This window comes from Dendropsophus ebraccatus, chromosome 3, assembly GCF_027789765.1.
Source record: "Dendropsophus ebraccatus isolate aDenEbr1 chromosome 3, aDenEbr1.pat, whole genome shotgun sequence".
Lineage (NCBI taxonomy): Eukaryota > Metazoa > Chordata > Amphibia > Anura > Hylidae > Dendropsophus > Dendropsophus ebraccatus.
The window spans coordinates 109,207,627-109,351,805 of NC_091456.1; the positions used below are offsets into that span (position 1 = coordinate 109,207,627).

The 144,179-nt window shown below is 40.4% G+C and overlaps 1 protein-coding gene across 3 annotated transcripts; it reads right to left on the minus strand.

Moving 5' to 3' along the window:
• Nucleotides 1–27,810: 27,810 nt before the first annotated feature.
• Nucleotides 27,811–116,574, minus strand: CRLF1 (cytokine receptor like factor 1). 3 transcript variants are annotated; one of them, XM_069964500.1, is made up of 8 exons: nt 116,310–116,574; nt 62,815–63,093; nt 60,128–60,257; nt 58,279–58,448; nt 56,927–57,084; nt 56,266–56,434; nt 46,822–47,000; nt 27,811–28,144 (listed from the first exon to the last, which is right to left on the minus strand). In XM_069964500.1, the coding sequence occupies exons 1-8, from the start codon at nt 116,362–116,364 to the stop codon at nt 28,112–28,114; spliced, it is 1,173 nt and encodes a 390-aa protein (XP_069820601.1). In that variant the 5' UTR covers nt 116,365–116,574; the 3' UTR covers nt 27,811–28,111. The 3 variants fall into 3 exon arrangements, with proteins under 3 accessions (XP_069820601.1, XP_069820602.1, XP_069820603.1); XM_069964501.1 differs by having other exon boundaries at nt 28,069–28,181; XM_069964502.1 differs by having other exon boundaries at nt 28,069–28,181; nt 46,818–47,000.
• Nucleotides 116,575–144,179: the final 27,605 nt, after the last annotated feature.

Below are 144,179 nucleotides of genomic sequence, written 5' to 3' on the forward strand. Positions count from 1 at the left end.
GTGCGGCCGCCCCCTCCCCGTGCTCACCCATCTCCCGTGGCTCCCTCGGCATTCTCTCCCACCCGGAGCCGCGCGAGCAATCGCGCGGCTCCGGGAGGGTATCCATAGCAACCTAGACGCTTCCCAGTGCGTCTGGGTTGCTATGATTTCTAATGATCAGGCCCCTGCACTTTGGCAGGGACCTGATCATTTGAATGATCTGTCAGTGTAATACTGACAGATCATTCAATAATGCATTACAGCACAGATCATGTGCTGTAATGCATTATAGATGTGAAAAAGTGAAAGTAAAAAAAAAACACTAAACACATACATACATACATACATAATAAAAGAAATAATTAATTACAATAAATAAATTAAATACATAATAAATAATTAAAATAAATATATATATATATAAATTAAATAAATATACACATTCCACATCCCCCCTTTATAAATGATCCCCTATAAATAAGACACACATATTTGGTATCGACGCATCCGTAATGACCCCGTCTATTAACCTGTTACATTAATTATTCCACCAGATTAACGCCATTAAAAAAATAAATAAAAAACTAACAAAAATGAAAATTTTTAGTTAATCCCGCCCCCTAAAAAATAAAGAATAAACCTATCAAAAATTCACATGTACCCAAAAGGTGTACCACTAAAAGCGTCAGCTTATGCCGCAAAAGAAAAGCCCTCTCATAACTCCATTGGTGAAAAAATTTAAATATTACAGATCTTACAATATGCAAGACACAAATAATATTTATAGTATAAATGCCATAAACTATAACAAGAGCTATATAAAATAGATATCACTGTAACCGTACCGACCTGACGAATAAAGATAACATGTCATATGCAACTTATAGTAAATGGCATACAAAAAAATAACGAAAAACTGCTGCAAAATTGTGTTTTTTATTTGTACCACCTCAGAACAAAATTAATAAAAAAATGATGAGGGTGTCACATGTCCCCCGGAATGGTACCGATGGAAACGTCAACTTGTCTTACACAAATATTTTGGCACCCCAAAGCCTCTGTGACATGATATAATGGCCCCAAAAAACCTGAAATAAGAAAAGACCCCAAAATTCCCCAGGTCTCTGTCATGTCTGCAGCCTGTGGTTGAGTCAGGTGACGCACTGCGGCCACATATGGTGGATTTCTAGAAACACTGGAATGAGGGGAATAAATAGTGAGTTCCATTTCTCAGTTAGCATTTGATGTGTAAGAGCAAAAAAATGGATTAAAATGGAATATCTGCCAAAAAAATGAAAATGTTAAATTTCCCCTCCAACTTGCTTAAATTTCTGCAAAACACCTAAATGGTTAATACACTTGTGAAATGTTACTTTGAATACTTTGAGGGGTGCAGTTTTTACAGTGGAGGGATTTATGGGGGTAACTAACATACAGGCCCCACAAATCCACTACAGAACTGAACTGGTCCCTAATGAAATCAGAATTTGTAATTTTCCTGAAAATTTGAAAAAAAGCTGCAAAATTTCGAAGCCCTCTAACATCCTAACAAGTAAAACGACGTTCACCAAATGACGTCACTATAAAGCAGACATGTTGTAGATGTTGCAGTAATAATTAGTTCATGTGGCATGACTATCTTTCTTAGGAAAAAAGAGTCTTGAAGATAAAGAAACATACATTTTTCAATTTTTTTGCGCAAATGTTGTGTTTTTTACAAAAAACTACTGAGTGTATCAACCAAAGTATACCACAAACATAAAGAGGAATATGTCACAAAAAAAACTGTCTCAGAATAATCGCGATAGTTAAAAGCATTGCAGAGTTATAACTACATAAAGAGAGACAGGTCAAATTTGAAAAATAAGCCCTGGTCATTAAGGCCAAAACAGGCTGCGGAGGCAAGGGGTTAAACGGAGCAATGGTCGGTAACCTAGACAATGAGCTGTGAACAATGGTAAAAAGCAGCCATATCAGGAGAAGGAGGCAAGTTTGCTAAATTAATGTTTTTTTTTAAATATTTAACTTGACTAGCCTTATAAGTTTACCTTTATATTAGCTGAGATGGGAATACCCCTTAAGAGTAATACTTTCACACCTGGTGGTGGAGGTGACATTCAACAGTAGCAGCAGTCACAGTGGCTCCTGCACATTGCCAAGTTACTTTTATATGTGATGCCTGAGGTTTCATTTAGGTAAAAAAAAAAAACTGTTTATCATTGGTGGACATTGTCACCGAGGTGGGGTTATAATATAATACTCAATTATATTTTGAGCATAAAACTTACATGGATGATTTTAAGACATGATTTTAACTGGTTTGCTATGCATATCCACTGTAACCTATGCTTCATTTGTCCATTGCTGAATGAGATTTTACCAAACCTGCCTCTGACTGGCTATTCTATAAACAGTGTCTGCGTTATACATCCCGCCTAATTCATACCACATGAATTTTATTTATAGTTTCCATGCATTCTTGAGGGTTAATTAAAACCACAGGCACAATCAGTCAATTTTTCTTCAAGCTCAAATAGAATAAGAAAATGTACAAAAAAAACCTTTATATAATAAAGCACTTGATTGAATGTGAGAGAATCACAATTATTTTAGTATACAAAATATGCATAGCTCGTTACAGAAAATCCTGGGGAAATAGACTCACCACATAACATTGTTTTACCCTGATCTGGTGTCTTATTATACATCAAACTAAATTATCTTTTTATGTCTGGTAGAAGTCAGCCAAGCCTCAAAAATCTCATTTTGTATCTCATGCCTAAAATTTTCATTTTTAAATTAGATTAGGGTTAAAATGTTAGCCAAAATCAATAGCCACTAACTAGTTCAAAATTTACATAGGTAAAACATCTGAATTTTAAACCAGCTCTTAGGGCTCATGGTTGTGGCCACATACAGTAACAGCTCAGTTTTGTAGGACAAAGCCTGAGAAGCCATACAAGCACTTTGTGCTGCCCATTGACCTTTGTTTGAATGGCCAATCTGTTCAGTGTTTTTAGTTCCCACACAATATTTTTGCTTAGTACTTTAGTCAGTACTTTGCAACCAAAACCAGGTGTGTTTACAATCCACTCCTGGTTTTGGTTACAAAATACTGAACAAAAATACTGTGTGGGAACATAGCCTTAAAGTGTAACTATCATACTGCTTGTGCCGCAGAATACTCTATCAAGACTACAGGAGGTCCGTACTCCATTTTTAGGTTATGTTCCCAAAATGTAAAAATAAGGTCAAATAAAGGCTGTTTTTTGTAAAAACGATGGTACCTAGAAGTTGATGGAATTCCATGAAATGCCCTACATACTAGACATTTTTGGTGTGGCATTTTTTTTTGCCTTTGGGGCATTTTGTTTCCAAAACATAGCACACAGTGTGCCAGTTTTTGCTGCAATCTGTGGTGTCTCTAAGAAATGCCATAGCTTATGTGCATGGCATTTTTAGTGGCGCTTTTTGGGCCCTTGGGTCTTGCTTCTAAGGGGTGGGGGTCAAGAGGTGACAATCGTGGTTCTTTGTATAAACCATGGCTCGGTTTCACAGCACTGGTCTATTCCCGGTCTCCAGTCCGGTCTGAAGCACTGGAGACAGACCCACCCGCACCTATTGTAAAGAAACCCCTCCTCTCTGTGATGCCGCTCCATTGATTCTAATGGAGCAGCGTCACAGAGGGGAGGGCAGAACATCATACTGGGGGCAGATGGGCCTGCTTTCAGTGCTTCAGGCCGTGCCGGTAACCGGGAATAGACCGCGGCACTGGTATCCCCATGCCACGGCACCGGTCTATTCATGTAAAAGTCTTAAAGCAATGTACCTGCTGGTACATTCGCTTTAAAGTATATCTCAATTAATTTTTTTTAAATATGGCTATGCTGCAGCAATGATTTCAAGCATGTCAATTAGTCCAGTGCAACCTAATATTTGTGCTTAACTTGGCACTGTCCTCTTCTACACCACTAAATAAAATCAAGTATATAGTAGAATCCAAAGTATCAGGGTGAACAGACATGAGATCTATCTATCCATCCATCTATCCATAAGAGAATTGCCTAAGCGTATCCTCACAAGATGGTGGAGATAGTGTAGTGTCCCAGCACAGATGTGCCACTAAGTTCTATTGCACTGGGGCAAAGTAACTTGTGTCAGGTTCACACAGTGGAATATGGTTCAAGTGTGTTCTGTGTTTTCCCCACTAAGTGTCACCACTGTGTTTCTTTTATGTTTTATTATATGCACAGCTGAAGGAAGCATTGGGTTGATTATTGTATATCTTGTGTTTCTTTTCCTCCTGTCACAGGTGCGGGCTGTTTTTCCTCCTTTTTTTCTGTCCTATCCTCTCCTTCCTTTCTTACACTACCCAACCACACCAATCACTGGGCGGTTTAGTTTGTTCCTAGAAAAGCAGTGCAGTTCCTGGTGGGAGGAGTTAGTTGATCAGTCAGTAAAGGGCGTCCTCTGAGGATCACCTTGTCTATACCAGGGATACCTTCTACACAGTACATGGCCGTGACCTGTTTCCAGTTAGGTACTGGCCCCAGTGGAATTAGCCTACATATTCCACTGTGTAATGCACGGCTATCCTGGAAAGGTTCGGGAAGTCTGCTTCGCCCAGTGCAGGGACCTGGGACCTCGTACTACCCTGCCAGGATGGGTACCTCGACGTTATAGGGAATTAGGTGGTCAGTAAACATGAGTACAAGTGTCTTCTCTTCACCTCTACAACTCTCAGCAACGCTATCCCAGCAGAGTACATTGCTACATTGGAAAGGACCCTCAAGACGCTCCTCATCATTTCTACTCTCTCCCGTTTTACAGACTACCACTTCTTTGATCTCCTACCTGCACCTGAAGTTATCGAAGAAATAATTTTTGTGTATTGCACTGAAGTACAAAGTAAACAGACGTTATTCTGGTTAAGTTACTGGACTTTGACTATCATTTTGCACCAACACACACCAGCATACAATTGGGTCATCCAGATTATAAGGAATCAGGCTCCATCTGACCAGGGGTGGGAAACAAGGCCACTCCAGGTAACGTGACAAGTGCCCAAGTGACCCTACACCCACCTAGAAGCCACACCGCTAAGCTAACCCCGACAGGACATTACCAACAACCCCCGCACACCACAATAGGATTTCCCATATGGCCACCCATACAGTACTTAGCGCTTCCTTCATTACAAAGTGAGTGATCATCTGTTCTGAGTTTAGTTCATCTGAAGAAGGCTGACCTTGAGCTCTCATGTGATTACACATGCGGTGATACCAAATATGTTTGTTTATTTATTATAATTTAATTTTGGTGGTTCAGAGCGAGTCGTGGCGGAGTCCCCCTTAGAACCCCCCTAGCGTCGCGATGCCGTTAATATACATCATCCATCATTAACGGTTAAAATCTTCAGTGCCCTTACAATTTTTGTGGTGTGCCCTTACAATTTTTATGCTGTAAAATTGTCTAAAAGGAATATTATGAATCCAATTTTTAAAATGGTGCTTTTATAATTCAGAAAACTATTGCAGTCCACCTGTTTAACCTCTTGAGGACATATGCCGTACCCGTACGGCATATGTCCGCAATAGGTGTTCAGAGGGGGGCCACGACTCCGCTCTGAACTGCCGCGATCCCGACTGCTATCTGCAGCATCGCCGCTCCCGCTAATTAATACCGTTAGATTCAGCTGTCAAACATGACAGCTGCATCTAAAAGTGTTATTTGCAGCCCATCCCTGGTGTCTAGTGGCGGGATTCCCCCCCTCCCTGGTGTCTAATGGCGGGATCCCCTGATCTTACCGGGCTAGGCCTCAGCTGATCCCGTCTCGGTATTCTATTGCAATGGTCTGAAGCAGACCAAAGCAATAGAGCACTGATCTGATGGATCGGTGCTGTATAATACAGCTACACTGATATCTATGGGAGATCAGTGTAGTTGTATTAGAAGTTCCCCAGGGGGATTTCTAATTAATGTATAAGTATAAAAAAAAAAAAAAAGTGTTTTCATTAATAACCCCCCCCCCCCAATAAAAGTCTAAATCCCCCCCCTTTTCTCATTTTATAAATAAAAATAAATAAAAAAATAAATAAACAAACATGTTTGGTATCGCCACATGTGTAATTGCGCGAACTATTAATTTATCACATTCCTGATCTTGCACAGTAAACGCCTTAAGCGCAAAGACCCGCCAAAGTGCCAAAACATTGCAAAAACAGTGCAAACATTGTAATGAAAAGCAATCAAAAAGTCACATATTCGCCATCAAGGTACCAATAGAAAGAACACATCATGGCGCAAAAAATGACACCTCACACATCCCCATAGACCAAAGGATAAAAGAGTTCTAAGCATGGGAATAGAGCAATTTTAAGGAACTTTTTTTCTGTAGAAAGTTTTATTTTTTTAAAAGCCATTAAATAGTACAATAGTACAAAAGTTGCATATCGTTTTAATCGTACCGAATTGAGGAACATGTATAACATGTCAGTTTTTCCATAGGACAAACAACGTAAAAACGAAAAAAACCCAAAGAAAAATAATTGCTTTTTTCTTTCAATTTCACCGCGCATATCATTTTTTTTGGTTTTGCATCATATTTTATGCAAACATTAAGTCTGCCATTGCAAAGTGCAATTAGAGACGCAAACAATAAGGGCTCATGTGGGTTTCTAGGTGGAAAAATGCAAGTGCTATGGCCTTTTAAACACAAGGAGGAAAAAACGAAAACGTAATAAACGAAAATTGGCTCCATCCTTAAGAGGTTAAAGTGTGTTTTAATGCAAAAAATAGATAAATAAATAAATCAGTGTGAAATACAACTAAATCAAGAAACACAATGTTTTTCAAACCATTGTTTTGAGTGAACTGTAGTCCCCAGTCATTTTTGTTTAAATATTCCACAAATATTAATGCTGATTCCTGGGTACCTTTCCATTTAAAAAACAAATTGTCAATAAAACGCCTTTAGAATACATGATCAGTGGACCAGGGAGACCGCTGAATGCCCAAGTCCCCATCTCAATGATACATGACATTGTTTAAAAAAAAAAAAAAACATGTTCTGCGTTAAAATGAACCTCATGCTTTTTAAAAGAAGCTCTAACTCATGGTCTATATTAGAATATAGAGCGAGGAATAAAAAAATCATCTTCTTACTTGAGGTTCATAAGATCCAGAATAAGGGCACTAGAATCTTTCAGGTAGTTTAACCACCGATTCCTGTAAGTAGATATCAATAAATTTGCAGATAAGTGATAAGCGAGTACTAAAATGTTCGGGTGCACGTTATTCAAGACAAATATTTCCCGATACTCGGGTGCTCGTTTCAAGTAACAAACCCCATTGAAGTCAATGGGAAACTCAAGCATTTTTGCAAGGGACCCAAGCTCGGCAAAAGGAAGGTTGTGTGAAAAATCAACTTCAAAAAATGATGGAAACCCCACGGAAATGGACAGGAAACAGCAGGGATGCCTCTGAGGCTGCCTAATCGCAACATTATGCCAAATTATGGGCAACAGTATGGCAGTGATCACACAGTGAAGGATTAAAACAGAGGTAGCATATGAACCACTCCAAAATTTAGCCTGACACAGCATGGCAGTGAGAACACAGGGAACCATTAAAACAGAGGAAGCATATGAACCACTCCAAAATTTAGCCTGACACAGCATGGCAGTGAGAACACAGGGAACCATGAAAACAGAGGTAGCATATGAATCACCCAAAAACTTAGCCTGACACCACGGAGATACAATAGACAGTCCTGCAAAATAGTCGAATTTGACTATTGAAGTTGATTTTGATTTGAAAATTGAAGATAAAAAAAAAGGCCCTAAAGTGGCCTTTAACGAGCAGCTGACTAATGCCTTTGAAACAGCTAAAAAATTAAAGGATGGCAGAGGACACTCGCAAGTTTATATCCACAGGTAATATGGTTCGAAATGGACAACACAAGGATGCTAAATTAGGATCCACCATTTTCACTGTGTGTTCCTTTGAACGGTGGCGTGTATCCTGGAGATACAATAGATGACCTGACAGCTCTGCAAAATAGTCAAATTTCAATTCGACTATTAGTCGAATTGAAGTTGATTTGCTTTGAAAATTGAAAATTATAAAAAGGCCATAAAGTGGCCTTTAACAAGCAGCTGACTACTGCCTTTTTCACTGTCTGTTCCTTTGAAAGGTGGCGTGTATCTTGGAGATACAATAAATGACAGCCCTGCAAAATAGCACTTGAATTGAAGACGATATTATTTGAAAATTGAAATTGAAGATTTAAAAAAAAGACCATAAAGTGGCCTTCACCGGCCTTTAGATGAGGCAGGCAGGGAACCTCCCAAAAATTAGGCCTGACACAGCATGGCGGTGAGAACTCAGTGAACAAGGTAGATAAGGCAGGCGTGGAACCTCCCAAAAATTAGGCCTGACACAGTAGAGTACCGAGGGGCAGCCACCGCCATGAGGTTTCTAAAAGCCTCTGTCTTTACCAGCCGATAGGGCAGCATCTCCAGGCTCAGCAGTTTGCCTATATGCACATTTAGGGCATGTACATGTGGGTGAGTGGCAGTGTATTTGTCTATGTATGTAGTCTGTTCTAGTGAAAGTTGAACGCTGCGCTTGGACACCTTGCTGAAGGGTGTGGAGCATAGTGGAGGTGAAGGGGTGGGTGTAGGGCGGGAGGCGCTCGTGCCTGGGGCCTGGGCGGAGGGGACTGACAGAGCCAGCACGTGACACAATGTAAAGAGCAGCGGTGTGACTTGCAGTAACTGAACGGCCGTGGGGTGTTTAGCACTCATATGCTAACTTTCCCTGCATCATGTGACTCACCACTTCTCCCCACCTCTGATTTCAATTTGAATTTGACTGTAGCAATTGGGGTAACTTTCCCTGGTTTACTTGCAGAAATGCGCACAGATATTGTACATGTGTGAGGCTGCCGAGTTGCAGAGCCGCCACCAGGTTCCGCCCGTTGTCACAGGCAACCAAGCTCACTGCTAATTACACAGGGTAATTAGCAGTGAGCTTGGATATGGCTGCACTAAGAAATAAAGAAATAAGAAAATATACTGGTCACACTAGTTTTTTGGAGGCTGTCGGGGTGAAGGAGCTCGTGCCTGGGGCCTGGGCGGGGGGACTGACAGAGCCAGCACGTGACACAGGGGAAGTAGCAGGGGTGTGACTTGCAGTCACTGAACTGCCTTGGTTCCACTGGGTGGGGTTTTTAGCACTTATATGCCTGCGCATGCTGGTAGTGGTTAGGCTGGTAGTGGCGGCTCTCCTGCTAATCCTGGCGTGTCACAGGTTGCCAACTACAGTCCGTTGGTCAATCGCAGTTTCTTTGAAGAACCTCCAGACTTGTCAACATCTAGGCCTGGCCACAGGAGTTTGATTCAGTAAAACAGTTGCTGATCTACTTGCTCTGGCCCTGCTTCCCCCCCTGCCCACCCCTCTTCCTCTTCCAACCGGTCCTGTGACTGACCTTGCCTTCCCCTCAGAAACTAAGTGTAAGTGCTGCTATATAGTGTATGCCACCCTCTTACATAGAGCAAATTAGCAGTGAGCTTGTATATGGCTGCACTGAAAAATAAAGAAATAAGAAAATATACTGGTCAGACTAGTTTTTGGAGGTTGTCAAAGACAATCTGTGGGTAAGTTATGGTATATACTTTATGCCATGCCACCCTTTTACACAGGGCAATTAGCAGTGAGCCTGGGTATGGCTTCAGTAAGAAATACAGAAATAAGTAAATATACTGGTGGTCACACTAGTATTTGGAGGCTGTGGTATAGAGTCTGTGTGTAAGTGGTGGTCTGTGGTATATGCCACCTGTTATACAGGACAATGAGCAGTGAAGTTCTGTGCAGGTGTACTACAAATCTCAGCAGCAGCACCAGCCACAAAATAATAAAATAGTACTGACCACTTCTTAGGGGTCTGTATGCAACACCCGCTGTCCCCTTTCTGCCAGCAGCCGATCACCACAGTGTACTGCTGAAATCGTGGTAGCTGCACTGCAAGTCCCAGCCAGTAGTCTGGGTGGGGGGCGGGGGTGGTTTGCTTTCTGTATGCGCCCTCTGTAATGCTGCGGGGGTGGGGTGAACTGTCAGCTACTTGAACTTGCAGCTAGTATTATGGAGGCAGGCCAAGCTCTGCCAGCTGCAGCTGCATGGTCTGTGTCAGGACTAAAGGACTAGAGGACAGGAGACAGGTAATGCCCTAGCACTGGCACCTGCTCCGCTGACCCTGCCTGCTTACCGCAACTGCCCTAAACAGCAGCGGTTCTACAGCTTAGAAGTCTTAAGAACTACCTTCAGTATACCAGTTAAGGGAATGTAGACAGCAAAGATAAGAGAAGTGTTGTGTCTGATTTCCACCTGTAAAAAGGTATCTCTGTTAGGTGTCCCACTCTGGGATGATGGGTGTCTTTCTGCACCATCACCATTTGCTGTCTCACTCTCACCTGTTCTTTGTGCACCGCTGAAGGAAACGGGTTAACTGGGTTTCAGGTTATGCCTAAGGCAGCAGAAACCCTAAAATTGGTCCTGAACACACATACAGTATATCAATTTGTGCTTCCTAAACATAGAAAAATATTTATATTTTTCAGTTAAGTGTCAAAGAGGCTTTCCTAAGACCCTGATCTACTTAGGGTTATAAGGGGCTTCTTACATGGGCTGATTATCATGAAGAAGCATGGCTAGAAGTTTTCCTTCGGCCATTGATTAGCCCATGTAAAAGTGACAATGATCAGCCGAGGAATTTTCATCACTTGGGCCGCGCTAGAATATATTGCTAACGGCTCTTCAGCCATATGGCCACATCATGATGCAAAGATCATTAATGCAACTGATCGTGCCTTTTGAAGGAAGTGCATGTGAGCGCCAATTTTGCTGTGCCAGTACCCTGCTTGGAGCTCAACTTCCAGCTTTCTTTTGAACAAACAGGGTCAGGTATGGGAGGATTAGTTAGTTATTCCAGTTTACAGCAGATTACAATCTTGTGAAAGAGATCAACGTACTGTAAAAGTGCCAAGGAATTACTTGAAATGTCTTAAAATCTTCATGGTTTCAAATTCTGAGACATCTTCTAAATGCACAAAAGAAATAGAGAAAGAACACATTCATGGCTGCATTGCATAAAAATTTTCAAATTACTTCAGACAGAGGCAAATTCCACGACTGAACAAAAGCAAGTCTGGGTGCTATATAAGAACATGATGTAAAACAGTTCTCACTAAGGGTACAAACACACACAACGTATCTGCTGCGGATACTTGCCTATGCATTTCAATGGGCTGAATACTCTCATCAAGCAGCGCACTGATTGGCTGGCCGCCGGGAGACCCCTAAGCAGGCAGGAGTGTGGAGCAGGTACAGCATGCTCCAGGGCCGCGGGGGTTAATGGCGCTGAGTTTAACATACTGGCAGTGGGATGACAATCCCACTGCGAATATGTCAGCCCATTGAAATGCATGGGCAAGTATCCGCAGCAGATTTCCCTGCTAATTTACAACGAGAATTCCGCTGCAGATACATTGTGTGTAAATACAATAGGTTTTTGTGTGGATACGAAGTTACAAAGACAAGGATAGCTAAAGCTGTGTCCAGGGTTGCTTCTGCCATGAGGCCATGGGTGCCTCAGACAGTGCCACCTGCTGTCAGAAGAAGGGAGGCACAGAAGGTGAAAAACAATCACCACCCAGGACTTGCTGCCGACTACGTCTTGCTCAATAACTTTAAGAACTTCTAATGAGCATTTTTTTAATACTACACTACATAAGGGGGAATACCGACATGGAGGATGGTACCTACTGGGGAGGATTACTGCAGTGTACAGGAACACGTGTGCCACTGCTAAATAGCTTTATATTGTCAGTCGGCATTAACGTATTAATAATAAATGTTTCTTTGCTCCCCGTTATTCCAGGCCTGCACCATTCCCCTTTGGCCACAGGATGTCGCCAGAAAGTATTTTCTATGTTAAAAACTAGAACATTGAAATTCATTTGGGAAAATTAAACTGTGAGTTATGTGTTGTTATTGGTGTGAGAGAATATGCTTGCTAGCCATTCCCCTTCTGCCTGTAATGACTGGAGTCGTGAATTCGCTATACCACCATAAGCGATGACGTAAGTCGCACCAGGAGGCGGAGTCTAAGAGGATGCTGGCCTTCACCATAGCCCACCGCTAGGCGGAATGGACTTGCTGTGGCAGGCGACCCCCAGGTCGCTACCCCTTTCTTGGCTTGCTATTGGCGGCGGGTGAGTTGCAGATGGAGACAGGTAGGCAGGCAGGCTGGAACACAGCAGGACTCGAACAAGGATAGTTGTCACAGGCAGGAACCTCAGATAGCATGAACCATGGGCAGCTGGGACTACATGCTAAGGGAAGCATGCAGAGGCTCCAACACTAGAATACAGGCAGGGCAGGGATTTATAGGGGAGTGTTTGTGCACATTGACCAATTAGGGATGCACTGTTGCACGCCGGCCGAGGGAGCAAGAGACTGGAGCCAGGACATGTAAGGCACCCAGGAGAGATGAAGACATGGCTGTGCCAGGCCCCTGCACATGGGCATCGGTGTGCACTGCAAAAGATGGGCACAGAAAGCAGGCCCCGAACACGGGACGCTGCCTTGACCGTAACCCTGTCCCTGGTCCACCAGAGGCTTATTCTAGAACTTTTCCCCAATGGAACATCGAGTTACTACACAGTTCCTTAATGGTAATCCTACATAAGGCTCAAATAGTGCGGTCTATGCGCACCCAACACTGTCCAACACAAAACCTAAAAAAACAACTACGGATGCAAGACCAGTATATATAAATTTACTTTATTGTTTACATATCAAAGAGTAAAACTATTTTTTTAAAAAAAGATACATCACATGGGGGCTGGAGCTAATACAAATCCCCATACAAACGGTGGACTAACAGGGTTCTTACATATAAAGTATAACATCACAGAGCAAATAGCAATAGAAAGTAATGAACCTATATATGTACTGGGCACTGGGCTGGTACAGCATGCAATAAATAAATATAACTCACAGTGAGTATACAGACATAAATAAATACCATCCGTTTATAATAGAACATTACCCATACGTGTCCTTAGTTCATATATCCACCTCACCGTACACCCGACGCACGTTTCGCTTGTTGCTTTATCGAGGGTGATGTCCCAAGTACTGAGCTCAGATCTTATAAACCCCTTACAACCAATCAAACACATACCCATCATGTGAATCACATAATACAATCAGTAAGACCGGAAAACCGGAAATGATGTCACTTGGTCACATGACCGGACTTCATCACATGATAGGATATTATTCATATATCAAATTATTGCTGCATACATAATAGCACAATAATTATATCCCCTATTGCTTCCTTCCCCCCTCACATCGCAATCCTCCCATTTCTAAATAACCTTAGTATCTTGGTTCCTGCATCCACAATCTACATCGTAAAACCGGAAATGACGCGCACCACGTGACCGCATCACATGACCGCGTCATCCCCGGAAGCCCGGCGCCGGAACTGCCACTCAGCGAGCGTCATCCGGAGCAAGGTTGTGTATGCGGTCATGTGACATCCCGCATGATCAGCTGACCAGCCGGGAGTCACATGACCGCACACAATGTAAACATAGTCCCATACCAAATAAAATCATACCAATTGAGGTCTGCATGCTGCGTCGTATGTATAGTATAGCAGAAAAGCGATGTATATATACCAAAAGAAACCCTGAAGTGAGGAATGAAAAAAGTAGTGGACCATATCAATGTGACAGTGCCAACAAAAGTGCAATCGTGCAAAGTGCTAAAAAGTGCAAACAAATGTGTCAAACCAAAAAAACATCACCTCCTGAACAAGCATATACTAATTACATCATTGAATGTACATCTAGTCCCATCCAATGGCTATGCATTGTACTACTATACATGGTTGCGGAAGATGCATTTCATTACACAGTATGTATATATATATACTACTGGGATATGTAGGTGTAACACTAACAATCCACATGTTTACATTTACCTTGGGCACATTTTTAACCGTGTTATTAATATTTATACATCTACCTGGGCATTTACACCTTTTCCATCATGAATATAAACACTTTACTTTAATATATATTTATCTTTACATTATTTTACATGCTAATCTCATCCAATGGTCATGCATTGTACTACCACATTCGGTCGCAGAAGATGTATATTATTACACAGTATGTATATATATACATCCCTGGGATATGTTGGTGTAACAATTCACACGTTTACATTTACCTTGGGCACACTTCTAATCATGTTATTAATATTTACACATATACTTGGGCACTCACACCACTTTCATCATAAACATAAGCACTCTATTACCACTCACACCACTTTTACAAGCACTTTATTATACATACACTTTTTTCTTTACATTATTTCATACGGTGTTTATATCTCACCATACACATATATATATATATATATATATTTTTCTCACTCACAGTCTTAATACATTATTATTTATTTTTTGCATTATTATCTAGTATCTATTTATTATTTATTTATTATTTATTAATAATATCATTTATTATTTATTATTGATTATTATATATATTTTTTTATATCATTTTTTATTATATTTATTTATTTATATTTTTTTTATTTTTTTATTTATATCTGTATATATTTCTATTTCTATTTTCATTTATTTTATTTTCTTTTTTTTTTCATATTTCTTATTTTTATTATTATTATTATTTTTTATTTTTATTTATATTTATTATTTTTATTTTTATTATTCATTATTTATTATTTATATTTATTTATTTTTATTATTCATATTTATATCTTAAATAGGTAAGTATTATGTGGCACTTTTTTTGGTTTGACACATTTGTTTGCACTTTTTAGCACTTTGCACGATTGCACTTTTGTTGGCACTGTCACATTGATATGGTCCACTACTTTTTTCATTCCTCACTTCAGGGTTTCTTTTGGTATATATACATCGCTTTTCTGCTATACTATACATACGACGCAGCATGCAGACCTCAATTGGTATGATTTTATTTGGTATGGGACTATGTTTACATTGTGTGCGGTCATGTGACTCCCGGCTGGTCAGCTGATCATGCGGGATGTCACATGACCGCATACACAACCTTGCTCCGGATGACGCTCGCTGAGTGGCAGTTCCGGCGCCGGGCTTCCGGGGATGACGCGGTCATGTGATGCGGTCACGTGGTGCGCGTCATTTCCGGTTTTACGATGTAGATTGTGGATGCAGGAACCAAGATACTAAGGTTATTTAGAAATGGGAGGATTGCGATGTGAGGGGGGAAGGAAGCAATAGGGGATATAATTATTGTGCTATTATGTATGCAGCAATAATTTGATATATGAATAATATCCTATCATGTGATGAAGTCCGGTCATGTGACCAAGTGACATCATTTCCGGTTTTCCGGTCTTACTGATTGTATTATGTGATTCACATGATGGGTATGTGTTTGATTGGTTGTAAGGGGTTTATAAGATCTGAGCTCAGTACTTGGGACATCACCCTCGATAAAGCAACAAGCGAAACGTGCGTCGGGTGTACGGTGAGGTGGATATATGAACTAAGGACACGTATGGGTAATGTTCTATTATAAACGGATGGTATTTATTTATGTCTGTATACTCACTGTGAGTTATATTTATTTATTGCATGCTGTACCAGCCCAGTGCCCAGTACATATATAGGTTCATTACTTTCTATTGCTATTTGCTCTGTGATGTTATACTTTATATGTAAGAACCCTGTTAGTCCACCGTTTGTATGGGGATTTGTATTAGCTCCAGCCCCCATGTGATGTATCTTTTTTTAAAAAAATAGTTTTACTCTTTGATATATAAACAATAAAGTAAATTTATATATACTGGTCTTGCATCCGTAGTTGTTTTTTTAGGTTTTGTGTTGGACAGTTCCTTAATGGGTAACTCTTAACTTTAGCTCTAAATAGAGGGTAGTGTCTAGTCTACCAGGTTCTAGGTTGTGTTAATAGTAAATATCCTGATAGACTCCCTGCAAAGAGAGTGTTTCTTCAGGGCCTCGTCCTTGTAGCCAGGTGCATGCCCCTACCAGAGACTCTTTAACTTTTAGCTGTATTCTTTGACATGGCACTCTGTGATCTCCTCCAGGAATAGGCGGTATTCTCCAAACCATGAGTACAGATATTCTTCCATCAAGTCCTAAGTATAAAGGTCACTCAAATAAAATTCTGAACTGCCTAGACAGGTCCCCCCTGGTAGCCCCCTAGCTACTCTACAAAAGTCTTTCTACTTAAAACTAACTAAAAGAAACTGTAACACGTCAAGTCTATTCTATCTAAAGTATTCTCAAGTATCTTCAAAAGCAATCATATTCCAGCAACAAGCTATTGTGCTTAACCTTGCGTTTACAAGCAACTGTGTACTGTTTCTTTAAGAACTGTTCAGTAAAGCATTCAAATTATTCTAGACTTTGTGGTTCATCAGCAATACACCTACATCCATTTTTAAAGAAGTGTGTTATTGGGACCTTGGGAGAGCATACAGTATATACCACTCATGCCCAATGACAAGTGTTTAGTGGTATACCAACACCTTCCCTTGGTAGAGTTACCTAGCACCCCCGGTTACCACATTACCTACAGGGGGATACTGCCTAATGGGGAGCTAACTACTAAAGGTGTTCCTACATGCAGGATATTACCTACATAGAGAGTCCTAACTAATATATGGAAATATAAAGGTTTAATACTATATGAAGGCTGCACAGACACGCCTAACTGCTAATTGGAGGCAAAGAGGGGGCATACATTTTATAAAGCCTCAAAGGGGGGCCTAAGTTTTGTATGTGGGGTATAAGTTGTTTTTTTTTACTATTTGCAAGCCCAGAGTGAGTCAATGGATGAGTCAATGTCTTCAAATAACATGTAGCACTGGTATCTACTAGAGATGAGCAAACGTTTCAATAGTTCAGTTCAATTTGGCATAAAATTCGGGTTAGTCTAAATTGAACCATAAAAAAAACTTACTAAAACAGCTATACTATGGCAGCTACACTAGTGGGACTACTGGGACTCTTTACAGCAAAAACCGCCAACAAAAATGCATGAAAAACAGTGTCAGAAAAGCCTGCCAAATGCAATTAGAAAGCTGCATCTCTGCCCCTGCGTTTACACCCTCGTGCAGCTGTGTCTCTGCCCTGTGTTTTCGGGCCCTGCTTGAAAGTGAAACCATAGTAGAGAAAAGTATGACAACAGTTTTGCAGCGTGCAAATGGTCAAGATCGAAGTGCTTACTGGGATTACAGCCATCTATGAGTGCTTATCGGGGTGAGGATGAGGAGCCCTGGCATCCAACAGTGCTTCGTGGATGGCCTAAGAAAGATGAGGAGCCCTGGCGTCCACCTGTATTTTTGGGGTGGCCTGAGGAGAATCAGGAGCCCAGGCGTCCACAAGTCTTTATGGGGGGGTCTTTGGAGAAAGAGAATATGCTACCATGTCTCTTTCCACCACTACCTCGGAGTCCAGCTGAGATAAGAAGCCCGATCAACACAGTCCACCACCGTCCTACTGGGAGACCATATTGCTCATTGAAGCTTAAGTGACTTACCTCTAGAAGTCTCAGGGAGGCCATCAAGCTGTTAGCATTCAGCATTTCCAGAAGGTCCATCATGCTATGCAAATGCCGCAGTTGTAAGCATGCAGCAGTCCCATCAAGGCTGCCACCCTTTCCTGCATTAGCACGATTGTGTTATACTCCCCCCTTGACTTATCCTACATGGTTTGAACAGATGAAGGAGCAGGAGTGCACAGTAGAAAGAGTAAATGCCAGCTTACCGCCGTTCCTGTGGCCTCACTGCTCGGACTCCCACTTCAACCAGTGCGTCGTAGCATGATAAACAGGAAAAATGAGTCCAGCTCCCGGCCAGGATTGGATGAATCGAGCTTTATTAACACCCCAGCACCGTGCACACACTGCGGCAACCCCCCCAGAGAGAGGCCTACGGGTTTCGATTGCTAACCGCAATCTTAATCATGGCTACTGACCTCTTGGAATGGTCAAGACTTATAGTCTCAGGCTTCCAGCGCCGGCGGTACGGAGGTCACACCCCACTGCACACGTCAGCTGCAGGATACACCTGGGCTAATCAGTCAGGCCCTCACCGAGGTCAGATGGCTGTGTAATACTAATAACAACAGACGTGTAAAAACATACTACAGCGCAATATACAGACCCTGTACAATAATCATGAATTTATGAGTGACAGACATGTGTCTCTTGCTGTTGTCCAAACTGCTGTGGGCAAGGTCAGTGTTCACTGTGACAACCAGAATGCAGCTTTGTCGGACATAAACTAATGAGATCAATAGTGGAGCAGCATTTCTCGCCGCAAATTCATACCATGCGGTATGCAGGTATTGAGGCAAAACATCCAGAATGCCTCCCTGTCCCTGAGTAATGTTTGTACATCACCACCTCTGCTGGAGGCAAATACTTTTTCAATGGCAAAGATCCGGAATGGTTTGGTAGAGCTCTGATGTGCCTCAATGAAGTGGCGTGATGCCCCAGATAGCGTCCTACCTCCCGGCTGTTCTATATCATGTAGATGTTCGCAAGCCCGTATTTTTAGTTTTCTTGTGGTGCATCCAACATACATGATATGACAGTGTGTGCACAAGATGACGTACACAACATTGAAACTGTTGCAATTCATAAATGTCTTAATCCTGTATGATTTGTTCTTGGTGGAATCCTTATACTCTTTGCATGGTAATGCATGCAAGCATGTTTTGCAAGGATGATGGCCACATTTGAAGAAACCCACAGTGTTCAACCATGTATGTTTAACCTGCTCCCTCCTCCGTCCACTGCCAGGCACCGAGGAGGACAAAGTGTCCCCCAAAGTCTTTGCTCTTTTGGACACCACATCAATTCCATCAGACAGAATGTCATTCAGTGCCCCATCCTCTTGCAGTATGGGCAGATATTTGCGAGCGATCTTGGCAATGGCAGAAAATTGAGAGCTGAATTTAGTTATGAGTGTGGGTCTCCTGGCTTTTTTTGTTGCATCTGGATTCACACGCTGATTAATTAGGCTATTTCTATCTCTCGCATCCACTTTTTTACACGCCCTCTGTATCATCCAATTACTGTATCCCCTTTCGGAGAGTCTCTGGATACAGATGTTTTTTTCCAATAGAAAGCTGTTCTGTTGGTCACAATTTCTCTTCATACGTAAGAGTTCACCCACTGGAATGGACTTGATGGTATGTTGGGGGTGGTGACTGGTGGCGTGCAGTGTGGTGTTGCCTGAAATTGCTTTTCTGTGATTCTTCGTGTGTACTGTTTGTCCTACAGTGCCTTCTAATGTAAGGTCTAAGAATGTCATGGTCTTAAAATCTGAGTGTACAGTAAAATTAAGATTGAAAGGATTATTGTTAATTTATTGTATGAAGGTATTCAAGTCGGCCGTCTCTCCGCTCCATACGATGAGGAGGTCATCAATGTACCTCCCATACCATCGTATGGAGCGGAGAAAGGGATTGGACTCGGAGTATACATACTGGTGTTCCCAGAAGGACATGGTGAGATTGGCGAGTGAAGGTGAGTATTTAGCGCCCATGGAGACTCCACTAATTTGTAAATAATAACTGTTTTGACAAAGGAAAAAATTGTGTGTCATAAGGAACCATGTGACAGATTTTACAAAGGAAATGAAATCCTGGTCATAGTCACTGTGTGTCTGCAAATGAAATTCTAGGGCTTGCATGGCAATGGTGTGAGGTATGCAGGTGTACAGGGAGACAACATCTAAGCTCACCCATCTAAATTGGGATTCCCACTGGAAGTGTTGTAACGATGATAGTACATTCCTGGTATCCTTAAGATATCCTGGGGCAGTTTGTACTAAAGGCTGTAACACACCATCTAGCCAGGCACACAAGCGTTCACACAATGACTGGCGACCAGAGACAATGGGCCGCATAGCACGATTGTGTTATACTCCCCCCTTGACTTATCCTACATGGTTTGAACAGATGAAGGAGCAGGAGTGCGATATTAGGAGATGTGTTGAGCATCAGGAGCCAGCTAAAGCGTGTTCCGAATGGAGGAGAGCAAAAGTCTTTGGGAAAGACTATTGTTGCCAGGAGCCCTATGAAAAGCGACTTCCTCCTGGACTATATACATAACCTGGGACCCAGTGAGAAGGTGGAGTACACACCAATGAGAGGTCCACATGGATAGTGGGATGCAGGCATATTCCAGCTAGGCGTCTTGCCACCACCGTTGTCTGTCCCCAGAAAGTCGGAGGACAGACAAAGGTGGCATGTTTAGCATGTTAAAAACACCCTACTACAGTCATTGCTGCAACAACCTCTTAAAAAGGATTAAGGATTATTTTATGAGGAAACTCTAATGGACTTTATCTGCGCCCGCTGCCTCCAGAGGTACTCCAAAATTGAAAGACTTTTACCTGTTGTACTTGACATTCTAGTAAAGTCACTGTTGAACGATAATACCTAGTCTCCCTGTTGGCTCTTTTCTACTGCACCTCACTAACACCAAGGATGTCACTGGGAACACCTAACAGGGTGTACTGATACACAAATGAACAGGATAGAAGCCATTTCACAGTTTACTGTACAGGAGCTGACTTCTCCAATAAACTGTATTTTAGTGAAAAAAAAACTAAATTTTTGGAACGAGTCCAATTAACTCATCTTTAATATCTACCAATATGTGGTCAATGTATAGGGGAATATTGTCTGTGTATAGTATAGAATTTTGAAGAGGTTTTAAATACTAGCCTGTATGAACATCTTTGTTTATATAAACCCACACACATAAATATATTTGAGGGGAGATGGGTGCATATCTATAGTTCACCTTGGGCAGCAGACTTGATTTATCCCAGATTTTGCCTTAAATATTGGGTAGGAAGTTATTTCTGATAAAAAAAAATTCCTGATCTCAGAAATAGGCAATATTTGAGCATGACCACCATATGCAAATCTGTGTAGCTCTAAAGCCACAGCTTCTTTAGCAGGTAATAAAGTAACCTGGAAGGGTTAAGCTACTACCTCGTTTGTATATTCCTCACTAAAGGTCCATTTACACAGAAAGATTATCTATGATTATTTGAAGCCAAAGCCAGGAATGGATTTGAAAAGAGGAGAAATCTCAGTCTTTCCTTTATGACGTGATCTCTGTTCATAGTCTGTTTCTGGCTTTGGCTTCAAATCTTTGGCAGATGATCTGTTAGATTATCTTTCTGTGTAAATGGACCCTAAGTCAACATGATTAATATACCTGGCCTTTTCTTTTGAAACCAATGTAGCGCCACAGACAATTGTTTAAATGAAAAGAACATGCCGGCTCTCTCTTCCATTTATACATATATGACATTGGTATCAGAATTAGTGCGTAAATCACACACATAATAGAGACCTTTATGATAACCATTCCACGTGATGAGGTTCTAATGGAAATTAGTTTTGTTAATTTATTTATTTATTTATTTTTTTTTTTTTTGGGGGGGAATGTAATGATGTTAGGGGAGCACCCAGACCTATGTCCAAAGATTGTTTAATGTGTTTGACTTATAAAAGTCAACAATAGTGTGGAGGCTTGTTCTTGATCACATAATGTAATGAGACAAAAAAAACCCTTTAAGAATCAGAACATTGGGGAATATGTGTTCTCTTTTAGAAGGGCTGCTATTTCCCTGTCTTAAACACCTGAACGTAATCAGAGCTTGTTGCTATAGAAAGTAAGCACACAATGAAGACATAAATTATGATTACTAATAAAATGGGTGGAACTTGCCTGAAGGAGGGGTGCTCTTAAAAACTGCAATTAACACAGCTCGTGCTGAAAAGGTGTGTTTCGTGATGACAAGTTGTGTAGGCTTCATTACTCACCTTGAAGTAGCTGCCATTCTGTGTAATCATCCTCTTGTTGGCTCTGACAGTAGGGAAACCCACCTCAGAGGCACATCAAGGGCAGAGCTTTTGGAACATGTAGCTTCCGATTCATAACATTTTTGCCTAGAGCATCTTTTACTGTGGTAAATTATTGTGTATAACAGCAATAAATGGCTGTTACCTTGTCTTGGAAAAGATGCATTAGTAAACTTCATATGTAGAAAGGGAACAGCCTGGCATATCCAGGAAACAGTGTTATGCAATTAACGTAATAGAGGCATGTAATGTAGTTAGATTGATCTAAACAAGTTCATAGCAATGACTTGGCAATTTAGTTTGCTTTGGAAATTATAATTAAGAGGTAAATCTTACAGCTTTTCTACATATGTGAGTCATTGTTAAGCATGTTTTTCCCTACATTCAAGCCAACTTGCCCCTTTGTAGCGTGCATAGTATCAGCGTAGGGAGTGTGAATCAAACTGATTTGTTTTTTAGCAACGTAACTGCATGGAGATTTAGACAACACAAATTAAATGTTACCTAACCGGACAACTTCATGCCAAAAACCTAGCATTTCTACTCTGAAGGTGTGGAAGACTTCAGTAATTATTGTTATGATTAGTAATTATCAGCAATTAGTTTTATAGTTTCAAGTTTTATTCACATGCTACATCTGAATATGACTTTAAAATGTTTTGCTTGGTATACATTTGTATTGGGTCTAAAAGTAAAAAATAAAAAATCTAAAATATATATATTTTAAGAACAAAATGTTAGGAAAGCAAAGTAGGTACCTGTGTCCGGACTTGGCCACGTGGCTCGCTGCACTGCAAGAGCACGTGGCCCGCCCTCTGATAGCGCCAACGGTGTCCCTGACAACCAATGACTGGCCAGTCACTGGGTGAGCACCGACGGTGTCCTTAGTGATGAACGTCGCGGCCCGGGCAAATCTACTCCCCAGACAGTTGTCCCAGCTGCATACTGATTTATAATTGCTGACTGGCAAGTGCCACTGCCAGTCAGCTTTTGAGTACTGTGGGAGGTTGGGGATCCCTGCCCCAATTAGGACCGAGGGCCAAGACTTCAGCTCCCTTAAAGCTTATGTCTTCCTGTTCCTCCTTGCCTGCGATAGAGCCTAGTTTACTAGTGTGTCCTGATCTAGCGTTCCCTGCATTGTATACTTGGTATTCTGACTTATTGGCTTTTGGACTTTTGACTTCTCTGTTGGATCACGTTACTGCGCCAACCTCTTGTTGCTGACTCGGACCCCTGACCCTGATTTATTGTGTTGTGTCTGTCTTGTCTTTGTTCCGTGTTCACACTTATATAGGATTAGGGACCGTCGACCACTTGTCAGCTGCCATTAGGGCTGTTGAGGCAGAGACAGCGGGGCAGGTACCAGCATCAGGGCCACACCTGTTCTTTGTCATCCCGGACCCATATCAGTTTAAATATTTCACCTCTATTCAGTATACCATGAGACACTGTGTTTTTTTTTTAGTTTAGCCCTTGACTTTGATCACAGAGAGGTATGGAGACCTTTGGTGGATTAAAGTGTCACTGTTGTTACAACTTCCAAAATCTAAATCAACAGTAGATGTGCTATAAAGCACCTGGCTGCATTAAAAGGGGTTTTCAAAGAGCGGAAAGCGTCCTACTGCTTCTGCGCTCCACTTTCTCCCTCTGGCCATCTCTGGTGATACCTCCTGAGAAAAGAAGGGGCAGGAGCATGTTGCGGGCATAAGTAAGAGGGCTCCACCCTCAAAACGTCATACAGCATAAGGGAAGAAGTGACAGCCTCTACTCTTGTTGGCACCACCCAGCCTATATTGATTGTACTTACTACTCTGGAAAGTTGCAGATGACTCCAGAACCGTGAGTTAGAATGAGCCTGTCATATTGATGTTCAGTCATTGACCTTATATTGCAATGAAATTGCATAATATATGGTACTTGTTTTGACAGAACCTACCGTGGATTCCCTTGGGCAGAGCTGATAACTGGCCACCACCAATGCATTTTGCTTATTGAATGTTCACTGTCTTACTTTTCAGTTGTTGACTTCTGCTCTTTAGCTGATTTTTTTCCAATATAAAGATTATATTCATGTGCATTCAGTACATTCCTGAATGCTGCAAGTGACCAGGAATCCCTTCCTCTAATGCTGCACACCCCTGCCTAAGCTTGTGATTGACAGACTTTGTTCAGTGAGTTAATATGCAAATCAGATCCAAGTGCCCACAGTGCATTCCTGAATGCTGCAAGTGCAGCCAGCACATGTACTGTGCTCATGCCTGTAAGGGGGCCCTTACACAGAGAGATTTATCTGACAGATTTTGGAAGTTAAAGCCAGGAATGGATTTAAAAGGAGGATATTTCCCAGTCTTTCCTTTATGACCAGTTCTCTGTTTATAGTCTGTTCCTGGCTTTGGCTTCAATAATCTGTCAGATAAATCTCTCTGTGTAAAGGTACCCTTAGTCCACAGTACTCTCCCAGCAACTTCATAGATGCTCTGCACATGCACAGCATATAGTCAATAGATAAAGAAAGTATACCATCTTTACATTATATCATTTTAGTTATCAGGAAATAATAAAAAAAAAAAAAAAAAACATTTGGCCCTTAAAAGGTCCTAACATTAGGTAAGTATAATCTCAGACGAACAACAGCACATGACAAATTATTTTATTCTGGAATATTTAACAATATAAGTGGTTGGTCAAACTATGACCGATACCGTGTTGGTAAATGTCTACAGTATTATTTACATTCAGTGAATATTGTGGCAAGAAACACTGTATGACTACACTTCACAGGTGCAGAAGAATTTATTACAAAAAAATATATTGTGACAAACACAAATACAGACAAAGATATAAGAATATACAAGATTATCTATAATATCCCTGCCTATGCTATTATGGGAGCCCCCTGGTATGGGCGGTCCAAATTCCAGGTGCAGAGAAACTATCCCTGCACTCTAGCAGTTAGGCACATACAAAGATATACAATATGTGTTTCGAAATGCCAATCTAATATGCTTAATCGATAACAGTGGTAGATGGCATGTGGTATAATTAGCATACGTTAGTACAATGATATGCTATGGCAGAGACAGGAGTAAACAAATGATGCAATGCACTGAGTGGCATTTGTGGCTCTCGTTGCCTAGCCAGTCTATGCCTATACATATATGATTGAGTCAGACCTAGTTGTCATAAACAGACGTCACCCTTCTTCCAATGCGTTTCCCCCTGCTGTTACGGGTTAGGCGGTTCATCAGGAAAATGTGTGGGTCTCGTGTAGGGATATCTATATTGCTAGATACAGAGAGTATCTAGTCAGTAGAGCCTTGGAGCCCACGTGGATGGAGGGTATTCCAGAGACTTGTAACAGTGTAAATGTGATGAAGTACACTATAATCTCGGATGGAGGTATATGTCGGCGTCCGTGATATATGGATTGCCGGATGCCATAGGAGGCTCCCGACACGTGCTTCTTCATCATGGGACATGCACATCACGGCAAGCCAGACACCCCGGACGCCGACATCATAAACTTATCTGGGACATATACCCTCATATGCCACAAAGGCTCTAGATACTCTCTGTGAGGGACACCATCTCTATTTTAAGATATCTACTCTGACGATTAATCAAGCAATATAGATATCCCTACACGAGACCCACACATTTCCCTGATGAACCCGCCTAACCCGTAACAGCCGGGGGAAATGTGTTGGAAGAAGTGTGACGTCTTTTTATGACAACTAGGTCTGACTCAATCATATATGTATAGGCATAGACTGGCTAGGAAACGGGAGCCACAAATGCCACTCAGTGCATTGCATCATTTGTTTACTCCTGTCTCTGCCATAGCATATCATTGTACTAACGTATGCTAATTATACCACATGCCATCTACCACTGTTATCGATTAAGCATATTAGATTGTCATTTCGAAACACATATTGTATATCTTTGTATGTGCCTAACTGCTAGAGTGCAGGGATAGTTTCTCTGCACCTGGAATTTAGGGACGCCCATACCAGGGGGTTCCCATAATAGCATAGGCAGGGATATTGTAGATAATCTTGTATATTCTTATATCTTTGTCTGTATTTGTGTTTGTCACAATATATTTTTTTGTAATAAATTCTTCTGCACCTGTGAAGTGTAGTCATACAGTGTTTCTTGCCACAATATTCACTGAATGTAAATAATACTGTAGACATTTACCAACACGGTATCAGTCATAGTTTGACCAACCACTTATATTGTTAAATAATGCAGAATAAAATATTTTTTCATGTGTTGTTGTTCATCTGAGATTATACTTACCTAATGTTAGGTAGGTTAGGCCTTTTAAGGGCCAGATGTTTTTTTTTTTATTATTATTATTTCCTGATAACTAAAATCATATAATGTAAAGAGGGTATACTTTCTTTATCTATTGACTATATGCTGTGCATGTACAGAGCATCTATGAAGTTGCTGTTGAAGGAGGCGCAGATGGGGCAGATGCGACAAAAATATTTGCAACAATACCGTTTGCAAATATTTTTACACCAATTTGCCCATTTGCGCCTAAAAAAGGCATTTACACTTTTTCATACATTTCCCCTAATGTGCTATGAGAAATTAGTTCTCTCTTCCTTAGGTCCATATCTGACCTGATACAGATAAGATAAAGAAAAATTTCCTTTCTTAAATCGCAATGTCCTTGATGAATGGGTCAAGTAACAAATCCTTGAAGAGTATTGCCTCATAGACAATATTTTTCATCTGATTTCTGACATGCAGCCTTATGCTGCGTTCACACTACGTATATTTGAGTCAGTATACGTATATTTCAGTTAGTATATTTCAGTCAGTATTGCAACCAAAACCAGGAGTGGATTAAAAACACAGAAAGATCCTTGTCTTATGATAGATCTGCTTTAAAAGAGATATTCGGAGAGCAAGAAAGGTCCTTTTCTGCTCTCCGGTAGCTCCACTTCCCACCCTCGACTGTGCAAATAAATTCTGCAAGCAAGACTGGGCAGCAACATGTTGCGGGCAGTGACTAATAGTTGCCTGATGTTACCGATGTCGCAGTGACATTGGGCAGCTTTTCGACATTACGTTCCTGCCCCCCTCTCGTCTGTGGAAATTACTTGGACAGACGGGCAAAGGAGGGGAAAGTACAGTGGCCAGAGAGCAGAAAAGGTAGAACCTTTCCTGCCCTCCAGATATCCCCTTTAAACTCTTGCTGGCTGGTGAATTTCATTCACTTTATTACTTGGTTAAACGGCTTAGGTGGAATGTGAGGCTGGATTCACACGCTGTAAAATGTAAAAAAAAAAAACACCGGTAAATTAGGTTTAAGTCAGGAAAAATTAGAGACACATTGAGGCTATGTTCCCACAATGTCTTTTTTAGGTAAAAAAAAAAAAATGACATATTTTTTTTAGAATGATGGTCCTTAATAATGACCATGATCATTAATAATGGCTGTCAATATTATTAAAAAAAACAAACAAACAGTTTTTCACCTAAAAAGCTGATGTGGAAATATACCCTGAAAATCAGAAATGTCTTTTAAGTGTTGTAATGTGGGATTTGTTAACATACAGCTGAGTTCAGGAGACATTGGACTATTACTAAGTGAAAATTAAACGCTTGACTCTGCTTTCCAAGACTGTGATGGAAGGAAAGTGTTTTGTGTTTTGTTTCATATAATCCAAGTTGCTCGAACTGTAAAAACATAATTTCTGTGATTTTTGAGAAAATATCATTTAATTAAAAAAAACAAAAAAAACTATCTAATTGATGACAAGGACATATAAAATATATATATACATCAAATTTCTGTGAGCATTACAAACATTGTCAAAATGTACAAAATTTAAATAAGAGATAAAAATAGGATTCCAGGTAAAAGCATTAAACACATACAGTTCTGTGAAATATAGTCTCTTACAAGACTTTTTGATGACCTTCAAACCATGGTTTCTGGAGTGGAATGTGATGTACATTGAAATGAAAACAGGCAACTTCATCTGTGCTGGAGTCTCTTTCTTTGGAACAACAAAGCTTGCCATCAGGATCTCAAAGGTTGAACTTAAAAGTCTTCCTCAGGGCGATGCTCAAGTTTCACTGCAGCTTTGTGTAAGGTCCTCAGATCCGCTTCCTTTGCGTCCTCCTGCCCGGCTAAAATAAGATGCTATAACTTATCACCTGGTAGAACCTGAAAGCATAGAAAATATCTTCAAGGTACCTTTTCAGTTTAAATACAGAACCTCATTTTGGTCTTGGTGGGAGTAATCTTAACTTTTTATACTTAGTTTTTCACTGACAGTACTGTAATCAACCAGGAAAACCAGATTTGTGTCTGAGATAAGATACCACATTACGTCATCAGGACTTTTCATTGGTAACCCCTGTAAGGGCACAATCACATCAGTTATTCTTTATGATGGATCACTACTTGCACTGTGTATTTAATGGGGACCTGTCATTAATTTATTTAATTTGTTTCAGCCCTAAGGACAGCTTAAACTAGTGACAAAGTTGCTAATTACAATGATGTATTAATTATATATTTCAATGCAGCCATTCTCCTGACATACAGGACAACAGGCATGGTGACACCTGAGTGCCTATACACATTCCACAATAAAAACTCTTGAAAAACATACTTACAAAGCCAACATTGGTTTTAACTAAAAGATATCATTTATATGTAATTTGTTCTAAACAAGCAACATGTTTTCAAATGTCACAGTGATAATGTTGCTATAACAGCAATTTAATTGCAATGTGGGAACACATCCGTATAGTTATGTGTCAGACATAGGCCATTTTCACACTAACGATAAAAAAGAGAAAAGCGTCTGTTTTTTCTTTTTCAAAAGACTGCTAGGTCCACTTCAGATCAGAGAGTAAAGGGAAGGAGTACATGTTTTTTTTCATGCAAAGTGGCGTATCAAGCCATGGGCTAGGTCCACACAACTTTTTTTTCTGGCAAATCGACATTTTGAGGCTAAATAACGTCTATTATCTTAAAATAACAGCCGTCATTTTGAAATAATGGTCGTTTTTTTTACCTCAAAATGATGGATGTCGAAAAAGGTAACCGTAGAATGGCCAAAAAAATACATTGTGTGAACCTAGCCACTGACTGCACAGGAAACAGCAGTGCAGCTAAATTCTCTTGAATAAAGTTGAGCTGCAGTTCTCTGTACAGTGGGTGGACAGGAGAGCTGCTGTGCCAGAAAAACTAGAGAATCACTGGGTACTAACAATCAATCTTCCAACATCAGAAGATAATAACAAATCCAAAAAAAAACGCAAATGTTAGTTTAATCTTCTGAAGCCCAAGTATTAGTTTGTTAAAAGGTTTTCCTGTTTAAGGCATTCATGACACAACTTTTAGTGGCCTCAGAGATGGGACATTAATGGTATATTCCATGCATAGATGTATAAGCTAGCCTTTATGGTAAGACCTGTGTGAATAGCTACAAAAGAATAAATCACTCCATGACCTTTAAGACTGGTTATTTAGTTAACTTCAAGAACTGAATTTTGCTATGAGAAATAACTTTCACCCTGTAATATTCTTTTTTAGCTCTCCAAAATATTTAATGTGGCTAGATATACAGAAATACATCTAGAAATTACAATCTACCGATCTAATGCTTTATTAACACGTTCAAACCAATTAGAAGTCTTACTACCTATTATAATCTCCATCAAGTGAATGGATTTTATTATTAATTATTATAACTTCCATCAAATAAATGGATTTTATGCATGACAATAGCATCACATTTGATCAGGATGAAGCAAAGTTTTTGTACCTCACACAAAAGCTCGAAATATATCTGGTATATATATATATATAATATATTTGTGTAATTGATATAATATTCTTAAATGGAAAAAGTGCTTCTAGGGAAGAATAATTATTTAATACAGTATCTGATGGAACTTACCCAAATCATGGTATGCCTCTATATGTAATCATTGAGGGACATGAAGGTACAGTCCACACATGAGACCTACAGTACATAGTTCATTAGTTCTATTTTGAAACAGTTTAAAAACAGGCAATTTTTTTGCATATTTTTGACAATGAAGTCAATAAGTTGATGGATAAAAAAAAGGATGTATCAGATGACAGCTAATGTCATCCTTCACCTCTTTTAATAATATATTGTCCCACTGACTTCAAACAAACAAAAGATTATTAAAATAAAAACCCTCAAGTGATGTACTTTTGAGTCCATTTCCTTTTATGTGTTTTGATTTGGAATAGAGTTTGTATTTGTGGTTCCTAAATGCTGTGTGAGATGATTGACCACATACTGCCCATAAGAATCATATACTGCCCATTTATGATACTAAGTAATGTAACCTGCAGTCACCCCTCGAAAAAAAATCTTTCTGCTGTGTAAAGCCATTGCAGGCCCACTTTATGTCTTTTCCTTATATCTAATTCACTAAATAGAGCAATTATATATTGGACAATTTAAAAGAAGTCTGTTATTACATTATTTCAGAAAATGATTTCCAGCCTATTTTTGATGTCTGAATGTTATTTTATAAGGAGACGTAAATGAGCCAATCTTGACCAGCTGTGACTTCCATTCCTGGCATCCTTTCTTCACACTCCTCCAGTACTTTCTCCCTATTGCCCGATAAATTCAACTGTGACTTCTTTAGCTAGCAGATTCCCACTCTAAAAGTTTCATGGTATCTCAATTAGCACTGCAAATGGAGCAACATTTCTGTTAATTGTAGGATAAGCCAAAAGGCGTCAATCGTCCTATGAGTCCTTTGAAAACGGAAAGAATGTTCTAGTGTGTGACCACATCTTTCTTCCAGAGACTGATTATTTAAAATAAATGAATTTGTAAGATAAATTCTGCTGTTTTTAAAGGAACATCGAACACAAGAAATATAAATCCTAACACCACCTCTTTATGTCGTCTATGTTTCTTCTCCTTTATTTTACATTACAAATAAAATATTTAGAGAAATTGTCTTAAGCCACAGGAGCTCAGCCATAAGGCCCTATTCCACCAACAGATCTGACGACAGATTATCTGCCAAAGATTTGAAGCCAAACCCAGGAACAGACTATAAACAGAGAACAGGTCATAAAGGAAAGACTGGATTTCTCCTCTTTCAAATCCACTCCTGGGTTTGGCTTCAAATCTTTGGCAGATAATCTGTCGTCAGATCTGTTAGTGGAATAGGGCCTATACTCCCACCCCACCACAGTCCTGTGCCTAGTTGAAAGACAACAGCTGAAACTGGAACCTCCCCCTCTGTGCTGTCGGCAATATGACAAAAAGACTGTTAAACACCTTGGTTAAGCCCCTCCACTTAGCTGATCCCCAGCCATGTAACTAGAACACATCAGCAGGAAATTAAAACCTATGTCCACTGTAGGATTTTTATCAAGACTGTAGAATATTTAGTATTTTGTAAACACTATGGGCACGTTAAATGGATATTCCCATCTCAACTAATATAACTAAACTTATATGGCTAGTCAAGTGAAAAAAATTTGCAAATACATTCATTTAGCAAACTTGACCATTGCAAGGTCATTGTCTAGGTTTTGGACCACCATTATGCACTAAAAGTAGTGGTCTGGATGGAGCCTTGATCCTGCTGGGCACGACTGGGATCAGGGTCAACACAAGGAATTGTCCACTGGCAATTCCTTGTTCCAAAGCTGATCTCCAAAAGACTGAGCAGCCGGACCAGGGATCCAGGAGAGACAGCGGGGAGCGAGAAAGGTAGCTTAGCACCTGCCTGAACAGAAATCTGTCAAAAATGTTATTTGATTATTTTACCAAATGTATTAGTGCCTACTCTGCAATTCTAGCTATTTATTGTTATCCAATAATTCTTATGAAGGCAGTATCGTCTTCATTCCATTGTTTGAAATCACTACTGTGCTGCGATACTATCCAGCACACAATAGACCAGATGATATTTTTCCTTTTTACGATTTCCTTTCATTTCTTTCCCAGACCCATCCTGTCTTTACCATCTGTGTCTCTGAATACTTCAAACTGTTGTCGTCTTTTTCCTATGTTCCTCTCTCTCTCCTAACAGTCAGTTCATTTAGCAGTGAATTTCCGGGTAGCTTTAAACAAGTGTGACATGGTAAGTAAGTTAGCCATGTGAAATAAGACATGCCATTAATCACAGGAAATAATTGTCCTTGGAGTCCTCTGAAAAGTATCAAGTATTCCAAAATAATGTTCTAATGTTCAGAGAGTTTCACACTAGAAAACACAGAAAACATATGAGCGTGTTTCTTAATGACAAGTAGGGTCTGGGACTACCTTCCTTCTATAGCAACTGTCATCTGTAGCTAGACTTTTTCAGACAAGCTTGTTTTAAAAGTACAGGTTCAGTGAACTCTGAAACAATATTTAATATGGCATCACTAGAGACATATAAACACATTAGAGATTGAGCAGGGAAAGGCTTGTAAAATGGTGTATACATTTTTAGTTTCAACCAAGTGCATAAAAAAAGCACATTTCACGGAGGGAGAAGTAGTAATCAGATGGTAGGAAGTATGCATGTAGAGAGGTTAGCACTGTATTATTCCTGTCAGTCAAATGCAGGACTAGATGATAATCCCCATCCTCTGGGTTATTGTCACATTTCTCAAATATTTTATACTTTATATATCATATAAAAGGAATGCCAATGTGCTTTATTTTATTATTACAAACTCTACAAACTCCTAAAAGATCTCACTGTAGAGTGAGTGTCTTAGGCTACGTTCACACGTAGCAAAATTGGCGGATTTCCGTGGTGGAATTCTTTTTCAGCGCCAAGAGAGGAGGCGCACAAGCCTCCCATAGACTGTCATTATGACAGGGAGGCTGGCGGAGAATTATGCAGCGGAATTCCGCCACTTTTGCTATGTGTGAACGTAGCCTTATACTAGAACAGAAAACAGCTCTAAGTGTAAGTGGAAAGAATTTGAGGTGGTTAGTAGAGTTATTTTATTTTTGGGCAATAACATAATAACAATCTTATCCTCTTATTAAACTACTTTTGAAGGGGTTGGCCACTTTCTCCATAGACATATACAGGCCCAGTGGAGGACACAGAGGGAGAAGCCTGGTTCTTCCATGCTCTGCCATCTTATGGACAGAATGACCATTCAGCTTACAGAGCATGGCAGCCCAGCCTGGTGAAGGGGAGTCTGATTTTAGTTCTATGAGGTACACAGGGAGCTGCTGTCAGTATATACAGTGAGTACACTTACTAATACTGTACATTGAACTATTTTATAATGAGGTGGCCAACCCCTTTAAGCATAAAGGAAGTAAAATATAAAAGTGGTGTAGCTTTTGTTATATCTCTGTTGCCTTTGTATGACTTCAGAATTCTATCTAAGGCCCTGTTCACATCTAGTTCTGGCCTCCTAGGCTGCAACCTATCGCACTGTAAAAGCATACAGGGGACTTGCATTCTCCCAGAGGGAAGCCCCGGGGAAGCTCTGATGATGTAATTTACTGTTTATGGACAGATACTATATATGGATACTCCATATATGGTAACTATCTATATAGGATCACTTTCATAATTTTCCTACAGTATACACATACCTCCCAACTTTTTGGACGCCAAAGAGGGAACCTTACGGTTCACACCAGGAAAATTTAACAGACATTTCTCTACTTTTTAATTCAAAGATGCAATCACACATAGAGGATCTGTTGCAGATTGATGAAGCAGATCTGTATGTGTGACTGCATACATTGATCCCATTCACACATCAGTAACTCAATCTGTATATGCGTGTTTCGGTATCGGTCCGCATTTGCAGGGACACACTGTCATATAGGACATGGATGCACAGTGGCAGCATTGTTTTTTGGAAAAATGGTTCATGTCCCCAAATTGGATCGGTAACACCTACAGATGTGTGTATCGGCCCTACGAACTGCATGTGTGAAATGATGTGTGACAGGGGCCATAATGTAACATAATTCACTAGGATGTTACAATTTTTAGGATCCATTTGTTCATCACATGATGGAATAATATGCAAGTTTAGGTCTATTATACAGTAAGAAACCAGACACTTTCTAGAGCTACATAGAAGGTTTATTAACACCTGTAATTTCTAGGTCAAAAAAGAGGGACATGTAATGGGCAAAGAGGGACAGAGGGACATGGGTCAAAAGTAGGGACTCTCCCTCCAAAAGAGGGACACTTGGGAGGTATGTATACAGCCTTTCTCTCTTCCTCCAGAGCTGTGGTATGGCAAACAGCCACCCAACACAGATTTATTACCATTATTGTGTGTCAGATGGCTGTCTGCAGCACCACTGGATGTAGAGAAAGAAGTTTCCTGCATTTCTGTATTCAAGCTGTGAATAATGTCCACAAAGGGACAGTGACACCATCCATAAATGATCCAAAGTTCCGTTGTCAGGCTTGCTTTTGAAGGCATTACTTGCCCTGAATAATACGAAACTGATGAAGAGGCTGTGCCTTGAAACGCATAATTCTTGTACTAAAACTTTGATTTTACATCAAGTACTACTACTCCCATCATTCAAGGAGTGACAACCACCTGATGCCATCAGCGCCACCAAAGTCCCGGACCTTCTTGCATGGTTGTACCTTCCAGCCAGCAAAACCTTCTTCTGATTCTCTACCGGGATCCCCTGGCCCGCGGACTGGATGCAAGAGGCTATATATTTGATTATGCGATCGGCGATGGGCTGGCAGCACGACCACCCAAGGTGAGCGGCTCTGAAGCCACCATTCTATTTTGAATTTCGCGTTTGCAGTAACACACTATGTGCGCCCCTGGTGTTTTCTTATCTTTCCAGCTTAGCTTTTGTGCCACACTTTAGTACACCTCACTGCTTCTTCCTCCTCCCTCTTCTTCATAAATAATTAGTGCTGTCCGGCCTCCTGCTCTCTCAGCTGTCAGACAGTGTCTCTGATTGCATATCAGTCTTCTGTAGGCAGTTTATGTCTGAAAGAAACAATCAGATATAGTTGAATCTCATAAATGTGTTGGAGCTGTGGTTTAGGGGTAAATCACCTGTCTAGAGACCACCAGACCATTTTTTAAAGTGCAAAGAATTCCCAATTCCCAATTTTTTTTAATACAATGATGCAAAAAATAAAAAATATTTTTCCATGACATATATATATATATATATATATATATATATATATATATATATATATATTATTAATTTGGACCTGATTTGGATTTCTTTGCACATTTAAACAATTATGAAAAAAAAAAACAGAATTATATTTTACTTCCATCAGGGAATTTGAACCAAAGAAAGAACTGCTGGTGGGCTCCTGACATGTGATTTACCCCTAGATTCCAGCTGCAACACAGGTTAGGTGATTCAACTATATCTGATTGCAGATTAGTGACAGCTGAGTGAGCAGGAGGCTTGTTCATGAAGTAAAGGGAGGAGGAAGCAGTGGTGAGGTGTGCCAGAGTGAGGCACAAACGGTGAGCCACAACTCCTCATTGACTCTTCATTACAATAGGAGACGCAAGATTGTACATAATCCACTCCAAAGACAAATTAACAAAAGGTACCATGCTCACTAGGGGGCTTCCAACTACAGCACACTGTCAGCACCAGTGGTAGGGTCTGGATGCTGACATTTTCCATTTAAAGGGAAACTATCAGAACCCAGGTTAGGCTGGGTTCACATTGCATTTTTGCTGTCCAATTAATGGAAAAAACGGATGAAAAAACTGATGAATTTGTGTGCATCCGTTTGGATCCGCTTTTCCATTGACTTCCATCATTAAAAAAAGGATCAAAACGCTTCCATTTTTAAAGCATACATTAAAAAAGTGGTCGACCGTTGTTTTGTGTACGCTAAAAAATAGATATATTTTTTTTTAGAATGAAAGTTAATGGAAAAACGGATTCAAAAGAGATGTACACAAATTCATCAATTTTTTCATCTGTTTTTTTTTTCTTATTAAACAGATATGTTAAACTTACAGCAAAAATGCAGTTTGAACCCAGCCTTAGAAGTATCTAACCTGCTTATATGTCCCTATAGGGGACAAGCAGCTGAGGATGAAGGCAAGTTTCTTACCTACCTCCTCTGCGCCGTTTCCATGATAAGCCATATTCAATCTGTCATTTTGGCAGACTGGGGGCAGGACTGACCCCAATCCGACCCTGGCCAGCCCACCCCTCTTAATGAATATTAGCAAAGAAACGCTCCCCAAAACAACATATTAGTATATGAAGTAAAGTCTTAGTATCGCAAAAACTGCACCTAGGATGAATGTTAGAATCCTACCTTCATCCTCGGCACCCATGTGCACTATAGGGAGCTATCAGCAGCTTAGATATTTCTAACCTGCTGATAGTTTCCCTTTAACTTTTAATTGTGCACATTAAGATGCAGAATCTGAAGTGAGTGGCTCCGATGAGCCTGGAGATTCATCCAGCTTTGTATCTAATATTTATTGGTGATTTCCTATTAGGACTAACCATCACCTTGCTATATGAGTTGTATATATGTGCATTGTTCCTTATTTAAATAATGGTTGTTTGTATGTTTTGGCCTCAGATAATTTCTGCTATTCCCAGCATTCCTAACAAACCCATATTGTGGGGGCAAACACGTTGAGTTCCCTTTTTCTTTGTTACTCATCTGTTTTCCGGTTTGTGCCTGGGATATTTGGAGATATTGGTCACTTGATGTTTAGGTAACTGATTGACACTACTACAGTGTACATCTATTGATAGTTTGGCTTCTCATTGTTTCCAAGATATGCACTTTTGAACTACGCTTTTTTTTATTTGTAAGCAATTAAAGGTTAAGTTTTAGTGACATGCAGCAGCAATAGGAAATTGTCATTATATTAATATTGCCTCAGCCGGGAGTCAAAATATCAATCATGCCAGTTGGTTTAGGGACCACCCTGATGACTTGTAGTTTAGGCAGCATGAAAGTGATGACAGGTTCCCTTTGCTTTTATTTAATCCACAACCTCTCCATTCCCTTGCCCGAATATCATGGGCATGCATCTTTTATTTTTTATCATGTTTATTTTTATTTATATTAACTAGCTGGAAGATCTGTTCTGTTTGCACATTATATTACACTTCCATATGGAATGTTGGATTTAGTGTTTGGAATGTAAAGTAGATTAGTTTTCATGTCTCATCCCATTACATGTACTTTTTCAGTTTGGGACAGGAACGGCATGTCTTGTGACACATTACTGATATCTTTGTTGTTTTATATAATTATTGATTATTGTCAGTTTTTTATACATTAGTTGTATTACCTGTGCTTCTGATAAATTCTGGATATTAGTCTGGTTCCAAAGCAATTGGCATATTACAATTCCAGTAATGGAAAATTGGGATGTTGTTACTTTACATTCCTTAGCAAACTATGTTTTCTTACTGGCTTCGTGGGATGGCACCTTTAACCACTGAGAAGGACATTATATAAATAAGAGTGATTGTGTAACTGCTTAACATCCTAGTAACTCAACTCTTTATGGTCTTATAAAAGCATGTATATTATGGGGTATTCATCTCAGAGAAGGCCTCGTAGGTTTATAGGCAGCAATTAGGGCATGGTATGTATCAGAAATCCGAAAGCAAAATATACAAGACATTTTTAAAAGGTGAAATAGCTCTCCCACAACCATAAACGGCACTTCTCACCAGCAATAACTGAGTGAATTTGGCATAACATCAGGTTCCCACAGCAACAAACATAGGTACATGCATTGGCTTTCTAAATATGACATTTTATTTCACGTCATAAAAGTATATAGACTTTTAGGTTTTATTCAGAGTAAGCATGTCCCAAAGCAGTCACAAAAGCATTGCATTTCACAATACTATCCCATTACGACCAAACTCATTTAAAAATAAGTTTGAAATGATCACTATGTAACACTTTGATAGGTAGTAGAGAATTCAATCTTAAAATTTTATAAAATGCCAAATGAATGTTAGTTATGTATGTGATTGACATGTAATGTCATTCTTATAACATGAAAAATGAAAACATATATAAAAACAAAATATGTGAACCTCCCATCTCAGTTTTGAATTCATACTACAGAAGCAGACCATATTGTTGACATGGAGAACACAGAAAGGGGGTGGGTCTGTACCTCAGGTGGTTCCTCCCTAATTTACATTAAAGCACACTCACCCCCAGTATTCTTGCATTGTCATCTTTCTCACCTGAGCCATACATTTTACTACTCCATCTGGGTTTCATGTGATCTCCAGTTTGACCACCAGAGAATTAGATGCTCTAATTTGTAGACAGAAAGTCAGCCTATCCTGTATTACTGACTCTTTGTTAAGTACATGATTACATAACCACCCCAATCACATCCCTCCCAGTACTCGTACTTCTCTCCTGCCCTCATTAGTCCAACTCTCCTTGTTTAACTGCATGGGAGACGTTTACTAAGGCTGTGCAACTGGCGTACGCCAAGGAGAAGGCACAAATTTGCTCCTTCTCCCTGGCATATGCCTGCTGTATTGCCCGATAGGCGGGTGAGGGGGGGCATCAAGGCGAAGAGGATGAGTGGCCTCCTCTCTCTCCTGATTTATCATAATATTACGCCTCCTCGCAGATCCCTTCCCTGTCCTGGGAAAAAGGGTGCAGCAGCTAATTTAAGACTGACATACTCGTACATCAGTCTTCATTAATGTCCCCCCATGTCATCTTCTTATATTTGCCCTAAGAGCATGGCGTGTAGTGATTTAATAGGTTGGTCCATACATTGATCAGCTGCAAGTTGATACAACCTGGTAACATTATGTGTTGTAAGCAGATTCTTAAGTGTCTCCTGTGTGATTCAACCTGACACATGCTGTGCCCTCAGCTGAATATTTATGCCACTGTGTCCCTCCACTTAACGATGCCACTGTCCCCCAAATAAAATGTGTCCCTCCTCCCTCATGAACTGGAATCAAGATGACAGACAACCCATGCAAGTCACATGAAATAAATTAGGAGGTATAAAGAAAAGACATCCTGGGATGCTTCTTATAAGTTTTGCCCTGTTAGGACCAGTTGACACTGAGTAAATTTGTTGCAATTCCCACCTGCCTCAGTGTCAAATGGAGACTCTTTGGGACATGTCAATTCTTTGAGCAGAGAGCGGAGGCGTGTGAGCCCTCCCATAGAGACACCATTTAACCAGGGCTGTCTTACCTATTGGGCATGGTAGACGGCTGCCCGGGGGCCCTTGCGTCCTAGGGGGCCCCTTCCCGCTGTGACATATTCCCTGTCCCCGGTCCCCAAGCAAGCTCCCATGTAGGTATTGTGCCTGTGCTGCCGCCAGCTGCTCCTCCCTCCCCCCGGCCGACGTGACATCTTCCTTGTCGATTCCATTGTCAATTCGCACACCTGCCCAGGGGCCCATAATGCTGTTAAGACTGCCCTGCATTTAACACTAAGGCAGGTGGGATTCCGCAGTGGAGAGCTGTTGGGCAGATAGTGTGAACTCACCCTTATGACCAAAAAGTTTTATATTAAAGCTGGCCTGTTGATCAGTCAATAAGGAGTAGTTGGAGGAAACCCAGGATGGACATACATTTTGCCATTCTTGCATCTTACACATTCAAATGAATAATACCCTAATGTGACATTTAGATTACCTCTTTAACATTTGCCCCCGCTTTAGAAGCTTAAAGGGGTGGTGTCACAAAGAAAACACAAAGAGTGATGCATTATGGTAACTAAACATATTCCAAATTTACAAGCATGTCTTAAAATGTATCATTTGAGATTTAAAGACTCACTAACCCCCCCCCATGTGCTGCTTAGTTTCATAACCTGTTGCCCTTGGTAACACACCTTTCTTGAGATGCTCATGCTCAGTTGAAGCCCAGTCACATGAACTGATTAGCACTTGCAGTTGGTTTTTACTTCACATGCAGCAAGAGGGACCGTGGGAAAGTGTCTGCACTGTTGGCAACAGCAGGGTCACAGTTCAGAGAGGAAATAAATATATATATATATATATATATATATATATATATATATATATACATTAGTGCACATCTGATTTGACCTTCTTTGCAAGATATTGTCATGCACTAAGACAGGCATGGACTCTCGGGACAGGGATATAATATTACCGCTTTATAAAGCTTTGGTGCGGCCTCATCTGGAGTATGCTGTCCAGTTTTGGAATCCGATTCATAGAAAGGATGTTCTAGAGCTGGAGAGGGTACAAAGACGGGCAACTAAACTAATAAGGGGAATGGAGCATCTTAGTTACGAGGAGAGATTAAAAGAATTATATTTGTTTAGTCTGGAGAGAAGAGTTTAAAGGGGAGATATGATTATTTTATTTAAATATATAAATGGCCACTACAAGAAATATGGGATGCCCCCCCCCTTTCAAAGAAAAAAAAAAGACAAGGGGGAACTGTCTCTGCCTAGAGAAAAAAAGGTTCAATCTCTAGAGGTGACAAGCCTTTTTTAGGGTCCATTCACACATACAGGATCCTCAGCAGATCTGCAGCAGATTTGATGGTGCAGATTTGATACTGTGCTCAGTTATTTAGATCAAATCTGCTGCGGATCTGTTGCGATCTGCTGTGGGTCCACTGCAGATCCACAACATAAAATCCGCTGGGATACGGTTAATGTGAAGCTACCCTTACCCAGAATCTGGTCACAGCAAAAACAGTGACTCTACCAATCATCCATGCCCCTTCTCTTCATCCATACCCTCCTTGGTTGAACTTGATGGACATGTGTCTTTTTTCAACCATACTAATTATGTAACTATTTAACCCTCGGCTCTACCTCATTCATAATATGACATAGCTATTCTCTAAAGTTACTGTTTTCATAATTCCATTATTCAGAATAAAAGGGCTGTAAAAATATTTTTACAAAAAGACAAAAGAAGTAAATGTTTTAGTTAGTATCTTTTATATATTGCTGTTGCAGCACTTCGGTTTTTACTGACCGTAATGGTTCACAGACATTGGAATGTACTATAATTTTAAAAAGCCACAATGTCTTTATGTTCAGAACATTCTGCTTTTTAAAATCGTTGGGCAGATCTTGTTCCATTTTTGACCTGTCCAGCAACTATTTGATTTCACATTTCACATTTAGTTGGGCTAAATTTCCACACTGCATGCGATTTACTACAGGAAACAGTAATTAATCACTCTATGGAGAATATTAAAGCTATTATTTAGAAAGGGATAAGACTTCAAGTTGAATTGTATGTGGAGATAATGTTATTACCCATTTACAAGCAGAAATCTGGTTAATATCTATTAGGTAACACTGTGGTTTACCAGCGATAATTTCTATAAACTTGGCCTAACAAAGAATAACGTGTCACTGTCATCATAGAAAACTTCTGACATGTCATAGACATGTTCAGACCCATACTGATCGGAAGAAAAGCGGAGAGAAGATCGAGGAGATGTCTTGTTGACAAGTTTTCTATGATGACAGTGAAACTTTAAAGTATCGTACATGAAACATTTCCATGAGCAAACAAAAACCGTCTTATAGACAACAAGGTAAACTTTTTATACAAGATTCATGCTTGCAATATAAAACAAACATTGTTTTAGACACTAATAATGCAACTGGATAAGTTAAAAAAAAGACTATGCAGTAGTCTTATTCTTATGAAATATCAGAAAATGGTCCCTATAACCACCCACGCAAGCATACCAGGAAGATTAACTTGTTACCTCAACACAAACAAGGTGTAGTTTGTAAGCTACTTTGTACCCCATATTTAATTCTTGCTATAATCTCGAAGCCCCGAAGTACCTATCATTAATAAACACTTTTGATAAGACAGAGACATATCAAAGTTTTGATTGGTTGAGGTCTGAGTGTTCAAGCTGCAACCAATAGGAAAATAAGCCGGAAGAAGTAGATGCTTAGTGCATTTACTCCTAACTCATGTGACCAAGTTGGACTTTCAATGCAAGTCTATGGGGCCTTCTGGGTCTAAGACAAAGAGCAGGGAGAGGAATGCACAGCATCAGTTGTCTCCTCACTGATCGGTCAGGGTTCGAACACTCAGGCCCTGACTGATAAAAACTTTTAACATGTTTCTGTGACATTTCAAAAAGAAAAGTCCCAACAGTACCTAGCAGCCAAGTCCAACATGGCCCAGTAGAGTGTTGGAAGCATGCTGGAAGGCCTACAATCCCAAGTTTAGGCAAATACATTTGTAAAGAGTCCCAAAGCATCCGTAGAATGGTATGATCAAAATTTAAAATAACCTCTTAAGGACATATGCTGTAACCGTACGGCATATGTCTGGAGGAGGAGTTCAGAGGGGGGGGGGCCGCGCCACGACCCCGCTCTGAACTGCCGCGATCCCGACTGCTATCTGCAGCATGGGACCACGGCTATTAGCGGGAACGGGCCGATTGCCGCTCCCACTAATTAACACCGTTAGATGCAGCTATCAAACATGACAGCTGCATCTAGTGTTATTTGCAGCCCATCCCTGGTGTCTAGTGGCGGGATCCCCCCCACGATACGATCGCGGAGGGGGGATCCCTTGGTCTTACCGGGCCGGGCCTCAGCATCGGAATGACGCTGATCCCGGCTCAATATTCTATTGCAATGGTCTGCAGCAGACCGTAGCAATAGAGCACCAATCTCGTGGATCGGTGCTGTGTTATAAAGCTTCACTGATCTCTATGTATAACATGTCAGTTTTTCAATAGGACAAGCGGCATAAAAATTAAAAAAAAAAAAACAAAGAAAAAGAATTGCGTTTTTTTCACAGCATATGTTATGCAAAAATTAAATCTGCCATTTTAAAGTACAATTAGTGACACAAAAAATAAGGGCTCATGTGGGTTTCTAGGTGAAAAAATGCAATGGCTATGGCCTTTTAAGCACAAGGAGGAAAAAACTAAAATTGGCTCCATCCTTAAGAGGTTAATAAGATCAGGCTGTAGCTGTTCTCATGAATTAAATTTGGATTTTCCATCTATAGATGCTGTTGGACTCTCTAAACATAAAAACATAAATTTGTTCCTGTGTGTGATTAAAAAAATTATTGAAAATAAAATATTGCTTAAACCTCTCCATCAAATAAATAATATGCAAAGAACTGGCAAAAAGAAATATTTCCAAATATAACTATTTGCCATTTTCTGCCCTAAAGGATTTTCGACCACTTTACTAAAGAGTGACTTGAAATTGATCACCACAATGCCAGTGGCCTAACGGAATACAGATTATCGCATCCCTCATGGAATAGTCATGATTGAGATAAAAACCTATGTTTTCTGTACTGAAAAAGAAACTATTTGCATCAAATGCTTTGTGTCCACATTAGTATTTACTACATTTCCTAAGAACCAATATGCAGATAAAATGTTTGTATATAAAGAGGCTTAACATGAGGTAAATATTAAATGGAGGCAAACTGACTTTTAGGACCCCTCTTAATTGTGACAATTGAGGATCCCAGAGTTCTCTTCTCACTCCATTACTCCTTTAGAAAATGAGTCTAGCTCTGTTCATTTAAATTTAACCTAGTCACAGCCTTGAAAGGGTTAAAAGCAAAGTCCTCAGTAGCACTCCAATCACCATAGGGGCCCAAACTGGCTTCCCTTCGGACGCAGATTTCACCCGGGTCGTGGATCCCAATCGGCCCAGTAGATGCAGTATATGGAAAATGGATAACAGCGTCCAATCATGCAAAAATATCTTTTATTCCTCCATTAACAGACAATGAAATGACGTTTCGACTCGTCTGAGTCTTTTTCAAATTTTTCAATTTGAAAAAGACTCAGACGAGTCGAAACGTCATTTCATTGTCTGTTAATGGAGGAATAAAAGATATTTTTGCATGATTGGACGCTGTCATCCATTTTCCATAGCCTTGAAAGGGTTGTCCAGGCTTAGAAAAAAAGGTTCCTTTCTTCCAGAAAATGCACCATACTTGTCCTTAGTTTAGGAGTGATTTTTTTCAGCTCAGTTCCACTGAAGCAAATGAAAATGAACTGTAATATCACCTTGGGAATAGTGTGGTGCTGTTTTTGCGAGAATGTAGCTGTGTTATTTTCTAATCCTAGATTTAAACCTTCAAACCTGGTCCCTCACTCTAGTTATCAATGTGGTCACAGTAGTTGAATCCCTATCAATATAACATGTATCACCTATGCAGTTGATACATATGTGTGTTGTAGAGGGTTTGGTATATCGCATTATTAACTTGTAGACAAGAAACATCACAGTATTAGACATAATATTGCAGACTAGACTATAATATATTGTATTGCAGTAAACATAATAAAAACAATAATACTTATAGATGGATGAAGATATGTATTGCTATATTACGTTTTTATTGCTGCTGTAGAGTCTCATGTTTATGTTGGTAAAATTGCTTGCTTGCTTAGAAGAACATTCATGGGAAACTATGTGATGGATGACACCTGCTTTCCTCTATATTTATTGGTCATTTTAACTGTGAAGATTGCTGCTGTGTCCGTTTTATTGCACAAGACATCCGGCATTAGGCACTGAAAATGCTTAATGTGAAAGTTACAAATGATCTTTAACCCCTATGTGCAATGTAATCTCACTAGCAGCTATTAGCTGGTCACACAGTTGCAGCCAACATAATATTTAAATGTAATCTGTCTGCTGTAATGTACAATCCAAACTAATGACACTGTTAGATATCTGTTAGACCAAGGAGACACATGGTACCTTTCATATATTTGTCTGTGATTCCTTATTCTCTGGTACAAGGAGTCAAAGAGGGTTTTCCAAGCTCCTGATCTGCTACAAGCTGGAGGAATGCTTAGTTTTTCCCCTTCCCCCTTACTAGAGAATAAAAGCATTTCTCTACTATCTGGGTGCACAGATGGATATATGAAATGTACCATGTGTCTCATTGTCTTAACAGCTATCTAACAGTGTCAGCAGTTTGGAACATGAATTGTAGCTGACAGATTCCTTTTAAGAAGTGGACTTACTTGTAAGAACTTGATAAAGATGTTAAGACTTTTTTTATATCTGAAAATCGTCTTTAAAGAGGCACTGTCACAATTTTTTATTTATTTTATTTAAGAAATCAACAGGAGTTGTGATTGCAAGCAGTTTTGCAATATACTCTCTTTAAAGGACATGTATCACCTAGATTAGTAAAATAATAAAACTTGTTTTTTTATTGTAATCTGTTTCTATTGTCTAACTGTATTTTTTTTATTTCACTTTTTATACTTTGTTATGGGGACCGCCATCTTACCTGAGCTGTTTAAATAGCATTTAGGGCCATGCTTTACAGCCAGGCTTATGGACATAGACAGAGTCTGTCCCCTTGAGATGAATGTGAAACATTACTGAGTACGCTTTGTAACCTTTGAAGAGGTAATTCCATAGGGAGGTTCTATTGTCTTGTATAGATGCTATCCATTTACTGGGGTCACCTTACGTTGTAATGATGTACAGATCACTTTACAGCAGACTCCTCTTATCACTACAGACAGAGCAGGAAGTCTCAGCTTAGTTTTAGACCCATTGGTGAGAATGAAAACTGCAAGATTTTAGGATAATTTTATAATGTTGATAGGAAAATGGAAAATTAGAAAAGACATCACAAAAAAGTCTTAAAAAATATGTTTAACATCAAAACATTCAACAATAAGTCGTATTCTGATGACACATTCCCTTTACGTTTTCTATGTTAAAGGCTGCGTTCACACTACGTATATTTCAGTCAGTATTGCAACCACAACCAGGAGTGGATTAAAAACACAGAAAAGATCTGTTCACACAATGGTGAAATTGAGTGGATAGCCGCCATATAACAGTACATAACGGCCATTATTTCAATATAACAGCCGTTGTTCTAAAATAACAGCAAATATTTGCCATTAAATGGCGGCCATCCACTCAATTTCAACATTGTGTGAACAGATCCTTTCTATGTTTTTAATCCACTCCTGGTTTTGGTTGCAATACTGACTGAAATATACATATACTGACTGAAATATACGCAGTGTGAACGCAGCCTTAAGCAACATTATACATATGGCCACTTCACTGTGCATTTGTACAGCTTCTGCACGTCCACATTAAGAAGCAGAGAATCCTAGCGGCGCTCACATTGTGTGGTCAGCTCTCCTGTCACACAGCACCAAAACTTCTGTAACCATAGAGTGGCATAATACTGACAAATTGTTGCATAACAAAGAGCATTGCCTTCTAGTAAGCATGCATAGTTGATAATATAATTAACAAAAGTTAATATAACTAAGTTATGTTTACGTTACATGCCCTCAGTTGATATACAACCTGCTTGATGAACAGTTGTCTTTCATTGCAGGAATGCGCAAAGGACTAGGACTTCCTGTATTTGTTTTTGTTTTTTTTAACAGAAAAAAGACGAACTAGCGGCATAAACCACAGTTTGTATAATGTTGATTTAAACATTTGCAATCACAACCACTGTTGATTTCTTTAATAAAACTATTGTGTAAGAGGTGCTCTTTAAATGATCCTGCCCTTTTTACAAGGATTCCCAACTATTTAGGAAAACCTAAAACAGAAACTACATCTAATAACATGGTCTCTATTATGGCTCTGTAAAGCATACACATAGAAACCTATTGTGTGGACAACACAGGCAATTCTCATATGCTTATATATAAATATTATTGCAATACGAATGAGTTACTACATCATCTGTTTCATTGACCTATTGATCTCTTTGTAATTATGAACAAGTGATGTGGAAATCCCAAGCCAGGGTGATATAATCTCAAACAGATCCTATTTTACATCTGCTGTAAAAAGGTAAAGCTTAAGAAATGTGCCTTACCTACCTGGTTCCGTGTTTTGTGTGATTTCTGTAGCCACACTCTCCATTGGTCATACAGTTTGATACTGAGGTTGGAGCAGCCATAGGCATGTTTCTTGACCCATCCAAAGAATTGCTTCAACTCTCGACGTAAGGTAGAATTCTGCTCCCCACTCTTTGGATCACATACCCCAGTTATCCTTTCTAAAAAATACAAAATACAGTCTATTTGTATGGCCTATTTATGCTATAGTTGTAGCACAAATAAGTGTGTATATGTGAGTGTGCATGTTAAAAGGTGCAGTACAAGATGCACAGCCAAACACCTTAGTCATCTGGAGGTGAAAAATCCATTAAGTAAAATTTTATATTGTAAAGGAGCTCACCTACAGTCTAAGGTCAAGTATCTGAGGAAAGCTTCATAACAAGCAATAATAGAGGAGTCAAAAGAGGTGATATACAATCCATAAACACTGCAATGGCTTTTCTCAGATACTTGAAACCACTGATATTACTTCAGTAAGACCTAGAACAGACTTTTATTTTCATCTGGTAAATCCCGCAGCTCACAGGTGATATTAACCTCATCTCTGGAATGATCTGCATGAAAACGTATCACGTCTGTATACGGGATAAACAGCACAGTCCCGGGATAAATAATGTCATTTTAATATTCATCTAGGTTTGCCTTAGTGGTCAGAAATAATATTTTTAGAAATGTTTCATCAGCTCAATTTGAAGCCTACCCCATAAATATACATGTGTATTTCTAAGTAACTTGTCAGGGGAGTTAGTAGAGCTGTTTTCTTCAAATCCTGTTTATATCTAGGATTATAAAAACCGGAAAATAATAACATGGAGATCAGTTAATAAATAAGAAACAGAGGCCTGTTGAAATTTGCTGGCACCAGATAAGGTATAAAAAACAAGAGGTATTTCCCCACTGGGAAATAATTTTGAAAACTGGCTTTTTCGCAAGAACACCAGGTGTCGGAGCATAGTTAAGACATTCTTGAATAGGAAAAAGAGCAGTCTGTAGACTATTAAGTGTTCAGCCAACTCTGCAAAACCCTATCTGCTCCAAATATCATCAGTATGGATGATAACATTATGCCATAAGCTACATCAGTTTTGTCACAGCGAATCTAGCCAGGTTGTACTCTAACTGCTAAAGAATGTAAAAGATATCCTACAAATAGGTCATGACAATGCCGATACTAAGCACTAGGTGCTTATTTAATGTGAGTGAATAAATGAAATATACCTGCAAAGTATATTAGATTATTATTTTGCATGCTTAGGTACCTATAATTTAAACAAACTTCTGACATGTCATAGTGACATGTCAGAGGTTTCTATCAGTGTGGGTCCGGGTGCTGAGACCCCTAACAAATGCACTTTGCCTCTTCATATCTGTCTCTGTAGCAGTCGACAGAATTATAACGGAGGTCCTATAGAACTTGGTACAGCAATTACCAGAAGTCCCATAGGGCTCCATTATAATTCTGTCAACTTAAAGAGAATCTGTCACAAGGTTTGTTCCACGTTAAAAGAGAGAAGCATAAACTAGTGACAGATAGTTTTATGCTTCATTTGAATATTGAGGACTATTGGGCTCACACACATAATGGAGCATCAGCTGCACAGAAGAAAGTAAGTAAGGGTACAAACACACACACCGTATACGCAGCGTATTTACTGCTGCAATACGCAGCAGATACGCAGCAGATTAGATCTAAATAACTGAACACAGCATCAAATCTGAACCACCAAATCTGCTGCGTATCTGCTGCGTATACGGTGTGTGTGTTTGCGCCCTAATACATCATTCTGTTCAGCTTCTCTGTCACTAGTTTATGCTTATACTACCCTGAGATAGGTCATCATAAACCTGCTGACAGAGTCTCTTCAAGAAATGAGATGGAGATAGGGATGAAGAGGCAGAGTGCGTGCTGCTGTGCGCATCTGCTCCTTCATTCTAATATTCGACTGGGGTCTCAGCACCCGGATCCCGACCGATACAAACCTCTGACATGATGGGTACCCTTTAATATACATGTAACAAACAGCAAGTGTGGACCCACTATGCTACTTAACCAGTTTGGATTTGGAGCACACCAGGGAGCGTAGTTTAAGTGCCCTCTAGGTATTTATCCTACATCCCGCTCCATGATGCAGAAGCTAGACTTTTGCGGCTAGATGGCACCAGGTAACTCCACCCGTGTGGTCCCCATGTGAGCAGCAGTTGGTTCCCCAAAACCAGAGTTGGTGCATGGCACCAGGGAACAAGCAGTGTATGTGGTCAGCAAGCCAGGGATTAGATGGGTATTGTAGACAGGGCAGGAGGCTTTAGAGGCAGGTCAGGCAATCAGAGTCAGCAACAGGAAACTCAGGCAGAGCGTCAGGCAAAATACAGGGGAATACAGCAGAAACAGGAGACAGATTTCTTGGAATGCTATACTCGAACAACAATCAGGCAGGCGAGGGGCAGTTCAGGGCCGCTTCTGCTATGAGGCGGAATGGGTATTCCCCCTCAGGTGGCCGATTCTGTGGTCCCGGAGGGGGTGGCATAGTCTTCCCTGCTGCTGTCATTTTTGTTAAGTTTACCTTAACGAACATTGACAGCAGCCACAGCCCTGCTCAGAAGCCTCTCCCCTCTATCCCTGCCATCCCGCCGCCCACGCTCACTGTCGTCCCAACGTCCCGCTAGATCCGGTCGGTGACATCACCCTCCTCTGCTCTGCACCTTGGTGAGTACCAGGGCTGGCAGGGGTTGCATCGGGGGAGGGGATTTCTGGCACGGATGATGAATGAGGAGGTCATCTGGAGTGCTGGGGGGGATAGTTAGGGGGCGGGCGGGCATCTGAGGTTCCATGATGGGGCAGTCGCCTGAGGTTTGCCTCCGGCGGCAGATAAACTGGAACTGGTCCTGGGGCAGCTGGAGCTGGTTTAAAGAGGTGCCAGTGGCTCTGGATTGGTAGACGGCAGAAGCAGATGGAGACAAGCTGACTCTATATATCCAGAGCAGTTGGACGCCTGTGCACCCTTTTGACCACAGGTTTCATTGCAGCAAAAGGAGGAAGAAGACGCCAGACGACACAAGCAGCCACAGGACGAGAATAGAGCTAAGCAGAGGAGCAAACAGGACTGCACCGCCTCTGGTGAGTACTGTAATGGCAGTGTTACAGTACTCTTGGACCTTATGTGGGCAAGAAGCCTTTTGAGAAGCGCAGGGGCATGGAAGGAAGTATCTCTTCCCTCTACCCACCTTACAGTCTAGGATTTTATGTCTTATTCTGAGTCCATGTCACTAGGGATATATGTGGATGAAGTTGCCTGAAGTATTAATGGTTATTTATTATTGTAGATGAACTCTGCACAGGGAAGAAGTTGCACCTAGCCGTCTTAATGTGCATAAACAAAATGATGCAGGTAGCTCTCCAGACTCTTGTTCACCTGTTCTACTTGGCCGTTGGTCTGAGGGTGGTACCTGGAGGAGTAATCCAAGTGGATCTTTAATAGTGAGTAAAGCACCCTCAAGAATCTTGTTGTGAACTGCATTCCCTAATCAGAGACAATATGAGAAGGAAGGCCATGCAGGTGGAAGATATGAGCCACGAAAAAGCCAAACAGGTGGCAGATGGTAGTTCCATGAGTGGAATGAAGTGGGCCATCTTAGAGAAGTGGTCCACAACAACCCAGATTAAAGTACAGCCAGCAGATAGGTAGAGCTGTGACAAAATCCAGGCTATATGTATCCAGGGAGATTCAGGGATTTATAATGGCTGCAGGAGCCTAGCAGGTCTGTTTTGAGTGGCCTTGTTCCGGGCAAAGCTGGTACATGCAGACAAAAAGTCCAGAACATCCTTGGCAATGGTAAGCCATCAATAGTGCTGGGTTACCATGTCTAGTGACAAGCCAACTTAGAGCTGTGTCCCCAGACAAGGACCAATTTTTGTTTGGCAGATGGCATAAACATCTCCCTGGGTGGAATTGGCCTTGATCACAACTGGAGCCACACTAACCAGCCAATCAGTGTCAATATCATATTGTGGCTCCTCACAATATACAGTGACAAAAGGCCACAAGTGTGCATCAGCCCTGACTGCAGGCTGGAAATGTAATTGGAAATTTAAGTGAAGAAAAATGCCCATCTGGCCAACCAGGGGTTCAGATGTTGGGCAGTCTGTAAGTAAACAAGGTACCTGAGGTCTATGTAGATTATAACTGGATGAGCAGCTCCCACTAGCAGATAGCGCCATTCCTCAGGGGCGAACTTGATGTCCAGCAGTTTTCTATCCCCAAATGAAATATGTAACTCTTCAGCCAGGGGAAAGAGTTTAGAAAAGAAGCCACACATGATCATCTTGCCCTTGGAGGTCTTCTGTAGCAGAACTGTGCCTGCATCCACAGAGGAGGCAATGACGTCCAAGTAGAATTGTTTGGAGACATCGAGTTGGTGTAGAACAGAAGCTGCCGCTAAACATTTCTTCAATTGGAAGAAGACAGCCTCAGCCTTAGGTGTCCAGAACATGAAATCCACCAATTTCTTCATCAGGGCAGAGATGGGAGCATTGAGGGATGAGAAGTAAAAATTAGAAAAGCCAAGAAAGCCCGGTATAGCTCAGAGCCCCTGTGGACATGACAAGTTCAGAACAGTGGATTGCTTTTCCAAATCCATCTGGAGCCCTGCATCCGAGACTGTAAAGCCCAGGCATGGTACCGAAGGTTTCTCAAAGACACACTTCACAAGCTTTGCATATAGCCTGTTTTCCCTCCACCGATGTAAGACCAGGCAAACATGTCTCCAGTGTGAGGTCATATCTGGGGAATATATCAGAATGTCATCCAGGTATATCACCACACAGATGTTGAGCAGATCACAGAAGACATCATTCACAAACTCGTGAAAAACTGCTAGAGCGTTGCAGAGGCCAAAAAGCTTGACAAGGTTCTCGTAGTGATTGTCACTAGAATAGTCTCTTATAAATGTATTAATGTATTCAGTTGCCTTTTGCATTAGAATCTATATTGTGTAGCAATGTCTACAAGCAGCAATAACTTTATTATTATACAAACCATTTGTGCAGTTCCCTTGTTGGCATTTAAAAATGGAATTATGGTCCACTTACACATACAGTGTTTTCAACTGAATGCTTTTTGATGCTGCAGGTGGTATTAGTCTCAAAGGTAAAGGTTAACCCTATGTTGTTTTTGTTTAGGGACCTAATGACAGTGACATTCAGATTGTGTGTCTGACCAGAGGATGAATATGTCATCAATAAAACAGGATCAGAGTATTGCCAATTCTTGAAGGCATTCCCTTTCTTCTGAAAACACATGGCTTCATCCCATCAGTGCAGAGTTTTATACTTGGGAGCACAAGGGCTCTTCATTGTAGTGTCCCACAGCTTGTAGTAATTTCAGCAATTAAATAGAAAGTAACAATTAATTCCATGGTGCATAGGTGGTAGCTGACTGTCCACGTGCCCTTCCTATGTGGAACAGAGGAATACAAGACCTTAATGTCAATACTGGTAAGTAGGGTATTTGGCTCAATAGTAAGGTTCTCTAATTTTCTAAACAAGTTCATACTGTCCCTAGTAAAGGATGGTAGGGTATGGACAAATCCTCTCAGGACTCAACATAGTTTCCCACATTACGTATAAAACTGTAGATTCTTAATCCACTGTCCAAAGGTTTGGTGTCCTCATGAATCTTAGAAAGGGCATAAAAAAACATATTCATTTTCATCCAAGAATTTTCCATCTCTTGCACCTAATATAATACTGTTCTCATTGTGCCGTCCAAAATAGTTTACTGCAGAAATTAGCTGAATACAGATAGTTACCCTAAAAATAGTAGTACAAAACAGATACACAGTCTCACTTACAGTACACCCTACAGCAAGTACTGTCAAACATAGCCTCACCAAAAATAACTATGTCATCCAATAATGCCCCTGAAAGTAATAGTATCACAGACACCCCTGACAGTAATAGTTGTTACCTACAGAGCTCCCAAAAATAGCTAGATAATTGTTTTTCAGTCAATATTGCTTGACTGCTTCCAAAAGTAGCCATGCCCATGCATCCCTAAAATTATAGTGTGTAACGCCTGGAGTAGTGGATCCACTGGACCGTCACCAGCGATGGCACTGACCTCACCAGGGAGCGGAGTCTAAGGGGCCGCTGGTTTTCACCAGAGCCCGCCGCTGCGGCAGGCGACCCCCAGGTCGCTACCCCTGGCTTGGTTGCTGGTGACGGCAGGCGAGGCGTGGCAGGAGCAGTAGGCAGGAGATGGTACTGGCAATGGTCTGTAGGTGAGACCGCACGTGACAGACTGAACACAGGAACTAAAGGGTAACGGGGAACCAGGAACAAGGAGTGGGGACCAGGTAGCGGACAGGAATCAGGAACAAGGACTAGGGACCAGGTAGCGGACAGGAATCAGGAACAACAGGGAGCTGGGCCAAACGCTATGGGAAGCATGTAGAGGCTCCAACACAAGGGACAGGGCATGCTGGGATTTATAGGGAGTGCTAGGTGCAATTAACCAATTAAGGGCGGACTGGCCCTTTAAATCTGAGACAGCCGGCGCGCGCGCGCCCTAGGAGGCGGGGACGCGCGCGCCGGCCGGCACAGACGGAGACAGGAGCGGAGGAGAGGTGAGGCGCCCCCAGGGGCCGAACTAGCAGCAGCGCCGGGTCCCTGCACAAGGACGCAGGCGGCTGCATGGGGCAGGAGGAGGCCGCGGTGGTGGCCCGGAACACGGGCCGCCGCCGCGGCCGTGACAGTACCGCCCCCCCTTTGGCCTCCCCCTCTTTCTTGCCTGCAGAAGGCGGCATCAGGCAAATCTTGGTATTCCGCCGGTAGGCCGGACAAAGGCTTGGCGGGCTCGGGTGACAACATAGAATGCTTAGGCTGAGGTGACCTCAGACACTGGTTGGAACAGTCCTGACCCCAACTGAGAATCTTCCCGGTTCTCCAGTCCAGTTTAGGGGCATGTAATTGCAGCCAAGGGAGTCCCAGGAGGATGGTGGAAGAAGAATGGGGCAGGACGTAGAAGGAGATCTTTTCCAGATGTGAAGTGCCCACCTGGAGGACTAGAGGTGCGGTCTGGTAGTGCACATGGTCGGTAAGAATCTCGCCCATGACCGAGGAGATAGACAGGGGTCTGGCTAGTGGTGTCACGGGTAGCCGCCATCTCTGGACCAATGTAGCCGCAATAAAACTGGCTGCTGACCCAGAATCGAGAAAGGCAGTAGTTTGGTGAGTTTGTCCTGAGGGTGTCTGGATGGAAACTGGCACAGACAAACTTGGAGAGGTGGCATTCACACTCAGGGAGACCTCTCCCACCGGACCTAGGTGCTGGAGTTTCCTGGACGCTTGAGGACGTTGGGGACATCTCAGCCGAAAGTGATCCGAACCACCGCAGTAGAGGCAGAGATTCAGCTCCAGACGACAAAGTCTTTCATCAGGCGTCAGGTGAGCCCGTTCCACCTGCATAGGAATCTCAGGAGTCGACTGGGACTCCGGAACGTCAGGATACTGGAAGACCAGCGCCAGCTGGTGATGGCGACGGGACAGGCCTAGTCGCCGTTCATGCAAGACCTCCTCCTCCCTCTCAGAAAAACGAGTATCGACCCTGGTGGCCAGTAGGATGAGTTCGTTCAGGGAGGTAGGTAGGTCTCGGGCGGAAAGCACGTCTCTCACCCGACTGGACAGACCCCTCTTGAAGGTGGCTATTAGAGCGGCCTCATTCCAGTCTAATTCTGCCACAAGGGTGCGGAACTGGATGGCGTAGTCACCAACAGAGGAGCTCCCTTGAGAGAGGTTGAGGAGAGCAGTTTCAGCTGAAGAGGCACGGGCAGGTTCCTCAAAGACAGAGCGGAACTCGGCCAGGAAAATTCGGAGATTAGCAGCCACAGGATCATCACGGTCCCACAGTGGTGTGGCCCAGGCCAGAGCTCTTCCTTCCAATAGGCTGATGATGAAAGCCACTTTAGAGCGCTCGGTGGCAAACTGACTACTTAAAAGTTCAATATGCATGGTGCACTGAGTCAGGAATCCTCTGCACAACTTGGAGTCACCAGCGTATTTGCTTGGGAGAGCCAGTCGAAGTGTAGAAAAAGCAGCAGGAGGTGGTGTGTGCTGGGCTGTGGTATGCTGCTGTAAGGCGGCAGTGAGTTGCTGGATCTGCTGCGACTGTTGCTGGATTTGTTGCGCCTGTTGGGCGACCACTCGGGCTACTTCGCGGATATCAGGCACCTCGCCGGGATCCATGGTTGGAGCCTACTGTAACGCCTGGAGTAGTGGATCCACTGGACCGTCACCAGCGATGGCACTGACCTCACCAGGGAGCAGAGTCTAAGGGGCCGCTGGTTTTCACCAGAGCCCGCCGCAAGGCGGGATGGACTTGCTGCGGCAGGCGACCCCCAGGTCGCTACCCCTGGCTTGGTTGCTGGTGACGGCAGGCGAGGCGTGGCAGGAGCAGTAGGCAGGAGATGGTACTGGCAATGGTCTGTAGGTGAGACCGCACGTGACAGACTGAACACAGGAACTAAAGGGTAACGGGGAAGCAGGAACCAGGAACAAGGAGTGGGGACCAGGTAGCGGACAGGAATCAGGAACAAGGACTAGGGACCAGGTAGCGGACAGGAATCAGGAACAACAGGGAGCTGGGCCAAACGCTATGGGAAGCATGTAGAGGCTCCAACACAAGGGACAGGGCATGCTGGGATTTATAGGGAGTGCTAGGTGCAATTAACCAATTAAGGGCGGACTGGCCCTTTAAATCTGAGACAGCCGGCGCGCGCGCCCTAGGAGGCGGGGACGCGCGCGCCGGCCGGCACAGACGGAGACAGGAGCGGAGGAGAGGTGAGGCGCCCCCAGGGCCCGAACTAGCAGCAGCGCCGGGTCCCTGCACAAGGACACCGGCGGCTGCATGGGGCAGGAGGAGGTCGCGGCGGTGTCCCAGAACACGGGCCGCCGCCGCGCCCGTGACATAGTGCTCCCCCATATTGCTCCCCAAAGTGACTGTGCCAAAGTGCCCCCAATTGATAGTGTTCAACCACTATGCCCCATTAGTAACTGCTAGAGTGTCTCCATTAACAACAGTGCTCCCAAAAGTGGAGCCCAGTCCCCCCAAAAGTATTAATGTTTCCAACTGTACCCTTAAATTTAGTAATACATGGAAGACATCTGCATGAGATACTATTGCACTGCCCTGCTGTGTAGATCACCTTCATTTAGTCTACAGGCCTAAAGTGACCAGTAACCTATGAGAATGGAAGGCAGTACTAAGGCTCATGTGATCAGATGTAGAATACAGTTGGTTGTCCCTCATGGGGTTTTATCAATGGTCTGAAGGGGAGGATCAGTTTCTTTTATATTTATGGTGTTACCAACACAAAAGCAATACATGTAACAAAAAAGAACATTAGTTTATACGGTAATATAATACTAACCACTTCTTGGAGTAGATGCAGCAGTGGGATTGCTCCAATCACTCCAAATTCCTGCTTTTTTAGACCCATAAATTCCAAACGGGTTACACCGAACCTGAACAAAATAAACCGTTCCCGGCTTCAACCCAGCTAGGCGACAGGATGTCTGGTTTCCCACATCATCGACTACCTGGAAGGAAAACAAACAATCTACTAAGTAGGTAATACATGTACGGAAATATATATCTATAGATAGAATTATTGGGAGGTTTTCCACAGTATAAGAGACAAGTAAGAGATCGTACAGGGTTCAACCTCCAACCCTCCCCCCCCCCCCCTGGCAATCTCCAGATCGGCCCCTGGCTCCTTTGTTTTGAATACAGCCGTGGGTATGGCACATAACCCACTGCTCTATTTATTTTCTATGGAGCCGCCAGAAAGAGCCAAGTGCGGTACCCGGCTCTCTTTGGCATCTCCTCAGAGAATGAATGGAACCACCGGAATGAGCCAGCACTCAACTCTTTCAGGAGGCATTATACTGTCGATAGAAGACAAGTTAGTTTTAAGTGGAAAACCTCTTTAATAATTCTGTCTATAGACACATATATCCATAAATGTATTAGCATGTTATGACAGAACTATTATGATCTATGACACAATGAAGAAAATAAGACATATATACCTTCCATTCCATGCTGTCTTCTACTCTATAGCGAATCTGGTATTTGGCTTGAAAGAGGAAGTCTTTTAAAGCAGGGGGAGAACTCCATCGTACACTCAGCTGATCTTCCAAATCTCCTACCCGACTTACATGGACATCTGATGGGGGGTCTGTGGTGACTAAAACAATTATCCAGACACAGTTATAATATGTATTCACAAAAAGCTAACTAAAAGAAAAATGTTTTATTTTATTAGTAAAATGCAAAAAAAAAAAAAATTCTGAAAATTCAGTGCAGAAAATTTGTTCACGTTTCAGAATAATTCCTCTGGAAATCTTTGTGGAATTTTACGTGTGATGCAAATATTTGTTTTACAAAATATTGAAGATGCACTGCAGATTTATTGAGGATTTTCCCCATGGATTTCAACAGGGAAGTCAAAATCTGCAGAAATACCATAGACGAAGATTTAAAATACACTTGGTGAAAGTATGTGGTATAATGTATAATTATGAAGTCACCATTCACTGTTGTAGAAAAGCCGGGAGTCTTGGGGGTAAATTGGAATCCCTGCTCCCCTATGCACATTTCGTAGGGTGCTACTTAAAGTGACACTGTCACCGCCTTTTTGCATTCTGACTTCTCTACACAGGTGTAAAGGGTAAATTTAGCAGTTTTCATACCTTATTTTATATCATACGTCATGGTGCTTGTTTCAGTAAAAAGTGATCTTTTATCATTTTCGGTATGTGCTATCTGGGCGGGGCTTCATGACCTAAGCACCACTTAGCCCCGCCCACCATGCAGTCAGTGGTCCCACCCCCATGACGTCATTGGCGCAAGGCCATTGTTATCCCCCTGCAGTAGATGTGTGCCATACCAGGAGACCAGACCCAGAGCGGGGGAGAAGGAAGAAGAAGGCCCAGCTGCAGTGCTTGAGTGGAAGGGAGGTGAGTGGGTTGTACATTATTATTTTATTCGGGGGGTTAATTGGGGGGCTAAGTACCTGCTAGGTAGTGTCAATGGGGGTAGAAGGCTACTTAGGCTAAGCAGAAGGGTTAATTGACTTTTCCCTATGAACTAGGTGCTGTGTGCTCTGCACAGCAAGTGGACAGATAGTGGTTCCAAAGCATGGGGGAAAAATGGCATTCCTGGTTTGGAGTAGTGGTAGGCTATTATTATTAGACTAAGAAGGGGCTAAATAAATTGCCCATCTCACCCTGGAATTTCTAGGTTGCTGATTTTTGGTTTTTACCTGGCTGGTTATGAACAAGATGGGGGACATGACATGCTTTTTATTTATTTTTTTAAGGTGGTAATCAAGTGATTGACACACTCATTGTATCTACAGATTTTTTTTAAGATATCTTACCCACATCAAGAATGTCCAGGGTTATTATGTCAGATGTAGTAGATCCCAGTCGGTTTGAAGCTTCCACCCAAATCTCATAGGGTGTAAAAAGAGCAAGATCTTTAGGGATGTGGCAGGAATACTGACCCATAGTGTGATATTCTTGACATGTATTATCTCTGCCATACCACCTGAAATGTATAAAAATCATTGATTTCTTATCTTCAACAAACAATACTTTTAAACTATTAAAATTCTTCTTACAATATTCCTAAAATATGTTACATTATTTACACACACTATATAGCAAACTGTACATTGAAATATAGACATTAATCAACTGTATTAAAACTGGTGGAGTGAATAACTTTGATTATATTGTGACAATGGTGTCAAAGAGTGGGATGTATTACAGAGCAACTAAACAGTCAGCTCCTGAAGTTGATGTGTTGCTAGCAGGAAGGCAAGTGTAAGTATATGGGAGACCAAAAGTTAAGGTTAGATAACAAGAGTAGGCCCCACCTCACATATTACAGGACTTAAAGGATCTGCTGATAATGTCTTTGTGCTGCATACCGCTTGATGTTTCAAAAGGTCACAGCTGATATGGCAACAAAAAGAGGACCTTCACAATATTGGGCACAGTGGTATGTTATGGCTGTATAGTGTATATGTAATTAGTAAATGTTAATACAATAAAACCAGAAAATAAGCTGTTACTGCTGGTAGTTATTGGCAGCTTATAGTCCCACTACTAATGTTTAGATAAATCCACATTGCTGATTGGGACTGTATTTCAGTTGAAAGCTTCACTCATGGGGCACAACCAACAATGGATTGGGTACAGTTTTGTGAGTACAATGTTTTCAGTATAAATGAATTTTATGATATAGATGGAACAGAGTGATGGAAAATAATGACATTGCCTATTAACAACCATTAAAGAGAATCTGTCACTATGTTAATTCCGCCTTAAAGAGGTAGTGTGGCGCAAAAAAATTATTCACAGAATAACACACATTACAAAGTTAAACAACTTTGTAATGTATGTTATGTCTGTGAATGGCCCCCTTCCCCGTGTCCCACCACCCCCGCCCGTGTACCAGGAAGTGTGTGGTGCATTATACATTACCTGATCCATGTCGAGCCCGTCCGCCATCTTGTGCCAAACGTCATCTTCGGACGGACGAACGAATTGCGGCTGAGCACAGTTATGACGCGGTGGAGGGGGGGCGGCGGCAGCGATTCGTCCGTCTGAAGATGACGTTTGGCACAAGATGGCGGACGGGCTCGATCAGGTAATGTATAATGCACCACACACTTCCGAGTACACGGTCGGGGGTGGTGGGACACGGGGAAGGGGACGATTCACAGACATAACATACATTACAAAGTTGTATAACTTTGTAATGTGTGTTATTCTGTGAATATTTTTTTAGCGCCGCACTACCCCTTTAAATGAGGGTAGCAAAAACTAGTGATAGAAATGTTGAACAGATCGGTGTATTACATCATTTTGTTGAGTCGTTCTCCTAATATGTAAGAGAATAGAATTGTTGCCACCGACCCCTCTTCTCCGCCACCCTCCAGCTGCAGGTTGACAGTTGCTGACTATACACAGCATGGATAGATAACTACCAATCAGCAGCTAGTGGACAGCTCATGCACAGAGGATTACTTATTGTCCATCTTATTCAGGAGAATATCTCCACATCAGCTGGACAGAATAATGTAAGTGATACATCATTTCTGTTCAGCTTCTTTGTCACTAGTTAATGCTACTCTTAGATGGGACACCATAAACCTACTGACAGAGTTTGTTTTACTTTCATTATGTAGCTTTATGGTATGCACAGTCTTATACAAATACCTGAGCTTGTATTTTAAAGTATAGTTTGTGTGCAGGTAGGTCTCCCCTTCACTCCCGGGAACCCATTTACAGGTTAAATCTTTCATGTTCTTTGACCAGCATGTTATATTGGTGGGTTTCTCTGGTGGTACTAAATCAAATCAAGAAGATATTCCATGTTAGAAATCAAATTGATAGTTTTCTTTTCTAGCTTATATTGTCATTTGATGCATAATTTAACTAGAGCAAATTGACTACAGCTGAAGTCTGGGGCACAAAAAAGTTAACAGCAAAAAGACACAAGATACTTTATAATAATAGAAGCCTAGAAACCGAGATAAACACTTATGATGATCTGTAAGTACATGTTCTGAGGAATGGACAAAGCTTCTACATACTGTAGATAGCTTAATGATAAAAATCTGGTTGTCTACAGTTACCACTAGAGGGCTGCACAGGATACTGCATACTGTTATATGATTGAGTAGTAAGTATTCCAGCATGCAGTAAGGTCATTGGTTAGCGGTGGCTGCAGTCCAGTTTATCATTTATGATAAAAACCATAAGACATAAAGAGGAATTTATAAAACTACTGCACGTACATGTTTTATGGTGTTTAAAACTCTACATGTTTTCCCCAAACTTTGTTTGTGATACTTAGTAGGGGGAGTTATAGACTTCTAGAGCCTGGTGAATTTATTATAAATTATTAATTTATAAATGATTTATAATTTATAACTGATTTATATTAATATAATGTAATAATATAATTGAATATACAGTAGAAATTTACATAAACTGCCAGCTTACATTTTATTTATGGAGCACAATGTGAGATTTTCTTTCAGTAATGTTTCTTTTTAGATTGCTGGTTTGTTTTATTTAAATATTCAGTTTGATGGACAAGCTGGTAGGATAGTTTGCTTTAGTAGAAGACCTGAACATGCAATTGATTCGTAATAGTGTAAGGTATACTGAAGAGCTTAGTAACTATTATTGTGGCTCAGTTACAGGATCTACTGTTATAGGACTTAAGGACAAAAGATTTCTTTAAAACAACTCTTTAAATATGCAGAAAACCTCACAGGACAACAAAAACTGTAGGAAAAGTCCCTTGAATGAGATAACTGGATACAGTTACTACAAAGTGTATAGCACTGTGTCTGGTCAGCAATGAAGAGGCCAGAGAGCTCATTCATACAGCTGAATTGTGGGGATGTAAGTAGGTGGACCCCTACCCCTCTCATATTGATGGTCTATCTCAATGGTATGCCATTAATATTTAGGTCCCAGTAAACTCCTATAATCTAAATGTTAGGATATTGCAATTCTTGCAGTAAGAGGCAAGAAAGAATGCTTGAATTTGAGTTGTATAGTAATAATAATTTCCTGGCAATATAAACAGAATATGAACTAAAATAAGAAAAGAAGGCTAAGATATAGGTATCACATGCATATGGGCCATGTGCCAGGTAACCAGTGTAGCTGTAGAGAAAGATGGATTAAATAATGACAGCGTCTCCACAAGGTAGCCTCAGGTAAAGCCAAAAAAAAAAAAGAATTAATGGGCAGTTAAAAGCTTGTGAAAAGATTGACTGGAAAATCTCCACTGACCTGGGTAACAATGTTATTTTAACTAAAGTAAGTTTTGCTAAAATTAAATAAATCTCATCTCAAATACAGACACATTGCTCAGAAAGAGATCTTCTATCATATTACGTAGGTATATGTGATGAAAGCTCTTCCTTGTGTTTGGTGCTTCGCTTAGTGATCGTAGAATTTTAATCCCCTGTCATATGATGCTGACAAAATTATATTCTAACACATTTCTAGCTTGTTCCCTGGGGATGCAGATAGTTGTATATAGCAAAAGGAGCTATTAGGGTCTTTACACTACCCATGTCCTTGTAGAGGAGTTCAGAACTTGAGTAAAATTGCATAGTAGGGTTTAACCCGTTAAGGACAGTTTAGTAGCATCAATTTTTTTTGTTTCTCATTATTGGTCAGAATAACAAAAAATGGCCAAAAAATTGTAAAAATCTGCAAAAATTTCTAATAGCTGGCCAAATTTTTTTTACCAATTTTCACAACTTTGCTTTTTAGAGAAACGTCTGATTTTTGCACTGAAAAAAAGTGTGGGAAGATAGCTACAACTGGCAGGAGTACTAGAAGTCCCATAATTCCAGCTCGTTAGACATTTTAGGAAGATTTATCAAGAAGTTTTACAGTGGGAATTTTCTTAGTTGCTTATAGCAACCAATCAAAGCTCAGCTATCATATATTCAAGAGCTCCGGTAAAATGACAGCTGGGCTGGCAACAAAATGTTCCTGCTGTAAGACTTGATAAACTGTCAATGCAATGAAATGCTAACTTAGTCAGTACCTGGTTGCGGCATGTTACTGTTGTGGCCAGTGATTACATGTACATGTTGACTGTACATGTTGCTGAGTACATGTTGACTGCATGTGGACATATGACAATAAAACAGTTATCAGCGGGGAACAAGGCACCATGGTAGTGACAGTAGGAGAGGATTGGGTAGGAGAAAAAACAATGGGGGAAATTTGTCAAGGGCAAAATACACACGAATCCCCATATATATCCGTCTAAAAGATCAAACCAGGTAGCTGTACATCGAGGCTTCACATTAGCCATTTATCTAGTTTAGCATTCCTATATTTTCTAAGCCTGAGAATCAAAGACATACATCCAACATATAGACATGAGCCCGCCAGGATTCTCCCGTCTTTGCTGTGACACACCAGGTTATCTCCTGACTGCTGCTTGGATCCATTCAGGGTATTCAAGGCCACACTCAAGGCTGTGCTGTTCAGTATCTTATACAGCTCTGCTGGGAGCCTTCTCCCATTAAGGGTCCAGAACAGATCCTCTGCCTTCAGGTTTAAGTCAGAGTCCACTAAGCAAGATGCGGTTAGTGATGATCCTATCATTAAGGTTGGGTCTTGTGGGGTTATTACAGCGGGATCTGCAGAAGGAAGGTGAATAAACATGTTACACAACAGAATATTAGGGACATTTTAGGGAACTAGAGATAGCATGCATGGGGCTAAGGAGATCTTTGTTTTTATATGTATGTGCATCTATTTAAGTGTATATTTGTAGTGCCTAGGAGTAAGCGTACCTTTAAATATGGACATTTGCGGATATATACTATCACTTTATTGTACTTTCAAGGGTTAACTTGCACTGTAATGTGTATTTGTTATGTTCACTGTAATTGGACTGTACCTGCACCATACTCTGAAGGGGTTAATATAAAGCCAAACTATGACACAAGAGACTTAAAAGCTGGTAGTTTTCCCCTGTTGCTGGAAGATAGTGTGCAGAGCTGAGTTTTTGGAGAGAAAAAACAGACATGTTGACCTTTTCCGTGTTGTTTTTGTCTAGAAAAAAAAAACTACTGTGTCATTCCCATAGACCTGTATGGAAACCCAATACAAGTCTATGGCAGACTAAAGTTGAAACATTGTATCTGTTAATGCTGTGCTTCTCCACTCCACCCTGCCTACTAGAAGGTTCTAGTTTTCTCACAAACAGTATAAAAGGAAGAGTAAGTCAGTAGTCTAGTGTTCTGCAGATCTAGACTAGAGAAGTGAAAAAACTCTGGTAGACCACACAGAAGAGAGAGAAGAAGACGCTGACTCTACAGACCCTGGGTCACCAGCCCTTTGGCCAGAGCAGAAGCTTGCAGAGACCTAGAAGAGGACTGCTAGCTAAGGCCTTTGCCTTACACAAAAAAACTTCTTCTGCTACAGGTCAGAGACTGGAGAAGCCAGCTCATTGTATTGTTTTGCACCAATTTCTTCAATAAAGAAACATGCAGTTTACTGCAAACCCTGACTCTATAGACTTATTTGCCATTCGGGTGCACCACGCCTTACCATCCCTTCCAGAGAGCAGCAACATATGATAACATCTTTAAAGTGTCTTGGGGCCCAGCTTGGGGGGCTCTTCAACCCCAGACACTCCATATTTTTATGTCTGTATAGATTATTAAATACAATTAAAGATGTTGGTAATTTTTCTATGAATGCTAAAAAAATTACTATATAATGTGATTTATTCCCATTGGTTACTTCCTAATGTACCTGTTCATCACTGCTGAAGGACCACCCCTTTGATCCCTCATCCTGTCAGTGCATCTCATACAGTCATTCTGTACACTCAATAACATCCTACATTGGTATACACTGCCTACCACTGCTAGTCTAGGCCTTCACTGATGTTAGGAAGATCTATCAATGACTGCACAAGAACTGGAAAAAATTCCAAGATGAAAAATCCACTTTAAGGTTGCCTTCACACATTTTATTACAGCTGATTTCACATTGCAAGTTTTACAGCGGATTTCGCTGTGGAACTTGCAATGTGAAATCATTTTACACTGTGATATGGTATGTGTGAAGCTACCCTTAGACATGTTTCTGTCTTCCCTTGGCATCTGTAACTCTTGTTCATGTCATGAAAAGGTGCTAGTAGTTGGAATAAAATAGTCCAAATCAGGCAAAATCTTTAGGATATAGCCAGTTTTACAGATGAATGTAGCTCCCTCCCACCTTAACTACACATGTCCTTGGAGGTGTATTGTACCAAATCCTTAACAGGACAAGGCTACAAAAATGTTGGTTTGCATATATTAGCAATTTGTAGCAAAGAACATTTAGTCCCAGATTTATGAATGGGTGTAAAATATACACTGATTTAAACTGCCCACAGCAACCAATCACAGCTCACTCCTCTTGCATGTTACCAGAGCTAAAAGCTGAGCTGTGATTGGTTGCTATTGGCTGTTTATACAGTCTATATTTTACACCCTTTGATAAATCTCCCCCTTTAGTGCTGTTTCACAAATATGTTAGGGAAATATCAAAGTAATATGGGAAGGTGTATCTCTAGGCTTCATTGTCATACATGATTGCATTCAAATTGTACAGTATGTGCTAGTCATTTGGAAGTACTACTCTACTTGTTAAAATATTAATAAATAAAATAGTAAAAGGTAAAAGATTAGTATTAGTTTTCTGTAAGTAATTAATCAAGATTAAAGCATTGAAGGTGAAAAACTCTCTAAGATTTTACAAAAATAAAACAAAATAGGCCTTACACTTTAAATGATGACACAATCAATTATTAAAATCATACAATGTACAAAGACCACATTCTAATACAGGTAGACTTCAACTTTTTCAGACCTATAAAAAAAAACTAACCTGATAAGCAAGGATGCAATTAAAAAATATAATTTTGGGATATGGAAAGTACCCTTCATTGGGAAAACAGGCATAATGCTGTTAAATTGCAATGCACAACCATCTGTTCTGCAGCTTTTAAATGACACCCATGACAATTGAGACAGGAAAAGAATCATGTACTTAATTATTTGTTGTTATCAGTTCTGTTTTACTAGCAGCTATTAGAACACCCAGGTCGCTGGATTTCATACGTATTAGCTATAAAAAAAAAATAAACCTTGTAAATTTCAATTGTAACACATAGTAGCTACAATTAGATTTAAAAGTGAGGGCTTATTCACACTACTACAGTACGTCCCTCAATTGCACATGTACATCCGCAAACTATCAAAATCAGATGCCTGCATATACCTGTATTGAAAGCCACAGGCCCCATTTACTTTAATGTCAGGTAATGATTACGTTCAGGTCATTTCCTGCACCTACACAAGTTTTTATTCGGACTCAAAAATGTAGCAAATCATATTTTTGAGTCAAAAATAAGTAAAGTAAAACCTTTTGTATGTTGTGGGAAAAAACCTGTTTGTAGTCACCAGAATTGAAGTATGTGAAGTATGTGTATATGACTCTCCACTATACCCTATATGTCGACATCCTATGTTGACAGGTTCCTGCCAGTAAAAATCTATTGATTTAGAAATGAGATATTTTTGACTGTCAGTCTGAGCTTTCCTGTTCAATTATTTTGTACATGTTAAAAATAAAAATAATCATGCTTCCAAGTCTCCTAGTCTGTGGCCAGCATAGGATATACAGGGAGGTGCTGGGAAGAAGGGAATATAGTTTTCTATTTTTTGATAGTAAGTTAAAAAAGTTGTTTGAAAACTGAGACTCATAGAAAAAGCCTATGAGTACTGTTTATTCCACCCATTCAGAGGCCTCGTTCTTCCTACAAATATTCTTGAAAACCTGTCAGTCACTCTTTGTTGGTGGAGGGAAGTAAGAATCACACACATTTGCTATAGGTCCTTTCAGTTTAAAAAGTAAAAAAAAAAATAACAGAAGCACCACCTATATTGGCGTGCAATAAAGAGGGTCCAAATACGTGCAAATTCCAAACAATAACCCAGAATCACGTATTAAATCTAACTTTTATTAAATATGCATTAAAAGTAAAAGGTATATGAACAATTGTGTTCTACATACATGAAATAGGCACTTAGCAACAAATCTGGGGTGTTGACCCTCTAATAGACTGGTTAACTATGGGTGGGATTACCCGAATGAATATAAATAGGACCAGGCTACAAAAAAGGATAGTAATGAATATATATCTCTATCTCAATCCAAGTCTCTACGCGTTTCACCCAGATATGTCCCTGGGATCATCAGGAGACTTTAACACCACACAATGGTTACTATCTAGAGATTGTATAGAATGGTTATATTTCAGATACAGAAAGAATATAAAAGTATAGAGATGGGGTAGGAGATGAGTGACAATGTGAATTGTGTGTATCATATGCATGTGTTGGGTGTTTCACCCGTCCTGGCCTCCGATATTTTCAATATAATAATGATGCACTCGATTGAAGTCAAGAAAATTGCAGTGCACACTCCGGATAGAATAAGGGCGTAACTGATGACTGCCCAAATAATGAACATGCAAAATAAGGGAATATTTTTTAAAACTGTTCACACTGTTTTATTTTCTTTAACTTCCAATTGTATTTTGATTTTGATTTTTTTTTTACTGTGTACTAACATAGTCTTTATTTGGTTTCTATCCCCACACTCTACTGAAACTTCCCTAACCAAAGTGGCCAATGACATGTTAATCACCAAAACCTCACGCCAACACTCTTGCTTCCTGTCCTGGACCTATCTGCCTTTTCCACAGTAAATCACTCCATCCAGCTTTAAACTCTCTTATCCCTCTGTGTCACAAGTTTGGCCCTCTCCTGGAGCTACTTACCCTTCACAAACCGTACATTAAGTGCCTCCCATTCATACACCTACTCACCAAACCCTTTAGATTTTTGGAGTTCCCCAAGGCTTTGTTGTAAAACCTCTACTCTTCTCTCCTAATGTATACACTTATGGCCTAGGACAAATCATAGAATCCAATGGCTTCAATTTTAAGGTGATGACACTCAAATCTACCTTTCTGGTCCAGATGCCACCTTTCTCAGTTTTGGCTTCATCCTCCTTCTTTTTCTCTCATCATTCAGGAAAGCCAATAACCTACAATAACTCAGCTGCCACTGTGTTGCACCACAAACAGCTGCTGACTTAACTGCTCACAGATGACCAGCTGTCTCCCTCACCTATTGTTTCCCTCCCTTGTGGACTGTAAGCCTTTATGGGCAGGGCCCTCTCTTCCTCTGTATCTGTCCGTCATTTACTGTGCACTGTGCATATGTAGCTGCCTGGTTTTACGGATAATAAGAACCATAAGGATGCTTACAATTAAATAAGGTATGGTATTGTATTTTATAAGGGTATTTTTGAGGGCACCTTTACATCTTTTCCAAAGCATGTTTTATGGTATATGTCAACAAACCAGCAGATTTGTATTCCAACATACCCTGCAGCATACTTGCACTTCATCTATTAATTCCATTGGCCTAATCTAGTCCTAAAATCCCCAAGTTGTATCCATTTAAGTATATACAGTTTTCTTAAGGCATTAAAAAGTTCAACCACCTGCTATTGCTACAGTATATGTTGGTATACCGTACTGTCAGTTTGCCAAAATAAGCCACTAAACATTTGTTGGCCACAGTGAAGCTCTATACAAAATGTCCAGTACAGAAAGTCCAGTGATTTAATTGGATAATACAAATTACCTGTATTGTCCATGTAAGCATGTTTTCATCTACAATGCTTATACCACATTGTATAGTCCAGTCTTACCGAAAATTAGGCTGTATCCACATTCTTAAAAGAATAATTCAGCATTTCACAGAAGAAACAGTTTTGAGCTGAGGAATGTAGGGATGTGGTTCCAATGTGGTCATATTGTGGTTTCTCATGGAAATTGAACATGAAAAACTGGCCAAAAATGTAAAAAGGAAAGCAAGCCAATGATTTACATCATGCCATTACGTTATTCTACCTCACCACTAATAATAAACTCTACACTTAAAGCAAACATGCAATGGTCATCTTATAAAGTATATGTAAGTGAATTTTCATATGTAACTATGCTAAATAAACTGATCATTTTGTCATTCTTGTCATATTTAGAGAAGAGAATGTATCACCTAGATTTGGATCCTGTTTCCTAGAGGCAACCCCCAATAGTTACAGAAATGAGGCAACGCCATATGCCACAACTTAGGTTCTGCCAAGGACCTAATCTCTTACCCAAATGTACTTACCATGATCAGAATTATGAAAATGACCCAAAGCAAACTGGAAGCCTAGATGTGTTTTTCAAGGCATCATTAATATTGCCATATTTCAGCTCCACACAAAATTTGTTGAAGCATTTTATGTCATACACAATATACAGAGGTTGTTTTTTCCTCTTGGAAAATTGTGCCATCAGATGCTGTCACATGGAGGCAACATTCATTAAAGGGGTTGGCCACTTTATAGTAAAATTGCTCAGCGTATAGTATTAGTCAGTGTACTCAATGTATATACTGACAGCAGCTCCCTGTGTACCTCATAGATATAATATCAGACTCCCCTCCTCCAGGCAGAGCTGCCCTGCTGTGTGGTGTTTCTGTCCATAAGGTGGCTGACATGGAGGAGCATTTGACCATGCACCACCCCTTTGGTCCTCCATAGGCATATACAGGCTCAGTGGTGGACAATGGTCACATGTTCCTCCATGTCAGCCATCTTATGGACAGAAACACCACAGAGCAGGGCAGCACAGCCTGGAGAGGAGTCTGATTTTATCTCTGAGGTACACAGGTGCAGTGAGTACACTTACTAAGGCCATGTTCACATGGCATAAGAGACCAGCCGTTCCGTGACCCGGACGGTTCACGGAACGTTCGGTTTCAGAAAAGATCATCCCGGCCGGTACTGCAGTTTTATCAAGATACTCGCAGGCTACTCTTGAATAATATGGAGGGGCCCCATGGTGAACAACTTGATTCATTAGAATTTCGAGATACTTACTGAATCTCCTGTGACTATTCCATCAAAAAATATTGGTCCTAAAACACCAAAACTTGAAATACCACCCCAAACATTGACACCAGGCTCATTTAGTTGTTGCTCTAATGTTAATGCATGTTCTCATTATACCAGTTTTAGTTTACACCATGTTTGATGAATTTCCCCCTTTATAACCCTATTACACACACTGTCTACCTACTTTTGGACCCCTCTGTATAATGGTAACACAGAAACAGGTTTCGAAGAAAGGTTGCTCTCAAAGTGCATATCAAAACAGTGGCTTATAGATATACGGAAGATTGTCAGGTCACAAGAAGGCAAAATATAATTAAAAATTCTCTGTTAATAAAAGTAAATTTTGACATGTCATTATGAATATCAAAAGTTATTGATCACAGTGAGTCTGCTAAGATCCACTTCAATTAATATATATAGACAGGGGGAGAGTACAGCAGTCATGCAATCCACTCCTGGGCAATATCTCCTGATTCCGACATTGTAAGTCTATGAGGCTACATTGTCGGAATTAGCGAGCGGCCGGGGAGTTTATGTCGTGGTTGCCACGGTTTCTCCCTGGCTATATTTCCTGATTACAGAGGGACTCTGCAGTGTGACCAGCTGTGATACATAACTTAAAGGCGTTATCCAGCGCTACAAAAACACAGCCACTTTCTTCCAGAGACAGCCCCACTCTTGTCTCCAGCTTGGGTGGGGTTTTGCTGCGCAGTTCCATTGAAGTGAATGGAGCTTAATTGCAAACCGCACCTGAACTAGTGACAAGAGTCGTGTTATCTCTGAAAGAAAGTGGCCATGTCTTTGTAGCACTAGATAACCCCTTTAACCTGCCTAATGACGTGTCAAAAGTTTTTTCTTTTTAATGACAAGTACTCTTTAAATCAGGTGATAAATTTAGTTCCTAGTTACGGTTATCTTCTTACCTATTCCCTTCTTTTTGCCCTTAATAGTTAATAGTAGCATACCCATACATATTTTCTTTTAGGGATAATGTTGGTCCATTTGAGGGCTTACTGGGTGTCTCTTCATTAGTGTGTACTGTGTTTTTTTAAAACTAGTCTAATGAAGGTTGTGTTTTAGGTATCCTATAATTATGCTAATTCATGCCAGTATAACATAAGTGTACTGCATGTTCCAGTTCCAAATTCCTAGATCCCTAGGAAGCTGTTAGCCTAGGTCATTAGACCGGTGTGGACCATAATATGGAAGTGTTTATTGTAATTACACTCATTAGCACTGACTTAACTGCTTTTTAATTTTGTCTCCACTGACAGCAACATAATGAGTGTTAAATGAGAAAAGAAATCAAAGCAAGCTATTAATGGAGGATAAAACAGGATGGTGGGCAGCTGAGAAAATCTGAGGCACCAGAAAACATAAAATGAACAGATCTGGATGAATATATATATATATATATATATATATATATAAATATAACAATATTTCATGGGGCAAACAGAATAAAAAAATTCACAGTCCCATCCTGTATAGCTGCAAATATAAATTATTAAGGAGATGGCCTTTTCTTTGATATCTGCTTTGAAAAGCAAAATAGAGAACTATGATCTACTGGTAGACCTAAGGGGGGGGGGGGGCAGTAGATTTCAATATTAAAGCGTCATGTTTTTTTTTTTTTTTTTTGCAGAAATCAGTAGTATAAGCGATTTTAAGAAACTCTGTAATAGGTTTCATCAGCCAAAAAAGCCTCCTTCTGTACTGAAGAAGCAATATCCCAGCCTCCCCCCCCCCCCTGACTTCTTATCTGTGCATTGTCAGGCAAACACGTCTTCATTACACAGAAGCCAGTGAAGACGGGTTCTGCTCTCTCCATTGTAAGCCTATGAAGGGGGGAGGGGCCGAGGGAGATGAGGGAGCAGGAAGAGGTGACATGAAGGTCAGCTGTTTGTAGACTCTATGGGCACCTAAAACGCTAAATTCAGGTGTCAGAAAGGTCAGTGCTTATCTATGAACTTACTGAGAGAAGATTGCAGGGTGTTGTGCTGTGCAGAAATCCTCCGTGCTCAGTCACTCCTAACAGCCCCTCCCCTCTCCATAGCCACATAATGGACACAGAAATCCTGCTTCATCTGATGTGAGGGGGGAGGCTGGGAGATTGCTTTTTCAGTCCAGAAGGAAACTCTTTTAGTACATAAAACCTATTACAGAGTTTCTTAAAATCACTTGTACTGTTGATATTTAATGTCTTCAGAAAAATGACCCTGAAATGACAGTTACGCTTTAAGGTAAACGTTTGTTATAATGGTCATTTCTAAGTAGAATTGGGTAAACTGATTTCTCCTGAGCTTATGCTTCAGTGTACTGAATCATAATGCAATTAGATCATAGGTAGTCACTGATGTAGGTGTCATTCACTTTCCTTTTTGGCTAGTCTGGAACAGGGCACCAAGTATAGCACAGTCTTATATCAATAAAACTGTGTTACGGATCCAATGTAATACTTAATTCTGTTCCCTATCAGAATTATCTGAAATTACACTGAAATCTGAAAAATTGCATGTACAAAACATGCAGCTCCATCCATTGTGCCCTATTACATGGAGCGATAATCTGCCGAATCAGGCCAATTTGGCAGATCATCACTCCGTGTAATAAAGACAACGATCAGCAGATGATGATGATCATCGGCTGATTGTGTCTTTTGGTCCTGATCTAAAACCATTGGCCGCCGGACGTGCATCGCTACAAGTAATACCGATGTGCAGCCCATGGCTGATGAATGTGTAAAGAAAATAATAAAGTTCGTACATTACCTTTCCATATTCTTTTCGCTTCAGAGCCAGTTTCTACTCTCTACTTGGTCATGCACTCCACCCATCCCACCCAGGTTGCCGATGGCAACAACGGCCGTGCTTTTTACGTAGTGTGAACAAATTTTCACGATAATGATCTCATTTGGACGATCAAGCAACGAGCGAGAAATCGTTCATTTTCATCTTTCCACATGTTCTCAAATCATCTATGGTCGTTCACTAAAAATTCGCAGATCGCGTCGTGTGAACAGTCTTTCACCAATTCACCCTATGTGTGAGATGGGCTTAAGCGATCTTAAAATAATCACAATAACGATTTTTCCAAATGATATATTGTTCCGTCTAAACGTTGATTGTTATAAAAACACATCATTAATCCTTCAATTTGGCGAATTATTGCTCTGTGTAAACACAGCATTAGATTGATCCTGTATCCCCAGAGCATAGGCTTATTATATGCCATGGAGAGGCCAAAGTACAGTGTAGGTCCATCCCAGGCATGAGGCCTTGCCATTAGCAGCGAGCTGTTGCTTTTTTGTGTGTTTTTGTGTGTTCGCAATTTCAGCCTTAGCAAATTGCCCCTGGCTAGTGTGAATGGTGTTTTAGAGATAACCAAATTTGTCTTTTTACAAGCCCATTGTAATCCCACTGCACTTCTTGCCACTTACAGTAAAACAGGACCCTATAATTCTGTATGGAGTGGTCGAGAGAGCTTTGAAGATGTAAATATATTGAGTTGTACATTCAATTTACCTGATAAAGTCATTGGTACTAGAAAACTCTAGGAAAAGTCATTATTATTAAAGTAATAATTGTTTTATCTAAGGGTGCGTTTACACAGAAAGATTTATCTGACAGATTTTGGAAGCTAAAGCAAGGAATGGATTTGAAAAGAGGATAGATCCCAGTCTTTCCTTTTGACCTGATCCCTGTTTATAGTCTGTTCCTGGCTTTGGCTTCAAAGATCTGTCAGATAAATCTGTCTGTGTAAACGCACTATGACAGGCTGGGTTCACACTACGTTTATTTCAGTCAGTATTGTGGTCCTCATATTGCAATCAAAACCAGGAGTGGATTAAAAACACAGAAAGGCTCTGTCCACACAATGTTGAAATTGAGTGGATGGCCGCCATATAACAGTAAATAATTGACATTATTTCAATATAACAGCCGTTGTTTTAAAATAACAGCAAATATTTGCCATTAAATGGCGGCCATCCACTCAATTTCAACATTGTGTGAACAGATCCTTTCTGTGTTTTTAATCCACTCCTGGTTTTGGTTGCAATATGGGGACCACAATACTGACTGAAATATACGTAGTGTAAACCCAGCCTAAATGTGGTTAAACGAATATTTTCCCTTCCTGTTTCCTTTCCCTTCCCCTCTCTGACCTTACCCACACAATATTAGCAGATTCATGACCTGCCATCCTAAATAAAAATTATAAAAGAGAAAAAAAGATTAAGGTTTACCAAGTCAAACTTGTGGTCTCTAAATTAAATGAATAATATGTGTTGAAGGGGTTTAATTGGAAATATTATTTATCACTGATCAAATGTATGATTGCTGCCCCATGACTGGCGTTTCTTACTGAATTCATGCTATACTCACCTTTCTCCATTTGCCCCATAGTGGCACACTTGACCAAAGCTCTATAGAAACTGCTGCAGTGCAGTTATAAGGAATGTTGGGCACTGAGCGCCCAACAGGGAATTGTGGGAAAACCTTTTTGGTCTTAAAGAATGTTCTAATAAGTTTATAAGATGTTGAAATATGTATTCAGAATATCAATAATATGTGTACTGTTAAATAAAGAAAATGGAAAATACATAATAAGGAAGCAATGACCAGGCTACATAATCTGCATGTGACTTAATATAAATATATGCTGCTGTTTACTCATTGAAGCATTTCCCTTCAATAGCTGTTCCTCTTTTATTTACTTAACAAGTGAAGATTACAATTCTAAGTTCTTCACCTTCCATCTATTTTCTTTCATTAAACGTCCATATAGTTCAATAAATATTCCACATTATTTTGCAGTTTAGCCTGCCATCTGTTGGTGTTATAATATATTTGCATGCTGTAAAAGGCAATTTCTACAAAAATAATATGTTCTATGTGCACAGACCTCTATGGTTTCATAAAATCATTCCAGAAGTGGGCAAAAAGAATGTACCCCCACCCCTTATAAAATTTCCTGTGATGGAGCAGTTTTGAAAGAAACCTCGCAGAAGAAATTGAAATGAAATGAAACCATTTTCTAATCTGTAGCATGTTTGTTATCCGGCTACATGTGGATTGCATGTACAACACCCCATTTACACGTGTTGCATTGCAATTTGTTATGGAATTGCCGTGCGGAATCTACAATGTAAATATGCAGCAAATTCATCCAACTGCCCATTGAAGGCCAGACATTCTTTTCATCCTCTCATGACCAGTTGTTATTAGCTTTTTTCTGACCCTAATATTGAAATACATCATTTAAAATAGGCCAAAAAGAAATATGAAAATATATTGCATTGTTTAGTCGATCCCCTAATTTTTGAGTCCAGGTACCTTTAAACCATATACATCATTTGAACAACAATATAAAATCTACAGCTTTCACTAGTCCTTCTTTCCTTTTCTGTGTGTTTTGGGATCCTGTCCCAATTACAACCACATCAGTAAAGGAGGGCAAAAGCCAAAGGATCATGTTGCATTTCTTTTCTAAAAGGGTTAGAAAAGTGTGGGGAGGCAACAAGTACAAAGCCCTCTAGTCTAAAGGCCCTATTAAACAAACGAATTTTTGGCCATATTCGGCCGATAATCGTCTCATGTAATAGAAGACAACGACATGAACGATGTGGGCTGGTCATTGTCTGTCCTTGTCTTTCAACATTTTGAAAGACAAATGACTAAGGGCCCTATTCCACCGGACGATTATCGTTCAGATTATCGTTAAATCGTTTGAATCTAAATGTTAATAGTTTGTTTAAATAGCAGTTAACGACTAACGACCGAACGAGAAATCGTTGTTCGTTTATTAAGACCTGGACCTATTTTTATCGTTGCTCGTTCGCAAATCGTTCGCATTGAATAAGAATTTGTTTGGTCGTTTGCAATGACGAACGCAATAGTGACGAAAAGACGACCGCAAGAACGATCATAAGTAACGATTATCTTTCCATGTAAATGGGCAAACGATTTCAGGTCTTTCGTAATAGCGGTCATTTGGATCATTTATCGTTAACGATTATGCGAACGATAATCGTCCGGTGGAATAGGGCCCTAAGATAACAACGATCTGCTGCCGTCGCTGTGCTATCTTCTATGGGCTGCCCAGACTATCCAGCGATCACCCGGGCAGCTCCCCATGGCCCCAGAAAGTTTTGAATTATAAAGTACATATTGATGCTATAGGGGGAACGAAGTGTGTAACAAAGATAAAATAGTGAGCAGAACATTTATTTTAAAGGAGGTTTACTGCAATTGCAAAAATGTGGGGCTCAAAAACTTCTTTACTTGCACATGAATACAGCTTTTAAAAGAAAGCAGATGTATCTGTAGGAAAGCAGATATATCTAAAATACAAGTTTCAAAGCAGATATATCTGAAATACATGTTTCATAGCACTACAGTAGTTTCAAAATAGTAAGCTAGATTCCTGCATTTGACACTATGCATTTACCCTCGAGGTCAGCATAAACAATATGTCAGAATTCTTGTCCAAGTGGTGTCTTTTACTTTCATGGTTGCTGGGTAGGCAACAAAGATCTTGAGCATATTTTTGAGGCTATGTACTGCCACTAGGTGGTATACCAAAGACTTGTCATGGGTTTAGCGTCTCTATTATAAAATAATAACCCAGACCCCGTTAAGGGCATTAAAGGACAGACAGACTCCGGGTAAGCAGCTTGCACCGGAGCACCTGCATCACTCTGCACACCACTCACCACTTTAGTCTACTTCTACTTTCATACAGGGGCAGGAACAGGTTTTGATGCATTTTTTGGTCGCAAAAGTGCAAGCAGAAACATTTTGAAGAGCCAATTTTCCAATTGAAATCAATGGGAAATTAAAAAGCATTAGCAATCACACTGATGTCTGCCAGTAAAATTTATCAGTTATTTTTGCCCTTTTTAGACCGTCTGACCTATTCTTAGACATACTTGTCATTCTGGTAAAGAGCATACAATAAGTATGCCTTATTCTTTATGTACCAGGAATCTGTACAATTGTACAAGTCGTCTAGAATATTGCCGTATTTTCTACTTTGGGAAAAAAAAAATTAAAGTGTCACTATCTTTATAACTTTCAAAATCTAAATCAACAGTATATATGAAATAAAGCAAGTTTGCAATATAAATTAATTATTTTTGGGGCAAATATTTTAAAATTTCTAAAGTGGGATAAAAAGGCATTCTTTCTAGCATAAATATATAACAAATATGCTTTAAAGCATAACTGTCATTTCAGGGTCATTTTTCTGAAAATAATAAATATCTATAGTACAAGCAATTTAAAGAAGGTCTGTAATAGGTTTTATTTAGCAAAAGAGTTTCCTTTTGTACTCAAAAAGCTGTTTTCCTAGGTCCCCCCTAACATCAGAAGAAGCAGGATTTCTATGTCCATTATGTGTCTATGGAGAGGGGAGGGGCTGAGAGGAGTGAGTAAGCACGGAGCAGTCATGCACAGCACAGCACCCTGCAATTTTCTCTCTGCAAGTTCCTAGATAAGGACTGACCTTTCTGACCTCTGAATCCAGCGTTTTAGGTGCCCGGTCTACAAACAACTGACCTTCATGTCTCCTCTTCCTGCTCACTCATCTCCCTCATCTCCCTCGGCCCCTCCCCCTCCATAGGATATAACGGACACAGCAGAACCCGTCTTCACTGGCTTCTCTGTAATGATAACGGCTTTGCCTGATAATGTATAGATAAGAAGTGAGGGGGGAGGCTGGGAAATTGCTTTTTGAGTACAGAAAGATACTTTTTTGCCTAATAAAACCTATTATAGAGTTTCTTAAAAACTTTTATACTACTGATTTCTGAAGAAAAAAACATATGACAATTACACTTTAACCTCTTAAAGACATATGCTGTACCCGTACGGCATATGTCCGCAAGAGGAGTTCAGAGGGGGGCTGCTCCACGACCCCGCTCTGAACCGCTGCGATCCCGAATGCTATCTGCAGCACGGGACCACGCTATTAGCCGATCGCCGCTCCCGCTAATTAACACCGTTAGATGCAGCTGGCAAACATGACAGCTGCATCTAACAGTGTTATTTGCAGCCTTCCCTGGTGTCTAGTGGTGGGATCCCCCCCCCCGCTATGCTATTGCAGAAAGGGGAATCCCTTGGTCTTACCGCGCCGGGCCAGGGCCCCCGCACACTCACATCATTGTTGCCCCCCCGCCAGCATTCACTGTGAGTGCTGTGAGCAGGAGCCCGGTTTCCCTGCAGCCCCCGCCCGCGGAAACTGAAGTGCCGTGCCGCCGCAGCTGATGTAAATACAGAGACTTCTGATGCAGGCTTCCTGCATCGGAAGTTCACTGTCTCAGCCTCGTAGCGCCCTCACTCCTCTCCTGCTTGGCTCAGATGTGACGTCATGTCCAGAGCCATAGAGATAGTGTGGACGCCGCGGGGCTGGACCAGGGGACTTCTGATGACAGGTAGCCTGCAGCGGAAGTCTCTGTACTTGGAAATAGCGGCTCCAGGAGGAGAGACTGCGGGGGAGCGTTGTGATAGGTGAGTATCCTATGGGGGTATACAATGTGGGGGCTACAAAGAGGGACTATACTACGTGGGACTATACAATGTTGGAGCTACAAAGGGGGGTTATACTATGTGGAGGACAATGCTGGGGACATTATAAATATGTAGGTGACAATGCAGGGGACATTATAAATATATGGGGGCAATGCAGGGGACATTATAAATATGTAGGGGGACAATGCAGGGGACATTAAAAATATATGGGGGCAATGCAGGGGACATTATAAATATGTGGGGGACAATGCAGGGGACATTATAAATATGTGGGGGACAATGCAGGGGACATTATAAATATGTGGGGGACAATGCAGGGGACATTATAAATATGTGGGGGACAATGCAGGGGGACTTTATTACTACATTTGGGGCAATGCAGGGGACATCATAAGTATATGGGGGACAGTGCAGGGGACATTATTATAAGTGTATAGGGGACAGTTCAAGAGGCACATTATTACTATATGGGGGATAATGCAGGGGACACATTATTACTATATGGGGGATAATGCATGGGATACATTATTACTATATGGGGACAATGCAGGAGGCCCATTATTACTATATGGGGGATAATGCAGGGGACATTATAAATATATGGGGGACATTATTATTACTATATGGGGCAATGCAGGGGGACTTTATTACTATATGAGGACATAGCAGGGGACATTATTACTATAAGGAGGTACAGCAGGGGACATTATTACTACATGGAGGTACAGCAGCAGGGGACATTATTACTATATGGAAGTACAGCAGGGGATCCTACATACAGGGGACAATCTACACACCTACTGACTTTTGTGCACCAAACAGGCCATAATGCAATTATTACAGATTGGGACCCTATAGGTAGGAAAAGGGAAGGAAGATGCTGGATAAGTGCGGAGCCTAAGATGTTTGTCTGGCAGGTTCAGATGAATTACAGCTGCAAGAAGTCGTCATGGTGGTCCAGGCCAGATGGAGAGGAAAAGGAAAGTGACGCCTCAGATTAAAGAAGACGTCACCTGTGAGTCACTGAATTATATTTTTGTATTCAGTAGAGCATTATCTGGTAGGGGTGCAACACTGTTCTATGCCGTAATACACACCACTGCTTCTTCCTAGTAACCCGAATTATGATAAAAGCCCCCCTTCTTTCCCCAGAACTGGTCCGGGGGGGGGGGGGGGGGCGCTTTTATCGACATTCGCCCTGTTGCCAAAAAGCCTTAGAAACTGCCCTGCGCCGGGCCTCAGCGTAGGGGTGACGATGATCCCGGCTCAGTATTCTATTGCAATGGTCTGCGGCAGACCATAGCAATAGAGCACCGATCTCATGGATCGGTGCTGTGTTATACAGCTACAGTGATCTCTATGAGAGATCAGTGTAGTTGTATTAGAAGTCCCCCCAGGAGGACTTCTAATTAATGTATAAGTGGAAAAAAATGCTTTCATTAATAAAAAGCCCCCTCCCCTAATAAAAATCTGAATCACCCCCTTTTTCCCATTTTATAAATAAAAATAAATAAATGTGTTTGGTATAGCAGCGTGCGTAATCACACGAACTATTAATTTATAACATTCAAATTATACCCCAAATTATAGAGAGAAATAAACACATTATCATTCTTTATTCATCAAATGCAACATAAGTAAACTTTTTACATCAGTAGGGGGGGTGGAAAAAAATATACATACCTATAACTACTGAGATCTGCAGTCAAGGCCAGACACATTTCTCCAATCCATCTGCTGCTGTTACCTTTTAACATCACATCACACAGACACTCCACTTGATAAATAAGACATTTTCAACCACCCGGCCTGGAGGACAATTATTATCATTTACCCGTAGTTAGTTCTGTTGCTAATGTGTAATTAACCCTGACAGTTTGTCAGATGGGCAGCTCAAAAAAAAAAAAAAAAAACATTCTGCACGTAATGGTGCATGCAATTCTAGAAGTGAACTATTTGAGTGTCAAGCAATATTTTTCAGCCGCACAATGAAACTTGTATCTTGGCGACACATAATATACACGTATGGCATGGCCACGTGAGCTTTATAAACATGTGCCGTAAGTATATGGCACTTAAGCTGTTAAAAAATTACAATTAAACAATACCTCGGCAGAAAAATACATATCTTTACTTGTCCAGGTAGATGGGAATTGTAATTTTGCAACAGCTGTAGGGTTGAAGGTTCCTCAACATTGTTGTAGGTCATCCCTGATAAATTTGTAGCAAAATGTCTTTAGTGATACTGTCGCTGTACCTGATGAGGGGGCCTGTGTTGCCCAGGAGCACATCGTTTTTATATGAAACGTGAATAAAATCTCTACATATCTATATTTTAGACCTGTTGTATGTGCCTTTTTGGCATTCATCCTGAGAGATGGCCCCCCTCATCGTTTTTTGTCCCTGAAGGCTACACCAGAAAGGGCATCTGGATTTAATGAATGACAGTTACTGGCTGCTATGGCTTCGTTGATACAGCTAAATATTAAGTTCTGCCTATACTCAAGCATTTTATCCACCTATATTTGGCTCTTTTCTATGGATATGTTTACCCTAGGGTGCGCCTCTTTTCTCATCCTCTATTTAGCCCATCATATTCATGGAAGTATTAAGAGTATATACCTTGGTACAATAATAATGCCCATAATCTTAGCTTTCATTAGTGCAATATTGGTGAATATGGTGCAACATTCACTGAACTGGGAAGCAAGAACAAAGAATTGTAACTTGAATACAGACCTCTTGTTCATGTCTTGGGGCCTATTGGCACATCTGTTGAACATGCGTGTTTGCTTATTCTTGCATAGAACTTTTTCTGGGTATTAGTAAAAAAAAATATATAATCAAATTTTGTTGTTTCAAAATAAGATTAAAGGTTTTTTAAGGATGAGATAGAAGATGGAAGATTCAGTTGACAGCAAAAAAAAGATAATTTCCTGTAAAGGCCATATAACCTAGGCCAAGCTGTGCTTGAAAGGAGCACTGATCTCTTAGATCGGCATTCGTTTACAGAGCCTATTACACAACCTGATGATGACGCGTTCAAAGCTGCACAAAGAAGGGCTAGAATGTTCATGTTCGAGGCCCTTTGCCAACTGATTTGATTGCACTTAATGGCTATTATTATTATTATTATTTATTTATAAAGCGCCCTTAATTCCAGAGCGCTATACAATAGATAGGCAACAGGCAGGAACAATACAAAATCAGAAAACATTACATGAAGGCAAAAGACAGACTGGTACATGGGGGAAGAGGACCCTGCCCGCGAGGGCTTACAATCTATAGGCTATGTCCCCACAATGTCTTTTGTTGGTCTGTGTGAGTCCAAATACCCACCATTATTTCATAATGATGGACTTCATTTGTACAATAATGGCAGTTATGAAATAATGGCCATTATTTGAACTCAAACTGCCAAAAAAAGACATTGTGGGAACATAGCCCGAGGGTGCTGTGGTATTCACAGTGTGTTCTAAATAACAAGTAAAAAGTATTATCTCATGCAAGGAGATAATGGTCAAGGTAAATCCTAACTATTTAAGGATGGCAGGCAGTATATACTGTATATCCAGGTGAAATTGCTCAAATTGCTTAATATTTGGTATGGTTAAGTTCAAAAGTATCTATAATATTTATCCTACATAGTGAATGCCATTAACAAATGCCAGAATGCCCTACAAAAATTGCCAGTATTATTTGTCACCTCACATCAGAGAAAACATGGGATTAAAAGTGAATAAAAAGTCACATCTATCCCAAAATAGTAAAAATTTAGTTTTAGTGTAATCCTACTAAAGAGCAGAATAGAGTAACCACTTCCTGCAAGGAGGAACTATCAGCAGGTTAGACAAATCTAACTTGTTGATATGTCTGTATTGCACAGGAGATGCAGAGGAGGAAGGTATGTCTCTTACCATCCTCCTCTCCCCCATTCTGGTGTAGTTAGTAGTTTGCTCCATGATCTGGTGAGACCATTAGGAGCACTAGTGTAACCGTTAGGAACACTGCCCACCCTATAGCACCAATCAGCCCCAGGCAGCCCGCCCCTTTTTTTTAATGATAATGAATAGAGCGGCCAGAGCTGCGCTATAGAGGCAGGCAGTGCTCCTAACAGGTGCCCCAGTTGTCCTAACAGTTTTACTGGACTGTGGAGCACACATCTAATTGCACCGGAAAAGCATTGAGCAGGAAGTCAAGAGAAATACCTTCCTCCTCTGCGTTTCCTGTGTAATAGGGGCATATGAACAGATTAGATTTGTCTAAACTGCTGATAGTTCCCCTTTAAGGCTGTGTTCACACACAGTATTTTTGTCAGTATTTTGGTCAGTCTTTTTTCAACCAAAACCAGCAGTGGGTTGAAAACACAAAACTGTGCAATACTGAAAAAAAGATTCACCAAAAGACTGACAGAAATACTATGTATGAGCATAGCCAAAGGATGCCAATCCCCCCGCTATACATTTTCTGTTAGTTGCTGTCCTGGTCTTGACATACTGATCGAAATACTATAGAGGAGATTTATCAAACATGGTGTAAAGTGAAACTGGCTCAGTTTATAACATGTTATATGTTAAAATTAAAACTTGTCCCACAGAAACAGCTCTGTATGGCACTTTTGTACAAACAATAGAAAGGTTATGAACTTAGAATGGGAGGAGTCAAAAGTGTAAGGCCTTATTCACACGTCTCTTGAAATTGTCAATGGTCGCGGATCCGCAACCACAGACAATTTTAGGGCCCATTGAAGTTAATGTGGCCATTCACATGATCTGTGCCGAGACCTGCACCGTCTGGTCGCAGAGATGACAGGAGAGCAGAATGTGCTCTCCTGTCACCTCATCTACTACTTACCTACTCCTCGCGCTGACTGGCTTAATCTTCATCAGAAGTGGCCTGGACTGCGTTGCCTTTTTCTGATGAGCACGTGTAGCCAGTCACAGCAGGGAGTAGGTGAGTAGTAGATGAGATGACAGGAGAGCACATCATGCTCTCCTGTCATTTCTGCAGCCAGGTGGAAGGATCCGTGCCTGGCGGCAGAGGGGGCTCCGGCTAGGGGATCCGTGCCGCGATCCTCATATGGATCGCGGCATGGAAAGTGTGAATGAGCCCTAAGTTAAGATTTTTTAAATTTTGTCATGGAAAAGGGTTAACTGTTTACCCTGGATGTTAAAAGTTTAATCATTATTTTAACTGATTCACTCTTAGGCTATGTGCATGAAACATCTTTTTTAAGTAAGAAAACATATGCCAATCATGATCATTATTTATGGCCACCATTATAAAATGACGGCTGTTATTTCACATAAAAGACATTGAGGGAATATAGTCTTAAATAACAGGCTGGGTTACCACACTGTATGACTATTTTAAAAAGACTTCAGAGAAGATAAAGTCCAGCAGCATCCACACAGGTTCAGTAATCTTCACAAATTTGTTGAAGCATCTAGGCACGATGTATCTTGCCTGGATTGCTTCAATAAATTTGTGAAGATTACTGACCTGTGTGGATGCTGCTGGACTTTGCAGCTGTTTTGTTTTTGTTTTTTTCAAAATAATCTGTTCTATTACATAGACTAGATTAAAAAGATTAAAAAAAAACTTCCACTTTTTATACCTATTTTACTGCCATGTTCTGTTCTCATTCTACACTGTGTGAACCGAGACTTAAACCTGGAAACGTCATGATTCTCTGTGAGTTTATATGGTTTTTGTGTTTTCTTGGCTACAGTTCAGAATTTCTCAGAAGTTTCTGTCAACATGACCTATTCTTGAAATCTCCAAGGTGAAACAACCATGCAAGGCTATATTTATCATAATGTAGCTAAGGTTTTTATCTTCCTAAACTTTCCTGGACAAGTTTGTCAAGATGGAGATCAATGATCTACACGTGTCTGTGTGTTCTATTTAATTAATGCAAGACAGTCGAAGTCCAGCCAATGACTGTCACTTTTATAATTGAACTGATCACATTACCATTTATTTCCAGTTAATTTAATACATGCTACACAAAGCTGAATGATAGAATGAATTATAGTTAACTGTAATAAATAGCACATTTTCCGAATTAAATAGAAACATACCATGCAGTGTACACATAAAACTGTCTGAAAAGTAACAACTTTTGGCCCTGTTCTTATACATATGCCCTTATTTAAACACAAATTTATTTCTACTTGGGAACCTACATAAATTTACATTAATTCCTTTCTGTAAAATAAACAACATATTAACAGTGGTAACAATACAAAAGGCTAATTCTTATGTAATAGTCACTTTTTAATTGCAATGACATTTAGACACTTCTTGTCCTCCAGGGCTATGCAAATTAGCTCACATCGAAAATGAACAAAGCTGTATCTCTACTGCCACCTGTAGGTAATAATGTGTGAGCTATAAAGGACCTTGAAACACGTTTAGGATATAAGCCAAACCAGACACCCATCTGTAGACAGCTGTTTTAAACCTTGTGAGTGCTGAACAAAGTATTGGTTGGCTAGATGAGAGGAGTACATGTTCTCACTGAAAAGACGCAGCTGACACATAGTCTGTCAAATAATACATTAGGAGAAAAAAGTATGCAAATTAGCTCTCTCCAAGAACTAAGAAAATTGACTTTGTAGTGCTACTTATAGGTAGCTACCTTATAAATCATTGTCCAGATAGTCAGTTCATTTATTTAATCCATTTATACAGTCCCAACATATTCTGAAAGCTGTACAGTGATTGTCATCACTTACATTGATGATAAATTGATGATAAGCGATCCTGCTGGGGCTGTGGGGGACATGACAGTGGTGTATACTTGTTCCACTTAGTCACAGCTGTCAGTTTCTGGGTTGCCTGCTCTCCACTGTTGTTAGAACTTCAGCAATATCCGCTGACATGCAGCTCCCAACAGAACTGGCCGCTTACCATAGATTCTGTATTGTTTATGCAATGCGGCCATTTCTGGTGGGAGCGGGAGATGAGTGGAGAAAATGGCAAGGAGGCAGAACCCTAAAAGAGATGTCTATAGATGGTGTTTGGTTTAGCTATTATCCCTTGTCATGTTTCAAATATTTATTGTGGGTTTGATGATGAGGTACAGGTTAGCAACTTAAATAAGTGGGGCTAAACACATTTTTTTTTCCTATTGGAGGAGAGAAACTATGACTTCTTGTGTCTATTTCTTGTGTTAGTTTTCTTACTGTAGACATGTCACAAGTATCGAAAAATACAGGTAGGTAAGATAAAAAGAAAACTGTCACTCTCACCACAGTATCATTCTAGAGGACCTAAGGGTCATGGAGACTGCCTCTAGACGCTACTGTATTTACAGGGCTGGACCTACACAACAATAGAATAGGATAGCATTGGGGGACTCCTTGTGGGTAGAGTGTGAGGGATTTTTTTGTTGGAGCGGTCAACCTAGTGTCCAGTTTACCAAGTAACTTGGTGCCTATAGGAATTCACTGGGACCAGTGAAGACACATCCATATTATTCACTCGCTGGACACTGAGCGCTGTAAACTCCTGTTAAGTTATTGGGATCAGTGAATTGAGCGTGCACCTTACATAGTCAGTGGTCGCATTGCACTCCTACTGGGTTATACAAGTTGAGTTTCCTTGGTGAATTCGGTGTGCACCTTACATAATCAGTGCTCGCACTCCACTTCTACTGTGTTCTAAAAATCTGCTGTCCTGGAAGAAAATAGATGTTACGCCGCTGTTCTATCAAGGTTCACTGCTGTCCATGGTGGAAACTGGATGATTGACTGGCTGATTGACATTATTTTTAAATTATGATTTAAATGTAACCTGCTGACATGTCCCTTTTGTGTGCAGGGTGCTGAGGATGACAACAAGATTCTTAACTTCATCCTTGGTGCTGTTTCCTGGAACCGTATTAGCCTAAGGATAGCCTAAGGATACTAAGGATGATTACTAAATACAGCGCTCCATAGACCAATCTAACCTGCTGATAGTTTCCATATAATGTTATTCATTTCACCATGGTTTTGATGTTATAATTCACTGTGTATTTTTCATATATATTTGACTGTGCTCATTTTTGTCATACAAACATTAGATCCACTTAAATAAAACAGTTGTCTGGTGGTCGGCCTTTTAAATATATTGCTGCTGGTGCATATAAAACAATAAACATGTTATTTTTACCTGTCTGCACTCCCTCTGTGTGCTCCTCTGGTATTGCCGGTATCCCCTGAAGAGCCTACACTTTCAAGACAAACTCATCTCAGAAGTGACAGTCTACTCAGCCAATCACTGGCCATGGGGCTGTCTCCTCTCAGTCAGTGATTGGCTGAGCAGGCTGTCACTCTGGAGACGATTTCATCTTGGAAGTGGAGGCTCTGCAGTCAACGGAAACATGGACAGGTAAGCATAATGGGGGAGATTTATCAAACATGATGCAAAGTAGAAAGTCTATTGGTTGATTGGTCGGATTGGTTGCTAGGGGCAACTAAGCCAGTTGCACTTTACACTAGTTTGATATTCCCCCCCATATGTTTATTGTTTTATATGCACTAGCAGCAATTTATTGAAAAAGGCCGACTGCTGGACAATCCCTTTAATAGTATATACATATAAATAGTATATACATAGAATATATAGAGTTTTCAATCCTTGACAGCAATAAGATTCCAATAAATCACTTAAATCTGCCTATACTTCATATAGACCAGAAAAAAGACCCGCAGACCTCCAGCTGTTGAAAAACTACAACTATCATCATGCTTAGACAGTCATAGTGCAGTGTCCCAGAACAGAGTATTTATTTGCCACTTTATCTCTGCACCTTTATTATAGCCAGTTCTGTTCTGGAAAGCTATGGTCCACTGCAAACTGTGTGTATCGTGTCACCTCTCTCAGTATTCAGTTCTGCTATTCCATTCATTTCTTTTATGCATATTCAGTTATCAGTGCCTAGGGTATTATGTCGCCCCCCAGTGTTCAGGTATGGTACTTCTCATGTATATTTGGTCTTATATGTCCTAATGGTGTGATGATGCAATGGCTGGATGTCACGTGACTGCCCCTTCTTCCATGGTAACCCCAATGGCCATCGAGCTTTGGCTGAGCATACCATGTGACTTCCTCTCTACCTCAGTCTTGTCTTCCACCTTCAGGGGGACAGGTTTTGTGTGTGTCCTCTCTCCCCTGTCAGGAGAAAGATACGTGTGCTCTACTGCTCCAGCTTCACCAGAAGTGTTCCTGGCTGTGTTCTATTCTCAAGTCCTCAAGATTCTCATCCTAACCACAAGATCTGGGTGCCGTTCTTCAGTCATTTCTCTCATCATCTTCTCTAATCATCAACAGCAAGTATTCATCTCAGTTCCATTCCGCCCAGCATCTTATCCTCAGTATCACTACTACTCCCATCATTCAGTACGCTATCATCACAGCCTATTGCAGCATCACCCATTACTCTGCCTTATCCAAGTCTGCCTTATACCCGGTTGCATCTGGAGAGACTGTTGCTACTAGTTACCACCGTTATAATAAATATACAACTACCGTTGTTTCTGAACCTTGGCATTGGTGTAATTATTGGTGCCCTGACTAAGGACAACGAAGAATTGCTCGGGCTCCGCATGGTCAGGTTCCTGCTGGTTAGCTGCATCCCCTCGTGCCATAACCGTGACATAAGATCTGGCAGGCAGCTGCCCGGGATCCTACCCGGTACTACCAACAACCACTACTCTCCGCTGAGTGCCCAGCCCAATAGCTTAGTGAGAAGGTATTTGTAGTTTTACAAAGCTGGATGACTGCAGGTTTCTCTTTCCAGATATAGGCAGTCGAGAGTATCCAAGTTTTATCATTGCTAAAAACCAAGCACGCTACAAAATAATTATTATATCTAGTGGTGTAATTTCCATTTTGCAATAACATAAGAAAGCAATCATATTTCTGCATGCTATAACTGCATGTATTGTGGCCTTTGTGCTGATAAGTTTCACATGTATTTTCACGTGTTAAACATTTCCATCTACTAATTTGTAAGTGTAGGAATGATGACATAGGATGGTGGCTTTCTATATTACTGCTGACATGGAGAGGGGCGGTAATGTTTACACATTCGCTGTTCTGCTGCATTCCTTTGTTTACATAATTAGAGCCTAATTGATTACATGGGCTCTATTGTTTAAATTGACTAGCTTGGTTTTCAAGTTTTAATCAGGTCTTTTATGGCAAGAAACAAACCTGTATGTAGCATGGGAATGCTGATCACATGGCAAACGTCACATATTCAAATTAGACAAAAATGCAGAGCACAAATAATTGATTAAAGGGGTTATTTTTAACATGTTTCTGCTATCTAACAAACATGTTATACTTAGCCCTCAGAGCTCCGTCGCTGGTGTCCACCACTGTCTGTAAGTGCCATTACTGTCAGGACAAGCTTGTTTTGGGAGTGACAGCCCACTAAGCCAATCACTGGCTGCAGCGCTGTTCCGTCAGTGATTGGCTAAGAGGGCCATTACTCCCTAGGCGAGCTAGTCTTGGAAGTAACAGTGGCTAAAGACAGCAGGGGACACCGGCGACCGCGGAGAGGTAAGAAAACATGTTTGTTTTGTTTTTTATATGGCAGCAACATGTTAAAAATGTGCTAGTGTCAGATAACCTCTTTAAGCTCTAATCATGTAAACTAAAAAATTCAACACAACTGCAAATGTGGGAACATAGCTTAAGAAAGTCATATAATAGATATGAATAGGGAATGCAGTAAAATTTATTTGGCAGCCCCGAACATCTTCTTTGTTATGACACAGTATAAAGAATGACATATGTTGGAGATGTTTATACCTGTCAGAAGCATAGAAATGTTGGTGCATGCAAGAAAAATAGTAGTTATGCTGCTGTGATTTTCTAAAATACATATTTAACGCAATTTATAAAATAAACAAATCTGTACAGATTTTTTAGGTATTCTGTAGTTTACCAAGTTTATTTTAGTCAACTCATGAAACGATGTAATTTCTACCAAGCATACAGGACATAACTAGTGCATGTGCAAAGTGAGCCTCATTTATTAAATGTGTCTAACCTATAACAACCAATCACAGTGCCGCTTTCAAATGAGTTGAAGAAATGAAAGCTGAGCTCTAATTTGTTTCTGTACACAACAAGGAGAGTTTATCATTTAGATGGTTTTGATAGCTGAGGACATTTCCAGTGGTGCCCATTATATTGACAACGGGGCTGTAAGAGTGGAAGGTTTGTTAACCAGTGGCCAGTGATCAGGGCTGTCTTAACAGCATTATGGGCCCCTGGGCAGAGGTGCGAATTGGGCCCCACCCCCCGCGGCCGCCGCCATCAAAACCCCCCATCTTTGCAACCCCGCCCCTAGCCAGTACAATTACGTACAATAAAAAATACAAATTATTGTTAACATAAACTTTAATTCTCAGCAGCGCAAAAACAAAAAATAACCGTGCATGCCTCACCAAACCAGACCAGGTTGGCTTCAAAGTATCCAAAAAACGCAATGCAGAAAGCACTTCCAACAGCAATCTGCAGGGTTTATCGTCACACCAGTGCAACATATATACAGAGGGGCAACAACATGACTATTATATATGAGAACCATGTTGTCTCCCTGTATGTATACTGTGTAATACAATATACAGGGAAACAACATGGCTTATATATAGAGAAGGGCAAAACAACATGTCTCATATATACAAAGGGGCAACAACATGACTATTATATTATATATGAGAACCATGTTGTATCCATGTATACAGAATACAGGGAAACAACATGGTTCATATATAATATAATAGTCATGTTGTTGCCCCTCTGTCTATATGAGACATGTTGTTTTGCCCTTCTCTATATATATGCCAGATAACAAGCAACAAATATTACCACCGCATACTGACTAACACCACCGCTGCTACTGACTAATCCACTGTACACAGATCACTATCATCTCATCCAGTCATATAGAGGTACCTAGCTCTACACAGGTTCTGTACACCATATACATTACAGTGCAGATACATCAAGTGACTCACATGGGACGTCTTCTCTGATCGGAGTTCTTCCCTTTTCATCTTCTTTTCCATTTGCCCTGTGCCGTTATGAGAACTTCTCCGAGACACGAATCCACAGAATCTGCCAGACAGACATATTAGGCTCCACACTCTGTCACCATCCTCATCTCTCTACACACTGCACATCTGTATTGGCCCCTTATAGATAGCTCCCACTGTATTACCCCCTTATAGATGGCTCATCCCCTGTATTACCCCCTTATAGATGGCTCCCCCTGTATTACCCCCTTATAGATGGCTCCCCCTGTATTACCCCCTTATAGATGGCTCCCCCCTGTATTACCCCCGTATAGATGGCTCCCCCCTGTATTACCCCCTTATAGATGGCTCCCCCCTGTTTCCCCCCCGTATAGATGGCTCCCCCCTGTATCCCCCCCTATAGATGGCTCCCCCGTATTCCCCCCTTATAGATGGCTCCCCCCTGTATCCCCCCCTCGTATAGATGGCTCCCCCCTGTATCCCCCCCTATAGATGGCTCCCCCCTGTATCCCCCCCTCGTATAGATGGCTCCCCCCTGTATTCCCCCCAATGATGGCTCCCCCCTGTATCCCCCCGTATCCCCCCCCTCATATAGATGGCTCCCCCCTGTATCCCCCCCTATAGATGGCTCCCCCTTTATCCCCCCCCCTCGAATAGATGGCTCCCCCCTGTATCCCCCCTATAGATGGCTCCCCCCTGTATCCCCCCTGTCTTGTATAGTTGGCTACCCCCTTGTATCCCCCCCTATAGATGGCTCCCCCTGTATCACCCCTCGTATAGATGGCTCCCTCCTGTATCCCCCATATAGATGGCTCCCCCCTGTATCCCCCCTATAGATGGCTCCCCCCTGTATTCCCCCTATAGATGGCTCCCCCCTGTATCCCCCCTATAGATGGCTCCCCCTGTATCCCCCTATAGATGGCTCCCCCCTGTATTTCCCCTATAGATGGCTCCCCCTGTATTCCCCCCTATAGATGTCTCCCCCCTGTATCCCCCCCTATAGATGTCTCCCCCCTGTATCCCCCCTATAGATGGCTCCCCCCTGTATCCCCCCTATAGATGGCTCCCCCCTGTATTCCCCCTTATAGATGGTTCCCCCCTGCACAGCAGATAAAAAAAACAAACACCCAACTCACCTACCAGCGCTCTTCCATCGCTGCTTCCTCTTCTCTTCTGCCCCTGGCTGATGCGTCGCTCCCTGGGGGATTCTCAGGGAGCGCACACATCCGTAAGCTCAGTGAGCGCCCGGGCCGGGACTTCCGGTACAGGAAGCCCCAGCGACGCGCACTGAGGTTCCTGATGCGTGCGCTCCCGGAGAATCCCCCAGGGAGCGACGCATCAGCCGGGGCCGGATTTCCTCTTGCGAAGGGGGAAGGGGGGGGGGCGCGCACGGCCGTTAATCGTACGATCGGGCCAATTATCGTTTCGTGTAAACGCAGCATAAGTGAATATGTTAAAATAATGATAAAATCATTGTTGTGACAGATACCAATTATTCTCCATGGAAAATATAGCTGACTTTCTGACAATTGCAAAAACTTTTACTTGATTCTTCCACTTTTTATGAAGAATTTGATGTCACCATGTAGCCCCAGCCTAGTGAGGCATGGCAGGCGGCTGCCCGGGGACCCTTGCATCCTAGGGGGCCTCTGCCCGCTGTCACAGCGGGCAGGGGCCCCCTAGGATGCAAGGGTCCCCGGGCAGCCGCCTGCCATGCCCAATGGGTAAGACGGCCCTGCCAGTGATGTCAGCTCAGACAGGCTGCTCTAAAGCTGCAGCGCACGGGACCTGGGAGGAAGCAGAGCACAGGAGGGTCTGGGAACATGGACAGGTGATGTAAACTGTTTGTTGAATTGTCAGCCACCGGCCGCACATCACTTTTACATGTGGTGATGCACAGTTGGCAGCTGGTGATTTTAGGTCAGGGCTAATGAAGCAATCAGCCGATGATCGTTTCATCCGCTGACCGTTGTCTATTATACAGAGCGATAATTGGCCGAATTGGGCCTATTCGGCCGATTATCGCTCCATGTAATAGGACCCTTAGTTAGGTAGAAAGGTTTTCACTTATGAGTACTCATATGGCAAAGAAGATACAAACATTCATTTTTTAGTAGTAGGATAGTAATCAGTTGACTAACAAAGATATTTATAGAGAAAGATAGATAGATAGATAGATAGATAGATAGATAGATAGATAGATAGATAGATAGATTTTATATATGCTAAGCAGATTGTAGCACACAAAGTTCGGTCATAGTGAATCGTTGTTATGGTTGGTTCTGACATGAAAGCGCATTATAGATGTCTTTTTTTTGCCTAACATACTGTAGTAATTTGAAGTTGATTAGAGTGACTTAAATGTGCTGAGGCTAAGCATAATTAAACAGGGCACCCAGAGGCTGAGATGAGTACAACCATCTGAACCACTGCACAAAGGAAAAGAAAACATTGTACTCACTAGGCTGGGGCTACATGGTGACATCAAATTCTTCATAAAAAGTGGAAGAATCAAGTAAAAGTTTTTGCAATTGTCAGAAAGTCAGCTATATTTTCCATGGAGAATAATTGGTGTCTGTCACAACAATGATTTTATCATTATTTTAACATATTCACTTATGCTGCGTTTACACGAAACGATAATTGGCCCGATCGTACGATTAACGATGTTGGAGTAACGATTTTTTTTTTCATAACGATCAGCCTTTAGACGGTACGATATATCGTGCGGAAAATTAGTTTTGCAATTGTTTTGCAATCGTTTAAGCCTATCTCACACATTGGTTAAATCGGCGAACGACTGTTTACACGGAACGATCTGCAAATTTTTTTGCGAACGACGATTTGATCGTTCGCTGCGTTTACACGTACGATTATCGTTATCGCGCAAATTCGCACGATAATCGTTACGTGTAAACGCAGCATTAAAGCCGCTCATAGAAATCAAAATGGATGATCACCATTACAATTGAAAATCCACTGATACACAGATGCATACACTTGTTACATGTATCTTTTTTATGTTTTTTTGTGAGATGAGCTGGTTTTTAATAGCATCATTTTGTATCACATGCAACTTTATACTAAGCTTTGGGGAGGCAAGATATCCAAATAGCAGCAATTCTGTCTTTTTTTTTTGTACAGCATTACCCTTTACCCTACGGGATAAATAAACGTGATATTTTATTAGCCCTGACATTTCCAGATGCAGCTATATCAATCATGTATATATTTTCTATTTTTTTTTTAAAAAACTTATTTTTCTTTTTTCTAGTCCCTTAAGGAAACATGCAATTTTATGTTTTACATATTGTGCCAGATTATTCATTAAGCCCCCATTTCTCATGACAACCCAATGACACCTCCTCAAAGCATTGCAATGCTGCCAGAGCATGTGGGTGTCATCTTTATTTCTTATAAAGATGCTACATCTATTATACATACAGTATATGGCAATTATTGCCATGGGGGTTTGAAAAAAGAGTTGTGTATAAGAGTCCTTTGCCACACTACTAGAGGATTTACGACTAGAAAATGTACAAATAATTAAAATGAATCTATATTGCTGTTTACCAACTTAATTGCATAGAATATGTTGAAAACAGTCGATTTATTGTGCATGTCAGATGTGTGAGTTCTTCACTGTTCTCTCTGGCACACAGGACTCACGTCACGCATTACTTTAGAAGGGAAGGGGTTACATTTGTACCAAGTATAGTGGAACAAATTTAAGCCAGATACTAACCAAGAACTTCTGTGTACAAAGGACTCCAAGGTTGATTTGAGCAATATAAACACTAGACAGACTTCCATGTGTACAGCACAGTTCTGTTTCTCTGGGATCTCTGTGGTAGAGTAAAATGTGAACAAGTTCAATGTAAGAGTGGAAGTATAATAGAGACATCAAGCTTCAAAGGATAAAATCACAGATATTTCCTATTTCTGATTCACAGGCAGCCTTCAACATACTTCAAACAGTACAGCTCTGTGTCAATATTCAGAAGCAGTAGTTCTTTGTAATGCAGATTGAGGCACACAGGTAGCGTGCACTGGATGTAGAAATGTATCAGCATAGAGATAAGGTGCTCGTACAAAAATCTTAATGATACAATCAGAAAATAAAATCATTAGCTATTACCTTATGGTCCTGACTAAATACATTTCACAATTTCTAGATAAATGTTTGAAGTTGTCTGTCATTTTGCTAAGGGTGGCCAGGCAGGTTAAATTACAATCTAAAAAATCTAAACAACCCCTTTAAGTTTTTTTTTATATTTTATTCAGCACTAAGGTTATCAAGGATTTGTTTTTTTTCCATTTGATTTTTAGTATAAGACACTTTTCATGAATTAGTATTTTATTAAGTTGTCTTTCTCAGGCTGAACTTGATGTTTCTGAAAAAATGGCACTAAGAATGCCAAATTTTGCATCCTTTTAGAAAGATGGAAATTCTGGCCCACATTTTTTAAATCTCTCTTATTCTAGACAGTCTAGAAATGTGCCAGATTTATCACACAGCCTTAGGCTATTTAATACATAAGTTGTATTCTTATACCCTTAAGGACAGAGCCCAAAATGATCTTAAGGACTGTACTAATTTTCAGTTTTTAGTTTTTGTACTTTGTAATGGTGACCTTTAAAATTAATGGCAATCATTTATGGGGTGAAAATGGGAAAAAATACAATTCCGCAAATTGGGGGGGTCCATGTTTACGTAATGCACTTTATGGTAAAACCGACAAGATAACATTATTCTATGTGTGAATCTGAATACAGCTATATGCATGTTTTTATAGTTTTTTTTTCTAATGTTTTACTGTTTTTTAACAGTAAAACTTTTTTTGCTTATAGGTATGATGGCTATTGTGACTCTTAAAACGATTTTATTTTTTCACCTACGGGGCTGTATGGGGCATCATTTTTTGTGCCCTGATCTCTAGTTTTTATATGTACCATATTTGTGTGGATTGGACGTATTGATCACTTTATTTTATAATTTCTTTCATATAAAATATAATAAAAAACACCAATCCTGGCGTTTTTTACTGCTTTTTGTTTAAGCCGTTCACCATGCCGTTCCATTTATAATGGAAAGATGTGCACAATTTCTGTGTTTTCTACCCACTCCTGGTTTTGGTTAAAAACAGACTGACCCAAAGATTGAGAAAATACTGTGTGAACATAGCCTGTCTAATCTGTGTTTAGAAACAGTGGCTATGATCCCATGATGTCTTTTTTTATGTGGAAAAAGGTTTGTCTTTTTCTTTTGATGGACAGACCTTTTTCCTAAAAAAAAACATTGTGGGGACATAGCCTAAGACTGTAAGTTTTTGGTGCAAATTCCAAAATTATAGAATACTGTTTCATTTGCAACTGTATCTAAAAAAAAATTCCAGGTAAGCTATGCCCAATATCTTTAAGAAAGTGAAATGATTCCCACTTAGTGTATGTAGACCTTTCAATAATTTGCTATAGACCTTAAAGGAACATCTGGCTGTAGCATTTTAGACAAGAGAGGTTTTTTATTTGCTTTTTGCAGCCAGATGTTAAAGGTTAAAGTTTATAGTGAAAAGAAAATGCACAACATAAAGTGTTTTCTTTTTGGTGTTTTTCTGTCATTTTTTGGGGTAACTTGCATGTTTTTTTCCCCAAAACTTAGCATTCTCCTCAGTTGAAATTTTTTTGCTATTTTTTTCCAAAGACATCCCTGTAAGAAGTAAGAGTATAAACAAAATAGCAATTTGAGATATGTGATGCAAAGGCATATGCTGGAGATTAAAATATATTTTTAGCCAGTGTCAGAAAGTTATACACATTTGTTATTTGCTTAGATTTAAAAAAGTCAAGTCTTCCAGTACTTATCAGGTGCCTTATGCTCTAAAGAAAGTAGTGTATTCTTTTTGCTCTCTGCTGCCACATCTGTCCATGTTAGGAACTGTTAAGAGCAGAAGAGATTTTCTATAAGAATTTGACTTGTGGCAAAAGGAAGTACTGTGTCAGAATACAAATAGTATACGACTTTCTGCAGGACATACAGCAGCTGACAAGTACTGGAAGACTTAAGTTCAAAAGAAATGTATAAATCTGTTGTTATGGATGCACCTCAAAAGTGTAACTCTATGTCACTGGTTTATTTTATTTTATTTTTTAAAGAATACCCTTTTACAGAATTTCAGGTCAAATTTTAAACTTCAGCCACAGGATCATAATGATCCTGTAAGGTGAAGCCATGATCTTTGCCCACCATTGCCTCTCTCCCCTGCCGCTGCTACAAGCTCCTGAGCTGCCAGAATCTTTTAATTCCTTAAGTCTAATGACAGAACTCAGTTCTGTCATTGCAGTAGAAGCATCCGAGAAGCTTCTATTTGCAATGACAGAACCGATCTGTCATTGCATAAGGGATTTAAAGATGCTTGCAGATCAGAAGCTTGTGACAGCGGCAGGGGAGAGAGGGGAGGATGGGCACATACTGTAGCAGTGCTGTTGTAGGATCAAAATAAAATCATTATCATGATGATTCCATAGCTTGAAGAGCACTTCTGCAGTATGTGCCCATCCTCCCCTCTCTCCCCTGCCACCATGGCTAAGACAGAACTGATCACCCTTAGGGTCCTATTACACTGATCGATTTTTAACGATTAACGACTAATGATAAACGATCGCAAACGAGATTGTTTATCGTTAACCTGAAATCATTCACCATATTACACAGAACGATAATTGTTAGTTACGATCGTTACTATGATCGTTTATTCCTTCTGATCCCAGAAAAACAATGGACAATGTGCAATTACACTGAACGATTAGTGAAAAAACAGAGAACTTGAGCAAACGAACAGGGAATTACAGCGAATGATTAGCGAACGATTAACGCAAATTTTAGGTTCAGATCTAAATCAACGATCAACGACATACAAACGATTTTTGGATCGTTGCCTGCAATTACACAGAATGATTATCGTTTAAATTCGAACGATTTAACAAATTTTTTTAACACTGTTTCTCTTTTTTTGATGTTGTGTGAACATAGCCTTCCAGTGACACCCCCCTCTCCGACACTGCTCTTTGATTTGAGGGGAGAGAGGGGCATCACCAGGAAGAACAACACAGGAGCAGACAATTTGTTATGTAAGATTCTGGTATGTAGCCCAAAACAGAAAGGGGAAAGCAGCTTGTCAGCAAATCATACTATTTCCCAACTCGAGAGGTGGTATTTATCTAGTAGTGTGAGAAACTTGCAAAATTGTGTCCAAAAATGTAATATGATCGTAATAAAAAATATTGTTACTTATGCACATCCAAAACATCTTCCTTAAAGGGTCACTGTCATTAAAAAAAAAAGTTTGACGTATCATAGAAACATGTCAAAATGTTTGATCAGTCCAGGTGTTCAGACCCATGACAATCAGGAGAACAAGCGGGGAAAGAACCATGGTGAAATGTGTCATCTCCCCGCTCTGAGTTAGAAAAAAGATTTGTATTTATAATGGAGCTCTATGGAGCCTGACTCTTTTTTCTAAGTCCGACTATTTTTTCTAACCCAGAGCGGAGAGTGGACGCACTGTAGTGCATCTTTTCCCGGCTCATTCTCCTGATCGGTACAAGTCAAAACTCACAGACCTGGAACAATCAAAACTTTTGTCATGTTTCTATGACATGTCAAAAGTTTTTTGGAACAGGGACACTTTAAATTACCGTACAGGCTGAATATCACATCTGAGGCAACATTCACAAACAGGGAGAAGAAAAAAACTAAAACTAAATATGGCAGTAATTTTGAGTGAAAATAAAACAATGTGTGAACAGATGTAAAAGAATACTGCTGTGTTTGGCAAAAGCAGGTCATAAATAATGAGCATGTTCATTATTTGGGCAGTCATAATCAATTACGACCATTATGCTATACAGTGTGTGCACCGCTGTCCAATTTCCCATCGACTTCATTGGAGCACATTATTATATTAAAAATATAGCCTTATTTTTACCTCAAAAGTATAGCCGTATTTTTCTTTTAATTTATGGTATGAGAACATAGCCTACAATCTACTCAATCATATTATTATACAAAGATATAATTGCCTGGCATGGGAACAATGCCATAAAGTGTAATCAGTCGGTGCAATGACCCCATTCCAATGGCTCTGCGATGGGCATGAGGACAAATGCTTTAAAATACATAAGGTTAAACCGAACCAAATACATACAAAAATACAACAGCTCTAATGTTATTTTTAAGGGTAGGACAAGAGTTTCACTAACAAATATAACATTCCTGTAATTTGTAGACAACAAGACTACGTAGACAATTTGACGAGCACAGCCAATGACAAAAGCAAGATAGACATTTTGTAATACTATATTCCTGCCTTGGACATTTAGGTCATGTTCCCACGTAGTAAGACACCGGCTGTTCCGTGACCCAGCCGGGTAACGGAATGACCGTGGTCAGAGAAGATCATCCCAGCTGTAACAGCAGTACTGATGTTCTTCACTGCCGCTGAATTCGGATGCGGGTGCATGAGTGTACGCCCGCATACGAATTTCCCGCTGCACAAAATGGAGCGTGTGGCCAGAGCCACTCACTCTATTGTGTGCACTGACATGTCTCCTGCGGCCACTATTCAATGAATAGCGGCCACAGAAAACTGACATATCAGTTTTTTGCGTGGCCACTAGCGATTACTATGGAACTTACGTAGTGTTAACATAGCCTTAGACAAGTGAATGAAGCTGCAAAAAACTCCCAAGCCTGTGAAAGGCTGAAGCACTAAGGTGGAAATACTTGATCACATGTATGTTTGTTTGGTAGGTAGAATATTTCAACAATAGAAGTCCCAGACATTTTGGTGATTATATCTGCGGCAGATATCTTGGAATTTCATTCACACTCAACACTACTTCCAAAACCTTTTTATTTAGGGTTTTTGCTTTTGCATCCTATCTTTATGCCACATAGCTAGACAAGCATACTGGACATGCACAGCTCAATCGTAATGTTCGGTGCTAAATGGTTAACATATAAGTCTATACACTGCTATACTGTATATAACCAGAAAAGCTATGCCAAAAAACACCATAGCACACAAAAAACTACTGAACCAATAAAAGTACTTTATTACAACAGTTACAATATAACAAATAAAGCTAAAAACAATTAAAAATACCAACATGGAGGTACTTGGTATGCTACCACTCACAATGACACCCCTATATGAGTATGACATACACCCTGTACAAACAAAGTGCTAGTGCAATGTCAGATCAGCCAAATGCAAAGCCTAAACCATATGAATAGTATAAGGCAGTACGAAGTACAGGTACTGCAACCAATGCTGTGAAATAAATAATATTATAAGAAAAAGGCAACTATGCTGTGAAACAATAAAGTAAATATTAAGCCAAATAATCAAATATATATAAACTATAAATGATAAAGTAACATGGTGAAGATGGGGTGTCAAGGGAGAGAGCCCTATCTTTATGCCACATGTAATGAAGTTTTCTAATATCTTGTGAAATTATTATTATTATTATTATTATTATTATTATTATTATTAGTTATTTAGCTATATTCTATAAATCAAATGTTTTATTAAGGGTATTAAAACATACAGGGTAACATGTACAGAGTAATGATTCTGTATACACCAAAGTTCTCCCCAGGTTGCCTTAGGGCTTTCATGGTGACTAGGAAAACCCTGAGGGCAGTCATAGAAAAATACATAGAAAAATATTTGTACGTAATTACTAAAATGCAAATGCAAAGATGCAAAGTAATAGCAAAATGTGTATGTCCCAATCCAATAGGGAACAGTTATTTGATTATAATGAAACCCTGCCCTTTATGTTTCCAGGATATTTAGACAACCACACCAGGCCCATATTTTACAACATGGAGAGAAATCATTATAAAACAAATGAGCAGGGAAATACTTTTTTCAAAGGGATCAAATGTGTGTTGTGCATCTGGAATCCTGTTGAAATCTGCCTGCAAGTGTTACAAATAGTCACAAATCAACACAAGATCTACTAGTTGTTTTTTCAACTCTATGAATTATGTTTCAAGAGACTAAAATATTGCTCAGCGGAGATAAAAGACTGAATCACAGACAAGCTTCTTATGTAGCTTTTATTTTCCTGTAGCTTTAGGGCTGACGTTTTTTATATATCTCTTGCTTTTTATTAACACACTGCCTGCAGCATTTAATCATTGTTGACTTCTCACTTAGCATCACATATCAGATCACACCAGAGTAGATGTAACACCTTGGACATGTATTTATCAAACTTCAAAGCAGAGTACAATAATGCCTAAATAACATAATGTCTGCCTAAAAATAACTGTTCATTGTAAATAAATATTTAAAGATTATTATTGGGCGGATAATGCTCGATTGAAATAAAATCTATATAGACATCATCTTAAGGCTATGTTCAAACGCTGTAAAAAACAACGGCAGCTCCGCCATGAACGGCTGTTGTTTAATGCTACCTACGACTGGAATTAATAATCATGATCACGTTGTTTGTACAGCAAGTAAACATACGTTTAATGTTAACTTTTTGTAACCTTTGTGCAGAATTTTTTGGTTCATTTATTTGTATATTAATATGAAAAAGTATTCCATAATTCCATAATCTACCAATTTTTGGTACTACATCTATAACGCAGATATGTTTAAACTAGAATACCTTTAAAATACTCAGATGTTTAAAAGCCATTAAATGCCATTTGCTCAAACCAGAGAGCATATCATTAGGGATTTATTTAATAGCTTGAATTTTACTTTTTATTTTATATCTGATACATTCAGTTTTTCGCACATGCTTCCCTTTATTCATTCAAGTAACATATAATTCAATTGTATTATTTATTTTCCACAGGCATACACGACATGATGGACTAAAAATTAAGCTTTCAAATAATTATTTCGAACTTACTTATTTTTTAACAAATCATAACCAATATTATCATTAGTTCAATATAGGAATAATCTTGTTCCATATTAATATATATGTTACAACTATTTAAATCTATAGTATTTATTTGGCCTTTTTATTATGGGAATAATAGATTCATTCTCATTAGGTCATTTTGATGTAGTTGATCATGGACCAACAAAGAGTTTCTGTAATAAGTTAGGGGCTTAGATATCCAGAAGGTTTTATAATTTAAAAGTCCCTATATCCATTTCATATACAATACCACATCTACTGTGATAATCATAAATAATCAAAATTTTATCAAAACTAATCAAAATGATATCATGTTCACTTTCACACTTTGGCTATGTTCCCACAATGTAAAAATAAGGGCGAATAATTGCCATTGTTGCAAAATTTATAATTAATTAGCATGATTTTTGTAATTAGCACTTATTTTTACATTGTGTGAACATAACCTTAAAGAGGAATTTCACATAAATAAAAGTTAGGCCCATTAGACTAGGTGCTTGAAACAATACAATTTTCCAATGGTAACAGCAATTAGTTTTAGTAGAACAGTGGCTGAGGAGGGATTGTTGGTTTACATCCATGTATTTACATCCATGGATTTCAATCTAGTTACAAGAATATATCTCCACCCAATAGAGATACTAACTGAATTAGACTATGTTCAAACAATGTAAATATAAGTGCAAAAAACAGGCATTGTTTCAAAACAACAGCTGTTATTAATGCTTAAGTTCATTAATGGCCATTAATTGCACTTATTTTTACATTGTGTGGACATAGACTTAATATTTAGTTGTTGTTTTGTTTTGGTTTTTTTGCAAACAAACATTATATAGCTCGGGATGGATATTTTCATGTATGTGTATGTACGGAACTTTGCAAAAAAAAAATAAAAATCAAATGCAAAAACTATTTGGCTGTATATTTCTGTAAGAGACATATAAGACTGCCTAACTTACAGTCATTACATGATGATACATGTTCATATATATCAATGTCAAAAAAAGATGATTACAAGATGGCATTTACAGCTTCATCACTTTAGAAGTCCCTTCCACTATGCCATTCAAAGACTGAACTTTTAAACAGACAGTGTGAGATGCAAGTGAACACACTGCCCAATGCATAAACCCCCATCATCAATATGATGTACTAAAGTGGCCCAACATTTTTTCCTTCTCTTCTCCCGTCCTGACAGCATTGATAGAGTTAATAGCAGCCACATGTCTAAATGCCACTGACGTGTTAAACAAGACTACTTTGTAATGGACATTGCTAAAGCAAAACAAACAAATTTCCTAATAAGACAGAAGGATAGAGTAATGTTATTTTATTTAATGAGCAAGAACAGATTGCTTCACCATGTGGATCTGTTTATGAGATTACAGTATATTGAATGGAACAGCTAATGATCAACTAATTTATTCTTAAGTGCCAGGAAACAAGGAAACATAGGTTTCAAGGATGGCTGTGCAGTGACTTCTGTACTCTATAGTATGATAGGATCTCGGAGCCCACACATCTGTGATTCATATGATATATTATAGCCATCACACCTACCAGGAGAAGCAAGGTCTGGAAGAAAGCATTGCAGGGGGCAGAAGGATCATTCGAATAATCTTATACTGGCAGATGCATCAGAAAAAGTAGAGAACATATTTAGCACACATTGACATTCAGAGATATGCATTTACAAGCATTTCAGATGGATTTCTACATGTGTTTATGGGAAGCAGAACCATAGAAAAGAAAGGTTTTATATAATGCTCTTTTATAGAGCATAAAGCACTCACAATGTGCAGCTTTATGTATGGATTTGAAAATTGCAGTCAAAAGTTGACCAACCTCAGCCCTTTGTATAGTAGAACATAATGGCTGCTCTGGTTCCAAATGAGGAATCTGTCAAACAAAATGGCTCATCATATTACAGTCAGAAGTAGAGATGAGCAAATTGATTGGAAATTTGTTTGGCCGCGAATTGCATACAAAGAATCTCATTAAAACAGGAACACTATAGTAGCTTCAATATTGGGACTGTTACAGAGTAGCCATTCTTTTTGAACAGGTGTTGTTGTTACAGTGTCAAAATTTGGAAAATGTCAATTTAAAAAAAAAACGTCAAACAGCCAGTCAGTCATTGAATTTCCGCTATGGACTGCCAGTGGACATTAGTGGATCAGCGGCGTAAACTCTATTTTATCACAGGACAGCAGTGGACATTGGTAAATGAGCTGTAAATCTCTTTACAGCGCCCAGTGACAGACACTGTCTTCACTCCTCCTAGTGAATTGGTATTACACTATAGGAGTTTAATGCACTCACTAAGTTTGGAAGGTGGACACTCAAGTCACTGATCCCAGGGAATTGTTTTAACAAACTCGGAGTTTACTGCGCCCAGTGAGAGTCAATAATATGGAATTTGCCTTCACTGGTCCTAGTGACTTTGTATAATGCACAACAGGCACCCAGTTACTTGGTATATTGGATATTGGTTTGACAGCTCTCATAGAAAATCACCTACAATCCACCCTCCTATCCTCTCCTCTCTGTCCCTATCTCTCTGTCTCTCTTGCTCTCCCTGCTCTGCTCTGCCTGCTGCAACCTACTCTCCATTACACTCACAGCAGACTGCCCAGGAGGTAAATCGCCCTATATAGAGGGGAAGGTGCTGACATCACAGTGGGGCTTGCAGGTGATTGGACGCGTGCAAGGAATTATGGATAATTTCACCACTTGATAAACATAAAGGTTAATTACACATTTAGGCTATGTTCACACGACATTCAAAACACAGAAAAGACATCTGCTTTTTCTATTTAAAAAGACATCTATTTTTTTCTGCAATTTAATTGACTTCAATGCAATGCAATGACACACCCAAAGACCAATTAGTCCACCTAAACCAAAATAATGTACTGACAGACATCATTGCACTGACGGTTGGCGAAATAATGGACGCCATTTTTTCTTTCCAAAAATGGAGAGGAAAAAAGTATTGGGCACATATCCATAAAAAGTATTTTTTATTTTTATTTTGGATTTATTATGGTACTAAGAATCTATTTTCTGTCATAAGACAACTTGTAGGCTGATTTATGACCAGGTCAACAGGTTGTGAATCAGTTTAGATTGTTTTTCAAATGAGGAAAGAAAGGCTGTTAAGAAACCCATCAGAACTGCTGTAGAATACATACTAAATTTTTAAAGAAAAAAAAGACCTATAAAGAAAATGTTTTGTACCATAATAAAAAAAACTTTTACCACACCCAAAAGGACCTGAACTAGAATACTGTATGAACAGCCATCATTGTAATGATAGGCATGCAAAACACAAAATGACTGACAAACCAAAAATTATCAAAAAATTTATAAACTTTGAATGATTTCAGTTGTGCAACGGTAAGTATAAGGAGTATTTTGTATACTATTAAAGAAAACAAATTAATGTACAAATTAATTACATGTTCTGAAATTTATGGGGATTACTTGACCTAGTTTGTAGGTAGAATATCTCTGTGAGTAATACTGTTGTGCTAGAAAAAAATGTTAAAAAGTGCACTTGGGCAAAAACTAGTTGTGCTGCACTTGTACACATTTTGCTAAACATGGTTGGCTATCAGCAATAAAGCCTACTTCCAAAAGTAGTACCCATCTATTAATCAAGTGTTAATAGGCTATAACATAATTACAGTTAGATGGCACCTAAACAATATAAAACTTTTAGTTACCTAATCTGACTTTACATGCATGTGTCCATTCATTAGAATTAGATCACTGTTAGGCTATGTTGGCACTTCGGGAACATATCAAGCAAAGACAGCCGTCTCGTTATAAAGACAGGAGCTGAAAATGATCATGATCTTTATTAGTGGCTGTCTATCTAATGAGACAGCTGCTTTTGTTCAATATGTTCCTGAAGTGGGAACATAGCCTAAGGCTATGTTCACACTACGTAAAAGTACAGCCGTACTTTTTGCGGGGTGCAACAATGCCTTATTTTTAAAGAGATCCTGGCCGGAGCGTATACGATGTGTATACGGCCGGGATCCGTGCAGCGCCGCAAATAACTGACACGTCAGTTTTCTGCGGCCGCAATTCAATGAATCGCTTCATTGTGTGCTATGGGAAGCTCTGATGCGGGCGCATGCTCATGCGCCCGCATCAGAGCTCTGCAGCCGGTAAGAACATCTGGCTGGAACCTAAGTACCGGCCGAGATGATCGGGGCAGAGACCGGCCGTTCCGTGACCCGGCCGTAGTCACGGAATGGCCGGTCCCTTACGTTGTGTGAACATAGCCTAATATTGTGATCAGCTATTATGTCAGCAGTGCCCATATCACAAGCTTTATATATTACAGAAAGAACGGATACCTTCTAAGACTTAGGGTCTTAGACTAGTCTATGGGCGATTGAAATTTACACAGAATTTGTCAAAGGAGCATTTTCTCTGAGAATAAAATAAAACTTTCAGTAGGAAGGTGTCAGTTACCTAGAAAATATTAACATATACAGTTGCTTCATGCTTTTGCTTTTTCATATCACTTACCATTTTTATCAAAAGTAATCTTTCATAATTCATCTTACTTCACTCCAACATACAGTATAAAATTTAGTTCTAAAAGACAGCGAGTGCGAACCCACTGTGCTACTCGACCAGTAATCTGAAGAACAGGCACAGGTCAGGATACAGAGGAATACAACAGAAACGGCAAACAGATACCTTCACTTGGAATGCTAGACTCCAACAACGCTCAGGCAGAAAATAGCAGGCGGAGCTGGCTTAAATAGGTGCAGGTAGCTCTGGACCAGCTGTAGCAGGTGGAGACAAGCTGCCTCTATAAGGCCAGAGCAATTGGTTGCATGCACACCCTAGTGGCCAGAAGTGCCACTGTAGCAGAAGGTGAAAGAATATGCCAGAAGACCCAAGCAGCACAAGGACGAGCATGGAGCACAGCAAAGGAACAAAAAAAGACGCTGACGCTGTTAAGTCTCATCTGGCAGCATTACAATAGTTTAATAGTGCACTGAGAATTTAAAGCATTTTTTAATGTATACAACTACTATAAAAACTATTCAATATAATTTAGATTTAGAAGAATACATGTAACCCCTCACCATAAGCCACAAATCTCCATAATATTATTTCCCCAATATATGGTCACTAATAAGTGTCAGTAAGGGTTACCCTCAGTCACCTATACAAAGGCCCATATATATCAGCTAGATATTCTAATGGGTCAAAGGGGTAGTGACTCTCCTTAAGAAGAGCTCGTCATAAAGATGTGTGGAGATTTACAGACCATTGCTGCTCCACTAAGAATCCTGGGAAGAAAGGATATGCAAATCCTTTCTTGCTAGATATTCTAAGAGATTAAGCATTAGATGAAGCATGGGTTCTCTGCTCTAGCCACAGACGTAAGCGACTGCTGAGAGCAACTGTCTTTCTGCTGGACCTAGGCATCTGTGTGGTCCACAGACACCCATTTAACGTTAGAAGATATTAAAGTGATTAAAGTCTCACAACTCACTAGTCATACAAGCAGAATATAGAAAGGGAAAGCCATGGATTCATATTACTGTACTGAGTTACAATAAAAGCACTTTAGGTCATGAATGGTCTTCAGAAATGGACTACACATTCATAAAAAGTAAAATAATACCAAAATACCACTGTAATTTTAAGTGAAAATAAAACAACCGGTGAACCTGTAAATTATTTTAATGGTCATAATCAATTATGGCTATTTTTCTGTGTGCGCAGTCAATTCCCCATAGAGCAAATTATCACGTTGAAAATACGGCTGTATTTTTTTTTAACTGAAAATTATGTGCTTTTGTGAACATAACCTTAATTACACCACAGTACTGACAAAAGATTATATACATGTATGCATGCCTACAATATATTGGCAAAAGCATGTTGTGTTGACACACCTAAATGTAACAATACATGTGTGTGTCTCACGCTACTACACAATAGTTGCCCTTCCACCCTCCTTTTCTGCTGTGATCAACCTATATGATTGAGCTAATTTCAAAAGTTCAGAATGTGACAAGGATCTTGGCGTGGATTCTCCAACAATATCCAACTTCTTATCCATAACAATGTGCTTGCCATTAACCCCTAGACAACCTAGGACGTACCGGTAAGTCCTGGAAGTCTGTCCCCAGACGACCCTGGACGTAGCGGTACGTCCTGAGCTATGAAGCGCGCTCCGGAGCGGAGAGCGCTTCATAGCAGGTGGGGGCCGGCTGCAATCAGCAGGCGGGACCTCACCGGTAATGACACGCTGCAGCGATCGCGCTGCCGCGTGTCATTAACCCCTTAAACGCTGCGGCCGCAGCGTTTAAGTGTAAGTGACAGGGGGAGTGTGACTGCGGGGGTCCCGATCGGTAAAACGGACCGCCGGAGGTCTCTCACCTGCCTCCGTGAGGTCCGATCAGCGATATGCTGCACTAAGCCTGCACAGGCAGGCTCAATGAGCAGATCGCCGATAACACTGATCAATGCTATGCCTATGGCATAGCAATCATCAGTGTAGAAATCCAAGTACTGTATGTAAAAGTCCCCCAAAGGGACTTCAAATGTGTAAAAAAAAAAAAAGTTAAAAACACTAATACACTACCCCAAAGCCCCTCCCCCAATAAAAGTTTAAATCACCCCCATTTCCCATTATACAAATAAAACATATAAAAATAAATAAATAAATAAATAAACATATAATATACTGTAGCGTGCGTAATTGTCCGATCTATTAAACTATAACAAGCGTCATTGCGAACGGCGAACGGCGTACACGAAAGAGGGAAAAAAGTGCGCGGATTACCGATTTTATGTTACATTATATATATATAAAAAAATAATAATAAGTGATCAAAATGTCTGATCTTCACAAATATGGTTTGTTTCCTACCTGAAGTTCAGCATTGAAGGAAAAGTGTCTAAGGACTTTAACTAAACCCCTATCTGAGGTCAGCAGTACTAATGCTCAAAATGTGTCCCTGTTATATTATTTTAGAAAGATGCACCCAAGGTGCATTTCTCCTTTTTTTGTTGCAGGACGTAGAAAGACTTCATAAGCAATTAAGGGATGGAGATTGTAAGTGATGAACAGGAAGCTCTATCGGATGTTTCTTTTGGGATTAGGTCAACCCTGAGGTCACAATATGTGTCAGGCATTATTATTCTATATTCCTGTTCATATTGTTTAGCTATGTACACCAATTGTTTTCGTCCCATATATGAGTTTATCATGTGATAGATCACATGTTTAAGGGTGTTTAAGGGGTGCATGATGTATTAGCTGTGGGCTATGACTAAGATTTAGATTTAAGCTGGGTTCACACACAGTATATTTCAGTCAGTATTGTGGTCCTCATATTACAACCTCAACCTGGAGTGGATTGAAAACACAGAAAGGTTCTGTTCACACAATGTTGAACTTGAGTGGATGGCCGACATTTAACGGCAAATATTTGTTATGTTTGCAATCCACTCCTGGTTGAGGTTGCAAAAATACTGACCAAATACTGACTGAAATATACTGTATGTGAATCCAGCCTTAATTCGGAATTAACTCTGATTCTGGATTCCTTTCTTTGTTTTTGTTTTTTTACAGATATTCCCTAGATCATCAGTTAAGCTAGATTTGTAGCCCGTATTCCAGTATTTGATAGATTTGCATTGCAGGGTCCTGTGCAGATTAGTCATGTTTGACTGTACAAATCTATTTGGTAATAGACCCTGTTTTGTGCCTGAGAGCCAGGACATGCAGAAACGGAAATGGGCCTTGCCTAAGCTACTGCAACAAATACGGAAGGATACAATGCGCTAGAACAGAAGTGCTTGAAGACTTCTAGTAAAGGTTGACATACTTGGGTCTGCTGTCAGTTGAAGGCAGAGCAAAACACTAACACCTAGTCTAAGGTGTGCCTTGGGGGAAATGGTATGCTTGGTAAGTAGGCCTGTCTTCTCCCAAGTAAAGGCTTCGATTTATACTGCACGGTGAGAAGTTTTTTTTGTGAGGAGCCATATGCGTATATATCGCACATAGAGCAGGAGCTTTTCCTAATGTGTTTACGAGGCAATAATGATAAACCTGTAGCCCAGCAAGTTGTAATGAGGAATAACTAACTACTAATGGCATGAAATGGCTACTGCTAAATTATGAGCTCATTGGCAGAAAGTATACTGATGCCTAATACAGTTCTTACCACAGCTGGTCTGTCTTTGTTGTTCCTGTATAAACACGGTCTATCCTCCCTCATCAGCTCTTCACCAATCCTCTCCTATTGCTTGTGTTTTATACTCCTTATGTCTTCCTACTCTAGTCCACCATCTTCCCCTGGCCATACGATAAGTGTCCTCCTGCTTAATTCCCCACTCTCTGTATTATCATACTCCGGGTCTGGACAGCTGACATAAATGAAAAACAATTCATGTATTACCAAAAGTAGACTTTACACTTTTAGGTAAGGATGATTGTTCTGGATGGCATGTGTATAAATGTTTAGCCCCTGAAACCAAACTCAATACATGAATCACCTAATATGCTACATGCTTTTCCATGTTATACGTCCCATCCTGTGAGCTTGTGTGGCTTTTACTTGTTGGCTATAAATTGGTCCTAGGTAGTTCTACATTTTTTCTGCTCTACTGCATTTTCATTTTTACTAAGGCAGAGATCAGAGTTAAAGGAGTTGTGGGGGTGTGAGAGCCGTACGCATCAAATCTGTTCTTACCAAAGTGTCAGTGTTGTCCAATGACATTCATTTTTTTTATAAGAAACTAAAATCAGTGATCTGATGAATGAAGCACACCATGTCAACCCACTATAAAGTAGTCATAATTAACTAAGTGCAATTCAAATTTTTTATTGTAAAAAGGGTAAATGAAAAACAATAGGTTGCACATTTCCTGAAGTTTCACTTGACAAATAACTAGGGCAGGGAGCTGTTTTCAGCACTAAATCCTCTTTTATTGTAGAATCAGTGCTAATAAATAAGGCATCTGTTAATAAAATACATTGGTATGAAAACCCTGTGAAAATCCTAAGCATCATGCACTCCTATCTTGCGTCCCTCCACGATTTCAATTGGCCTGAGCATTTTTTCCTTCTGTATTACCATGGAACGTACAATTTTCCTGGTTGCTGACTAATAATCATAAGACAGATGGGTACAACTCACAGTGTACTGTTCTTGTATGTCTAACATTAGTGACCTACTGAAATCTGTTATTGGTTGAAAAGTTGCTTTTTTACTCCTGATTTATCTGACCTTATGTTATTGTCCTACATTTGGCCTATGTGATTTACTACAGCAAACCTTCCTGGATTTTCACATAAACAGTTTAGACCTATTGTGTGTATATATACCCAGACCTGATTTATATCCAATGGGATTTATATCCAATGGGAAAACTAGCATTCTGAATCAGATGAGCATCAGATACTAATGACCTATTTCTGGTTTGGGGAAAATGCAGAATAATATACTATAAATAGAATAGAAATATGGTTATTAAGATAGCTAGTAGAAGTTACAACTTGAGACATATTTAGTTTTCAGTTCAGTATAAATAAAGGTGGTACGTGGATTTGCCTGTAGCACTAGGAAGTGGACAAATTGTAAGCTTTTTCTAAGAGAAATGTAGAGCTCTCTTACTATTGCCTTTCCAAGCAGGATGGATGGATGGATGGATGGATGGATGGATGGATGGATGGATAGATAGATAGATAGATAGATAGATAGACTGACTGACTGTATCCATTTTTTCCAGGAAGTTCGAAGGTTGCATCCACCTTCTTCAGGCAGCGGAATTCAAATGCTGATCATTTAGATTTGTACAAACCCAAACTTTTGGCAAGTTCAAATAGATAGATAGATAGATAGATAGATAGATAGATAGATCTACTTAACTTCTGATGGTTTTCTCATAAGTCTCACAAATGTTTTTCAATGCATCACTGTTTCTAATATTCTGGTTATAACTTTCTTACTATTGCTAAATGTCATGAGGGCTTTTAGACCAATCCACTCTCTGGTTTAACTTTCTAGATGCTACTGTCCATGTACCTATCTAGTATATTAATGACCATATACATATATAGTAGTATAAGGCTATATTCACACTCAGATTTCCCCCCAATATTTTGGTCAGTATATTTTTTTTAACCAAAACCAGGAGTGGAATTGACAGGGCAAAATTATACTGGAAAGATTTGCACAGGTTCTATGTTTTCCACCCACTCCTGGTTTTGGTTGAAAAAAGACTGACCAAAAGACTGATGGAAATATTTTGTGTGAACATAACCTTATAGTGACCATATACCTATACATTAAAAAATACATAAGTATTGCACGTAATGTTAATTTCTGGAATAACCTCATAAGGGTAAGTTTGTTTTAAAGGATTGTTCTAATAAAAAGTTTATATATCAATTACTAGTATATATAACTATATAATATGCATTAAACACAGAAAAATAAAGGAATTCAGGAATATTTGGTTACACTTATAATACTGCACAATGAGAGCGATTAAGTAATGTTATGCAATTACTTTTACAACATTTAGGGTGTTTTGTATTTTAAACTTCATATTACAGCCACTTCACCTTGACCCTCTCAAGTTCATATAGGTTGCATGAGTGGATAGATTTTTTTATTAATTCTGTTGCACATAATAAGAATCCTAAAATATCAATGTGAAATGTTCATAGTAGCTGTCAATTAATAGAAATCAAATCAAAATAGGCACTCAAAAAACAAACATAAACCTGTAGAAAAGAAAAGCTTTGTCGCCCATAGCACCAAATCACAGCCCAACTTTGATTTTTCTTGAGCTGAATATATATAACAAGTTTTTCTTTTAGACAGTTTAATAACTCTCTGCAATTTTGTTATTAACAACAGGTACAATTAAAGTCTCTTAAAAGGTTAAGTATGTAAGCTTGAGTGAACTAAGTAACTATCTGCTTAGCATTTGATGTGAGAAGTGATAACTTAGGTATAAATAGTAGATAAACCCTCAGCTGTTATTTTACTGCCTAACATATGTTTATATCAATGTACAGTATACTGTAGGGCAGTGGTCTTCAACTTGTGGCTCCCCAGATGTTGCAAAACTACAACTCCCAGCATACCCTGCAGGCTGTATATGTATTATTGTATCCTTGCATTAAATAGGGATCCACATAGAGTAATACTGTAAGCAGATGAACACCATGGTTAATCAGCAAGAAGATACTACATCATAAATAGGTGCACTAATTCCTTTAAAACTGGATATAAAGAGTTACTGTACACTTACATTTCCATTTCCATTAACACATACACAATTATTTCATATATATGTTTAACCAATTTTTCTTTTCTTGAAGTTTTTATCTCTATATTGTAAAGAACTAAACACTACAAGCAAAAACCAAAGGGTGTGGGTTAGTGTAATTTCACATAAACACATAAAATATTATTAAGGCTATGTTTGCACAATGCACAAACAATGGCCATTGTTGCAGTGAAAACTGCTTTGAGTTCAATGCTTAACAGCCAAAAATAATTGACATGTCAGTTATTTCAACAGCCATAGCGAACAATAGCCGTTGTTCAATACATTGTGGGAACAACGGCCGCTGTTTATATTGACTTCAATGCAAGACATTATATACATCATAACAAGAACAGCCATTGTTTTAAATGCAAAGAACGGCCATTCTTGTCATAAAACTGTCTAGATATCTTAAAAATAAGCCTTATCCCAAGGTGGCCATATATCAAGACAGACCAGCTCTGTCTGGACGGAAGTCAAATGCATTTTAAATTTTCATCCAATAGACACTTGTCCATGAATGATCTTTCTATGAAAGAACGTTGCTGGAAACATTGTTCGTTCTTTATTATTGGACATGTATTGGGAGTTTACTGCTATTATTTTAATAATGTAACCATGAGTTACAATAGTTTACTATGTACTCATGTGCGTTACTTTTCCCCATTAAGTGAACTAAACTAACAGGTTTGAGGATAAGAAATTGAGACAAAGTCTCAGTTACACTTAAGACTCAAAGAAACAGTAAAATGTATAACATTTGTGGCGTCTCAGATGTTTACATACACATAATTTGCCCATGCACTTCCATACTAACATGGGGTTAGAGTCTGATAGCTTGGAATGTTTACCTAGGAATTCATTTAGAAAGCTTCCTGGCCTGTAGATCACAATTTTACCTGTAATCAATGGAAACCGTATATCTGCAGGCTTTTTTTTTATTTGCCTCATCTAGCAGCCAATAGACTATAATAAATAACATACGATTCCAAATCCCATCTGGTGCCACTTTGGACCACAAGAAAAAAAAAATCTTTAATTTGGAAAAAAGCATTCTACTTCTGTTGAGGATTTTTGATACTAAGAACTCCGGTGCTGGTTTCCTAATGGTGAAACAAGGTAATTTAGAAACAAGGAGATGGTTTTAACAAGCACAAGATGTTTTTAACACGTACAATTCCCTGTGACCTCAGGTCTGCTTTGTTGAACTGATTTTTATTACAATTTGGTCACTGAATAGCAAGGAGCAGACCACTTGTTAAAGCAGAAAAAAGGCTTGTTCCAAAAGTCACTCCTCACAGACAATAGAGAACTTGAGCTGAAAATGAAATTAAAGCTTTATTCGACATTCGTTAACACCGAGATGTCGGCCAAGAAACCGAGCATGATCATGCAAAATCAGTGGCTGAAATCTAAAACATCAGGGTAGTGTCTGCTTTATTACATTTCCTTTATTCTATCATCTTAATGCACCCAGGACTTCCTGACTCACTGGCGGCCCTGTCTCCAGGCCAATAACCTGTAAACATGTTACTTAGGGATACTTGTAGTCATTGAAATATCTTAATTAAGGTTTAGAAAATTCTTGTTTTGCCTTTTCTCGGCTGCCCCATTCTTAACAATAAAAAGAAAGGAACAACTGACAAGACAAGTAGGTCTGCAGGTCAGCTGAAACACATGACTGTGGGTTGAAAAGCTAAGTAACAGGTATATGGCTTCTGCATACAACTAAATAGTCGATCTGTAATATTCAGTTCACACCTTTTTACCTGTTGCTAAGAACACACACACACACACACACACATATATATATATATATATATATATATACATATATAATTGTGCAATAATTTACATGGCTGCAAAGTACATCTCTAGTGCAAAAGTAGCAAAGATAATCTGTGTAACCGTACCACCTTCCTGTCATTAAGGAATGGCAAGCACCACTTTCAGGCCGCATTGGGATTTTTACAAGTGTGATACAGAATGCGGTTTTGTAGATGTGAATGCACAAACTATTCCACCAGCATAAAATGGTGAACAACACATCCGACAGCAATCTATGGATTGGTTTTCATTTCACATTACATTGAATTATCAATGAGAATATGGCCCATGCATTTAGTGCATTTAATTTATGTTTACAATATGTATATATATATATATATATATATATATATATATATATATATATATTCTCATAACACTACACATAGTAAGTATGTATATTCATAGGCTACATGGCAATGCACAACATAGGAATCTATAGTCTTACAGGTAATCATGCATTTTCGGGCATGATACTAAAAGGATACTGCCTTTCCTTTTCTTGTAAATATCTTACATTTCTGCCTACCGAGCCAGACCTTTAGGTCTTATGTGTTAATGGTATTTACAGTACATGATAATGCTAGGCATGATCATTTCTTAAAGACAAACCACACAGATGTGTTCACTGTACATGGATGCTCACCTACGACTGATTCATTACATTTCTAGCTATTTGCAGAATACGCTGATAAAGTCCACTGTCTGCATACATCACTCAGGAGCATAACATGACACTTTTTTGCACAGGTAAAAGCTTTGCAGCGATCCAATAAGGTATTTTTAGCTGGTAAATCTAAGTAACTAGAGGAGTTTGTGTTGGAGTTGCCACCATCGCTTAAATACTAGACCACTATAGCAAACTAGAAAACAATCCCATAACCCTTGTGCCGCACCAACTTTATTCCTGTTTATCAGCTTTAGCATTAGCGTGGACACATCTTTATAACACGTACACTCTGATGTAGATGTAAAAGTTTAATGAGGACTATGCAATACTAAATTCAGACAAATGACTTCAGATAGATTTAAGGAGCAAAAGATGTTAATAGTGTCCTAGAGGCCTGAGGAACTAATACATGATTAAGGGTATTTAGCATTACAGAGAATAGGTACCAGATTCCTCAGCAGCTCATCTAGCATCCTATCATCTGTGTCCAACTGCTGCTTAATACCATTCACTAAATTATTCTCAATTCATATATTCCTGCAGGCAACACATGCAAAGCTTGAGCACTTGAGCACCTCTAGAAAGATTACATTTTCTGCCTTTCTTCAAGCAAGTCAAATCAGGAATTCACAGAACACCACTTCAGTCTTCCTGCCTTCACTTCAGCCATTGCATCCATACTGCATATAGATGTCATTTGAAGAAGCATTATTGTACACAGACCATTGCACTAGGGTGAGTCTGCGCATGTGATCTTGTGTTTCCTAGCTTTGTATATTTTCACTATCCTTTAAAACAATAATTCTAGCATGCTTTTTAAAGGCACAGCGGAAACACTGCCAATCCTCAAGCTGAACGATTTATGTGTACGTACCTTTTCAATTTAACAGGGTCTGTTCCACAACTGCAGTCTCTTCATATGTTATAGGCTTTACTTTGCAGCTGAAAGCTGTACCACTACTGTTTAAATTTACATTCTTGTATCCGGTCCTTTCATCTCTATCTCTTTTTTATGATACGGGAATGTCAGTTTATTAACCTTATTTATTTCTATAGCATATATACTGGGTGAGACACTTTTTTATCTGTCTTTTAGAATACAAATAATTGTCTATATTTCTAACAGATGGACACACACATATATATATATATATATATATATATATATATATATTTGTGTATATATTTATAATATATATTAAATACACACTATAATAAAAATATATATATATATATATTTATATTACTTTAGTGTACAAAATATTTAGCGAGGAATAATGATAAAATATAGAAGTCACCTATGACACACATTTTATAATTCATCATATAGAAGTCTTCAAATTAAAATTCCCACATCTATAATACATCTGTGATTATATAACTATAAGCCCAAATCACCTTACTATATAGTACAACTACACATAGAATCATTGTATTCTGAGCATGCATTATCAAAAACAAATACAAAGAATATTACTTACGAGTCAAGGAGTTCACAATTAACATGCATATCCATAGGAGCACTAAGGTGATCATATTTCAAGGCTCTTTAAATCCACTTGAGCACTTAAAAAAATTCCACCTTGAATCTTGTAAATTTCAGAGGAATTTTTTTTTCCGCTGGTATATATTGCTGTAAGCAAGTTGCTTGTCTATGTGCTTTTATTATGATATAGATTTTTCTATATGAGCTTGAGAAATAAGCGAAGCATGTGTAAAGGAAACAGACAGCTTGCAGGTTAAGGAAAACCCTTTTGCAAGTCTGAGCAACTGAGAACTGACAAGCTAAATATGCCTGTAGCCCCATTCATCTCCCCGCCCACATGGGTTGCCAAAATTACCAAGCCCTACAGAGCTGGAGAAGACATTCTCTGCTATTCCTCCGCTGCCCCCTTTTTGTCATCCCCCCTCTTTTTACTTCATACGTCTGCTGACATTTCCTTATTTTTTTTTTCTTTTCACTCAAGCTTCGTAAAAACCTTCAGATGTGAGTCACGACCAGGAATTGTCTGAGTCGTTAAATGAGGTCACTTACAACATCACTTTTCCTGCCAAGGTTTCATTTGTGTCGTCATTAAAATATCAGACTAGTGATGGCGTTAGAGTGCCAGAGCAGATATCAGCAGTTTTTTTTATAAGCTTAGAGTTAACCTAAATGTTTTATGTGCAATATCCAGGCAGCAATGTTCTAACTGTGAAGTAACAGCTCTTTCTAAGGTAACATTAACCAGGCATGTCTGAATGAAGGAAAGCTTGCCCCAGTGATAACATAAAAGTTATCAAATCTCTGCAGTATAAGTAGAATATTTTGTTTAATTAAAGAGATTTGTTTAATTAAAGAATAAATAAATAACTGGCAGTAGAATTTATAATAAAATAAAAAGAAAAGTTGCATAAGTCAGCAGGTAAATCCCTAACAAGTTGTACAGTAAAGCTTCTGAGGTTCCCTGCCAGCGTTGTTTTTATGCCATTGGAGATGATGTATGTAATCAGCCTTGTTGTCACATATTATTTCCATCATCCACTGACTGACTGTGGCAGCCATATAAGGCCTTTCCTTACTGTGGCCATATATTAAAGACTGTTGGAGAATCACAGGAGCCTGTACACTAAGGGTGCGTTCACACATACAGGATCCGCAGCAGATTTGTTGCTGTGTTCAGTTACATACTTAGATGAAATCCGCACCATCAAATCTGCTGTGATACAGTATGGGTGAAGCTACACTTAACCCCTTCCGCATCAAGTCAGTACATGTACATACTGATGCGGGAAGGGGGGCGTGCTACCTGTAGCCCGGGACCGCAGCTATTAGCGGGCGCGGTCCCAGCGCCGCACCCGCTAATATACATTTAAATGCAGCTGGCAAAACTGACAGCTGCAGTTAAATGTATTATTTTCCCCTTTCCCCCGAGAAGCAATTGCAGAGGAGAGATCCCTTCTCCTTACCGGGCCGGGACTCAGCGTCTCACTGACACTGATCCCGGCTCTACAATCAATGACTCTTGTCTGCAGCAGACAAGAGTAATACAGCAATGATCTAATTGATCATTGCTGTAATAAGTATACTGCTGTGATCTCTACGGGAGATCACTATAGTAATAATAAAAAAATCCCCTCCCCTAATAAAAGTTTGAGTCACCCCTCCCCCTTTTGCAATTTAATAAAAATAAATAAATAAACAAACAAACATGTTTGTTACCACTGCATGTGTAATCCCCCAAACTATTACATTTTGACATTCCTGATCTCGCACGGTAAACGGCATAAGCGTAAGGTTTTAATTTTTAAAAAGCAGTCATATAAAAAAAAGTTATATAAATTACATATCGTTGTAATCATACTGACTTGAGGAAGATGCATAACTTGCCAGTTTTACTATAGAACGAATGGCATAAACATGAACACCCCACCCCCAAATTTAAAACTAATTCCCCCTTTGTTTTTAAATTTTACTGCAAAATATTTTTTTTCTTGTTTCACAGTATATTGTATGGAAAACTGCAAAGTACAATTAGTGGTGCAAAAAATAAGGGCTCATGTGGGTCTGTAGGTGAATGCAAGGGGTAAATGCAAGCACTGTGGAGGAGGAAAAAATGAAAACGCAAAAACAAGCAGCAGGGGACTTCATAGGTTAGTGTTTCGTGTTTTGGTTACAAAATTACATATTTTCTGCCATTGTTTTTATTAATTCTTGGAACATCCCAATAAGCATAATTATAAAAAAAAAAAAAAGGAAGCAGTTAGGAAGCAGTTAAATAGGGGTAAAAATAAGCCCATAATTTCATCTGCTTTTAATGCATATATCTTTTTTACATAGTCCTTAACAGCTCTAAGATATGAGCCTTTTTGTTATTATAAAAATGAGGCTCACGTGCCCAGGGTGCATTCCCAAGAATAAGAAGAGCCCAGGGTTATATAGCCCATGTCCTCTTTTTCGCTGCCCCTGTGCACACTGTCAATCAAGCAAGCCTACTATTTGACATATGTTGATTGCTGAAACGCATGTCTTTGAAAAATAAATTTCAGGGGTGTCAAACTGAAATACACAGTGGGCAAAAAGTATAAAAGTCACAGGCCAACTTTAAAATATTTATTGAAGTGGGCATGCAGCATTCCTGACAATGTCAGAGAGGAGTTTGGCATCCCGGGTACTGTCAGAGAAGCATTAATGTTGCTGCCGCATGTACCACCCCTGATGCACGTTCCGGTGTCCTATGAGGATGCTGGGTTGTAGCCTTGTATGCTGGCTTCTCTATGGCAGGGAGCATCCAGTATCATGGGCAGTACGACTGAGAGTAATATTAATGGCGGATTAACTGTACCTTGGATCCCAGGTTGTCCACAGAACTTGCTAACCATTTCATATCTATAGTTCACCTTAGGCGCTGCACTTTTGTAACACCTCCTATCCACCTGTATACAAGCTCCCAATCTATAATCGCCCTCTCTGTAGCCGATGTGGCATTAGACCCTTTAATAGTACCCTCTAATACTGCTTCAAAAATAGTTGCCCCTACACAGTAGTTACCCCATTATTTCCACCATACAGTATGTAATCCCATAGTAGTGTTCCATACAGTAGTCAGCCCCCCTCAATAGTGCTCCATATATTAGTTTGTCCCATACAGTCATCAGCTCCCCTAAAAAGTGCCCCATATAATAGTCACCCTTAATTGTTTCCTAAATAGTAGTCAGCACCCCCAATAGTGTCCCATACAGAATTGCCCCAGTAGTGCCCCACATATAAACTACTCCCCCCTATTAATGCCCCACATAGTAAATATACTCCCCAACAATAGTGTCCCATATGGTAGTTTTCTTCTGCTTCCTAGGTGAAAGGGCTGGACTTACCTTTCCCGGCTCCCACGCTGCGGCTCCTCCGCCTGCAGGATGCCCCCAGTGTGGCACCATCTTCTATTACAATTCACTTCTAGGCCGCAGGAAGCATAAGGCCTGCGGTCTAGTATTGAGTTGTGATAGAGAGCAGTGCTGAGTCCTGCACAGGCAGGGTAGTGATATCATCTGCTGGGTGCGTCCTGCAGAAGATTATAATATAGGCAGTCCAGAAGGCGGTCCAGATGGCTCACATTATAATTAGTTGCACTGTCCCATGGGCAGGTCAGCTCTAGGAATTCAATTGGCCAGAGTTTGACATGCCTGGTGTACATCAAACCAGTACACGTGAAACACCACAGGGGCAGTGAAGGCACATATGCACATTAGATTATGTTAAGTGCTCATGCAGCGAGCTGGGGTGCTTGTGGAAGAGAGTGTGGGGAATGGGGAGAGGATGATGGTGGTAGTAGTTTTTGGCTGTTAGGTGGTCATGCCTCTCCTGTACGTAGCGCTGAGCTCCTGAGTGAGGGGATGCACTGAGGGCTGCAGAGTGAAAGGGTCCTGTACCTGCAGAATGGCTGGGTCTTGTGGTGCACCGCAGCCTCAGGCTCTGACTTGTCACGGTCACAGGTGGGCTCGAGGGCTTCCACAGGTAGAGGTGGCGTTTCCCTGAATTCTCTCTTTCTTCTGTGGGCTACTGCAGAGGTTCCTGTAGGGGGGCTGCACCTGTGTGTAAGGTGGTCAATGGTGTGGACCTGTAGTTCCCCTGGGGCCAACCCTAAATACTGCTGTCCAGTACAATGGCCCTTGATGGTGGTGTGGTGCAGGTAGACCAGGACAACAGGGAGACAAGGAAGGAGGCAGTATAACAATAACTCCTTTACTGATAGACTTGCAGGTGTTTTACAATCCTGAGGCATACATCTGTTAACGCTGGCGGCTTTGACTAGGTTACTGTGCTTATGGAAAGTCTGGTGGTGTGTGGAGAGATGATCTGCCTCAGATCCTGGTCTGTCAGTACGAGTGGGACGCTGGTGGGCACTGTGATCCTGTGGACCTCTCTCCCAATGGTGCTTGAGTCTGTTTTCCCTCCCTGTCAGCTAGGAAGCTTCCTGCTTAGGTTACTAAGCCGGGCCTTAGGCCACAACTTTCGGGTCCTAGAGGTATCCAGGGGTCCTAATAAATCTTACCCCCCGAATTCAGAAAGATGGGTGCAGAGACCTAAGTTAACTCTGCTCTCTTAACAGCCAAGTCCATCCACTTGGATTCCTGATTTGAGGATTCCCACTGACTGTATATGTGCTGGCCCTTTCCTGAAGGTGCACCTGACAAGCTTTCTCTCAAAGTCTCTCTTGTTGTCTCACCTCCAGCTGATCTTTTGCTGCTCTGTTTATGATCTCTCTTTGTTCCCCTCAGCAGCTTTGCTCTGTGGTGATCTCCTGAGGTGATGTTATTCCCTCAACAGCTACTCACTTGTCTCTGCTAAACACTACAACTGCCAACCCATTTATGGGGAACCTATTTGCATACTCCGCCCATTTTCTAGCAACTTCCAGGCTTACAACACTAGCAAAAGCAGTTCCCACTAAGGACAGTAGGTGTCACTGTTTTGTGTGGTGGGAAAGCATGTAAGCCATTCTCTGCCTGCCAGTTACACTGGTTCAGAGAGATACACATAACAGTTTAACATAAGACATGTTACCTCATAGAATATACAATAAACCTCTTGTGGACAGGTGTCATCCTAAACCCAGCCACAGAAATTTCGCTCTGGTATACTACAATTACATTATCTAATACACAATGCCACAGTTATCAAGTGACATGTAATTGAAAATCTGCACAGAGACACACTTCTCATCGTAATTTTGACATGACAACACTCAATTTAAACCTGTAACTATACAATGGCATATTCATATTATGACATGATCCCACTATGAAGTGCTATATAAAGGAATCCTTGATCCTATACCCCCAGAATTTACCATATTTTTCGGCGTATAAGGCAACTGGGCAAACCCCTGACATTTAAGAAGATTGTTAGGGGTTCACCTTATATGCCGGAAAATGTTCACCCCTGCCTGTAGGGGTACTACAGAGATTTTTTTTTTCCAAATCAACTGGTGACAGACTACTTCTAGTTAAAAATGCCCAAGAGAACATACTGTATGTGTCAGATTTTTCCAATCTTACACAGTGCTCTCTGCTGCCAGCTCTGGCCATGTGAGAAATTGCCCAGAGCAGGAGCAAACCCTTAGGGTCCTATTAAACAGAGCACTTATCTGCTGATTCAGGCAGATATCGTTCTGTGTAACTATCAGCTAATGAGCCAAGATTTTTAAAAATCATCAGCCACTGACCGCACATTGCTACGTATAATAGTGACGTCCGATGACAGTGTAAAGAAAATAATAAAGATTATTCTTACCTAGACAGGTTCCTCTGGTGTCCCATTGCCTTTTCCCCAGGTTTCCTGCTCACTGCAGCCGTTGCTGAAGCTTCTGAAGCAGTCTCTGAAGTGACAGGCCACTCAGCCAATCATTGGCCGCAGGGTTGTCCTGTGTCAGGCAGCGATTGGCTAAGCCACCTGTCATTTTAGGGATGGCTCCAGAAGCTTGAGCAGTGGCTGTGGTGAGTAGAGAAAAGGCAGGTAAGTATAATCTTTAATATACAAAGCAAGGGCTGCAAAAAAATTGCTAACAATGCCCATGCAGTTCTTGCCACATGATTTTCGATCTGTGAGATAGGCTCTGTAACCGAGCAGTGCTTGCTTACAAAGGTCATTATGCTGTGTCATTCCACCTTTGGACCAAACCTCTCCTGTTTCTTTGCAGTAACAGAACTTTTTTGAGAGACACAGTGTCTTGAAGTCAATTGGTTGCAACACTGGATGCAAGCTGGTGGTAAGCTGGCTCTTATCTCTCTTTTTTCCCACTTTCAGCAAGAGTTGTCTCCTCCACTCAGGTAACATGGTGTGTTTTCCAGATATTTCTCATTGCTGGGAACTTCCTTGGAAGTCAAAATGGTTTACATTCCATAAAACATCACCTCACATCACCAAGACAACACAACAAGAAGGAGCATTAACAGAAGCGCTCAACCTCAAGATCATTAATTTGTCAATACATGTATACAATTCTAAAAGATCGTTCCTTGGGGGGGGGGGGGGACACTTTTTTGAAAAAACTTTCAAAACTTTTGAATGTCTCTATGACAAACATTTCATTTTAAAACATTGTCGTTTTGATACAACAGGTACACTTAAAGGCTGTTTCTACAGATTTCTAGGGAAAAAGGTCTTAAAAGGATTTGTGCCACCATTCTTTCCAGGTGAGTTTACTGTATTTTGTACTTTCACATAATTATTTTACCGTGATGGGTGCCAACCTATTTTTGGGGTGGTGGGAAGAGGCCTTCTGACAGCATGTGGATGGTTGGTTCTACTTCACCAATGACATACTATTACTTGGACAGGCACCTTGCAGGAATGCCAGAAGTTAATTTCTGAGCTTAATGACAACCCCCTCAATATGTTTTGACCATAAATATTCCCACCTCAATGGTAGAGTTTTAGGATTTGAAGATATGATTGTGAGAAAGGGAGATAGAAAGGGATATATACAGAAAGGAACGTTATCAATAGTCTTTTACCTTTTTCAAGTTTTCATTCACATCATCTAAAATCAGGAATATCAAAAGGATAATTTCTACATTTACACTGAAACTACACACAGGTGAGAAACTTTAGAGCGGCTTCAAGAGGTCTGATGCGACAGTCCTTAGCTTGAGAGCATACTTAAAGGCCAGAGATACTGATACCAGTGACAACTTAGATTAGGTTAGATTTGTAACCCAATATAATACACAATGGTGTGACTTGTATAATATTTTGGGAACTGCTGGACCAAACAACATCTACACCAAAAATCAAACATGGTGGCCAGGAGATGTAAGAACCTCTCAGTCCAAAGCCACTTTATAGGATCTTTGTGGACAATGACCTTGGGACAAAGGGTCACAGGGACATTTTCATGTGGCAACTGCAATGTATGTCAACCTACGTTGGCTGACAAGCGTTTCTTAGATTCACAGAATAACAGGAGGTGGTCGTTAAGATATTATGCAAACTGTTGTACCAAAAAATGCCATCTATGTATTGATTTGCCTCTGTGGGAAACTGTGTGTCGGACAGTATTCACAAGAGCTTAGAAATTGCGTGAAAAACATTTTTCAAACTTTTTTAATCTCTTTAGCATAACGACAAATGACACAGAATAAGACCTTGATATCAGTTGCCAGCCGTTATTAACAATACCATCAAGATAAGTATAAAGGGTCAAGGGTCATTGGTTTGGATAAGATTACAACCAATATTAAAGAAGGGGACCCCACAGAAGCACTACTGAGATAAAAACCTAGATGGATTTATCAACTGAACACAATAGCTCCTAGTGGTCTTAATGAAGAAATCTTTTTTTCTGGCTTTTATAGGAAATAGTTGCTGTATCTTGTGTGTAGATAGTTATACTTAGTGTGTGGATAGTGATACTTATTTTTCACTAGGTACTATTTTCTTTCATGGATTTTAAGAGTCGCTCTTATTGAAAGGAACCTGGCATGGCTATTTTTGCATGTGCACAGTTTTATAGGGAATCTGTCAACTGCAATTTACAGACATGTAAATGACAACTCAAAGAAACGCCCCTCCTTGCTCTATGTTGTTGATACGCACCGTTTCTTGTCCTGAGAGTTTGTTGGAGCTCAGTGGCGGAACTACTGCCGTAGCAGCCGGGGGCATCAGGGGGTCTGGGCCAATCCTGAAATAGCCCTGGCCCCCTGAGATGACATTCTTTGAAGCACCCGGTAACCTCCTGGATGCTGATTTCAAATGGCCCTTTAACTGTGAGCGCTCCTGGTAAACTCTCACAGCTAAATGTAGGACTGTGATTGACAGGTCAGGAGCCATTGGCCAATCACTCTTGTGTCCAGAGGCAGCATTCTGCCTCTGGCCACATGAGCCCGCTCCCTCCCCAGCGCATGAGTGATGTCACCCGTGCGCTCAGAGCAGAGAGAGGAACGAGATGGTGGACGCTGCAGTAGGTGAATATAGGTGTTTTTTTACTCAGTGATTCCTGCATTAGGAAGGGGGGGGGGGGCAAGTAACAGAGGGATGCCAGCACTGGAGAGGGAAGAGATGTGTGGGGGCACCTCACAGAGGGATGCCTGCATTAGGGAGGGTGTGTAAGGGGGCACCTAACAGAGGGAAGCATGCATTGGAAGGGGTGTGGGGGGCACCTAACAGAGGGAAGCATGCATTGGAAGGGGTGTGGGGGGCACCTAACAGAGGGATGCCTGCATTGGGAAGGGGGGGCACTTAACAGAGAGATGTCTGCATTGGGGAGGGTGGGGGGCACCTAACAGAGGGATGCCTGCATTGGGGAGGGGGGGCACCTAACAGAGGGATGCCTGCATTGAGGGGGAGGGTGGGGGGGGGCACCTAACAGAGGAATGCCTCCCCCTCCAAGTAAGATGCTTACATGGAGGAGGAGCGCTAAATGCCAGAGAAGATATCACATGGAGAAAGAGGGGGCTACCTAGCAGGTAGATGAGCACATAGGAGGTAGACAGGTTTACTACCAGGAGAGATGCCTATATGGGGGGTAGCTACCATTGGAGATGATTACATGGGGTAACTACCATGGGTGATCACCTACAGTGAAGTGCCTATGTAGAGTATACTACATATAAGGGGGCTTACTACTGGGAGGGGGTTACTTACAGGGGGGATGCCTACCTACCAGGAACACTACCTATGGGGCAATAGCAACATGGGGGATACAACATGCTGGCGGGGGGGGGGACCTGCACAGAGAGACTTGGGGACTAACCATTAAAGAGGGCACAGACAGGGCAATATTAATGAAGAGAATAATGATGGTGCATGAGTGGAGAGCCTGAAATGTCTGGCAGATCCTACAGGGACAATTCGTGACTAAGAGAAGTCCAGATGATGGAGAAGTAGAGGAAAAGTGAGCAACTCTGATCAGAGAAGAAGCCCCCTGTGATGCCCTGATGCACTCAAAGAAGACGTTCCCTGTGAGTCATTGGCTGTAACTGTACTGTAATCACTCATGGTGTACCGAGCCTGTGTAGAGCTGGCATCTGCTGCTATATGGTCACTGTATAAAGTTATATTGGTATTTGTACAATGAACTGTATTCAGTAGCAGAATGCTGTTATTAGTCAGTATGTAGTGGTAATATTTGTCCCTTGTAAACTGGTACTGTTGCTATCATTGATCGTAGTCTACTGGATTTGGTCAATGGAGGTAATGTTAGCGGTTATGGTGTAGCTGTTATAATTTTTGCTCCCCCTAATATTTGTGTGTGTATAATTATCTATCTATCTATCTATCTATCTATCTATCTATCTATCTATCAATCAATCTGTTTGCATGTATATATTAATCATAACCATGTATCATAAGTTTAGGGCTACACTTGACAACTTAGGTGGCAGTGGTGGGAAGGCAGTAAAAAGTTTGCTAGGGGGACCGGCTATTTCTAGTTACACCTCTGCTGGAGCTTATGGTGACTCCTTCCTATACTTAATTCTGATTGTTGTTGGGCTTAGTTTTAAATATTCTTATTAAAGGTTATATTTTAAGATATGTACAGCCCTACTGTGATTATATTGAATTCTTTCTGGGGGTGTTGTCAGAGGAGGTTTTGACTTACTCCATTTTCTGTGATAGTAAAATAGTTTTAAATGGATGCAAAAACATGGTATGAACCTAGCCTTACTTGTAGCTCTATTTCAATAAAGGTGCTCCTAATCAGGATGCCCCCCCTTTGAGTTGTCCACGTGACCTAATAGGGCATAGGTGAAAAAATTTAAGCTGTTGCAGAACTACATTTCTATTTTGCCTGGATAGTCAAAGCTTTGCTGTCCAGGCATGATGTAAATTGTACTTTGACAACAGCTGGATTGCTGAACGTTCCCCCTCCCTGTAATAGGGCATTAGAAAAGGTACCATATAAGAGGTACCATGTGTCTTCTTGACCTAATGGCTATCTTAAAGTGTCAGCAGTTTAAAACATGAATTACAGATGACAGAGGGGGGCCACACGGCTCCCACTAATTAAAACTGTTAAATGCAGCTGTCAAACATGACAGCTGCATTTAAAAGTCCTATGTGCGGCTCTCCCTGGAGTCTAGCGATCGCGGAGGGGGATCCCTTCATCCTACCGGCCCGGGCCTCAGCATCGGAATGACGCTGATCCCGGCTCGGTATTCTATTGATCCGGTCACCCCTTCCCCTTAAACTGGGTAAATGCGAAAATTTGATTCGCGAAAAAGGCTTTTGCGAATAAATTCATTTGCATATCCCCTTTTTACGCAAAAAAAATAGAACTTTTAACGTTGATAAATCCCCCCTATTGTACGCTCCGGCTGGGATTTCAAGAAACCACAATGAAAACAGAATAGTGGCTGCAAAACTCTGACAGTTCACACAATGGAGAGTGCAGCTCGGGTCGCACTTTCCATTGTGTGCAATGGTGAATTGGGATGCGGGCACACACGGATGTACTCGCATCCCAATTCATATGAAATGAAGTTTATCCTGCCTGCATTACAGCATCGGCTGGGATAGACTTCACTAACACAGGCCGTTCTGTGACACGACCGGGTCACAGAACGGTCGGTGTAATATGTTGTATGAACATGGCCTTAAAGTGTACCTGTCGTTATAACTTTCAAAATCGAAATCAACAGGTGATGTGAAATAAAGCAAGTTTGCAATTTACATTATTATTATTTTTTTTAGTTATCGTGATTTAAAACAAAGCGTTACTTACCTGTATCTAGGTCCTGTGTCCTGATAGCAGATTTTAGTCTTGTTGGAAAAAAAAGAGACTAAATGCAAAAAGTCCCAGTCATCTGCACAATCACAGAGAAGGCAGTCATTTGATTGATGGACCATTGAGCCAGGACTTCCTGCGTTTAGCCTTTTTTTCAAGCAGCACAGGACTAAAAAGCTGCCTTTTAAAAGACTGGACCTCGATACAAGTAAGTAGAGTTTTGTATTAAAGCATGATAACTAAAACAAATAATAATGCAATTTGCAAACTTGCTTTATATTACATCCCCTATAGGTTTTAGAAATATAGAAGATTGTCGGCAGAAAAAGACCACTTGGACCATCTAGTCTGCCCTTTTAGTATCTCCCTTCTTATTATCTTAGGATAGATTTATGTTTATCTCAGGCCCATTTAAATTCTGTTATTGTTAGGATCAGGTATGGCAAAGGCAGTCTGACAAGACGCGGACAGTGAGCCCTAAGCTGACCCCACCCACTGTCCCTGCCTACTTGCCACAAGACAGTCCTAGGTGACTGCAGACAACTACGAAGACGTTCTCTTCTCTCGAAACGTGGAACACAGAACACTAAAAGACAAACAAACACAATAAGAGATGTCAGACAAACCAGGGCAGCAACAGTCGGTTGGCAGCGTAGTACAAAACAATAAACAGACGAATAGTCGGGGTTACTAGCAAAAGGTCTGGGCTGGCGGCAATAAGCAAAGTCAAGGATGGCAATAAAGGTTAAGAATATGGAGCACAGAGAGAAGGGACAGGGAGCTGAGCAGAAGAGTAAACTCTATAGTCAGCAGGGAAATGAGGAGCCTGCTGCTATTTACACAGGATCAGAGACTGCGTCCAGCAGCTGATTGGACCCGCCCTGATCCCAGCACCAAGCTCAACTGAGCAGATCCAGCATTGCAGTAACCCCTGCACCGCCAGAAGTTGTCAGGCAAGGCAAGTGTGGCTGGCAAAAAAAAGACACAATTCAGACATAGATGCAAAAAACACAGACAGAACTCAACGCTTCCTTGGCCACCCGGCACAGACCGAGGAGTGCAAACTCACATTCCTAACAGTAGATTTACCAATCATTTCTGCTGGAAGTTTGTTCCAAGCATCTACTACACTTTCAGTAAAGTAATATAGAAAGTTATAACGACAGTGAGACATTATTATTTGAGCTAAGCTTTAACTTGTTCACAACTTCATTTATGTAAACTAGACAGTTACTTCTGAAGTAGCTTAATTTTTTTTTTTTAAAGGAAAGACATTACCTTTTCTAACTTGAAAGTAAACTCCACCATAGGTATAGGTAAGAAAATGTTATCATTTACATGGTCAATAGAAACCATTTAAAATTATGCTGGGAAAACAGAGGGTTTCATACTGCACTTAACATTTCTGATGATTCACTATGAATACTCTAAAGAATAATATGCCTTCCCAGAGCAAATGACTTGCTGTCTCACTAAGGAGTGAATGTGATCTTAGTGGTCTATTGAATTATGTTGGATTATGCTGTATTACAGCATGCTGAGTTTGCTCAAATGAGTCACTAAGAAGGTCCTGTAACAGTGACATATGGATAATAATCTAGGCATTTATTAGTGATAAAGCTTTTAGAAAAATTCATGTTTGTAAAAGATCTCCCATGTGAGAAACCTAAAAAACTGCTGTCTGTAGGAATACTCAGTATAAACAGTAAGAACTACCTATTATAAGAGATAACCTAAGGGTGAATGTCCTCCTGTGTCAATAAGGATTGACACTGGGTGAGGTAAAGGAAGAAGATATGGGATTTATTTATCTTCTCAAGAAATCATTGCTAGGAAATAGGGGGCTTAGCTAAACATCCTTCAATTCTTAACAAACATCAAAGAACAGATTATTCATGTGTTGTTTTGTGTACAAGTGACTTTCCAAGAGATTGCAGTTACATTACAGATACAACTACTGCAATCAATAATAACACTGCCCTAAAGGCTCTATTACACTGAGCGATTATCGGCCATTCTGAAAGATGGCGGCGGATCATTGTTGTCATTTGTCTTATAGGAGCGGCAGCAGCAGACCGCCACTATCCTCTATGGGCTGCCCGGACAATCTAGCGATCACCCGGGCAACACCCCCCCCCCCCCCCTGCACTCACCCCAGCTTGCTTGCTCCTCCAGTCGCCCCGTGTAATAGGGGCTTAAGGCTGCAATCCCTTTGTGTTTTGCTTTAAAATGAATAGGGATGCCTAAATACAGAAAATGTTATGGTTCATTAGATCTGCATATAAACATCTCTAAGCACAAACCAGGCTCCTCTTTCTTGACCAGGCTTCTCCTTAGAAGCATTCCAAATAGAAATATCTGAACCTACAATTGTTATTTCAATAAACTTTTGACATGTCATAGAGACAAGGCAAAAGATTTCTTCAGTGAGTGCAGGACAGCAAGGAAAAGAATTGCTTACCAACATTCTTCTCTCCACTGGTTCTAACAACTACAGGGTTCTGCCAGAACCAGATCCTCAATAATAAAGACTTTTGATTATGTCTCTATTAGAGATGAGCAACAATCTGAACCTAAATGAACAGCATTATAATACGAGAAGGATTACAACTATATTAGTGGTAGTATTACAGAGTATAGATACAACAGACAGCAGGGGCTATGAAAAAAGGGCAAAATTTCATAGTGCCAAAAATGTTAGTCCTCGGGCAAAGCATTTCACTTTCACTATATCTGTCATATCTGCGTCCATCTCTCTGGCCGTGCAGGGCGATTCACAGATCCACGTTCCTGCTCCTTCACTGTTGGCATTCACGCCCACTTAGATTTAACTCCTTACCACAAAATGACGTTCCAGGAACGTCATGTACAGCAGGTAGTTCCTGCAACATGATGTTCCTGGAATGTCATGCTGTCCCTGCCTCCACACTGTCCCTAGCGGCGAACGGGCAGGGGGAGGAGGCTGTTTCACACAACCTCCTCCTGTTGCCACTTCCCGGGCAGCCACTCTCCCCCCCCCCCCCCGGGCAGTTAACCCCATAGGCGTCTATGGGAAATCCGGAGGGAGATTCACTCCGTCCCCCCGTGGAGGTGGGGGGGGGTAGCTAACCATACAAACCCAAATGCTGCCCAGTGCGTCTTGGCTATGGTTAGAACAATCAGGCCCCTGCACTGAGGCTGGGGTCTGATCGTTTCAATGAGCTGTCAGTGTACTGACAGCTCATTCACTAAATAATACATTACAGCACAGATCATGTGCTGTAATGTATTATATATACACCTGCAAAAGTAACAGTTTAAACACTCACAAATAAATAAATAAGTTAAATAAATAAATATGAATAAATAAATATACACATTCCCCATCCCCCTTTATAAATGATCCCCTATAAATAAGATACATATGTTTGGTATCGCCGCATCCGTAATGACCCTGTAATGACCCCGACTATTAACCCCATTAATTATCCTGCTTGATTAACGCCATAAAAGTAAATAAATAAAAAACCAACCAAATTAAAAAATTTTCGTTAATCGCGCTTCCTAAAAATATAGAAAAATCTATCAAAGCTCAAATGTACCCAAAGGCTATGTTCACACAATGTCAAAAATATTAAAAAGGCGGCCGATTTTCATATTTAAAATACCGTCCATTCCTGCCGGAATTTAACTGACTGCAATGCAATGCATTGAAATCAATGGGAAGACAGACGTCCAATGCACACAGCATATTGAATAACGGACGTTTTTGCCACGGGCGTCAAAATAATGAACATGATCATTATTTTTGGACATCTTTTGCAAGCAGCGGACGTTTTTTATTTGTATTTGACACACAGTTTTCCTTTTGTCACCGTTCTGTCTCCGTTTTTACTATTAAATTCAATGGACTTTTTAATCAAGCCACATCCAAAGTCCTATTAGTAACCCCAAACTAGAATAATGTACAAACACACGTCAGTGCACTAAGGGGAGGTCAGGCTGCTAAATAACGTCCGTTAATGTAGACTCAAAATGAAGGATGTCATTTTAAACAGAGATTAAAAAATGTTGTGTGAACATAAATAAAAATATTACTGCTCTTACAATATGCAACATCCTCTCAAAAGAAAAAAAGCATATGCACAAAAAATGGTAGCACATCACAAAAATCTTTATTATAACACTGACATGGATACAAAAATACCACATAAATACACTCACCGGCCACTTTATTAGGTACACCTGTCCAGCTGCACGTTACCACTTAATTTCTAATCAGCCAATCACATGGCGGCAACTCAGTGCATTTAGGCATCTAGACATGGTCAAGACAATCTCCTGCAGTTCAAACCGAGCATCAGTATGGGGAAGAAAGGTGATTTGAGTGCCTTTGAACATGGCATGGTTGTTGGTGCCAGAAGGGCTGGTCTGAGTATTTCAGAAAGTGCTGATCTACTGGGATTTTAACGCACAACCATCTCTAGGGTTTACAGAGAATGGTCCGAAAAAGAAAAAACATCCAGTGAGCGGCAGTTCTGTGGGCGGAAATGCCTTGTTGATTCCAGAGGTCAGAGGAGAATGGGCAGACTGGTTCGAGCTGATAGAAAGGCAACAGTGACCGTTACAACCAAGGTAGGCAGAAGAGCATCTCTGGATGCACAGTACGTCGAACTTTGAGGCAGATGGGCTACAGCAGCAGAAGACCACACCGGGTGCCACTCCTTTCAGCTAAGAACAGGAAACTGAGGCTACAATTTGCACAAGCTCATCGAAATTGGACAATAGAAGATTGGAAAAACGTTGCCTGGTCTGATGAGTCTCGATTTCTGCTTGAACATTACAATGAGTTCACTGTACTCCAATGGCCTCCACAGTCACCAGATCTAAATCCAATAGAGCATCTTTGGGATGTGGTGGAACGGGAGATTCGCATCATGGATGTGCAGCTGACAAATCTGCGGCAACTGTGTGATGCCATCATGTCAATATGGACCAAAATCTCTGAGGAATGCTTCCAGCACCTTGTTGTATCTATGCCACGAAGAATTGAGGCAGTTCTGAAGGCAAAAGGGGGTCCAACCCGTTACTAGCATGGTGTACCTAATAAAGTGGCCGGTGAGTGTATATGAATGTACAGGAGTAGTAAAATGAGGGAGACAACACCCCAAATACTGCTCTACATTAAAAACACTAAAATGTCACCATAAGTCCTGCTGGTGTTCCAGCCAGGGCTAATCTACCACTCTGACTCTGGACCGTATGTACAATAACAAAAATCCAACATCTCTACCTAGACAGAGACCCAGTAAAACAAAATATAACCACAAATAATAGCGCATAGGGAAGGACTTATGGTGCACCAGCAGGACTTATGGTGACATTTTAGTGTTTTTAATGTAGAGCAGTATTTGGGGTGTTGTCTCCCTCATTTTACTACTCCTGTACATTCATATATTTATGTGGTATTTTTGTATCCATGTCAGTGTTATAATAAAGATTTTTGTGATGTGCTACCATTTTTTGTGCATATGCTTTTTTTCTTTTGAGAGGATGATGTACTACTTATATGCATTGGTTTAGCTTTCCATGATTATTAGTGGTGCCCACTAGTTTTACAATATGCAAGACACAATCAGTTTTTAGAGCATAAATACCACAAACTATAACAAAAGCTATTTAAATGGGTATCACTAATCATACCGACCTGACAAATAACGGTAACATGCCATATGTAACATATAGTAAACGGCATACAAAAAAATGATGAAAAACTGTTGCTAAATTGTGTTTTTTATTCGTAACACCTCATAGAAAATTTAATTAAAAATAATAAGGGTATCACATGTTCCCCAGAATGGTACAGATAGAAACGTCAACTTGTCTTACACAAATATTTTGGCACTGCAAGGCCTCTGTGGCATGATATAATGGCTAAAAAAAAATTGAAATAAAAAAGGCCCAAAAATTCACCAGGTCTCCGCATATTTGGGATTTCTAGAAACATTGGAATAAGGAGAATAAATATTGAGTTACAGTTGTTATTTGCTGTTAACAACTTAAAATAGAATATCTGCTAAAAAATGAAAATGTTAAATTTACCCTCCAACTTGCTTAAATTTCTACAAAACACCTAAAGGGATAATAAACTTGATTGAAATGTTATTTTGAATGCTTTGAGGGGTGCAGTTTTTACAGTGGAGGGATTTATGGGGGGGGGGGGGTAACTAACATACAAGCTCCACAAATCCACTTCAGAACTGAACTGGTCCCTAATTAAATCAGAATTTGAAATTTTTTCTAAAAATTTGAAAAATTGCTGCAAAATTTTTTAAGCTCTCTAACATCCTAACACGTAAAAGGACGTTCACCAAATGACGTCACCATAAAGAAGACATGTTCTAGATGTTGCAGTAATAATTCATTTATGTGACATGACTATCTTTCGTAGGAAAAGAGAATTTTGAATATAAAGAAACATAAAAACCTTATAAAACCTACTGAGTGTATGAACCAAAGTATACCACAAACATAAAGAGGAATATATCACAAAAAAACTATCTCAGAATGTGGTGGGGGCGCTGGTGAAAAACAACTTTCATCATTCAAAGATCCTATCTCCTCTCTCCATTTCTCACTATTTACACCCATTTCAATAAGCCCTATTAAATTGTTGTATATCAGGGAAATTTCTTTCTTGGTATATATTTGCCCCCTGAGTTGTTCAATAAAGCTATCCATATTCCCCATTTTCATTTTGTTGTTTCCAATTTACATATAGAGCATGTCTCACTCTTTCATATTCATACCACGCATTGGCAAAGTAATTGCCATAATACAAGAGGTGGATCAATTTGCGGGGCTAAAAATGCACTATAGTGGAAAATAACCCAATATAATACCTAAATTTATAGTTCTTACCCTTACCTTCACCAATATTGCTGTTTGGTTCATATATCCTTTTGTATGTTCTAATAAACCATTTGAAGATGTAATGTTCGCTACTATCTCAAGTTGTGTGAGATATTTCTATATGTTCTAAAATCTTTTCCTGTTACATCTTTGTTATACAAAAGCTTAACCCAACAATATTACTGTGTACTGTATATTGTTTAAAACACTGTTTTTCTTCTGTCCAAATGAAAACTCTCTAAGAGTTATACTGTCTTTTCCATCCTCACACACTTTGAAAGCTGGAGGTAGGTTTACTCATCTTGGAATTCACGTTTCTAGAAGAATTAGTGAATACAATGAAATTAACACCAAAGGAATTATAAAGTTTATTGAAAAGAAAAATAAAATATGGCAAAATCTATTCCTATCAAAGACGGATAGGATTATCTTAATAAAAACAGTGTGGTTACCAAAATTATGTTTTTTGGGTTTGCATCAACTTGGTTAGAGCAAAAATATTTTAAAAGATTACATGCTGTGTTTAATGCCCTAATATGGGGGCTTAAAAGAGTGAGGATAAAAATTGAGAAGTTATGTACCTTATTATCCAGAGGTGGACTAGGAGTACCGGAAATGGGCAAATATTTCCTTTCCTCACAGTTTTTTTGGTTAATAAAGTGTTTGTTTTTAGAAGGTAAAGGAGAGAAAATTGGGATGAGAGGAGTAGATATTTTTAGTTTACTGGAGATTAGAAGAAGTTAATTGGAGGAGGTTGGAAATGGTTAGGGCTCTGGTTAGAACCTGGAAGAAATTGAAAAAATCCCTAGTGATAGAGGGGTTGATGGGATTTGCTCCCCTATGGAGAAATAGCAAACTGGAGGAAATAAAGAAAATAGGAATACAGAAAAATATTAGATGAAGCCGAAGTAGAGAGACTTAGTGATATATATCGGTTGGTAATACAGTTAAAGATTGGGCTAGTATAAAAGCTAAATACAGTATAATCTCCAAACCAAGGCACATATTCTAAAACATGTTAACTAAAAGGGCAATACTGCACAGAGCAGGTTGTTTTTTGGCTAAATGTTGGTGGATCTCCATGATGAAGCCCCGACACCTTGCTGTGGCTGATTTTGGCCTCCCCCTTACCCCTGCTGGTAAAGAGGGCACCTTTCTTCTGGGTGCAGTTCCTCTAGAAGTCCCTGCGCCAGACAGTCCCACTGCCCCTTGGAGATAGTCATCTACTGACTGTGTGGCATCATGATGAAACGAATTATTCGGGCAATCTGTAAGCCTTGCAAGGAGTTTGCCTCTACGGTAGTGTGGATCGAGAAATTGTAGCCTGTCGTTGAGTCTGATGGCCAAAATGGTCTTTTGTTGAGTGTCACAGTGAAGGTAACCACTGCCTCAGTTGTAGTCATGAGCACAGTGGGAGTAGATTGAGTGACCACCACTTTCTTAACTGGTGTGGCCACTACAGAGACAGGAGCTCTTCCAATTAGTAGCATGGCTGGGATTGGTTTCAGGTGCAGACCCTCTAGTGATGGTAATAACGCTAGAAACAGCCGATACGGATCCTGCAGGAGGTATAATTCAAAGACAGTTGCGGTTCAGGGAAGAAAAAGCGCTGCACCTCACACCTATGGCTGATACTAGTGCCCCTAGGCTAAATAAAAAACACATCAAAATTTTGTGTATGAATTGATCAAGCCATACTGCCCCATGTACCATCGTGCAGGTATCTGATACACATGGGTCCCTACACTAAGTCCACACCGTGCCAGTCAGTGGCCACCAACCCCGCAGGCGTGCACAGTCAGGGAACGGGGGCCATGGAATGGACCTGCGACCCCCATGCCACAGGACCAGACCCAAAAACACCACACCAGAACCCGGCCAGCACCGCCGGCAGAGAAGGTCGCCCCCAAACAGCACAAGTCTGGATGAGGTATTGCGCTCACCATAGCTGCTGCAGACAGAATGGGAAAAGACAGGAGGGATTAAAACCATGAGCACTCAGGTGTCTCCTGCTTTCAAAGACAAGATAATTCAAAGACATGTGACAGTTACTGTTCACCTTCCTCGTGGGCCCTTCATAGGGGTGTACCAGCTCCAATGTTTCCTGTTAACCCCTTCAGGGTTTGACTTAGGGAGCTGTATAGATTTGAGCCATTCCTCATCCCCAAACCATTGCGAAATGGTGCATGCTTCTGAATACGGAGGCCTCAGCATGACAATGGTTGGTCTCATAGTGGGTTGCTTAGATGTTAAGACCAATGGGCAGAGAGGAATGGTTTTAGAGATGTATACTTACTAATTCCTCATGTGCCTTTATTGTTTTGATACCTTGTTACACTTATGAACAATTAAAGTGAGCTAGGTATGACCAGTGTAAAACCTACCCTTTACACCGGTGTAGAGATGCCATATTGGAAAAGGGGGTGACAGTGTACCTACTGTATATAATATAAAGCACTATTACTCAATGGCTCAAAATTACTTACAATCCACAAGAGAAATTTACACACCAAAGTCTTACTAGAAAGGTACTTTATCATTAGAATACCTTATAAACTAGCTGTTAATAAACACTGTTCCCTAAATTGTGTACTTTGGAAATTATGAAGTTAAAAATTATAAACCCTGTAGGCGATTACAACCACTATTGGGATTACTGAGCCTCATTTTCCAGTTTTTCCTTTATTAAAAAAACAGTAAGGATGCTTTCACATCTACTGGATCCGCAGCGGATTTCACGCTGCGGGTTTGCAGCTAAATTTTCATTCTGCTGCGGATATGTAACCCGGCCCCTTTAACCTCCGCCGCCCGCAGCCCCGGCCCGTATCATACATCACCTGTACCAGGCTCCTGCTTGCTTCGGGGCCTCCCAGCATCTCCCGGTGGTCAGCCAATCAGTACGCTGCCCGGCCGAAGTAAGCAGGACCCTGGAGCAGGTGATTCACGCTCCAGGGCTGTGAGAAGCTCCCAGCTCTCCTCGCTCCTAATCAGCTAATTAGTGCACGGCAGCACTGATTGGCTGATAAGGAGCGAAGGTAGCCGGGAGCTTCACACAGCCACGGCGCAGAGCAGGTAATGTATGCTCCTGGCTGGGGCTCGGGTGTCCGGGGGTTAAAAGGGCTGGGTCACATATCTGCAGTGAAATGAAAATTCCGCTGCAGATATATGACCCATAGGCCTTCACTATACCAGGATCCACGGCCGATTTCGCTGCAAACTCGCAGCGTGAAATCTGCTGTGGATCCAGTACATGTGACGGTACCCTTAAGAGGAAATACTCATTAGAAGTGATCCAAATACTTTGGCCACCATCATAATTTATTGTTATCTTTTTAGTAAAAGAATAACTAGGTATAAGACATCGATTTTTATTTATGATTAAAATGTGCATCCTTATTAAACTACAATTTTTCTATACAAGATTTTCATGTATATATAATATTTCTCCCACACCTCCTAGGGAATAGATGTGTGAATAAAATATATTATGTTTATACCATGTACTCTGTAATTTTTCCAGTTAATTAAAAGAAGGACTAATTGTTCAGTTTCATCTCTCAGTGACCAAACCTTTCCCCTTAAGCATCTATTAATGATTTGACTATATATCACCTCCTTCACTGGCAAGCACTCACATAAATAATTCTAGTGTAGTCCTGTATCTGTAGGAGGGATAAAATGTCTATGCAGAATAGAATGTAGGTTATACTTTTTTTGGCAGCAATCTACAGAAAGTTGTATTTCTGTTAAGTAATCCTAGCCTCAAGCACTAATGAAGATGGAGGGATGGGATTACCTTGTAGTAAAACCTTGGAAGTTTGTGCATTATGATGTTTGACATTTTGACATATTATTCTTTAGAATACCAATGTGTTGTTCTAAAAACAAATAGCTTGAAACTACATCTGCACCCTGAGATATTTAAAAGCTCCATCAACCTGTCCCAAAACAAGATTACAGGGAGCTCAACAGAGATGCCATTGAGTGAAATTGTAGGAGTCATCAAGGAAAAGCTCAGAAAGTTGGCCAAGAAGAATGGAATTTTGGGGGGTTAAGTAACATGATAGTGCTGGTACAATCCTCCTTTCTAATCTTACTGCACATTTTTCTTGTCAGAATTTAGCTTTAGAGTTAACTTCCCTCCTCAAAGTCACAGACAGTAGGGTTCCAGTAAATGTTGAGTATAATACAGTGTAGCTGATGTCACCAGGAAACTACAAGATTCTACCAACTGTTACTACATCACTTGATCAACAAAGTAGATTGAAGTTAATGGGCTGTTTTAGTGTTCAGTGTGCTAAGCTGCAGTTTATCCACTAAACGGGTATCCATTTAACCCTTTTGTGAGTGGCAGGGGTATTGCTAAGCATTAGGATCTGCAGCCTCTGTCCCAGATAAATTTATCAATGCCTATCATCTGAATGAGCACATGAAAGAGAAATCTCAGTGCTCTGTACTTCCCTATTTCCTTGCCTGACTTTGCAGTCTTTGTACTCTGTGTTGCTCCTCTCCGGGTGCCTGGAAAAGCTGGATCCAGTCCTGGGAAACTGGAAGAAGATTCTCAGGACTGGAACCAGCTTTTCCAGGTACCCAGAAAAAAGTGGCACGGAGCGGCGTGGAGTTCAGCCTCTGAGCCTAGCGAAGCATCTTGATTTGTTAATACTGTAAATCAGGGGCGTTGCTACGGTCCTAAAACATCCGGGGCATGGACCTCCTGAGTGGACTTCTGCAGTGACGTTACACACACACACACACACACACACATACATATGTGCATTATTCCCGTATAGAATGTCCCCTGCTGTGCAACCAAATATAGTAATAATGCTCTCTGCTGTGCTATCCCACATTGTAAAATGCCCCTTTTGTGCCCCCATATAGTAATAATGCTGCCTGTGCCCTCCATATAGTAATAATGTCTCCCGCTGTGCCTCCACATAGTAATAATGTCTCCTGATGTGCCTCCATATAGTAATAATACCCCTGCTGTGCTCCATATAGTAAGAATGTCTCCTGCTGTGCCTCCATATAGTAATAATGTTCATGCTGTGCCCCTATACAGCAATAATGTCTCCTGCTGTGCCCCATATAGTAGTAATGTCTCCTGCCCATAGTAAAAATACCCCCAAGGCTGTGCCCCCTATATAATAATATAGCGCCTACTGTACCCACCATAGTAATAAAGTTCCCCCCTCTTCCTACAATAAACCTGCGCCCATACACACTTCCCCACCTTCCCCCCCTGCCCCACACTATCCCCCCCGACCCCTCCTACTCACACTACCCCATTGACCCCCCTGCCCCACACTATCCCCCCCGACCCCTCCTACTCACACTACCCCCCTGACCCCCCTACACACACTACCCCCACCTGACCCCCCCACTACACACACTACTCCCACCTGACCCCCCCCCCCTACACACACACACACACACAGTACTATCCCACCTGGTCACCATACACACACACTACCAACCCCCCCCCCCGGCCGCCAATACCATTCCCCACACACTGCCCCACCTGACATCACACACACTATCCTAGCAGACCGTCATCAATACTCACCCCCATGCAGTAGCCTGAGGCGGAGAAGCACGGTAGGAGAGAAGCTCGGCACCGCTACGGCCGGCTGTGGAGCACTAGAGGGTGACGTCCCTGTAGTGCAGAAGAGGAGGTGGGGCCGGAGCGTGCGGCCGTTCACTGCAGTCCTCCGTCGAATGAAGAGCAGAGTGACGTTACTAGTGGCATACAGATGTACGCCGGGCACTCAGTGGTGTCGGCTGATCCCGCCTTCGCAACCCGCCAGTGCTGAAGTAACAGCAGCCTGGGGCCTCTGATAGTGATCAAAAAGCTTTTGGGGGCTAGGCTGAATTAATTCGGGGCTTGGGCCCCAAATGATTTTGCCTAGCGACGCCACGGCTGTAAATTTATTTGTCTGTACCTGCAATAGTTGCTGTATATCAAGAGCTTAGCAGAGACAGGGGCCTCCCCAGAGATGCAGAGAATATGTACGAGATTTAATAGTAAGGGCAACTTTTAACTGGGTTGCACAGCGCAGAGAGCCATAGGCTCTGCTCACACAGGCTGTATGATGAGAACATCAAGCAACCTGCAACATTTTTCTGTTTTGTTTTTAACTTTGAGCACAGAGTGGTAGAACACACAAAAAGGGGTATATTTCTGTGTGGGAGTACATAAGAAAGGAAATAAAAGAGGAGGTGGGGCACTGAAGAGGGCATTATTAAAGTAATAGTATAGGGCTTAAATGGGGCACTAATAAAGTGTGGGACATAGTAACTGTTTGGGCAGACTTATTTCTGTGTTATTCAATCCAATAAATGCTTTATTAATATACAACAACCCGAAATCCCATAAAAAACATAAAAACAAATAGACAATTTAATAACAGGAGAGGTCAGGACACACGATTATATCTGGAATCACATAATTGATAACAATAGATGGCGTAATCAAGTTCAAAATAGTCTATCTGTTGCAAAGGCAGTCAACACTGTTATGCAGACCAATAGCAGCAATGTGTATAGCAGCAATACGGTGTAAACAAGTACTCAGATCTATTAGGTAACAACTGTATGTTGTTTATTGTTCCAAAAAATATAGCTATGGATTGCACTTCCCACTAGCAGCTACCGCATATTGCACATCTCTCGTGTTGCACATATCCCATCTAATATGGTATCCTGGGACAGAGTATTCTATTATAAAGTCATAGACCCACCATTGCAAGTTTGGGAATAAGAAATAATTTCAACTCACCCAGGATACTGTCCCAACTCCTCCACTCCACACCCCAATGCGTATCGTGTCTGCTTTTACAAGGGAAGTATCCTGGGTGATTGCATCAAAATAATTATAAGAAAAAAATGCAACAAAATGTAACTATGTCACATTCCATCTGTGCCCTTTTAATAATGTACTTTATCTCAATATAGTGGTTAGACCCCCCCATCCCATTTAGTATTTGGCCCCCTCTGTGCCCCAATATAGTAATTAGACCCCTATTTGTGCATCCACATAGTAGTTATGGCCCCTCTGGTGCATCCATAAAGGCTTTTCTGTTCAGTAGTATCTCCCATGTATCTATTTCCCGAGTACATAGTCTCCCTGGAAGGTAGGCATCTCCCTTGTAGGTAATTCCACCCCAGTAGGTAGTATCTCCCATGAAGCACCCCCCTCTAGGTAATCCCCAATAGTTAGCCCTACCAGTAGATATTATGACCCATCTAGACATCCCCCTTGTGAAATTTTTTTTTTTTTTTTTAAACCACCCACATGTGTAAGCACATTTAAGTGTAATACTCTCCGGTGAAGATATGAAGAGATATGGTACTCACCAATTGATGTCTTCGTAAAAAAGGATACTTTATTTCTTCCACATGGGATTACAGACAGACACAAACATGGTGAGAGGACGCAATCAGCTCTAACAGTGATAGCTGTTTTCTGCCCTTCGGCATTTAGGGTGCGTTTACACAGGAAGATTTATCAGACAGATTTTGGAAGCCAAAGCCAGGAATGGATTTGAAAAGAGGATAGATCCGAGTCTTTCCTTTATGACCTGTTCCCTGTTTATAGTGTGTTCCTGGTTTTGGCTTCAAAGATCTGTCAGATAAATCTGTCTGTGTAAACGCACCATCAGTCTTGGCTGCGTGATGACGTTATGCAGACGTCTATGTACTTAAATACATTTAAGTGTAAGCACTCAACAGAATGCCAACTGGGTATATAGTTTGCTTAGAAAGGTATGAAATGGCATTAAAATAGAATATTACAGTTTCCATGCAATAAATATGGTCAATTGCACAAATTCCACGTAGTGGTAATTTATCACATTTTTCTGTAGAAAGTCGCTATGTTAATATTAAATAATAATAAGGTTCCGTATTTCTTGGAAGTTAGGGACCTGCAATGATGTCACAATCATGGTCACTATGATCTCCCAGGTCCTTAACCTAGGGAGCAGAATAATATAAGTGCACAAGGGGGCTAATGAAGAATGGAGAAGACTCCATCCTTCAGGGTAATGTATTACGAGGGAGAAAACACTACCCTGGGGCTGTGCAGGGGTTAATTATATTTTGGGCATTTCAGGCAGCTTCTTGGGGGGGTGCATGGCTGTCCAGAACTTCTCACTGGCCCACTGAAGGATCCTCTGGTGGGCCCCCGATATATAGAGGCCCCATGATCTACTAAAGGTGGACATCTACAGGGAGACTACACAGGAGGTCATCCACTATAGGGGTTTATCTACTACATGGGGACTACACAGGGAGTCATCTACTGTGGGAAGACTACATAGGGGGATGTTACTTAAGGAAAAAAAGTCAAAAAAGGGCCAAAGTCTGAAATGCCTCTCTCTGTGTTTCCTCTCTGCATTTCCGTAACACCCCTGGGCTGGTTTATGTCCCCGCCACTCTAGGGTCCTGTGTCAATGGGGAGAAATAGAGTAAGGAGGGAGGGCGGCTGCCACAAGAACATAAGGAGAAGAAGGGAATCAGTGCTGGTGTGTGTGTGTGTGTGTGTGTGTGTGTGTGTGTGTGTGTGTGTGTGTGTGTGTGTGTGTGTGTGTGCGTGCGTGCGTGTGTGTGTGTGTGTGTGTGATAAAACTGGCAGGTGAGAAGAGGGGTGGGTTATGGAGACATGAGGGCTGCAATGTAGTACTGGTTTACAGGTAGAGCAGTATGCATTTGTGCAGTGTGATGTCGGTTAAACAGGTGGAGCAATATGTATTGTGCTATGTGGTGTTGAGTTTATACAGGTGGATCAGTATTTTGGCGCAACATGGTGCTGGGTTATACAGGAGGAGCAGTAAGTATTGGTGCATTGTGTTGTTGGCTTATACAGGTGGGGCAGTATGTATTGGTGCAATGTAATGTTGAGTTTATATGTGAAGCTTTTTGCTGCACTGTGGTTTTAGTTTGGGTAACTATAAGTGGGGCAGCACTGTGGGGCTGTATTTCAGCACTGTGGTTTTGTATATAATGATGCTTAGTAATAGGCATTTGTTGGTGAGGCCTCAACATTAACCCAGATCCCCTGGTGAGGTGAGAGAACAAAAAGTTTAAGTAGCAATGCACTAGATGATATTTGTTTCACCTGGTTGGTGTTGTACGTGATTACCCAACATTTTATTAAAAGTGGCCAGCTTCTATAAAAAATGTGTTTCATATCATAGGATGTTTTTTCAGCTGTTGGATTCATGAAACTCCCATGACTAAATAGATTACTTAAAATATGTGATTTTATTCTATGCCCTTATCATGGCATCCACAACAATGCCCTAGAAGAAGGGTCCAGCTCATATCAACATTCATCAAACAGACAAGCCTTCTTTGTTTAAAATTAAAATAATTTCTCTTTTATCACAACTGTGATGCAATTCAGCCTAACATACAGTAGTTGTCTAAACCATCAATCAAACTTCTTAATGTAGTTTGAAATTGTGCCCAATTCTGCACAATTGTTGCTTTATGGGCTACTATAAAAAATATCAGCACCCGGACATTGTGTCACCAGGCGGCAAATGGAGTCTCAGAGCATCACAAATCAACTACATGCAAAGTGTTAAATTAATAGGATTACAAGTTTCCCCGATCCTAGCAATTAGTGCATGAACCCAGCTGTGATATACTGACAGACAACCTTCTGCAATCTCAGCCCTAAAAAGGTGGTGGCCTAGCCCAAAGACTGTTAGTGACCTCCATAAAAACATATATGTATTGTTTCATTTGTTG

Bases quoted from the DNA above. Each gene is read 5' to 3' on its own strand.
- CRLF1 (XM_069964500.1), bottom strand. From the start codon at position 116,364: ATGATCACCTTAGTGCTCCTATGGATATGCATGTTAATTGTGAACTCC. The intron at 56,435-56,926 runs GTATATATGTCT...TTTTCCTTCCAG, and splicing joins AAGACAGCATGGAATGGAAG to GTAGTCGATGATGTGGGAAA. The intron at 47,001-56,265 runs GTTAGTATTATA...TGTATTTTTTAG, and splicing joins TGCATCTACTCCAAGAAGTG to AAAGGATAACTGGGGTATGT.